The 127,349-nt window shown below is 36.3% G+C and overlaps 7 protein-coding genes across 9 annotated transcripts; 2 read left to right on the top strand and 5 right to left on the bottom strand.

Annotated features, from left to right (window-relative positions):
* Window positions 1-1,044: 1,044 nt before the first annotated feature.
* On the bottom strand, window positions 1,045-3,589 carry LOC126831112 (V-type proton ATPase subunit E). Its single transcript, XM_050561744.2, has one exon. It carries the CDS (start codon window positions 3,408-3,410, stop codon window positions 2,727-2,729), a length of 684 nt encoding a protein of 227 aa, XP_050417701.1. The 5' UTR covers window positions 3,411-3,589; the 3' UTR covers window positions 1,045-2,726.
* A 703-nt stretch (window positions 3,590-4,292) lies between these two features.
* Window positions 4,293-11,433, bottom strand: LOC126831111 (mitochondrial ornithine transporter 1). The gene is made up of 6 exons (XM_050561743.2): window positions 11,308-11,433; window positions 10,420-10,530; window positions 9,064-9,475; window positions 7,875-8,047; window positions 6,835-6,993; window positions 4,293-6,121 (listed from the first exon to the last, which is right to left on the bottom strand). The coding sequence occupies exons 2-6, from the start codon at window positions 10,520-10,522 to the stop codon at window positions 5,991-5,993; spliced, it is 978 nt and encodes a 325-aa protein (XP_050417700.1). The 5' UTR covers window positions 10,523-10,530; window positions 11,308-11,433; the 3' UTR covers window positions 4,293-5,990.
* Window positions 11,434-13,111: 1,678 nt separating this feature from the next.
* LOC126830275 (tripartite motif-containing protein 55) lies at window positions 13,112-17,964 on the bottom strand. 2 transcript variants are annotated; one of them, XM_050560634.2, is made up of 2 exons: window positions 17,845-17,964; window positions 13,112-15,482 (listed from the first exon to the last, which is right to left on the bottom strand). In XM_050560634.2, the coding sequence occupies exon 2, from the start codon at window positions 15,465-15,467 to the stop codon at window positions 13,848-13,850; it is 1,620 nt and encodes a 539-aa protein (XP_050416591.1). In that variant the 5' UTR covers window positions 15,468-15,482; window positions 17,845-17,964; the 3' UTR covers window positions 13,112-13,847. The 2 variants fall into 2 exon arrangements, with proteins under 2 accessions (XP_050416591.1, XP_050416590.1); XM_050560633.2 differs by lacking the exon at window positions 17,845-17,964 and adding an exon at window positions 17,476-17,597.
* Window positions 17,965-20,871: 2,907 nt separating this feature from the next.
* Window positions 20,872-29,797, bottom strand: LOC126829827 (protein SGT1 homolog). Its single transcript, XM_050559975.2, has 7 exons — window positions 29,643-29,797; window positions 27,802-27,901; window positions 26,076-26,172; window positions 24,403-24,510; window positions 23,717-23,810; window positions 23,244-23,413; window positions 20,872-22,740 (listed from the first exon to the last, which is right to left on the bottom strand). The coding sequence occupies exons 2-7, from the start codon at window positions 27,858-27,860 to the stop codon at window positions 22,639-22,641; spliced, it is 630 nt and encodes a 209-aa protein (XP_050415932.1). The 5' UTR covers window positions 27,861-27,901; window positions 29,643-29,797; the 3' UTR covers window positions 20,872-22,638.
* A 29-nt stretch (window positions 29,798-29,826) lies between these two features.
* LOC130014055 (uncharacterized) lies at window positions 29,827-47,623 on the top strand. The gene is made up of 14 exons (XM_056102891.1): window positions 29,827-30,054; window positions 38,646-38,810; window positions 39,170-39,282; window positions 39,848-39,974; window positions 40,269-40,325; window positions 40,834-40,946; window positions 41,391-41,479; window positions 41,895-42,747; window positions 43,754-43,824; window positions 44,189-44,309; window positions 44,976-45,043; window positions 46,033-46,115; window positions 47,059-47,133; window positions 47,618-47,623. Exons 2-14 carry the CDS (start codon window positions 38,793-38,795, stop codon window positions 47,621-47,623), a joined length of 1,794 nt encoding a protein of 597 aa, XP_055958866.1. The 5' UTR covers window positions 29,827-30,054; window positions 38,646-38,792.
* Window positions 47,624-47,641: 18 nt separating this feature from the next.
* LOC126829802 (telomerase reverse transcriptase) lies at window positions 47,642-59,046 on the top strand. Its single transcript, XM_050559932.2, has 15 exons — window positions 47,642-47,706; window positions 48,110-48,220; window positions 48,513-48,609; window positions 49,255-49,292; window positions 49,626-49,757; window positions 50,805-50,861; window positions 51,530-51,633; window positions 51,890-51,983; window positions 52,747-52,923; window positions 53,891-53,965; window positions 56,699-56,906; window positions 57,649-57,747; window positions 58,272-58,349; window positions 58,613-58,682; window positions 58,867-59,046. The coding sequence occupies exons 1-15, from the start codon at window positions 47,692-47,694 to the stop codon at window positions 58,919-58,921; spliced, it is 1,410 nt and encodes a 469-aa protein (XP_050415889.2). The 5' UTR covers window positions 47,642-47,691; the 3' UTR covers window positions 58,922-59,046.
* Window positions 59,047-65,559: 6,513 nt separating this feature from the next.
* Window positions 65,560-77,735, bottom strand: LOC126829825 (L-aminoadipate-semialdehyde dehydrogenase-phosphopantetheinyl transferase). Of its 2 annotated transcripts, none has more exons than XM_050559973.1 (6): window positions 77,616-77,735; window positions 75,840-75,993; window positions 72,804-73,029; window positions 71,368-71,489; window positions 70,533-70,766; window positions 65,560-69,476 (listed from the first exon to the last, which is right to left on the bottom strand). In XM_050559973.1, the coding sequence occupies exons 1-6, from the start codon at window positions 77,645-77,647 to the stop codon at window positions 69,336-69,338; spliced, it is 909 nt and encodes a 302-aa protein (XP_050415930.1). In that variant the 5' UTR covers window positions 77,648-77,735; the 3' UTR covers window positions 65,560-69,335. The 2 variants fall into 2 exon arrangements, with proteins under 2 accessions (XP_050415930.1, XP_050415929.1); XM_050559972.2 differs by lacking the exon at window positions 77,616-77,735 and adding an exon at window positions 77,209-77,441.
* Window positions 77,736-127,349: the final 49,614 nt, after the last annotated feature.

The following is a 127,349-nucleotide window of genomic DNA, read 5'->3' on the forward strand; positions in this document are numbered from 1 at the left end:
TAATAAGGCATTATCATTGTCAGCAAGAAAATGTAACTTAAATTATAAACAATACTATGCCACTTTTTTCATTATCATTTTTCAAGGGAGGGACATTGAAATGGGCTGTTCTTATGTCCAAGTTTTGTTTCCAGAACATACCTCTGCTTAGCCTTTGTGGAAAATGTGCATAATCAAACTCTGTCAAGGCATTCACATAATCAACATAGGTGTACAGTGTACACCAAGTTTGAACATTCTTCCTCAGTTAGGAGAGTTATTGTGTTCCAAAGTCTCGACCACTCAGATTGAAGATTATACTTTGCTTAAGCAGAAAATGCTCAGCATCAAACTTTGTTAAGGTATTGGTGTAATGAAACTATACACAAAGTTTAAACACTATGAATCAATTAGAATCAAAGTTGTCAAGCTCCAAAATCTTGACTAATCAAATCGCTTATCGCACTGCTTACAATACCCTTAGCCGAAAATGCTCATTATCGAACTTAGTCAGTGTATTGATGTGATGAAACTATACACCAAGTTTCATCACTATCACTTTATTATTAAAGTTATTGTGTTCCAAAGCATCAACCAATCAAATTGCCTATCTCTGCTTACCCTAAGCAGAAAATGCTCATCTTTGAACTCTGTCAAGACATTCACCCATTGAACGCCCAAACGAAATTTAGACATTCTACATCAATTAGAAAGAGGTTATTGTGTTCTGAAGTCTCAACCAATCAAATTGCTTATCGCGCTGCTTGGTCTTACCCGGAGCATAAAATGCTCATTATCGAACTTAGTCAAGGTATTGATGTACGAAGCCATACATAGACCAAGTTCTATCACTCTCACATAATTAGAACTAAAGTTATCGTGCCCCAAAGCATCAACCAATCAAATTGTTTATCTCTGCTTAACCTAAGCAGAAAATGCTCATTCATCCAAAAAAAAACCAACACCAAGTCTGAACATTCTAGCTCAATTAGAAGGTGAATGTAGTCCTCTGCATTTTTCGAAAGGCGGGGGATGTCATTAATATAAAAAGTTGAATAATGTTGGGTTTTTTTTTTAAATTTATTTTAAATTTTACTACCGGTACTAACAAATTTTTATATCTACACGTATGTTCGGATCATTTCCGTCTTACTTTTATAGATATCTAATTTCAAAAATCTACATGTACAGAATTTCTGTATATTTGTTAACAAGCTAGCATGGCTTCTTGGATCATACAAATAGCTAATCAAAACTTTATAGGCTATACAAGACACAATTCTATGAAATCCAATGACTTTCAACTAATTTTCTCTAATCTTTATCAAGCAATATCATCTATTACCTTTACTTCATTGCTTTCATGCTGTACAAATCCTGATGACTAGAATTCTAATATCGTAAGACATTAAAAAAAAAAAAAAATCAACAAAAATTTAAATAACATTTAGTTTATAATTCTGGAAGAGATAAATAACTTTAGTACCAACCAGCATGATTGTGTTTTTTGAAACAGTGCCAATTTAATTCAAATATTTACTTCACATTATCAAGGCATTCACATGTACTTTTACCTATATATGTATATTATACACATAACTTGGTTACTAGGAAAACAAAATATGTTCAACATAAATTGTATTATTATCACTAAATATATCCTGACCTAAAATTAAGTGTACCGTCAACTAAAAATATCCCTTGTGGAAATATTAATAATTGATAGATTTTACAAAACTGTTTAGCCACAAATGCATTTTTGTGGGTACTGCAGTTTATGACAAGACATTTAGAAGGTTGAAATCTTATCACAATTCTTAATACTATTAACATCTTCTATAACAATATCTTGAAATTAACAGGCTGCAGGCCACCATATGTTTTTTTGAGCAAAGTCTCTTTTTGATGTCTACAAATGACAAAATGTAACTAATGAATGCTTGCACCAATTGTCCTTAAGTGATTTGGGCTTTCTCAATCTTAACATTTTCAACCTCTTGCTCGACAGCTTTATACCTTGAATTTTCCGTTTCTACTTTCGTATACCCTACACTCCTAGGGACATTAATATTTCTGGGGTTGTTTAAAATGACTAATGATGGCCTCACACCAAATTTCAGCCAACCAGCTATGTCAATACCTATCTATTTTACAGACTTTTCAGTTTTTTCTTTGTGCAAAATTTAACATCAACTTTAAGAATACTCTTGACAAGAGCAAGATTCTTGATAGAAAAATAATATGATGGACCTGACCTAACAATAACAATGTACATTTATGATTGTACTCACTCCATCCATATCGCATGCTCTAAGCGCAATCTTGTATATTCACATGTAAATGCTTTAGCAAATTTATACAAATTTCTCAAATTACTATACATAAATGATTGATTTTGTTCTTAAGACATTTAATACAATAATATATATATATATATATACATACAATTAACATACATAGATACACTTTTATGCTAAGATTTATATTACGAAAGTTATAGACATTGGCTAAACCTACCAACACACAAGAATACATATTATATAAATTACCACTACCAGACCGGTACATAATATAATTACTAGCACTGTCAACAATTTTTAAAATTTACCATTCTATCTCAAATGCACTCTATTTGACTGGGACTTAATAATAATAAGTAAAACTAGAATAATGTTATATATTTAGATTTTGATACTGCATTTTCCATATCATGGAATGTACAATCACTAGCTATTGTGCGATAGATCTTAATCAGTAAATCGTCGATTTGGATTTCGACCAAAAAGTGTTTCTCTCATTTTAGGCAGCATTTGTTGGCTCATCAGTGATAGTCGACTGTCAAGTGTATTTTCTACAAGAAATTTTCCACCTTGTGCCACAACTTCGACTCCACCAGAACAATTAGAACTGAGGTAATTATCTGTATCGATTGTCACTTTGACTTCTTTTCCCTTCATGGCTTCCTTGTATTTCTGGGCTGCCCTGGGAGTACATTCACGTACTAATTCCAAGTCCTGTTCGCGGCAACGTACGATAACATTGGGTTCCATCAACTGATATAGGCCTTGTGCGATCAGACCTTCCAAGACACCTCTATATTTATTGGTATCTTTTGTGACTTGGCCTAATCTTCGTCTGGCTTCTTCAAGCACATCACGGATGTGATCTTCTCTCGCCTTCAACACTCGCAGTCTTGCCTGATTCAATAAATTACTGCTCTGAATTTTCTTTTGTAGCTCGACTTGTTTTTCTTTTCTCTCAAAAAGCTCCATAATTTTAACTCTCTGCTGCTGAACAAGTCGACCCTTTTCAATATTAAATTCTTCTTCGGCTTTGGCATCAATCTCTTCGGCTTTTTCATTGGCTTCTTGTTCAATGAAAGCCATCATGTGCTTGATTTGTTTTTGTACGTCGGCATCGCTGAGCGCCATTTTGTCGGTTTTAACACTTTTTGGGTTTCTAAGTGTTCTGAAGTAGTAAAAGACTGTTTCTGTTTCCACAATAAACTAACCTTTACAAGGTTAATCCGTTATCTTCTCTGCAGTGTCGGTGAAATGACAAGTCACAAGACCATTATAGTTACAGCGACATCTATCGTGTGTTTACACAAATCACGTGACAAACCCTTTATCGTTCAAGATTTGGACGTGGATCTGAGCAAGGTTTAGTCTCGGTAACCCAAAAATATTCTAATCTACACAAGACAATTATTAGTCTACTTTGATTAAAGGAACACTAGTAGTATCATACTAATCCGGCCAAAAATAATAAGGAAAATATAGATTTTAATTGTTAAAAATTCCTTCCTGTGTGCAAACTGTGTGATTTGATGATATATTTTGACAGAAAATATATTCAAACTACCGGGTACCGTACTGTATCTATCAAAAGTTTGTTTAAATCCAAAACTATAGGCCCTATAATACACAAGATTCTATTTAAAGAAGCCGGGTTTGTGAAGTGACTTGAGGAAAAATTCATATTCAGCTTGTATTTGAAATTAGTCAACTGTCCATTTATAATAAATATCAAAGCCTAATAATGTAAACGCTGTGATCATGGTTGTCAACTTCTTTTTACACCATTTAAAAGCATTGAGTACTAGAAGTTTAAGTTGTTCTCACAACTGTTAGCCAATTAGATCAACACTTAAGAAGCATCCTATCACGCTACTCAAGGAGATATTTGCTGCCATGCCATGGGTGTTTTTCAGTGCATCCTAGCTGTATTTTTCTAATAAGACTGAGCATACAAAAAATGCCAACATCAGTTGATGACTATTATTCTTGATAAATGAAACAATATGAAAAAGATATATTTTTATTCAACTATTATTCTCTATAAACAATAAGATTCATAATATATCTTAAAATTGTAAAACTCAACACATTGAGATGTCCCTTGGCTTAAAATAGAAGATGCTTATCATTAAAGGTTTTAAATTCTGAGATCAACCAGTATTGTGATTCTATAATGAACATTAGCTCTGCAGTTGTGAGATTCATCTCATTATCATTTCCTGTTCCAAAACCTTTTATCACAAAATGCTTATTTAAATGGTCTAAAGCAGTCTGAGGTCCATAGAAATATATTTTTTAGTCAACATTCCTGTATTTTGTGTACAACACAATACAGAGGGCCAATACAATAATTCATAAACAGTTGACAAATAAGTGATAAAAAGTATTATTTATATATTTATATACTGCAATTATACTAAAGATCATAACCAAAAATGTAGATGCCACAATCATTTTTCGTTGATGTGTAAATAGATATAAACTCAAAATATTTCAAATCCAGTATCCTCTTCTCAGACCACAGACATAATATAATATAAAACAATGCCTGTCTTCATTAGCCTGGTTTACATTAAACCTTATTTCATTCATACATTTATTTTATTGTATTTCAATAAATCACTTGTGCGAAGGGGTATTTGGTAGTCGGAGGACCCAGAAAAAAACTCAAAAGGTTGGACAGTTGACCCTACTCCTTGTCATGTTCAAGTGAGGAATCGAAACATGACTCAATATCCGACCTTGTGATTTCACACCCACACATTAAACCACTAAACCACCCAACCCCTCATTTTATTACATGTCCAATGGCCAATCAAGCCTTTCAAATCACTTTAGCTTTGTCTTTAGAAGATCGTTTATGTATAACTTTTTTCAAAGTGTATGTTTTCAGCTTTAGCACTTGGTACATGTAAACATTGTCTACCCCAGTCCCCTATAAAAATTAGAGAAACACAATCTTTGGATATTGAGATTCTTAGTTCATTTTTGAAACTGCTTGAAACCTCCCTGGACTGCCTGATACAACTGGAATGATTGAACTACTGTTAAATATGATCACAGCTATTCACATAACTCAGGCAGTTTGAGGTACTAGTGAGAGCAGTAGTCTCAAGCAGTCCAGATGCTAAAAGGTTAAGATGTTGTCATCGAATTGGATACAGTTTTAAAATTTTTTAAATACTATTATGAATCCTTTCAGTTGAATTTTGTTTTGTCTTGAGAAGATCAATATGAACATTGTTTGGATATGTTTTAAGTTTTGGTCCTTGAGGTGATATAATTTTGTCTGGAGAAGATCAATTTGAATTTTTTTTGGGGGGATAAGATTATGTTTTAAGCCGTAGTCTTCAGGTTGGTTATAGGTTTGTTATACGAAGATCAATACGAACATTGTTTTAATAGGATTATGTTTTAAATTGAATTCTTCCAGTTTGAATTAATACTGTCTTTTTTCCTGTCTCCCTTGTTGTCCTTTAACATTCTCTCACAAACGCCATGTAAAGGGTCATAAAATAATACTGTTTATAAAAACAATCAGCAGTAAACCACTCAAATTGCTATACTATTACCCGGTGTATATTGGGTAATCTGCCTTAGAACTAGGGAACTCTCCTAACTCCTTGTTCAATGAGTATTGTATTTACAAGACTATGTTATTTTTTTAAAGCTAGACTTTTATATTATATACAATCTAAACCTAATCACACATCATCCAAATATTCCATCATAAAAACCAGATAAATATTTCTTTGTTGTTTCGTAAGCCAAGAAAAGAGCCCCAGTAGCAGGGAAAGTTCGTACTAAAGTTGGTCCAAGTCCTTTATATAAAGCACCGATTCCTGAAATTAAAAAGATAACAAGTTTATAGTAAATTATTCACATACTAAAAACAAACTCGAGGGTCCATAAGATTTTTCTAATTGATCAAGGGTCATAACTATCAGTAATCATAATTATCAGAAATCATGAACAATTGTACTGGAAATAATCTCCTGGCTTGGATTCAGTCGAATTAAAAAGGAGCCATATTGTCTACAGAAGATGCAATATGTTGAGATATTTCTAATTCCTTATATCTTTTTAAATGCTAAGTGGAATAGAACCATTCTTGGACCAAATTCCTTTTAGAGATTCAACTTTTACAAGGCTGTAGTTTGCAAGGGATTCAAAATTAGTATTTTTATTACAGCATATTTATAGTGCGCCCTTTCACATCACATTCAGGGGGCACTTAATATTTACAAAGTGACAATATCATCATAATTTAAAACCAAAATTAAGGATATATTATTGAAAGTTGTATATACAGTTAAAAGCTTGTTTAAATAAATGTGTTTTAAACTAAAAGGTAGATTATTCCATTTAAGTAATTTGAATGAAATTTAAAATATATTCATTTGTCATTATCTATTATTGAATGACATGTATTATAGCAAAACAATCCAGTTATTTATCTAAATCTTATATAATTATGCATCTTTAATATAAGGTAAGGAAACTTTAATAATTATTCAAGTAAATATTGAGATTGTAAACTTTGAATGAAGCTTACCTTCAGTCCGGAATATTTTGAGTATTGTAGACGTGAAGGACGGTGCCACACTACTAGTAGATTGAACTTGAATCCTTGATTTAACCACATCAGCAGGAAAAATAGCCACCCATAATGCCATGCCACCAACACCTCCACAAACTATAGTTCTTATAACACCTAAATGTAATAATAACAAAAGTAAAGTTTTATATAGTTGATAGTAATAACAATATTTGTCAGATTCATACAGGTTGGAATCAAGGATCTAAATCCACGATTATATCAGACGTAGATGTTTCTTGAAAAACCCCGATTGAGAGAGAGAACACAAACCAGGTCATTTCGGGACTAACATATGGTTCTATTTTATTTCAATAGGGGGTCTTTAGCAGTGGGAGGAAACCAGAGTAACCCAGAGAAAACCCATGAGGTTGAATAGATGACCCTACTCCTTGTCACGTACACCGGGGAATCAAAACCACACCAGTTGACTAAATGATAGACCTTATGACACAACACATACACGCTAGCCAATCGGTCATCCAACCCCCCCCCCCCCACATAATGGCAGGCGATCCTACTCCTTGTCATGTACACTGGGGAATTGTAATTACGCCACTTGACTCAATGACAGACTATGGGTCACTAGCTCTTTTTGGGACTAACATGTGGTTAAAAAAATATTATTTCAATAAATCGCTCACACCAGCAGTGGGAGGAAACCTGAGGACCCAGAGAGAAAACACACGAGGTTGGACAGGTGACCCTATTCCTTGTCACGTACAACCAGGGAATCGACACCACCCAACCCATCCTAATCCTAATTGATAAACCAATGAACTAGCCACTATGATATTATAAATCAATCTAATGGTATTTTCAGCTTAATTACAAAGCTCTGATTATAAGAGGTTGACGAAGTCAATCTACTTGTTGGCTAATTCTTAAAATACCCTGTAAACATACATGCTCGCTAATACATGTAATTCCTGACACATCCGGTAAAGTTCTAATTCACTTTAATCTTAGGTTCTGTTTGATTCTCATCATCAACTTACCAATATCATCTTTGTTACCTCCCTTTGGGGTAAGAAGCTGTTTTGTAATTTCATATCCACCAAAAAAGAAAAAATAACCGGGCATTTCTCTAACGAAGGTACTGGTTAACCCTTTATACATTCCCTGTATACCTTCATTTACTAATATCTCTTTAGTTAACCCCCATGGTCCTCTGTAAAAAAAGGAAAATCTGATTACACATAAGATTAGAGTGCATAGTGGGATGCTAGATTGTTAGTCTGGGAAATTTCAGATTGACTGAATTAAGTCTACAACATTTCTGCCAATCCCGAAAATATGTGTGAGCATAATAGTGAAATAATCAGACATTTCTGCCATGGCCTCTTTTGAGGGATTGTGTGGTAAGAACACTGGCCTGGGTTCAGCTGGGATGAAATGAATCTTTTCAGTTAATCTGGCCCCAGTTTTTACAAAGCATTCACAGACATAATTTAAGAATTTACTCAACATTCAATCACAGTTGATGAGAAACATCTTTGATCCAGAGACACAAAACTTTGCACATGTCTCTTTTTGAAGTATTTGATACATTAAAACAACAAAAGTTTTATAAAGGGCTATATTTTAGTTAAAATAAGACAACCAATTTTGAATCAACTCAACTTATGTCAGAGAATGTTTTGTAAAATTGGGGCCTGGTTCTCACTTAAGTTATCATCGGCCTGCATGGATGACAAGGAATGTTAGTTGTTTGGATGGGATTAAAAACTATTGTCCTCTGTAAGAGAATAGAATGTCTCATCAACTCAATACTTTTGCAAACACATGGTATTTGTTTCATTTCTATCTGGTAAAGGCTGAAACTTTGTTCATGCGTACCATCTGTTAGTCCGTGGAGAGGCCAACATTTTGGAATACCCCAGACGGTAAAACGATTGTCTATTGCGTCTTCTAGTTTTCAGCTACAATAATATCTGGTAAAAGGCTGAAACTTTGTTCATGTGTACCATCTGTTAGTCCGTGGAGAGGCCAACATTTTGGAATACCCCAGACGGTAAAACGATTGTCTATTGCGTCTTCTAGTTTTCAGCTACAATAATTTTTTTTTGTAAATACATGTATCTTGATTTTAGATATGGCAATTGCAAAACGATAATCTGCTTCAACTTCTTCTTCTACATTTATCTACATACTTGTACATCCGTGGTATAAAAACAGATGACTTACATTTTTAATCTGTTTAATCCTCCTTCTAACTCCCCCTGTGTCGCCATTTCTCTCATCGCTTGTAATCTACATTTAATCAACTCTGTTGGACACAATGCAAAACTAGAAAAAAAGGCTGCTCCACCACCAGCCAATGCATTTTCTAATGGATTTAGTGTTTTTATGTCTGATTTATTTCGTATCGAACCTACGACCTTTTGACACATTCCGTAAAAACAAAATAAGACAGCATTTTCTGCGATGTTGGCAGCAAGTGATGGAACTGTTCCAGCATAAAGTCCTCGACGTATACCATCCTGTTTATAAGTTTCTTTGAAACAATAAAAAGCGTTTCTATATAATTCGGGAAATGTTTGCATCTTGACCTTAACGGTGTCTAATGGTTGACCAACGAATACAGTAGCGGCACCACCTGTTAATTAAAAGAAAGAAATATTTGACAAATTTGATTTAAATTCGTATACAAAGTAGACATAGGTATTTAAAAATGGAAATGGACGAAGGTTTATAAAGTTTTACTTTCTAAACTAATCCATGTTCCTGAAGCAATGACCACCAGTATTACAACATCTAGCCGTTGTCAGATTAATCAGAGATTCCCTTTACCACAGACACGTGAACAACAGTGTTGTCGAATCAGAGGCTGTGACACAAACACACTCAAATCAAACATGGTGACCTTCACCGAAACCCTGACATCGAACTAACCTTGAACTTTGTAACTTTATTATCAGAAGTAGACATTTTAGCTGAGAAGTGCAAGACTCGGTATTTACGATGATATTTTCTTTTAAGGAATCTGAGAGCTCCCCAGCTGGGTCAGTAGCCAATCGAAATTAGTGACGAAATATGCTAGGTATTACAGCAGGATCAAGCCTTCTATTGAAGATGAAACTAACATACCATTTGCATCTACTCTAAAACAAATACCAACTGTCAATTTGTAAAAGGTTTTTTTGGGGTTTTTTTAAATCTGGGATGAAAAGTGTTAATTGGGTAGTAATTTAGATTATTAAAACCAGGTTAGATTCAATCTTTTAAGAATTAGGAATGAAAAATGTTAACTAGGTAGTAATTTAGATAATTAAAACAAGGTTAGATAAAATCTTTTAAAGTTTGATGGTTAATTAGGATAGGAACTATATAGCCATAACTAATACTTAGAATAGCTGATCTTAATAATTAATGGTAAGACTACTTTTTACAATGTATGATCTAAAAGTCGATATTTGCTCTTTATTCTGGAATACAAATGTGCCTTCAAAACATGTTAAAAAAAAACCCCAAGTGCCTACATGACGATATAATGACTATTCTGTTAAGTATGTATACAATAATTTCAATATTAGCACTAACCTGCAGTTCCCCCTGTTAAATCTATTAGAGCATCAACAATAGTCGGTCTATTTGATTTAACAGCCACTGCCCTGGCTTCTACTAACTCTAGATTCTGTTCCATTTTTATATCTGTTTATAAAAAAAACACACATATATCAGTTACAATGAAATGAAATGGGGTTTATTGTCCTACTTTCCGGGAGAGTGTGCAGGAATTTGAACAAGATATAAGTCTGTGTAGTGTAGTCTACTGATTGGCTACGATATGATCACCTTAGGTGAAGTGGACGTGAAACTCTAGAAACGAACGAACGAAGTTTACTGATTGATTTGGGATACAGCCTGGGTCATCATACATGTATACTGTATATTCACGATATCTAACGCATTTACCATGGACCTTAGTTATAGGCCTATAAGGTCCATGATCTAACTTAGTAGCTATAATAAATATTGGGGAACTGGGGGGGGGGGGGCAACACTGAATATGTCCATTCATGAATCTAGGGCATTATTACATCAGCACCTATCCTTTACCGCAATATGATGATGTAATAATCATGAGTGATTATTAATGATGCCAAACATGTCTTGGCGCTATATATATAGGACTCGCCGAGATTCTGATGATAACTGTCTGAAAGTTTACCTCTCTGATTATGCGTTAGTCTTTGTATAATTCATAATAATTGGGCCAATAAGTACCGTTTTACCATGAGGTCAATGTCATGTTGACTTGAACAACATTTTCAAATACCGGGTGAATGTTTTATTAATCAACTAAAATATCAACACATCAAAATTAATATCTTCTTCATTTTACGTTTTTCTACAAATTACATGTCATTTTAAATAAATAAACTTCATATATCATAAAATATATTATATTAAATGTTCATGTCTTACCAAACTTATGAATGAATGTTTTCGCTGTTTTTACGTTGTTGCCTTCTTCGAACTTGTAAACCTGATCTGGGAAATCTCGTTCACCTTAACCTTATTTACAAAAGTAGAAACCCGGAAGTGCATACCTCCAGAATCCTGCAATATCATTGGCTGGTTAACTGGGGTTAAGGGTGGAAGGTCATGTAAATAAATCGAAAGTTGCCACGTGGCCGCCGCAGGCAATATTTATTGCATCCTAATATTGGAAAGAAATGTTATTTTTTTGTTTTATGTCAAATCCCATTTGCTTATGTGACTCTATTCTCATTTGTGTCATTCGTTAATGGAATAGTCTCCATTCTGTGAAAATCTCACGATCGAGCTAGCATGATTTATGTTTTAACCGGGTAAAACAGGTCTAAATAGCCTAATACCCTAGACTTTTTTATTGGTTCAAAATCAGTGCAAGTTAACAATTAAATAACGTTCGACACAAAACATACCAACTTTTATTATATAGAATGGTAACTGCTGGGATGACATTGGATCTGCAAAATTATATTGCCGATCGGATATAAATTCGAATTAAGGTCATGCGTGTGCAGGCCTGCGTATTGACGTGTCTAACTGTGTTCTGAGAGAGAAGGAGATTAAACATACATTATGCAAGTGCTAAATCTGTCTATTGCAGGTCTTTCTTTAGGCCTGAAATGTTATCTAAATTATTAATTAGACATTAATTAACTTATCCAGACCATAATCAACTCTCGTTGTCAATGCTAGCTTGCGGTATTTACTGGATTAAAATTAGGACCCCATTTAACCGCTTAACTTTCATTCCAGATTTAATCATGAAATGGATAATAGAAATTATGTTTTTTTTTTATATTGTATCGACTTTAGTAATGATGATTGAGGCTAGGCCGAAAATTCAATCGCTATTTTCTCAGTTTAGAGTGGATCAATTTGACTGAAATTTTCAGCAAATTCCCTTTACATTATCTAGTTTTTAACTATTATAGTGAGAACTGCCAACTCTTTATCTAATCCCCCATAATTTATCTTTAACATTAAAAAATGTCAAGTAACCAATGTGAGTACAATTTAACATAAGTCAACACAAACAAGGTTATTTCTGGACTTATGGTTTATCGTGATTTCAATACCTCGCTTGTGCATGGGGATCTTTTGTCAGGGGTGTGGGGTGGGAAAGGATAAAACTCGGAGAAAAACAGCGGGGTTATACTCCAAATCTGTAATGCTAGGTTCCCACGGTCGTGCGATACGTTACGAGTTGCTACGTGCGGATGCGTTTCGATACGATCAACACGATTGCTACGACTGACCAAAATATATGATAAGACCTGAATTTAAAGAATCGCCACACTCATCCCACGATTAAAACCAATATTTCAATCGTAGCCCGAATCGTGATAGTGGGAACCTAGCATTACACACAAGCCTGGTATCGAAACCACAACACCTGAAGTAATGACAGGTGTTATGGCCTAAAGCGCACGCGTTAGACCACCGGTCACCCCCTGAGAAAGAGAATAAAAATTCCAGACTCTTTTAATATTTGAAAAACCTCCCTTGTATGCTTAGGCGTCTCGTATTGGTACGCTACCCAGGCCTATCAAAACGAGAAGGCGACGAAGATGTTGTGTGCGGAGTTTTCGGTTTGAGGATATTGGCATCAGCTCTATAAAATGTGAAACAGGAACTATATTAGAATATTTAACAGTTTTAAAAACTTTATCTATGAATTACAATGTATTCATTATCACATTATCAGTTAATACAGACACGGTTATTTTTTATGATTTTGATTTAACAAGAAATAGAGATCAAAACACATGATTATTGGGCTTTAATATAAATATAAACTGATTTTATATATAAATATGTATAACTTGACACACATCATATAAACCATACAACTTTCATATCTAACTATTTACAGTTATTATTTACAGTTATTTATCACATTTCTTACATTCATATTAAAATAAATAAATTATAGTAGATTCAATTTCCTCATCACAGAACAATAACCTAAGTATAGATTTATGCCCTTTAACTTTAAAAGAATATCCAGTGATTTCGCGTCGAAGAGAAATATATGCCCATTGTTTTAGAAATTGCCTTTGAAGGGTTATAAAATTGTATTTAAATGCAATCGACTTCTTATCGTAACGTGACTGTCAATTAGATCGGATATATGTCATGTTCATATTATTGGAACCATTTGCTAGTAAAGTTATTTGGATACCAAATAATTTAAGATTTACAGTTTCCAAACTACGAAAACAAGAAATATGATGTCATGGAAAATAGAACAGTTTGGTATGGCTATTACATATTACATGCATCGCATGTTTCAACTCCATGTAAAGACTCGTGAATGCTGTTTTTTTCTTCATAAATTGGTAACAATATTGTCACTTTGATTAATGCCCATATATATAGCATGCAATTGGTAGGTTTTTATATAAGTTAATTATTATTTCAGTGATTTGATTTTTTAGCACAATTTATGAATTTACGCTATTATAGACTGTTTATGATCTTGATTCATCTTGTGTGACTCGAGCTTGTAGCAGCTGAAGCGTGGTTGTGAAGTCTGGGATTCTGGAAGAACTAGATCGGGAACCTGTACCATTACCGCTTCCAGTACTCGAACTTCTACTTCCACGTGATGCACCGGATCGGCTATCGTCTCTAGAAGGTGCATGTGGTGCCAGTAGGCCTTGAGGCAGAGCTGTTTCTCTTGCTGGACGTCTGCTCCGCCTGTTACGAGATCTTAGCTCGCTAGGGGCATCTCGGGACAAGAAATTGGCATACGATTCGCTTCGTCTTCCACGGCGTTCCTGCGAATCTGTCGGACTTTCTTCAGAAGAATCTCCTTCATTGAAATGGGGATACTCTGATTCTATTAAGCGTGTCAGTCGGGTAGCGTCTAAATAGGGGTGATAAGTAAATCCTTCCTCATCCTCCGGCTGATTTAGACTCTCGTCCTCCACACTTAGATCTGTTAAACCGGATGGGAGTCCGCTATATGTACAATCAAGCGGCATATCCCTAGCGGTTCTTCTTTCCTGTTCTTGCTGTTCTTCCATGTCGAAAAGTATCAACTGGTGGTGAGGAACAGGTTCAGACAGACCAGGGTCCTCATACGGAGTTACTTCCCCTAATCCACTCATCTCCGCTAAAAAGACTCCTTCACTCTCAACGTCGAATTTGTAGGAAACGAAAAGTGCATTATCTTTTGCATCTGCTTCTGATTTGAAAGATTCTTCCTTTTGTTTTACCTTTTCATTTATTGTGAAGAGTTGTCGAACGTCGTTTGTAGTTCGCGCTTGTTTAAAAGAGTCGTACAGTTTTTGGAGTTCCGTACCTTTATCATTCAAATCATCGAATGTTTTTGTCATTTTGTCTTTCTGTGCTTTGATCATTTCCTTTAGACAGTTTATCTGAGAATCTTGGCGACGTTCCAGAAGAAGTCTGTATTCTATGAACGTGTCTTTTATTTCATTTTTTATTTGTCTTTCAAGCATATCCAGTCTTTTTAAACCATTCCCTAAACCGTCCGCCCTTTGTTTCATCTTATCTAACAGTTGTCTGCTTTTATTTTCCACCGTATTGAATTCCTCGGAACTTTCGGTCAATGCGTCTGTAACGTCGACGATAACGTGACCTTGTTGTTCTTTGTGATCTAAAACAGTACAGTCCCGACAAACTGGCACTAAGCAAGTCTTACAGAAGAAATTTATCGGTTGTCGTTCGTGTTTGGAGCATGAATTCTGCGATTTTGAGACCGCCTGTGATAGGAAATCAATCATTTGTATAACGCGGTGATCACTAGGTAATTTTTTGATTTCACTTCTGCTGAGATAGATTTCTACGCGGCAAGTCGGACATTTAAGCGTTCCGTCACGATTTTCGTCTCCCCACGTCGATCTCTCCCGACGGGAAGATGGCTGACTGTGATCAAACACCTGTTTTAGACAGGGTTGACAAAATGTGTGATTACAGGGAAGTGATTTGGGTGTTCTTTCCTCGCGGTCGAATTTTTCCCGGCAAACTTGACACCGTAAGAACTGTTCCTCAAAAGATGCTTCGTCGACGATGAGATTTCTACTTGCTGAATCTGTTGCTATGTCATTGGAATCGGTTGCCATGGCTTTCTCAACAATCTGAAATAGAGTCAAAAAGTTTTTTAATCATTTTAAAATTAATCAAGCATAATTAGTAGATCAGTTCAACGACAATGTACAATGTGTGAAGTTCGAATGGGGGAGGATAATGGACGCAAGGCGTTGGCACTCGGTAAACCTCGGCAGACTCATGTAGGGTACTGAAATCTGCTGAGGTTTGGCCGATAAAGTTCCTCGGGGTCTTCCATGGTTTCCCCTTGTCAGCTGTGCAGGATGAAGGCCTGGCATGGACCAGGTTCTGGTCGTTTGAATGTGACGATAAGATGAGATCCCGTATCGATGGAGAATGTAAACATGCCTCCAAGCAAACTGTATGACATATGCCCATTTTCAGAAGCCCGGGCATTAACCCATACTTTATTTCGTTTTTCCCATATATGTCAACCGTTAGTTGAATTTTTTGTTTTTTTTAATAAATAACAGCAAACTAGTTTCATAAGTGTCCAAGGGCTTGGGAACTAGAACGCAATATCAGGAAAAGGAGAAAAATCTTTCTGTAACTGACGCCGTAGAAGAAATGATATCTATATAGGGTGTCTAGACATTATGGGGGAAAGTACACGAATTATTTTTTTTTTCTTATTGTGATATCTATTCGCGCAGACAACAGGATAAGAACCCAAAGAGACCACCAATGACTAACAATTGGCAAAATGCCATTAAGGAGAGATATAAACCCGTGACATAAGAGTGGGGTTTAACGTCCACACAACACGAACTATGTTATTTCAGGACCAATATATATGGTACACTTTTATTTCAAAAATTAGGGTAAACCGGAGAATGCAGAGGAAACTGACGAGAGTCTGGAGACTCTTTATCACTTTCCACACTATGTGTAGTGTAAAGAACGACACTGGGGAAAGAAAGACTGAAGAAAATAACCTCAGAAAAAGAAAGAACCACGCCGCGAGGTTTTTCTTTCGAGGGTTTTTCTTTTCTTCCCCAGCATAACCGAAGTAGAGGACTTTATCTTGCTTATGTTTACATGTACGTAAAATGAGAATATCCCAGAATTCCTGTAAGAAAAATATTGTATCATGTTTTCTTATGGAAAAAAAGCCCCTGCCCTGGAAGAATAACCCGTTACAGGTTTAAAGTAAAACTTTCAGAAGAATAACCCTAAATTCCCCTGTATATATCCAAAGCCGTGCCGACTTTCTGACCGCAAGTTATTCCGGGCATATACCCCAAAGATCAAAGAGATTTACCGTTATAGGTTTATACGATCTCTCAAAAATGCAACATAAGCGGGAAAACAAAGTTTAAAAAGTTATATATATGATTAAGAAATGTGGCTAAGATTGATGAATCTTATCGTAGATTCAGAGACTCTGTATAAAAGTATAAAAGCTATTCAATCATAAATTTCTTGAAATACTTCAGTTACAATTCTGTGTTATTATATCATTTTATTTCACCGAATATACCAATATTTGATTATACTCATCTAGTTAGAAATTCCAGAAACTAATTTACTTTAAAAAAAAAAAAAAGAAAAAAAGTAAAGAGCGACGAAAGTAAAAATCAGTTATTTAAAGAGTGATTTAAAGTATATATTATATTTTAACAATGATTTGTAAAAGATACAACAATATTGTACAATGTGTATTTTTTTTATGGATTGTATGGTTTATCCTAAAGCCTTATCAGAATTCAATTAAATGTACGTTATTTTCATCATTTCTGTGTTTGCCATGAATCATTACTGTATAATAAACTTATTTTACTAAATGTTATATTGATCAATTTGAAATTAATAAATATTTAGTGTATAAAATCCTTACTCAAAACATATAATCAAAATAACCTTTGATTTCCTTTTATGAGGGCTTTACCACGAAATAAAACAGATCAATCTATTCTGTTGGGCCCCTTTTTAAGCAGTATATTTATTTACCTATTTGACTATATTGCCCAGTATTGTATTTTATCAATTTGAAATGAATATTTAGTGAGGTTAAATGCTTACCCGAAACGTATAATCCAAATCCCTAAAGATTTAAGGGTTTCGTCTAATCAACGTGGAATTTAAATGACTGATAGTCCTACCCACGTGTTTATATTTATATTTACTTATGCATAGTGACGTCAGATATAAACAAACCCGATATTGACCAGTTGACATGGTATATATCACAGTTAATTGTTCTAATAATAGATCTTTCTTATATACCCCTTTATACAGTAATATAATAGATATACGACGACCTACCTTTACCTTTACGATGATATCATTTACGCTTACCCCACCTGGAGATTAGCCAATTGTCATAACAAATAAGAATTCAGTCATCAAAGCGCATCGGAGACAAATCGATTGATCGAATTCAGTACTTACCGTATTTTTGTTTTTATATTCAACGATTTCTGTAATCTTAATAATATGATATATTAGTCTATATTCCCTGTTTGGATGTAGTATATGTTTATAATGCCCAGTAGAGAATTCAATATGGAGTCGCGCACAGGGCAGGTTTAAGCATGTCTCTGTTACTAAGCGGGTTCTAACAAGTTCCATAACCTACCTGTAACGGTCATTATTATTTATTGATATATACCGTGAATATAGCTGTATTGACGCGACAGCTTTATACGTATCAATTTGCACGTATAATAACCACTGTACAGCATTGTCATAGTATTTAAGGGGAAGCCCTTTTAGTATAATTTTAAAAGGATTTATTCATCCCTAACTGTAAAAGAGATGTTCGGTGTTACAATACTATATATTTTTGCACGTGTGAAAGTGCGAAAACTTTTTATTTCTTTATTCGCTTTTTATTTCAGAGAAATGAGGGAGAAATAGTGTAAACATTATGTTAAAAAATTAGTGTTTAATGAAAAAAAGATGAACAGCGTAGCTGTATATACAACTATATGGAATGAAATGAAATTAATGGGGTTTAACGTCCTAATGTTCTGCATCGAATGCACTAATGAAGACGGGCATGCGTCATAGGGAAATTTTGCCAGATCAGCGGCACTACGGTCTACTCCTAAATTCCAACGGTCAAGGGTTATTTTACGTGCACGCCAATGTGCATACGGACCTCGGGTTTTCTTCCCATCCGAACGACTATACGTTGTCCCTTGGCTCGCCTCCATCCAGCACTACTGATATACCGATGAACTTTTCACGGCCAACACCGGGAGCGAACGGGACTTCAAGGTTACCGAACCCACGCCTTAGTCACTGAGCTAACGCGGCTCCCCTATACAACTAGGATCAAATACAGCTATGGTCTTAATCGTATTTATTCTCTAGTACGAACATAAAATAAAATGGATTTAACCACGTCTTACATGACTACTACATATCAGGGGATCTTTAACGTACTACCAATGTAGACGGGAATTCGATTGATCGTCCCACCCGAATGACTAGGCCCTCCGTCTTATACCACTGACAATTCTAAGGGCAGACTTATAAATCCCGAGAAATTTTCTAGGCAAACGGGAACTCCTGGTTAATGACCCATCGCCTCACCCACCCTAGGTCTTTAATACAGTCGCCATACCCACCCTAGGTCTTTAATACCGTCGCCATACTCACCCTGTCTTTAATACAGTCGCCATACCCACCCTAGATCTCTAATAGTCACCATACCCACCACAGATCTCTAATACAGTCGCCCTCCATACCCACTCCAGATCTCTAATACAGTCGCCCTCCATATCCATACCCATCCCAGATCTCTAATACAGTCGCCCTCCATACCCACCCTAGATCTCTAATAGTCGCCATACCCACCACAGATCCCTAATACAGTCGCCCTCCATACCCATCCTAGATCCACCTAGCATTTTAAATGAAACTAATTTTGATATTTAAATAATAAACTGATCAATTTTATCATAATCTGCAAACGTAGTTTATCTTGAAACATTCAACGACGTGTTGTAAAAACCACGGCTGGATTTAATATTAAGTATATTAAGCACGTGCTTAGGTATCAAATGAGGAGGGGCACCTCACAAATTTGCCATTGTCGGATTTACCATGAATCACCACCATACGCTGAAAAATTTAAAATGGCCTGGGTCACGAAAAGCCACCCTGTTAAAGTATATTAAAGAGTCCTAACAAAAGGATTGGATATGTTACCGGTACGTAAAATTAGTTTGGAGGATCTGATCAAAGATTTTGCAATTTAAAAAAAGTAGGAGAAACATTATTTTCAATCTTAATGTAAATTTGTTTAATTATAGTTTATTATTGAATTGCATATATTATGGGGCCATTAAAATCTTTTAAGTGCTTAGGCTCTCTATAGGTCTTTCCGGCCCTGGCAAACCCAAGGAAATAAAATAAAATTGGGGTGAACGGGCTAATGAAGACGGGCAAAAAGAAGGACCAGCGTACATGGATGTGGGGACAGGGGCATAAATATATGCAAATAAACGCAGAGATCTGAATTTAGTCGGCACTGAGGAATCCCACCGAGTTTTAGAAAACAAAATATGTCGGTAACTCATTCACAAGATTTTAATTAATTTGAGAGTAAACGGGGAATATGTCACTGTCGCTGAAAGACAGATCTAAACATTGAATAAAGTATTGCAAACATATTTCAGTGCACAAGCTTAAATAGGTGTTGCCATGACAAAAAATTTGAAAATTGAAATAGTTCTTTGGTTACGCATTTTATATGTTTATTCAGTTCTTATATATTATGTTGAGTAATGTTGACCCCCAGTTTATGACTAATTTCTAATGCATATAAAGAACATCTAATATGTGAACTATTTTAATATCGCGTTTCAAACATTAAGTAATAAGTAAGTCTATTTTCGGAAGTGAGTTTTGAGACATTCTCCATATTATCTCGTTACAGGCCCAGGGCTGTACAACGTAGTAGACACTAAAGTGCCCCCTCCTCCATTCACATAATTTGTTTCGGTAATACTTTACTTGAAAGATTCACGTCTACCAGACATGTGATGATAGCCAGGAAGATATCTTGTGATCTAGATTGAACAAATTGGTGCTAGCAAGTGGTATTATCCTGTAGCAAAAGGCCACTCGATTAATGTGGGCATTTTTTAACAACCATCAAAAATTCTACCTCTGTGAATACATTTTAATTAATGACATCTGATAAGGATGATATCTAAACCCCTTTCTATTTGCATGTAAGAACAATAATATATATATACATCTAAGATTGGTTCTGGGAGAGACAGGGAGTTCAGTTTCTGGATTCACTAATAGCAGTATGGTATATATATATGCCTGATAATAATCCTATTAAAGTGTTTCATGCTTTCCTGTGAATTAAAGTTCCAGTTCACTACCCAGATGTTACTGACAAAATAAGAACTCCACCATGTAACACTATTTCAGATAAACAAAATAATCAATTAATAATATGATAAATAATGATATTTATTTCTACATTTTTTCATTGAAAATACAAACAAACACTTAAAGGGAAATGAATGATATTGGGGTTGTCTGGGGCAATAACATTTTTATTTCAATAATAGAAATGGCTCAGTTGTCTACCAGTTGATATCAATTCCTTTAATAACAGAGATAAACAACTGAGACATTTTAAAACACAAATGAAAACGTTTTTACAATAGTCCATATCTATTTTTAATTAAAACAATAAATTTTTGAATGATTTGGTTGATTAATACACAAATACCAGCAATAAAGTTATATGTTATAGACAAGGGTTCACTATAACACTACCAGGGGAGGCTATTAACATTTGTCTGCGATATCACGTCTGTGGAAGCGGACCTTAAATAAAGCTATTTCACACACACACTTTTCACACTATCAGAGGAGGCTTCTTCTGACTCCCATCATATATTAAACATGTCCAACCTAGAGTCCACAGACCTATTAGCACACTTTTAAAAAATTTGCGGTTGATCCAAGGAGAAAGTGGGCCCGTGAAAAATTCAGTATTCAGTCACACATTTGTTACATGCCACCTAGCTGCTTCCACATTCAGTTCTGTTCTTCAGATAAAAATAAAGAGTAGGAACAGATGATTTTATTGTATGGTAATAATTTAAGGCATGCATGAAATCAGACAGAACAGAAAAAATGCAGATACATGTAAAGTCCTCAGAGATTTGCATAATGTTCTGAGGGGTCCATTTATTGAACAAATTTGACTATATCTAGAACAACCTCCAGTGTGCTTTGACAAGTTGTGGGCATGCAAAGTAGATTCTGGTGACAAATAAACTGGCCACAAAATGAGAAGAAGAATAGAAGAAGATGAGAAGCATATAGTGCTAGCACCTCAGGGTAAAAAGGTTTAAAACCCCTGTTATAGCAGTGACCAAGTGTATAACATATCTTTATCTGATTATGATGATGTCAAGCAGCAGTATTGGTATAATATTCATATGGCAATTAAATTCAACTATCTTAACTACAGAATCTGTTTAAATAGAATTATTCCCCTTTTTAACTGAAACATAGGTCTTAATTATCAGACACTCGGCAAACCTCAGCAGATTCCAGTACCCTACATCTAGCCTTGGCTGTATGACGAAGTCAGCCATTGGAACTACTTTAAAGTTCCTGGATTACCAACGGCGTTGCCCATGACAGCGCCTTTAAAGAATGTTTTATCATACAAATATTTCAAAGTCTGAAGTTTATCCGATTTTCTTCAAACAAGGACAACTTTGCACTGAAAATTCAAATTCTACACACGCTTCGAACGCCGCAATTTTGATAACTTCTTTCTAAAAGATTTTCCCTAATAAGTAAACCGGTGCCGCATCGCAATTGTATAGGCGTAGGTACATATCACTTACCGTCATACAGCCGAGGCTAGATGTAGAGTAACGGAATCTGCCGAGGTTTGCCGAGTGAATTATCAGATTCTTTACATATCCATGCAGAATCAAGATGGTGGAACTGTTTAAATAGAATTATTCCCCTTTTTATCTGAAACACAGGTCTTAGGGAAATAACTCTATTGCCACAGTTGATACAATTTGAATAATAAACAATCCAATTAATAAACTTTTACTCGGTCTGATCAATCTGGTGTAATAAACGTTAATAAATTCTGGATGCACCAACAATTCTCACAAACTCATTGCGTCTTTTGTCACATTTTTATGATTAAAACTTTTTTCTCAATTTCTATTTGTTTCTTCACCATTTTCTATATTCCATACCATCAGGCGGTTTGACTTCAGTTTTTTTATTGCCGATTTCTGACCAGTTTGTGCTGAGAACAGTTCCGCCAGATTCACTCTGGAATATTAAGAAATATATTAGAAAATAGGAATATCTGGGCTGAAATTATCTCAAAGAAGTTCAGGTGGACTGTAAATCGTTCACTGAGTGTCGTTCTCAATTCATGGGAGGAGGGCAGGTGTGTGTGTGCAGTCACCAAGTGGTAGGGCACTGGCCTTCGACAAGCATGCCCCTGGATTTTTTAAACCTGGTTCTCACTTGTCTGGCATTATTCCCATGGGACATCTAGAATGCCAGGACCCTCATCCTGCACCACTGACAAGAAGAAACCAGACTGGAAAATCATGAGGAACTTTCTACACCAAAATTAGCATCCAGCACAGGACCTTCACGAATATACCATGAACACCATTATGGGCAATAATTTCTGTCTGACATCAGTATATGTAATAAATAGGGCTGTTAAGTATTCACTGTGATAAGGGTTTGATCTTTGTTTAAAAACTAAACAAAATAAGTAACCCTTATGAATTAGCAACATAATAGATATTTGTACTTACAAAAGATTTCATCATGGCTTTTTTAACTTCATCAGTTCCATCAGCATAAATTTGTTGGAAAAGGGAATTTAATGCTGCATCTCCTTCTGGTTTTTCATTTTTCTCTTCTTCTGCTACCTCTTTAGATATCTTGTCCCAATCTTTTTTCTTACCAGATGTTGGATAAGTTGCTGTTATATACAAATGGAGTTTATTTAATATGTGCCTATCTTAATTACAATGAATAACTGTTTACTAGAGGTTGGGAATGAACTGAAATGAGATTTACTGGTATTACGAATAAGTCTGGTCTGCATGTGAAGTCCTTTGTCAGTGGTGCAAGTGCACCTAAAGTATACCATTTTGAGATTAACACATGGTTCTATTGTGCACAGATGGAAAATTAACATTTTCGGTCTCCTGCAGACATAATTTAACTAGAGGAGACTGGATTTTGAGAACTAAGGACATTAATGCTGAAAGAAATATCTTACGTGGCGTAAATTGTTTAATATTATCATCTTCCTTTCCATCACCCTCTAATTTAGTCCACTGTAAACCTTCTCCTTTCTTTAATTTAATTTCAATCTTTAAATAAATCATAAGTAATAATTAATACAGTTATAACTTCAACAATTGTTATTTTCAAATTGTCACTGTTATAACTTCAACAATTGTTATTTTCAAATTATCCCTGTTTGGACCAATGAAAACAACTACTCCTGTACCGCCTCAAACCATGAATAGCTGCGTGACCTAAGCGGCTTGGAGTGGTCTAGAGAGTGTTATTTTCGCTACTAAAGTCAATGTAAACAATACCTCTATTCTCATAGGCGTACAGGGAAATTTTTGACTGGGGGGGGGGGCGGTGGTGGTTGGTGCCCAAAAAATGTAGTTAGGTTCTTAGTATGTTACATGATAATAATAAATTCGCTGTTAAATTGGACACATTCAAGAACACAATATTTTTTTATACAACTGTGTGCCCAAATTTTCCCAGCATTTGGTGCCCAAAATGGGGGGGGCGGCAACCTAAAACAGAATTTTATGTTAAATTTTAAGTGAAAGAGTTGATTCCATCCTTTTTCTGGCGATTACAAGTTGTTAAAAGGTTCATATAACCCCAGAATTTTCTTATTTAAATAATAAAAAACATATTAAAATATAGACTTAAATGAACCTTTGTAGACATAATTTTATAGCTGCTTTGTTCTGGTGCGATGACATGGGCCAGATCCAAGTCTAAATTATAGTCACTCCCAGTTGGTAATTTTATCGTTACACTTAACTGTAATAAACAAATAGTAATTATCAGTACTGATATAAACAAATCATTTAAAGGAAAATATTGGTGTCAGTCATTATTACATATGTGATAGAACTGGTTAAATACATTCCAAATATAATTTTAACACAGAGATCATTGCTACGGGAGACGTGTATCAAGTACGTGAAGAAACGGGAAGTGACGCCAAACATGACAAACACGAGTTGTCCTTCTATATAACAGACTGAAGTAACGAGAGACAAACGATCGAATTTCATTTCACTGATAATTCCGTTGAAGTTAAAAAGTTATTATATGGGACGGTGAGAGGGAATCTCACAATTCAAAAATAGAATTGGCTGTCACTAGATAAGGGACACGAGAAAAAGTAGAAAAATCCTGTGCATTCCCCCGTTTTTATTCATTCTGTTCTTAATAAAAACATGGTAATGTACGGACTTTTTCTAATTTGTTCGTTATCTTTTATCTACTGACAGCCAATTCTTTTTTAGAATTGTCAGATATCCTCTCATCGTCTCATATAACAACTTTTCATCTTCAACGGAATTATCAGTGAAATGAAATTCGATCGTTTGTCTGTTACCGCTCGTTAATTTAGTCTGTTATATAGAAGGACAACTCATGTTTGTCATGTTTGACGTCACTTCCCGTTTCTTCACGTGCTTGTTACACAACTCCCGTAATCATGATCTCTGTGTTAAAATTATATTTGGGATGTATTTAACGAGCTCTTATCACATATTTTATAATGACTGACACCAATATTGTCCTTTAATTAAAAGTGTTGCAATGGCCATCATTGTCATTTATACTAACTTTGTGTCATGCAGAGAGATTTCTTCTCCTTTAGACATGGCTCAGTGAGTAAGATGCTGGCTTGCTCCTGGAGGTCCTAATCTCGATCCTAATTTGAGAGTTCATCGGGATATTCCGACATGGTTGCCCTGTGTCAGTGGTGCAGGAATGGGGAAAAAACAGAGGCCCTGGGTACGCATTGATGTGTACGTAAAAGAAACCTTGGCAGTTGGAATTAGATATAAGTATAAGAGTAGGCCGTAGTACCATTGTCCAAACAAAATTTCCCTCATAGCACACTGTATGGAATAAGCCCGTATTCATTAGCCCAGTTGGAGCAGAACAGTACGACGTTAAACCCAATTTCATTTGTATAGATATCTTTTTGGTACACTAATAAACAAGTCAAAATTTCAATTCACAGACATTTTTTAAATAACAATGATTATGGATATATGATTATTGAGCGGGGAATACTACCAGTTATGACAAAAAGTCTTTCTAAATCAGGCCGGTTTTACAAAGCATTCTCACACTCAAGTTAGAATAACTAAACTTTCAATTACTATATGAGAAATATTTTTGATCCAGAAATGCAAAAAATTGCACATACACTGTAGTTTCTTATTGATAAACTTGATACATTAAAACAACAAAAGTTTTATAAAGGGCTATATTTTAGTTAAAGATTCTTAATGTAAGCCTAAGAATGTTTTGTGAAACCAGGGCCAGGTAGAGGTTTTAGGCACCTTGTTATCACAAATACTTACATTTCTCTCAGAAATATTAATCTGTGCATCTTCTTGTTGAACATTCTTGATTAAAATAGTAACAACAACATGAGTATGGGTCTGATACCAGTCATATCTAAATAATATCAAATAATAGGACAATATATCAAACAAATAAAAATATTATCACAAAATAATATATTAATTACTAATGGAAAGATAGATCTATCAAAACAATATAATTGAAATAGACTAACTTGATGTAGGGCCTACCAACAAGATGCAAAGAAACCTCTTCCATTATTGTACACAATAAAACACTTTTTTATCTCACATTTTTGTTTAAAATAAGAAAATGTACTTAATAGGGAAGATATTAGTAACTGCCACCTGTCCAGTACTGCTACCAATCTGTTTCACAGAGATCTTTTAATATCTCTGTTACAGATGACTGTTTCGAAACGTGACGTCACATCACGCGGAGTCAATCATTGGCTCAACAGCGCGTGCATTGTTTACATAAGACGTTACTGATTTGGGCTAAATGGTGAATTTTACTTATATTTTAAAGTAGCTAAGTCTCTAACTCAATATCATCCAAAATCTTCAACATTGAAAACACGATTTATTTGTCAAATTAAATCAACATTGATGTTGTGATCTTACCGGAATAAGATGGGCTTTTGATATCCAATATTTAAGACAAAATAAACATTTTACCATTGGTACACGAATCGTGTACCATAATGCGCTTCAGCCCCAGTAGTAAAAAGAGACTCGGAGGATGAGGCTAGACACATTGCACCAAATCGAACGGCGTATGTAGACTGGAATAACCAGACGCTAGAAATTTGCACTCGATTGAGACTGCAGGCTTATTTCGCCGAACATAACTGATTTGAAATTGGAGTAAAAATGGAAACGATTGAATGTACATCAGTTTATATACATTCATATTACAGTATTATATGCGTTGCGACCCACTTTTGTCAATTTCTAGGTCCCAAATGTTAGCGATTTAGCTCCTTTAATACCCATTTACACTAAATAGGAAATGAGTTTTACCTACAAACAATTCAAACGTCTTTATTTATTTTTCTAATAAATGAAAAAAAGTTTTTAAAATTTAATTTGATGGAAGAAAAAAGTTAATATTTGGGTCGCATCGATATCATCCTTATCAGTGATTGTAGCGGCCTAGCGAAAATTCACTGCTGATCAGTGTGTACTGCTACATGTACTGGCCTCAAGTCTATGGAAATTCTATACATTTCATGATGTTTAAATAATTTTATTGGTTTATATAGGCTGAAGCAAGGGATTAGGAATCTTAATTTTTCATAATGATTGACGGTTGCATTACTTCATGACCTGGCAAGTAAAGAGATCAACTTCCTTAGCAATACAGCCCTGATCCCCTGATTAAAGACTGTATACTCTAGCAGGTACCCCAATACATCTTGCTGTACAGCTAGGTATTAACAGAATTAAAGTGAAGCCCTTGTTTGTGAAATGATGTAACAGTATGTCCTGTGTAGACTATGGAGTGAAGATCAATAAAGGTTAAACTCTGTTCAACTATTTTAAAGACTTTCTTAAATGTCAGCACCACACTGGTTATAAATAATACAGTTAAGATTGATGGACTTTTACAGACAAATTTATGAGTTTGTCAATTTAAATCATCAGTAAGCAATCAAAAAAATAGAGAGTATACTGCATCATGAACCAAATGAGAACCGGAAGATAAATATATTTTGCAAACCTTGTCTTTGGTCCTGCTGGCATTGGAACAGGATCAGGATTACTTTCAGCAGCTGCCATTTTTAAATTTCACCTATGTCAGACTTGTCTGCTTCTGTAAACTAATCAATTAAAAAAAATTGGTTACTTTGTAAACCAGCAGCTGCCAGGCAGGATACGCCCACATTTTTTGAGAGATGGACAGAGAACAAGCTAAAAAGAAAGTGATTTTTCCTACAATCAAGGACCATAATTCAGGAAATTACAATTTGATATGCGCAAATATCGAAAGAAACCAAGATCTTTGGGTTATAAACATGCATTTCAAGTTTCATCAAAATTGGATCAAAATTGTGACCTCTAGAGTGTCCACAAGCTAAAATCGTGATTTTTCGTACAAGTTATGGTCCGGTAAATGCCAATATCGAAAGGAACCGAGATCTTAGGGAGATAAAGCTATATTTCAAGTTTTGTTGAAATCGGATAAAAATTGTGACCTGTAGAGTATCCACAAACAAATTGTGGACGGACGGACAAACAGGGGCGACGACAATATACGTCCACATGAAACTAACTCATCATGTAATGTTTTGATGATTCATATGATATAACCTGTCCTGCCATTACTGATACGTGTACCATACTATAAATAGACGTTCAAGTTAACAGTGATGTTCAAGTTCCAGGAAATATCTCATTAAAGGAGAAAAACTGCTATATTTGGGACCTGTAGAAATTGACACAAATGGATCGCAACACATATGTAATATGAATGTATATAAACTGATTTACATTCAATTGTTTCCGTTTTTACTTTAATTTCAAATCAGTTATGTTTGGCGAAATACACCAGAAGTCTAGCATCTGGTTATTCCAGTCTACATACTGATAGTATAGAGCCAAGCTCTAAAGCATCGTGCAAAGCGCGGTGCTTGAGCAAAGCTCTTTTCCGGTAACACAGGAGCGTAACTGAAATTGTCACCCACAGACTGTTGAAAAAAAAAAATTCAGACCGGAACCGGATACACTGGGCAAAACAGGAAACGCGCATGTCAACTTAGCAAATCTCACCCAAGCGAGATTACGTGCCTCATAGAACTATTTAGATCTAAATTAAAATCAATTTGGAAAAACTAAATTATTTAACATTTTTTGTATCACTTGAGAAAATTAATTATGAAGGTTTTATATTTGACAATAATCAGCTTTGCTCTACTCAGGCAATGCCTGTTACATATTATCTATTTAATTGCGCATGCTCTTCAGATAAGAATATGACGTCACCGATTAAAATGACTTGTGGAATATGTCTAGCCTCGTCCTTCAAGTCCCTTGTTACAAATATTGTTGAAACACAATTATATTATGGTAAATGATTCGTGTACCAATGGTAAAATGTTTATTTTGTCTTAAACTTAAATATCGGATATCAGATGCCCATCTTTTCCCAGTAAGAACAAAACATCAACCGTGATTTGAATTGACAAATAATTCGTGTTTGCAATGTCAAAGACTTTGGATGATACTGATCGAGTTAGAGACTTTATATTGAAATATTTGAAGTATTCCGTCAGTTTTTGATGGTGTAGTTGGGATATTTGGAAGTACATGTAGGCCTATTGGGTGGATAGCACGATCTACCCAAATTTGCTCCCTTATTTCAACTCACAGACAAATATTAAGTAGTCAGGCTGTATTCAGCCCTGCCGAATTTATTCTCACTCTGACTCACTAGGCCTATACTATACTCACTAATCAGGTGCAGACTGCAGGTCCAGGCGAAGCAGTATATTATTAACAACAAGTTGAATCAAGACATTTTATAATTTGTGATTACAAAAACAAATACAATCTTTCACTTACCTATAACTTCAGATTAGATCTATCACTGTTTGGTGAATTGAACTGAAAGTCGAGCCAATGCACTACGTGTTGTCTGCAGTTTCAATTTTGTTTGTTTGTTTGTTGTGGTTTTCGAGTCTTCTGCGTTTTCAGATTTGTTTCATTTAGAGTTACTCCCCCTTGAATTTACACGAACGGTGTATTATCCATTTGACCCGCAAAAATAATTGGTCAGCTGTCTGCGGAAACTTGGTATACGTAGTTGACACTCACTGCCATCAATATTAGCGAAAGTCATTATAACTATAGCAATCAGTAAACCAACCCCGCATGGATAAAAGGGCAAGAAAATGTATATATTACGGTTTATGCCCTGTGTTATCTTTGACTAATGAAAATATACTGTTCGCGGTAAAAGTTTGTGTTTGAAACGGTGTTTACCATTTTCACCGTATTCATATATTTCAGGGTGTATTATATTCCAAACCCTTAGAAAGAGAGAGAGAGAGAGAGATGGGGTTTAACGTCCAATCGACACAAACCTGGTCATTTCGCGACTAACATATAATTCAGTTTTATTTCAATAATTCACTTGCACATAGGGGTCTTTAGCAGTGGGAGGAAACCACAGGACCTGGAGCAAACCCATGGTTAGGCAGGCAGCACTACTGATCCTTGTCACATACAACCAGGGAAATCAATACCATGCCAGCTGACTCAATGACAGACCTTATGATGCAATGCGCATGTATTGCAGACCTACCCTTTCCATCACCTGCAATGGTGTGGTAAAGTTGATAGATTGAACCTGCTTAGTTCGGGAAAATAGATTTCTTGATTGACAACACGATAAGGTTTAAATAAGTTTATATAATCCACAAACGACACATGATACAGTTTAAAACAATTAAATGAAACGCGTAAGCGCGTAGTCGATGTTGGTCGATCTAGATGTATTTCAATTCACCATAACCATTAAACACCATTTCTGTTGGTACTACACATAACTATAACACAAAATACATTTATGCTCGACAAGTTGGCCCTGAAAATACAATAGTTGCCATTATCCATATATTCGTAACCAACAGTTCTATTGGCTACACATCCTACAATTTTTACCTTACAGTATTTGAATTACATATATAATTATATATCAAACACTCATGAAACTCACAGTCCACTTGCAGTCATCTATTACAAGGAAGTTAAATTAAATAGCTTACCCATTTGTGGAAAAGAGCCGGTATTGACCTTCACTAAATCTGTAACATGTGGTACTGATGCATGCGTGTAATTTAGTTTTATCCCAGCTAAACTTCTGAATAACCAACCAAGACAAAGAATTACTAATCACCTGATAAACAATATTTCAGAAAGAGACCACCTTCAGAACTATAAAGAGTCCAACGAGTTATCCTTTCAACTATACCAAAAAATATTAAAAGTAAACCCATATAAGAACTAAGACATTTCAACCACTAAAATAAAACACCATAATCCGGACAATACAATTCCAGACCCATACAACTGAAAATCCATCCCCCAAAACATTTTAATGAATTTACATTATCTCACAACCAAAACTATAAACTCACTTATTAAAAACTTCCAACAATCAAGACACTGATCAGGACATTCTTCACCAACATTAATTGACAGAGTCCCAAAATATGACCCTGTTACATACTTCCCCCCACCGTAAAAATGACGTCCCGTCATTTACTTACCAGTAATTAACGACAACAATGCCGTACTAACCTCTGGAGCCATTTTGCTTAAAGAACCTGAAAGATGTAATGAATGAATATAGTTAGCTTTCTCATACCAATCTGACGGATTATTAATTTGAGCCATAACAAAATCACCACTCTGCATCCATTGAGGTTGGTTACATGTTCGGCGAGGTCTTGTTTCAATAGATACATCTGCCGGTAGAGGACTTGGATTATTATCTACGGCGTCACCTGAAACATTAACTTCAATTGATTTTACCTCAGTATTTTCATTACTTACAGATGCGTCATTAGATGCCCCATGAAATATCTCGGTATTGTGATCCCCCTCAACAATATCCTCGATAATTTCATGATCACCTTCCCCTCCTCCCGTAAGAATAACCTCCGGGTAATTCTCATTTACAGGATCATTGGCTTCCACATAACTAAATTCTTCATCAGAACTTGAATCTAATTCAACACATTTTTCCGCAGCTACTTTAGACTCAATTACTATTTTTCGCTTTCTCGGTTTTGGAGTCGGAAAATACACGGGTTCAACGCTATTGATTGATAACAAATTATTTCGATGTAAAGTACGCGATCGTCCACGCCCAGACTCTGGTCTGACCACAAAAACAGGAATTTCCAAATTAGGTTGATCCTCAACAATGTAAACGCCAGGTTCCCATCGATCAGCTAATTTGTGTTTTCCCTGAAACGCTAAAGTACGTACTAAAACACGATCACCAATATCAAGACGAATACCTTTAACTTTCCGATCATATTTTGTCTTCTGTTTTTCTTTACAATTCTCTGATGATTTAATCGCTAATTCATAAGAACGTTGTAACCGTTCCTTTAACGCTTTTACATACGAATGTAATGACACATTAGACACTTCTCGACTCACTCCAAACGCTAAATCTATTGGAAGACGAGGGTGGCGTCCAAACATTAAATAGAAAGGTGAAAATCCAGTGGTTTCATGTCGTGTGCAATTATATGCATGTACAAGAGGTGCTACTTGTATTTTCCAATCATTTTTCTTCTCCGGCGTAAGTGTACCCAGCATATTCAAAAGTGTCCGATTAAATCTTTCACACTGCCCATTACCCATCGGGTGATAAGCTGTGGTGCGGGATTTATCCATACCTACTAAACTACATAATTCTTTAATAATTTTACTCTCAAAATTAGCTCCTTGATCAGAATGTATCCGACTTGGTAAACCATAATGAACTATAAAATTATTGAAAAATACTTCAGCCGTTGTGCGAGCTGTCATATTCCGTGTAGGTATTGCTTGAGCATATTTTGTGAACAGATCTGTAATAACTAGAATATACTGATAATTACCTTTAGATGGTTCTAGTGTTAGAAAATCCATCGCAACAACTTCAAGGGGGTGAGTAGTTTCTATATTCACCAAAGGGGCTCGGATATTTGTAGGAGATTTTCGTCTCAAACAACGTTCACAATTCTTGATCCAAAGTTCAACATTACTTGCCATACCAGGCCAATAAAATCGTTCCCTCATTAATACCATAGTTCTATCTCTACCCATGTGACCAAGATCATCGTGAAGAGCCTGAAATGCTAATTTCCTATAATGACCTGGAAGTACGAGTTGTTCAATTATCTCCCCTTCATGTTCCACAGATCGATATAAAACTCCCTGTTTCAGCTTTAAGTGTTCTAAACGACGACATAATACTTGGACCTCTTTGTTGAACTCCTTGTCAAATGGCTTTATTCCCGACCTTAAATATTTAAGAATAGACAATATAGAGGCATCTTTTGCTTGTTCCTTTCTCCAATCACGTGGTGTCATACCATTTAGACCTAAATTTACCTCCGGCACTAATTCTGGTGATATACTTAAACATTCGGCATAATTACTCGGCTGAATAGAATTACAAATTACATGTACCTGTTCATGTGAAATATATTCCGATTCTTTATGTAATCTTGACAATAAATCGGCGTCCAAATTATTTTTCCCGGGTCTGTATTTTATTTCAAAATCATACGCAGAAAGAGCGGCGAGCCATCTATGACCTGTTGCATCTAATTTAGCGGAAGTCAAAATATAGGTTAATGGATTATTGTCGGTATACACCACAAACTTGTTCCCATACAAATAATCATGAAACTTTTCTGTAACGGCCCATTTTAACCCTAAAAATTCCAATTTATGAGCAGAATAATTTTGTTCCGATTTATTCACACTTCTGCTCGCGTAAGCCACAACTTTCAATAAATTATCTCGTTTCTGATAAAGAACTGCACCCAGACCAGTTTGACAAGCGTCAATATGTAAAACGAATGGTAACGTATAGTCACAGCTTGTAAGAATTGGAGAACTACACAAATGATCCTTTAATTCACAGAATGCATTTTCCTGCTCAATATCCCACTTCCACTTGACGGAAACATTACTTTTATTTTTCTTACCCGTTGTGGGCATCAAAATAGATAAAGGTTTTGATATTTTCGAAAAATCTTTCACAAAACGACGATAATAACCAGCAAATCCAAGAAATTTTCTTACCTCGACAGAATTCAATGGGCGTGGCCATTTTTGGATCACCTCAATTTTCTCTGGATCTGGTTCAATACCCGCTTCGGAGATAACATGTCCAACATAGTTTACACGTCTTTTAAAGAAACTACATTTATCAGGTGCTAATTTTAAATTACACTGACGTAAACGCTCTAAAACCTTATTTAAGCGCTGTAGATGCTCCTCGAATGAATCTGCAAAAATAATCAAATCATCAATATACACTACACATATCGTCAAATGAAGATCTCCTAAGCAATCTTCTAAAAGCCTCTGAAACGTCGCGGGAGAATTACAAAGACCAAAAGGAAGTCTGTTATACTCATAAAAACCAAGCGGACCAATTGTGAAAGCGGTACGCTCCTTATGTTCTTCGGCAACTTCGACCTGGTAATATCCGGACTTCATATCTAACTTTGAATAAAATTTGTTACCTGCTAAATGATCCAATAACTCATCAATTCTGGGAAGAGCGTACGAATCCTTGATCGTTCTATTATTCAATTGTCTGAAATCAGTGCACATGCGTAATTTACCGTTCTTTCTACGACAAAGTACCACGTTTGATGCCCATGGACTATGTGAATTTCTTATAACACCACATGCTAACAACTGCTTTAAATGATCTTTTACTTCAGTAAACATCGATGGAGGTATACGGCGGTGCCGTTGCTTAAACGGTTGTTCATCTATAAGTTCAATTCTGTGTTGTACTCTGGATGTATGTCCCAAGTCCAGATCATTATGTGCGAAAATATCGTCAAAACTTAACAACAGGTTCTTACCTTGAATTATCTCTTCCTCTGATAAATCGCTTTCGTCAATTTCTACTTTATTTAAGACCGAGGCATTGGATCCATCTGAAGTAACTTCGTTATCTTCAATATTTACCGGCTGTAGTTCACACACAATAGCTTTGGGTGAAATAACAATAGTATTTGTAGACACATTTGAAACGTTAACTGAAATATAATCTGTATTATTGTAATCATACATCATTATGGATGGAGAAACATCTAAATCAGATGAAATACTGGAACGTTGACATGGGTGTACCATCACCGACACCTTCGGGTATCGTAACTTTTTATCAACATAACATGGTAACGTTATACGAGAATTTGGACGAACTAGTATCCTATTGACTGAGGCACTTTTCACTATTCCTAAACTGAAATCTCGTTTGACTAATTCTTTTTCTGATAAATCCATACTACGAAAAGATAAATACCAAGAAGTGGTTAATTTCGCTTTTTGGAGAAAAGATTTCCCATGTTCATCTTTACATTGTTTCATCAGAAGAGTCAATACATTTGTTCCAAGTAAAACCGGAACCAATGAATTATATCTACTCACCGGAACTACTAATAAAATACAAGTTATTGTTTCATCTGTCAATTCTGAAAACTGTAAATCTGCTTCAATATATCCTTTATACGGCAATGGTTTACCATCAGCACATTCTATATCCAACATAGTTTTAAGCGGTTGTAAAGGTAAATGTTTTAATTTAGAATTATATAACTCTTCACTTACAGTAGACACAGTTGATCCAGTATCTAAAAGTGCAGTACAACAATTTCCCTCAACTTTAACATTGGCTTCATTAGGTTCACCAACTACAAAATTCGATTTCAACGTCGCTCTGGGAAGTCTCTGCGTGGAGTACCCCAGGGCGCTTCCCTTGGCCTGAGGTTGTGAACGTTTAAAGAACGATTCTGGTTAAATGCTGCTCTGCAACCCAACCTAATATGACCGTACTGACCACAAGCCCAACACTTGGGTCCCGGTCCTTGACTACTACGCCGATTATCCCGGTTATTACTACTAAAATTATTTGACATCTCACCTCTTGAATCATTTCCTTGTGACTGCCATCGTGGAACCTTAGGTCTGTCAACTTTATAAGCTAATTGCGAAACTTGATCCTTCAATCCACTAACTTGTGAAGAAATACTGTGAACTATCCCTTTAAGTTCCTGAAATTCAGAATTAGAAGACTTTGTATGTATCATGTTAAAAGGATTTGGCTTCGAAGTAGCGGTACTCGCTGATAAGTTTCGTTGGTTAACATCATGCTCTATACGGCGAAGTTGAACACGTAGTGTGTCGAAACTTGTTGATTTATCATATTTGTGAGCAGACAAATCACGTAAGTGTGGCAACAATCCACGCCAAAATACATTCCTTAATGTCTCATCGGATTCTTTAGGATCTGGACTACCCTCTCGAGTTACTCTTGCGAATATATCTTCTAACCGGCATGCCCAATCTGTAACCGTTTCAGATGGATATTGTTTAGCACTGTAAAAGAGTCCGATTAAAGATTCTGCTTCTTCACATGTACCGTAAACACTATGCAATTTGGCTAAGACAGTTTTAACATCAACATGCGGACCTAACCGCATTATAACCTTACCGGCCTCCCCTTTAAGTGATCGGCGAATAGCCAACAGTATTACATTGTTATCATATACACCTTCTGAAATTAAACAATCTACTTCGTATCTCCAAAGGTCGTAACTAACTTCACCTTTTCCTGGTTCACCATAAAACATTGACAACTTCGGCATCGGATTAACTGGTGGTCTTGATTTAGTAGACGACTCTGTTTCATCATCCGATTTAACCGGCCACTTACCTTTAGATTTCAAAACATCTTCCATCCACTCAGCAACGTCATCTTCAGTCTTACCTATACGCTTTGGAAAAAGACCCAACTTTCTTAGTGTGTTACCCAAGACCACAACTTCTTCCTCCGACATATTCAAACCAATCAACTGACCAAACTACTCTAAACTCTACATAAAAAAAACTCCACTGTTGATAAAATAAAGACAATACAAGTTATAGTGTTACTGGGATAACTGTTATATATTTTAGTATAATGCAATGTGTATTGAATGATGTTCTAAGATTATCAATAGTTACGGAATTTTATGCCCTAACTTATTTAAACTTGACCTATTTATTTATTAGTGCTGTCAACATCCATACTTACAACCATACATACCAGGTTTACCGACACTAAAAATAAATGAAAACAAACAAATTAACACTAAATTAATCAAATTAACACTAAATTAATCAATAGTTCATAATATTAATGTTCAATATTCACTGTTACACAGTTCCAATCTTCATCCAGAATCTGTTATAATTTCAGTTCCAGTGGTTAAACACTGTCACAAAGTCACGAGAATTCAAGCTTGATGATAATGTGCATATAAATTTGAATGTCAGTAATTAAACGCCATCGGATTCACTTTAAAGTCTAACGATAAGTTAATTGAAAACTAAACAGTTCAACTTGTTACTGGTACAACCAAGAAAATCTACTCCTCCCTGGGGGCTCCATTATTGCAGACCTACCCTTTCCATCACCTGCAATGGTGTGGTAAAGTTGATAGATTGAACCTGCTTAGTTCGGGAAAATAGATTTCTTGATTGACAACACGATAAGGTTTAAATAAGTTTATATAATCCACAAACGACACATGATACAGTTTAAAACAATTAAATGAAACGCGTAAGCGCGTAGTCGATGTTGGTCGATCTAGATGTATTTCAATTCACCATAACCATTAAACACCATTTCTGTTGGTACTACACATAACTATAACACAAAATACATTTATGCTCGACAAGTTGGCCCTGAAAATACAATAGTTGCCATTATCCATATATTCGTAACCAACAGTTCTATTGGCTACACATCCTACAATTTTTACCTTACAGTATTTGAATTACATATATAATTATATATCAAACACTCATGAAACTCACAGTCCACTTGCAGTCATCTATTACAAGGAAGTTAAATTAAATAGCTTACCCATTTGTGGAAAAGAGCCGGTATTGACCTTCACTAAATCTGTAACATGTGGTACTGATGCATGCGTGTAATTTAGTTTTATCCCAGCTAAACTTCTGAATAACCAACCAAGACAAAGAATTACTAATCACCTGATAAACAATATTTCAGAAAGAGACCACCTTCAGAACTATAAAGAGTCCAACGAGTTATCCTTTCAACTATACCAAAAAATATTAAAAGTAAACCCATATAAGAACTAAGACATTTCAACCACTAAAATAAAACACCATAATCCGGACAATACAATTCCAGACCCATACAACTGAAAATCCATCCCCCAAAACATTTTAATGAATTTACATTATCTCACAACCAAAACTATAAACTCACTTATTAAAAACTTCCAACAATCAAGACACTGATCAGGACATTCTTCACCAACATTAATTGACAGAGTCCCAAAATATGACCCTGTTACACATGCACTAACTATCGCCCCCCCCCTCCTTAAAAAAAGATATAATATTTGATTTTAAAAATTTGAGCAAAGTATAATTTGATGATATGGTTCAGTCCTAGAAATAACGGTTTTAGTGGTAATTGAACTTTTGTACCAATAAAAATACTAAAATAATTTGAAAGATGTGAAAGACAAAATGACATGCACAAGGCCGGTTATGTTGTGCTGTGCCTGACAAAGTCTGGTGAAGAGTTAATTTGTAATTCTTTGTACGTACCGTTACATGATATGGTGAACACTTTATTTGGTGGCAGGTATTCCCGATAACAAAAATGATATAAATTAAATAGCAAATTAAAATTTTAGATGAAGGATAAGTTTATTAAATTTGTGCAATTAAAATGTTAATAGAAGTCCAGAGAAAAGTAATTTTATTTTTTAAGTAGTGCTTTATATATTTCAGAATGTGACTTAGTAGGTCAAACAACTGTATGACAACAACTATATTTTATTTGTTTGAAAGATTTGAAAGATTTTGGTTATGACCACAGAAAAGCTATAGTCTACGAATTAACAACAACATCTTTGATTGTTCAGAAAAGTGTCAATCATGATTTCTTGTGAAAAGGTGAACAAATGAAATGCTGCTATTATTGAATTAAGATTTTGCTTCCAAATCTAATACATCTGATTGAAAAGTGACTGACAGTTGTTCTCATTTTGTGACCAGCTGTCATGTTAAGTTGTAAATAAATGTGTGGACTTTAAACCCCATTTCTCTGTCTCTTTCCTTTAAACCATTTTATTATATTATTTGTATAAGGAGTTTCAGATATTTTAGTACAAGAACAGTTTATTAAAAAGACAGAAATTTTATTGTTTATTTTATAAATTTTCTAAAATAAATTCCCAGTTATTGGGTTTGGCATAAATATCCCCTTAAAAAGGTTTAATGAATTATTGATGTAATGATGTTTCAAATTTCAGGTTGATAATATATTAAACTCTCTTTTTCATCAAGTCTATTTGTTGGAAGACTGGATCACTAGGGTTAGTGACGTTGTATTATCTGACCTAGTGAAACCTAAAGACCCTTCAAGGTATATGTATAGCTATTTTGTATAGTTATTTCATAACATGTTTTTTTTTTAATGAAGACATCCATGTTATACATTAGGGCTTTATTTCGATTTTGAGAACTAAAGTCTACTGCATGCTAACCAGTCGATTAACCATTAAACAAATTAAGCAAAGCGAAGATTGGGAGAGGACATATATTTACCATGGTGCAGATGATAATAAGTGATAAAACATATATGCACATACAATAATAAAATCTAGAACCAATACATATTTTGATTTCAGCATAATATAAAGTTTGTTTCATTAAGAAGGATCGTTATTATTTTGAACTAGATACCGGTTTTGGGACTTTAAAGGTCTTAAAAATTGGGCTGTTCTTATGCTTGTCCTATAGCTAAATATCATATGTTATATATATGCATGGGTATATTGAACTGTACTACATTATGTGACTTAAAAAGTATATTTTTACCTTCTGCAAGTTCTTTATGGAGGAAATACTCTCAAGGTTTTCTAAAAATAACATAACTTCAATGAGATTGTAAGAAATTTATAATTAATTCTGTTTTGTATAATTTACAGCTATATCCAACTGTTAAAGACAACTAAAGTATGTATTAAAAAGTCTAGTTCTCAACGTCAACTCGATAACTGCTTCTCTCCAACTCAGAACTCATTTCAAAGGGAGATAATTATGCGAGTAATTGAGGTAAATATCAGAAAAATGTATTATGAGGATATATGTGTGTACACTAAGGGTTATAAGTTGAAAGGAGGGAAGACATTGTCTGAAGTGATAATACTTGGAAACGGAAGTTTAAAATTTGACAAAACCCTCGGAACGTGTGTGTGTGTGTGAGAATTAAAAAGTCGTTGATACATGTATCTTAACATGGTGAATATGGTTTTGGAAGAATTACAAACCTCTCAATTAGAATCGTGGGAAGTTTTCAGAACTTTTACAATTAATTCTAACATAATGGTTTTTATTTTTATTTTGTAGAGAATATTGAGAAAAGATGAGAAGAGTAACAATGTACTGGTATTAGGATTCTCATTGGTAGGTTTATCTTATTATTGTGTGATACATGGAAGGAAAAGAATGTAATTTAACATCACATCAACATTTTGAGACTAACATATGGTTATTTTGTTGCACTGTGCCATTCTAGGTTGAGAATATTATCTGGGCAGCTGTACTTCTGCCTACTCTTCAATAGATTCCAACTTTCAAGAGTCCTTTTACATGCACATCGATGTGTACACAGGTGGACCTTTTTTTAGTGTCCCATCCAAATGACTAGGCAACACTTTAATGGGGATTCCCCTGACAAATGAAAATCTGACTTAGAAAAACTAGTTGAGAGCTCAGTGCTGTTACTGCCCGAGTATTGGGTTATGTTGTGTATGGGAAATAGCTTTATCTGCTGTTAAAGTTAATTGATGTTGCAGAAATGGCTGGGAAAATTCAAGTTCACTCTTTCAGTGAATGTATGTTTCAGGTTGTGTGGACCTTCTGCATTATTTTCATCAATAACACAGTTCTATATTTTTTTTTTTATTTCTAGCAATCTGAGAATCCTAATACATGTATCAGTAAAACCAGTAATATAGAGTTACGATATCCTAATTCAGCTTCTAATAGATTACAATATAGTTCCTGGGAACTTCTTCTTTCTAGGTTGGTATGTCTCTTCAGGGGCGTGTCCAGGGAGGGGGGGGGGGGGCTGTTCTTATGGCTTCCTTATATTATATAGTTATATATTATATTTTAGTTCAGTAGCTATCATATGTGCCTGAATACATTAAGAGAACAGTTTTTGAAACATGGGGAAGTGAAAGTGTTTTGGTAAATTGTGCATTATAAGACTTCTGTAGTTAAAGGATGGGAGCCATGGTGGTTCAGTGTGTAAGACGTTGGCTTGCTAAACTGATGTCCCATGTTCGATCCCTGTGTGACAGAAAAAGATCATCAGAATTTTCCAGAGTGGTTCTCCTTTTTCCTCATAGCCCCCTACATTTTGCATGTAGTTCACAAAAAATCATTTGTGTCTGAATATGATAAGAGAACATATTGGTAAAGTGTGTGACTCCTGTAGTTAATATTGTATATTATATTCTGTAGGATAGGAGATTGTTTAATGGAGTATTTATTAGAGATGACGTCCATATTTCTACAAGTTCCTGATAGTTCTTGTTATATACAAGTTACAGGTAAACCAGTCCATGCTGATTTCACAATTACAATTTTGCAAGTATTCTTCTTTATTTTGAACATTTTTGTATTTAGTAAAGAAAGTGATTGGGAATAGGCATCACATACATATGGGGAGGCCAACTTTTTATATTTCATGTTTCAAATATTATCCGTACAACTTTGGGTGAAATTAAAGAAAACATTTTAACAGAAACAGAAATATTAATTACCTTCATTAGACTTTTGATTCTGTTTTGATTTCAGCAAGATGTTGATATTTGGATTCAAATCAGTTATATGTTTATATTTTCATGAGGTGCAATATGCCATTTGAAATGATCCAGTATGCCAATTGTGCCATAGCTTGGTCACCCCTAGGCTACACGATGACTCGTAATATGATACTGAAGTATTTTTACATTTACTTTTTAGGAGAAGGTGCTAATGACATGACATGGAAATTAAAATCAAAGTCTTTACTAAAATCATCCACAATAGTTCACAGAAAAAGAAAATGGAAGGGTAAAGGAGCAGGTTTCAGACCACGATACCTTCAGAAGAAATTCACCAATGTTAGAGAGAAAGACAAACAACTGATAGAGATAGAAAAGTTTGCAATGCATGATAGACCAATTCAGTCATCCAGCTGTGTAACCCAGGATACATCACCTCCAGACTCATTTAGTCAAACAATTATTGGTAGTAATTCAGTGAATGAGGTGTCGTTACGTCCTACAAAAACTTGTGATAAAAACATAAAACAGTCTTTTATCTCACTGAAAACAAAACGGAAAGCTGAGGCGTCAGAATTCAGAAACAGCAAACGTAGAAAACTACATCAAAATGGCGAATCTGCAGATCAAAATGAAAAACAGATAGCCTTTGATAAGAGGAATGAGAACCCGAGAAGGAAGTCTAGATGTGAAATAACACCAGAGTCTAATTCTAGAATTGCTGATATAAATACCAACACTGTGGGTAGCAGAAAGAGAAAGATGTGTCATGATGATTTAATAAAAGGTGGACAGGCAACTTTCCCAAGTTCTGAACAGAATGATTTCAGACTTGATAAAAGAGTAAAAATAGATGAAAGTTCTTCCAGTCATACTGATCATGATGCTATTAATCCCGAGCCAGGTCTGGGTAAAATCCAAGCGATATGTGTTTCAACTGTTAATGATAAGGTCCAAGTATTGGATACAAAACAGGTTGGTTTAAAGTGTAATAATATGGTTGATGATCATGATGCGAATAATGTGGAGAGTAAAGATTGTAAACCATACAAGTAAGTATATGTTAAAATTTATATTGGAAATAATCGCTAGTTTGTAGACATAACATGACAAATGTTTTCTTATCATTCATGGGAGCCACGGTGGCTAGGTGGTTAAGACGCTGGCTCGCTAGCCTGGAGGTCAATGTTCGATCCCTGCATTGGCCGAGAAAGTTCGTCCAGATTTTCCGGCATGGTTTCCCCTTGTCAGTGATGCAGGACGGAGGGCCTGGCAAGGACAGCTGTCTAGTCATTCGGATGAGACGAAAAACCGAGGTCCCGTGTATACATTGGAATGCACGTAAAAGATCCCTTGGCAGTTGGAATTCGATATAAGAGTAGGCGATAGTGCCACTGCCCGTCTTCATTAGCCCAGGTTAGGAGCAGAACAGTAGGATGTTAAACTCCATTTCATTTTTTTCTCATCTTATCATTCATTTGTTGTGCCATTTGTGTATAAGCCTGTGATTTTTTTCCAAATAAATTGTGTTTGTTTTTTTATATTGTGCTCAAGAAGTATATGTTGAAATCGAATGAGAGACGGAGAATCAGGAGACCAGTGAGTAAGGTGCTGGCTCACTATCTATCATGAGGTCCTGGGTTCAATCCTGGTGTTGACCGGGAGAGTTTCTACTGATTTTGACGTCTGGTTTCCCTCTTGTTAGTATACATAGTACAGGACTGATGGCTTTGCAAGGAAAAGTCTCCAGTTGTTCAGATGGGAAGGCAAAATTAGTTTGAAATTGAAATAAGAGTAGGCTGTAGCACCACTGCCAGGGCAAAATTTCCCTAATAAGACATTGCATGGTGTATACTCGTCTTCATTATTCTGGTTAAGGGGAGAAAAATAAAATGTTAAATTCTGTATTTCATTTCATTTCTAAGATGATATGCAAACTAAAGTAATTTTTATTCCGATTATAAACATTTTTAATAATTTTAATCCCAGCATCCCTGTGATTTGAAGCTATATATTTAATGTAAATGTCTTAAGTGATAAATTTAGTTTGTCTTTCAGTTTTCATCAGCCATTGAGAAGAACCAGTTTATTTTATTGCAAAAATCTATGTGAAAAAATACCAAAGTTTGGTAGGTACAGCCCTCAAACTATCGTGTTGCTTCCTGTATAACTTTCCCCCACTATCTACCACCATCATTGTTTCAGAAGTTTAATGCCGTAAATCCATCACGATGAATAAAATGGCCACAATATTATAATGGTTGACCTTATATTTATATTTTTCGTGGTTTGTCAATAAAGAAAACCCAAAAGGAAAACAGATTTGTCTATCCACCCAGTTTAAAACTAAATCTTTTGTAGAAAGAATAAAAGCATTTCAAGGTATTAAGAACTTTTATTTGTCAGATCTCTAAGTATTCATATTGTTGCCTTTTAAGATTTTGACCAGAAATTATATTTAATATGGCGGTAAACTGTATTTTTTTGTTGTAGGAGATCTGGAGGAAGTTGTATCTCAAGTAACAAATATATCTGTTGGTGTTGAACGACATAAAGTAATCAACTTTCCACCAGAAGTTGGAGATATGTTTCAAGTTCTTCTGTCTAGATACAAGTAAGCTCCCATCCTATACCAGTAAACATTATGTGTGTTGTGCTTTATGCAGAGTATGCTTATATTTTCTGTAACACTTGATTCCATTTTTCATTTATTTGGGTAGCTTGATAAGGCAAATGTCACATTCAAGAATTGTCAGGCATAGAGAATAATTGGTTATTGTGAACACTGAGAAACACCTTGGGTTTTTGACATTAAAAATTTCAAACGGGAGCCACAGTGGCTAAGTGAGTAATACACTGGCTCGCTAGCCTGGAGGTTGCAGGTTCACTCCTGGTGTTGACTGAGAAAGATTGTCAGGATTTTCCCACATGGTTTCCCCTTGTCAGTGGTGCAGGACAAAGGGCCTGACAAGTTCAGCTGTAGTCATTCAGATGGTACGAAAAACCGAGGTCCTGTCTACACATTGGCGTGCACGTAAAAGATCCCTTGGCAGTTGGAATTTGATCTAAGTGTAGGCTGTAGCACCGCTCTCCATGCAAAATTTCCATCATACCACACTGCATGGCATATGCCCGTCTTCATTAGCACAGTCAGGGCAGAACAGTAGGACGTTAAACTTCATTTCATTTTACATTCAAAATGTGAAGAAAAAAGCATGATAGTAATCTGAAAACAGAATGAAATTGGTGATCATATTTATGCAATGTTCTTTTGTTTCAGAAAGTTTCCATGGTATTCAATGTTAAACTATCATTGTCCAATCAACATTCACTGTAAATTACTCAATGGTTAGTTTATATCACATTTGACCATTTCTTCATTAATCCTCTAGGACATACTGAAATACATTATTTAACGTTTAATTAAAGGGACACTGTGTAAGATTTAGATGAAGAGCTGGCCGTTCTCTCTATAATTTTTAAAAGATAGATAATGGAAAATGAAGATATTGAAAATTTCATTCAAATGAGGGTTTTTTGAGAGAAGTTATCAATGGTCTTGTTTTGACAAGATGTGTGCATTGATTGTAACCACTGTACTCGTCATTCGAGTCTTAGCCTCATTTCTCAATTTGTAAATTAAATCATTAAATGATCTAATGTATTTAAAACTGAAGCCATCCGATGCCATTGAGAGTCAATTATGTTCTTGTTATGTTATAATAAATGTCTAATTAATAGTTTATATAACATTTAAGGCCCAAAGAAAGACCTGCAATAGACAGATTTAGCTCTTGCATAGTGTATGTTTAAGAAAAAATAATCAATATATCGATAGTAGATAAACCCCCTCTTGGATTTTACGAAGATTACACGTCTGTAGAGGATGCTGAATGTTGACATATTTTCTATTCATCATATCATAAATATAGATAGAATTGAACCATTGTTGGACTGATATTCCCTTTAGAATCCTAGTTTACAAGGGATTTCTCTGTCCCCCAAATCAGGTTTGTCATTGAGTCAAGTGGCGTGGTTTTGATTCCCCGGTTGCACATGACAAGGAGTAGGGTGGCCTATCCAATCTCGTGGGTTTTCTCCGGGTCTTCTGGTTGCCTCCCACTGCTAAAACCCTCTTCATGCAAGTGAATTATTGTAATAAATAAATTGAACCATGTGTTGGTCCTGAAATGACTGGGTTTGTGTCGAGTGGACATTAAACCCTCTCTCTCTCCCTCTCTCTCTCTCTCTCCCCCCCTCTCTCTCTCTCTCTCTCTCTCTCTCTCTAAAGAGACATTAATATAACATATATAATGTAATTTATGTAAATATTACAGGAAGAGAAAGATATAAAAGAAGAAAGAAAATGAGAAATGTAACAACAGCTAAATTATTAGAGAGTTATACTACATATCAACAGGTAGATTTTTAAACAGATTAAATATAAAACATGGGGGGCACTGTGGCTCAGTCAGAAAGTTCCTCAACATTTTCCAGCCATGTTTCCCCATGTCAGTGGTGTGGGATGGATGACCTGACAAGTAACAGAGTCTAGTCATTCAGATGGGATGGAAAACTAACAGTTGGAAATTATAATATGTTCTCTTGTAGCACACTGTGTGGTGTAAACCCATCTTCATTTGCCCGGTACAGCAAATGAGGACACTAAAACGCAATTTAATTTCATTTCATTTGATAACTAATTGATTTAAGAAATTGAGTTTTCAACACTGTATTTGAGAAATGTGGAAATAAGTAGAAGAATACCATAAGGGAGGGAGCTAATTGATATAAGAAATTGGGGGGGGGGGATGGCCAAATGGTTAGCACGTGCACGCTGTATCGTAAGGTCTGTCATTGAGTCAACTGGCGTGGTTTCGAATCCCCGGTTGGGTTGGGGATGGCCAAATGGTTAGCACGTGCACGCTGTATCGTAAGGTCTGTCATTGAGTCAACTGGCGTGGTTTCGAATCCCCGGTTGGGTTGGGGATGGCCAAATGGTTAGCACGTGCACGCTGTATCGAAAGGTCTGTCATTGAGTCAACTGGCGTGGTTTAGAATCCCCAGTTGTACGTGACAAGGAGTAGGGTCACCTGTCCAACATCGTGGGTTTTCTCCGGGTCCTCCGGTTTCCTCCCACTGTTAAAGACCCCTACGTGCAAGCGAAATATTAAAATAAAATTGAACCATATATTAGTCCCGAAATGACCTAGTTTGTGTTGAATGGACATTAAACCCCATTTCTCTCTCTGTATATATATTTACTTCAGGCAATGATTGGACATCGTTTTAGAGACTGATGACAACATGGCTACTTTAACTGACATGTATGTAGAATTGATTACTATCTCCCATTTTTCCAGGTATATTTATTTTTGAAAGTTATTATAAAAAGGATTATTCCACTAGAGATGTTTGGTTGTCAAGAAAATAGAAATGTATTTTTAAAAAGTATCCTTTTTTTTGAAGAATTATTTTGTTTTCAAAAATGTATTTCTGAGTGATATTTTCGAATTATTACACGTCAAGATATCTGTTGACTTATTTCTTGTCAGTACCAACTATACTTATCATGAATGTTCCATATAGCTGTCAAGGTTATTGCTGTCAAGTGGCATGGTTCCAATTTCCTGCTTGTACGTGACAAGGCGTAGGGTCGCCTGTCCAACCTCATAGTTTTTCTCTGAATCCTCCTCCTCCGGTTTCCTCCAACTGCTAAAGACCCCTAGGAAGTAGCGAATTATTGAAATAAAATTAAACAATGTGTTAGTCCGGAAATGACCCAGTTTCTCTATCTCTCTGATTTAAGCATGAGTTGTTTATACAATGCTAAGTATAGTGACTTCAACACATTATCTATGCTAACACAGCCATGTGTTGAAATGCTGTGATGGTTGCCTTATTTGCTGACTTGTTTATTAGCCTTAAAGAATATATTAGATATTTTAAAGTTTATTATTTTAGGTAAATTTGATCGACTTTGTCTTGGTGAGATCATGAATGGTATCAAGGTAACCCAACTTTTCTGTGCATTAGTACAATAAAAATTGATTTATCTTGAACTCTCTCTGATTGCTAGGAGGCCCTGGGTTCTATTCTGATGTTGGCTGAGAAAGTTCCAGTCTGACTTTCCCTTGTCAGTGGTGCAGGATATAGGGTCTGGTAGGGAAGAAGTGTCTACTCAAATGAAACAAAACACTGAGGTGATGTTTAAGCATTGGCATGCATGTAAAACAACAAGAGTATGCGGAAACGCCTGGCTTATGTGCATGTTTATTAACTCGGTTGGTGAAGAAAAGTAGGAGATTAACCCCATTTCATTTCGGTTATAAAGTAATTTTTCACTAAATAGCTTAATCAACCTAAATATGAATGTATTATTTTAATATTACATTATATTTTGTATATATGTAGATAAAGAAGTGTAAATGGTTAAAGAAGATATCAAATCCTACTCAACAATCACATTTATTATCTAAACTACAACTCTGGTTATTCAACTATTTTATTATTCCTATAAAACAGGTATAGTACCTCATCATTGAAGATCAAACTTAGTTTTACATCCCATCCGAAACACAAGACTATTGTTCCTTGCCATGTCCTTTATCCTTGACATAGTCAGTATATCACAAGGAACATCCTTGTCCAACACTGGGATCAAACCCAGGACTCTGTGGTTAATGATAAGCCATCGCCATACTCACTGAGGCTTAAGAAATTGAGAAAAAGATTATTTAAATCTACAAATGTATTTTAAACTGATGGACTCATTTAGTGATTTCCAGTTTTGAATATTATATTTTGTGTTTTCTAGGCATTCTTCTATGTAACAGACAGCAGTAACTATAGAAACAGAGTATTTTATTATCGTAAATCATTGTGGCAGAAAATATTTTACAAAGCTTTCAAAGGTAATTAGAAATACTTTCTAATTAATTAAGTTCCTCTGAATGAGCTATATAGTCTAATTGGTACTAATTCCATTTCTTTTGTTTATGCATTTATACTTTTAAATCTTAAAGTAGCAATGCATCATTGGCATTTGTTGATAAAATATCAAATTTCATAATATCCCAGCTTGTATTCAATCGGATTTAAAACAGGCCTATCAATAAATTTTCATGGACAACAAAATGGCGATTGGTTTATTGCATAGTGAGTAGCATAGATCGATGAAATTCAAGTTCAACTTATCTTTCTCAATTCTGAATGGAATTAAACCATTATTGGACTGATATTTCAATTAGAGATTCATCTTTCACAATATTTTAGTTTGTAATGGTGCATAGGGAGTTTTATTGTTGCATGTACACTAGAGAGGTGAATCTATATATGATAGACCGCTGTTTGTCTGTTTATTCGTCTGTTTGGGGTTTGTAGTTACACTATGTCTGCCCTGGGGCAGAAATTTGTAGTATAAAGACAACTCGAACTGGAGAGTGATATCAATCGAGTGGCATTGCACTACTGCTTCTGCTCTTGGAGGGCTCCACCCATACAACACCGGGTAAATAGCTAATAGGTTATAAACTGGGTTTTTTTCTTTCTTTTTTCAGCTTTTAAAGAAAAAAGTTCATTGAAGCTTATTCCTGAAGTAAGTACATAAAATATTTTTTTTATTTTCCAAATATGCCAATAATTGCACCATACCCCCTTTTGGCTGTTAGGGTCACACATTATATTGGGATTTTCGTATAATGCTGTTAAGGGGTCACACATTATATTGGGACTTTAGTATAATGCTGTTTGGGGGTGGGGGAGGGGGTGCATATTATACTGATATAATACTGATCCAGGTTATGATTATTGCAATCCTAAACTGAACAGATTACAGACACAATGTCATGAATAGAACAGACTTATTATTTTAATGAACACCTATTATTTGGTCTTATTGATAATTCTTGCATTTTAAATTGTTTTTCAGTCTGAAGTAAAATTACTTTTAAAATATGAGAAAAGTCTAGGAATAGCTCATCTACGATTTCTACCTAAAACAAGTTCCTGTAGACCTATAGTTAACATGGGTAAAAATCTCCTCTTTCCTGGTATAACAAAGGTAATTAAAACTAAGTTATCTCTCTATCTTTCCTGGTATAATCAAGGTGATTAAAACAGTGTTGTCTTTTATCTTTCCTGGAATAACAAAGGTAATAAAAACAAAGTTATCTCTCTATCTTTCCTGGTATAACCTAGGTAATTAAAACTGGTTATAATCAATACTGCTTGAGGTTTTAAATAGAGAGATAACCGTTTTAATTACCTTGGTTATATCATTGATATTGATTTTTATATTCTTAATTAAATGTTAAATAACCAATATAAGAGAGAAAGAGAGAAATGCACTTGACACAAACTAGATCATTTTGAGACTAACACATGGTTCAATTTTATTTCAATAATTCGCTTGGGCGTATGGGTCTTTAACAGTTGGAGGAAACTGGAGGACCTGGAGAAAACCGTAGAGGTTGGACAGGCTACCCTGGCTACCCTACTCCTTGTCACGTACAACTGGGGAATCGAAACCACGGCAGTTGACTCAATGACACACCGTATGATACAGCACGCACGTGCTAACCATTCGTCCATCCACCCCCCACCCCCCAAATAACCAATTTGAGTACATTTTATTAGTAATGGCTCAGTGAGTAAGACATTGGCTCACTTGGATGTCACAATCCCTGTGTTGGCCAAGAAAGTACATCAGGATGTTCGGGCGTGGTTCCCCCTGTCAGTGGTGCAGGACAGAGGGCCTGGCAAGGGACAGTGTTTAGTCGTTTGGATGATACGAAAAACCTGGAGTCCTATGTACACATTAGTGTGTACGTAAAAGATCCCTTGGCTGTTGAAATTTGATATAAGAGAAGGTCATAGTGCCGCTGTCTGGGCAAAATTTCCCGCATAGCATTTTGTATGGCGTATGCCCATCTTCATTAGCCCAGTAGAAGAAGAACAGTAGGACGTTAAACCTCATTTCATTTTGTATGTCATCAGGATTTTACTGCTACTTCATCTATGTTCGTTTATTATCATAATATACACTAACCTTTATACAAGGATCTCTAATGTAATAAAGGACTTCTAAGATTGTTATTTTGTTTTTCAGAAAATACCTATCAATAAACAGTTATTAAATCTACTGAATGTTTTATCACCTGATAAGGTAAATATATGTTTACCATGGTTATATTCAATTTGGAAACATTTTGTTGACATCGGATTAGCATGATATTTTTTAAAGAATTTGCACTTTTAAACAATATCCCATTTTTTATAATATATTTTCAAGTCAATTTATTCATAACTATTATAAATTTAGTTTTATTTATTGTCATTGTGCTCCCATATACTAAAATAGACATTTTGGGGATACTCTATTGAACGTTCCAGAATTAAATTCTCTCAATTCCAAAAAATAGTGTCAATCGAGTGAACAGGAGAGTTTTGGAATACAATGCATGTGCCGACTGCATAAAAAATATCTCAACCAATCATGACAGCTGAAACATATTTGTTTCTTAAAATATGTCACGATTCTACTCGCACCACCTCAACTGTTGGGACTGGCAGAACTGTGACATGGTTGAATTCTGTATTACTTGATTGCAATTCTGTCAATTTGAGACGTTCCGGATTGACAATCGAGCGACGCCCTACTGTTCTAGTGAAGACTAAAGGGAGATAATTCACAGTTGTGTAACAGAGTATGGCTATTGTACATATGTTTAAATTTATTAAATGAACGAATATTCATACAAGTTCTTTTGAGTCTGATGATTGAACATAAAACTATCGTTCAATGACTTGCCTTTTATGTTTGTATTGTTTTAGTTGAAGAATAGTGATAATTTAGGATCTACTGTATTTGGTACTGATGATGTATATTTGAAATTAAAACATTTTATTCAACAGAGAAAAGATAATCAAGATAACAGGTTAGATTAAACTAATCTGATTAAACTAATCTCCTGGGAAATAGAATATACGTTCATAATATTATTCTTTTCTACAAATTTCAACCATGAATATTGATTCAAACCTTTATCTTCATGATATGTCTTTAAAAGAAAATGTTTTAACAATATTTTTTTTTATTCATGATATCTAAATAGGATTGAGGAACAGACTGAGTCTATGTAAAACCCCTCTCCCTATATGCTTTTAAATGAATATACCATGTTTTTTTTTTAGAGAATTGTATTTTGTGAAGACTGATATCAGTAATTGTTATGATACAATTAAACCTGAAAAACTCCATGACATCATCAAAGATATACTGCAACAGGTAGGATCTGGATAATCCAGACAACTTTTCTATCTCTTTTGCGTTTTATGTATAAAGTTGGTGTGTATGACATCTATATAGATAACTTAATAACAAAAATGACTGGTTACACTACACGAAGATCTGGCTGGTTGTAGTGAGAGGTTACGTCTGGGGTCATACAAGCTGCTTTTGTTCATATGATGTTAGCCATTCGATTAACCAATCAGCATCAGTTTTTCGAGTGGCTGTTTGGAAATACAACATTTTTTTGTTTTATTTTCTGTCGCTGCAAATGTCTACCCACAGTTCTGCATAACAGCCCATAAGAACTTGCCACAACAGACACTTTGATTGGCTAATCCCTCAAATCAACCAAAACGTTGTTGTTTTTTTTAATCAGATTGCAATTTATTTATCATGCACGTGAAGAATAAAAATGCAGTTGATGGTGAGATGCAAAAAACTTTTTAATGTCCCAATTCTGGCCTCTGTTAATTGTGACTAAATAAATCTGACCGACAAAACTTTGGAACAGCAAATTTTAAATTGTTTCAATGGCATTTAGTAATTGAACTGGAATAAACAGCTCACAATTCTATAGAATACAATTGCTGCTTATTACTGAGCAACATTTCGACTAATAATGACTAGAGAAGCCAAGTCGAAACGTCGCTCAGTAATAAGCAGTAATTGTATTGCATAGAATTGTGACCTATTTGGAACAGCAACACTGACACAAAGACCATCTATATTAATGAAGACTATTGTTTGAACATTTCAGAATCCTGATGAATATATAACTAGGAGATATTTTACTGTCATGTCTGTTGGAGGTAAATTACGCGGAACTATAAATCGTGATTCAAGATCGTTGATGGATTATAATCCAGATTTCTTCTCCTTTATAAAAGATAAAATACAAGATGGCGACCTTAGAGATCTTCTTCTTGTTGATAAGGTAATTGTTTATCTGCATGTTTTGTTACACTTTATTTAATTGGTTAGTATTCTTATGACTTAAAGGTGTGGATCATCATTTGTGGGATTCTAATTCATTTGCAAACTATTATATTGGAAAATCGGTCCAAAAATGGTTCAATCCCATCCAGATATGATGAACTAAAAATTTTCATCATTCAATATCTTCTGCAGATAATATAAAAAAGCCAGGTCCGCCCATAAGTGCTGGGATTGAATCAAAGCTAGGATATTTTGCATTGGTTCACTAAACTGTCCTCAAATTGATTATTTATACATTATGTAAGAGCTAAATCTGCATATTGCAGTTCTTTCTTTAGGCCTGAAATGTTATCTAAATTAGACATTAATTAACTTATCCAGACCATAATCAACTCTCAATGTCATTGCTAGCCTACGATATTTACTGGATTAGAATCTGATCTGCTGCTCAACGCTCATTTATGATTAAATCAAAAAATGGATAATCGAGACTATGTTTTTTTTATCGTACTGACTTTAGTAATGATGATCGAGAATAGGCCTAAAATTCAATCGCTAAATTATCAGTTTAGAGTGGATCAATTTGACTGAAATTATCTGTACATTATCTAGTTTTTAACTATTATAGTGGGAACTGCCAGCTCTTTATCTAATCTCCCATAATGTATCTTTAACATCAAAATAATGTCAAGTAACCAATGTGAGTACAATTTAACATAGATTAAGCCATGATTTATTAGTAATTGTCTGAAAAATGCAAATCAGCAACTTTTAACATGTCTGTATTTCGTCTTTTCTGTATTTGTTTTTTTTTTTTTTGGTTGTGTGGTGCGGTCCTCCTTCACTTTTTAGAAATAGAAACATGGTTGTTGTATTAGGACACACAGAATTATGTGCAACTTTAAATCTCAACAATGTCTAGTTATTCGTATTGAATGAAAAATGTATTTTCTATTTAATTTCAGGTAATCAGTGAACATGATTCAACAGATAACTTATTAGAGCTTCTTCGTGCATTGCTTTATAATAACATTATTAAGGTAAGATTGAAACAAAAATGTCTGTTTATTATTAATGGTTTTCTGAAATATTCGAAATGAAAATAAAATTTGGTATAGCGGCCTACTTTTCTGCACCAACCAGACAGGCATAAGCCTTGCTTAGCTGCAATTTTTAGCTGAGATAATTCTTATCTAAGGCTGCAATTGATACACTATTCGACTCTTTACCTTAGTAAAATTAGGTTCAGTTGCAAATTTTTCAACACATACCATCATAGTTTACATGGAAATAAGTGATTATGTTCCAAAAAAAGAAGAGTGGAACACAGAAATCTTAATTTTATCATACCAAACAGTTTTTCTGTATTTTCGAGTGATATAATATCACACGATTCTGGTACGGCGGCCATTTTAACTGAACAAAAATTTCGCATACCAGTTGGGTTAAATCAAATCATATAATTATGCGGTAAGGTTTCACCTTTATTTCAATGAGAATTGTTTTATTATATACTATTCAAAAAAAGTAGGGGATATTTGATTTTTAAGTGTTATTAAAGTCACCTAATGAAACTGACGAAGAAACAAATGACAAAATGAAATGAAGTTCACATTCATCGATTTATTCCAAATGATCGTTAGACTAAGTAAGGCACAGACTGACCATTATAAGGGTAAAATGATACCCGGGGTCAAACAGCAAAGTTACCACAGCATCACAACCAAGTCAGTAACGGGTAAATCCTCCTCTGTTTGCCAAACAAGCATTGATCCGACGTGGCATACTCCTAATGAGACGTCTAAGGTCATTTTGGTCCAGATTGTCCCATTCCTGTTGTCCCATTCCTGTTGCAACGCAGCAGCAAGTTCTTGGACATTGGCAGGACGTTGTTGACGTTGACGTAACCTCTGTCCAAGCATGTCCCAGACATGCTCAATGGGGGAGAGGTCGGGACTCAGTGCTGGCCAAGGTAATGTGGTGATGTTCTGTTGTTGGAGGTAACCTGTAACGATCCTGGCCCTGTGACATCTTGCGTTGTCATCCTGGAAGATGAAACGGCGGCCATGACGTCGTGCGAACGGCACAACATGGACTGCCAAGATGTTGTCCCGGTAGTACTGGCCTGTAACACGCCCGGCAACAACATGTAAAGCCGTTTTCCAGCAACAGTGATGCCTCCCCACACCATAACAGAACCACCCCCAAATCGATCATGTCTGATGACGTTAACGTCTTGGAAGCGCTCGTTTCGACGACGCCACACCCTCCTACGTCTGTCCAAAAAATCAACAGTGAACCTTGACTCATCTGAAAACATCACATTGCTCCAGCGTCGATTATCCCAGTGTTGACGATCCCTACACCAACGACGTCTTGCCTGAATGTGATGATCTCTCAAACAAGGGATCACGCGAGGACGTCGGGCGCGAAGGTGACCCTATGCAGTCGATTCCGAATCGTCTGGCCACTCACTCTCACACCAGTGTCTGTTTGAAGACGAGCGCTGATCTGATTTGCTGTGATGACACGATTTCTCAAGGCCAAGGTACGGATAAATCGATCCTGGGCTTGAGTTGTCGCCCTTGGTCGACCTGAGCGTGGTCTGTCCTGTACAGATTGTGTATCACGGTATCTGGACCATAGCCTGCTTATGACAGACTGAGAAACATTCATCGTCCGCGCCACAACCGCCTGTGTTGTGCCGATCTGTAGCATGCCAAGGGCACGTAACCTTTCATTTTGGGTAAGCCGACGCATATCAAAATTTGTTTTCTGGTCACTAAAACAATTAAACTGATGTTTCCACCCTGGAATTCAATGCCACAATGACTGTAACATTCAAAGTCAGAGTCGTGCAAATCTTGGGTTGGACCCCCATGATGATCCCAAGCATCACCTGCATTCCATGCGGTAGCTATTGGTGCGTTTGGGCGTCACATGTAACTGGAAATGTTTCTTCTGTTAGGTTCTATAGTGACTTTTTTTGTAGTCATTTGCATATTTTAGTATTATGCCCCCAAAATCAAATATCCCCTACTTTTTTTGAATAGTATATGTTAAGCTATGTACAGTACAGTTTCTGGTCAGTGTAATTGGAAATTAAGGGAGTTATAGGCCAGTAACTTTTTTGTAGTCAAATGACTTGCGCAAAGGACGGTTCACTGCTGTGGCTGGATTAAGACGTAAGACATCAGTAGTGGAACCATTTCTAAAGCCTTGCTGTGTTGCGGAAGAGAAGTGGTGTTTTCACCGTCTCTTCATTCAAGGGTTCTTTTGAGTGCACGCCAACATGTACAAAGGGCCTTAATTTTTTGATCCATTGCAACAGCTTTACGCTGTTCCCTACCAGACTCTCACTGATAAATCTTTAGAAACTTTTTCAGCCAACACCGGGATCGAACACCAGACCTCCTGATTTGTGAGCCAACACCTTACTCACTGAGCCGGCGTGACTCCCTGGTAATATCTGGAAAACCATGAAGACTGTTGGGTGGTCGAATGGTTAATGCGAGGGCACTGGATCTTAAGGTCTGTCGTTGAGTCAAGTAGCGTGGTTTCGATTCCCACGAGTAGGGTCGTCTGTCCAACCAGGTGGGTTTTCTCCAGGTCCTCCAGTTTCCTCCCACTGCTAAACACCCTATACGTGCAAGCAAATTATTGATTTAAACTTGAACCATATGTTAGTCCCGAAATTACATAGTTTGTGTCAAGTGGACGTTAAAACCCATTTCTCTATCTCTGTATAAAGATATTTTATTATAATTATTCAGGTTGGTCGATTATATTATAAACAAGAATTAGGTATAAGTCAAGGTTCGGTTCTATCTACGTTACTATGTAATTATTATTATGGTCGTATGGAAGGAGAGTCAATGACCGTGTTACAAGATGAGTTGATGATGAGGATGGTAGATGATTTTATATTTATATCACCATATAAACACAGAGCTGTAGAATTCCTTACAAACATGTGGTCAGGTTTGTACTCATTTATTATTGAGTTAAAGGTTTTTCATACAACATGTTGAACCCCTTGATATTTTTATACGCCCAAATCCAGGATTATGGCCCCTGATTGTACAAAATGTGGGTGTATATTGCATGGTAACCGCTTGTAATAGCTACATGTATATCACCACCACAGATTGTCTGCGATATTACCCTTGGTGGAAGTGGATGTTAAACCTCATGAACAAACTAACTTACCACAGACGTATTGAATGTCTGTTTCAACCACTGTGGTTCTTATATTAACCCAAATTGGAAATCTTTATTGCTGTGGGTAGCCGTCTCAAATTTCTCTCATAAAGCTACTACTTTCATTTTTAAACTTTAGTATATGAATCAAAATGGATTCACACTTTGAGAACTTTCTCCACCTTCTATATGTATACCCAGAGTAAGTTGCACCAGTTAGCACTATCTTCTGTGGTCTTTAAGTCAAACATTAGTCTACTTACTTGCAAGCCAACAGGCCGTAAAAGTACCCATGCTATATTGTCGTGCATGCAACACAGTCAAAGCTGAGTGTTATATTGAATTTCCATATTTCTGATAAAAAATTATGAAAATAGGCAGAGAAGAGTAGAAACGTGCATATATTTTTTTTTGAGAAATGAATATTATATTTTGAACTTTTATTTGAAATAATTTACACATATACTGCTATTTGTTTACTACAATACACGTAGAAGAAATGTTTTATTATATATTTAAACAGGAAATGTGGAGTATAATTGTAGTGTTAATGCTGAGAAGATTGTTACTAATTTTACCTGTCAACTTGAAAACAGAGATATACAACATCACATAAATCAAGGTATATATTTTATGGTAAAATCCAATGTTCTTTAGGTTTAATTCAGGTAGTTATATAAATCTTGCACCTTTTCGTGCAGAATTCTTTTTAACATCTTTGTCTATCTGTATATTTCAGTGTTTTATTATAACATGAATATTGATGTATATTTCAGGTTTTGATTATAACATGACTATTGATGTATATTTCAGAGTTTTATTATAACATGACTATTGATGTATATTTCAGGTTTTGATTATAACATGACTGTTGATGTATATTTCAGGTTTTGATTATAACATGACTGTTGATGTATATTTCAGAGTTTGATTATAACATGACTGTTGATGTACATTTCAGAGTTTGATTATAACTTGACTGTTGATGTATATTTCAGAGTTTGTTTATAACATTACTGTTGATGTATATTTCAGAGTTTGATTATAACATGACTGTTGATGTATATTTCAGAGTTTGTTTATAACATGACCGTTGATGTATATTTCAGAGTTTGTTTATAACATGACTGTTGATGTATATTTCAGAGTTTGCATGGTGTGGTTATATAATAAATACCTCAACATTAAATATATCTGTTGATTATGATCGCTATATTGGTTTAGGTAAGATGTTTAACAATAAATTTATAATTTATCATCTCATATCGATTAAAAATTAAATTATTTAAATCCACTGGTTTACCCAATAAATTGTTCCATATACGCAATTATATGACAGTTTTTTTTATTATTATTCAAATTCATTTAACTGTTATTATTATTCAAATTCATTTAACTGTTATCTCAAAGAAAATAAGAAAAAAAAAAAAGGAATGAGATTATAAACAGATAGAACTTATACGTGTACAATTTTTTCTTTTTTTCAGCCATTTCTGATACTATGACTTTTGAAACTGGACAGAATCCTGGACAAGCCATGAAAAATAAACTTATGCTGTATGTAAATATTATTACATATTTTCTGATTTTGTTCAGATTTAATTGGTATTGAATCATATAATAATCAACAACTTCATTTGTTAGTCAAAAACTTAACAATGAATAGCCTAGGTAACACAGTGCTTTCACTCAGGTGTATCTCTTCAAAGGTAATTTGAAATGAAATTGTTTACATTTACAGATCAATCAGACCCAAGTGTAACTGTTTATTTCTAGATCCAAAGGTAAGTGATTAGTTATTGATTATTGGTTGTTATGATCAATAACCTGAGCTACAATGTATATTACCTTGAAAGGTGAGGTGATGCGTTATTAAGAATAGATGATGATCATCGATAACATCAGTTAAAATATATATTACCTTTAAAGAGACATAAGTTCCCTCAGATGTTCATCAGTTGGTAAAAAATTTATTATCCCTCACTATATGAAGTTAAGAGACAGATTTTGACATGAGCTCTGTCTTTCCTTCCAGGTTTTGTTTCCGGAGCATATCTCATAAACCACTCCAAGATATCTTCATGAAACTTTTTAAACACATCAACCTATTATAGTGATTGTCCTTTCTACTAAGTAGAAATTTCTGGCATTTAATAGTTTTTGTGTTTCCATGGAAATAAATTCGACTTAGTTTATGGTATAAAGGATGTTAACAATGGAGTCTTCTTGTTTTTATTTTAACATGATTTGACTAGACACTATAATAACATTGGGAATATTCAAATTGAAAAATGTGGTGCAACTTTGTCAAGCCCTTGCTGATATATAGATGTTTCACCTTTAAATTTAAGAGCTGTAAAAATATTTAAGTGATTTTCATCTTGCTCATGTCAGAAGGCGATTTTGCACGCTATGCTTTATATAGATAAGTAAACATATATTTTCAGATAAACAGTGAATCAACTATACAAATCAACATTTACCAACTATTTCAAATGATAGCCTTTAAATTTCAATGTTACAACAGTAGATTACCTCATAAACAACGAGCTTCTAATAATGCTATATATTTCCTAGGTAAGACTAGAAAGAATCCTTTGTTTGATAAAGTCTAGAGCATCCTGTTTGATAAAGACTGGATAATCCGATGTTTGATAAAGACTAGATAATCCTATGTTTGATAAAAACTAGATAATCCTAGGTTTGATAAAGACTAGAGCATCCTATGTTTGATAAAGTCTAGAGAATGTTTGATAAAGGCTAGAGAAGTCTAGTAGTGGAAATGTCGTTCAGCAGTAAACAGTAATTGTTTTCAATAGAAATGTGTTCTGTGTATTATTTTATATTATTTAACTCGGTTGATTTTTCTGTTGTAGAAATGATTTTAGGTTTAGCTAGTTACACATACCATCAAGCCAGATCTAAATTAACACGACTTAATTCACACAAGGTAATTAAAGTTTAGACCTCATTTCAGAGCAAACTTTATTCATTATCAGGACATTGTATTACAGTATCTGGTTATAAATAAAATGGATGTGGGGATTTACCCTGTGAAAGTACAGATTTTTAAATTTAGCTACAAATAAATTGAGTACTGAATATAGATTAACAATCTTATGCATGCATAATCACATTACTCCATTTGAACTTTCTCGTCTTCAGTCAGACAAAGAAGAAGAATTTATTCTGACTTTGGTTGAAACAAAATGGTGAGTTTAAAAGTCACATATCTATTATGGCTGGATTTTAATAATCAATGATGCAGGGCCTGGCAAGTAAAAGCGTTTTGTTGTTCGGATGTGGCAAAAAAACGAAGACCCATGTGTACTTTTGACATGAACTGAAAAGAACCCTTGACATTTGTAATTTGATGAAGACTTGACAGAAATAGTGCAGTCTGGGTGAACCTCATGATTACCTCCCTTGAATAGAACTTGATAGATTGCCATAGAAACAAAACTAATTGATTTATTAGTATAGTGTTGACAAGACGTTAAACTGACTGAAGTATACTGTTGACGAGACGTCAAACTTACCGAAGTATAGTGTTAAGAAGACGTCAAACTGACCGAAGTATACTGTTAACAAGACGTCAAACTGCATAAGCATAGTGTTGACGAGATGTTAAACTGACTGAAGTATAGTGTTGATGAGACGTTAAACTGACTCAAGTATAGTGTTGACAAGACGTCAAACTGACAGAAGTAAAGTGTGACGAGATGTTAAACTCCATTTCATTTTTTTACACGCCCACATTTTCATGTGGACGTATATTGTCGTCTTCCCTGTCCGCCCATTTACATTTTATTTGTAGACTCTCTACAGGTCACAATTTTTATCCGATTTTAACGAAACTTAAAATATAGGTGTATCTCCCAAAGATCTTGGTTCCTGTCGAAATTTGCATGTATCGGACCGTCACTTCATGGGTTATGATGAAACTTGAAATGTATGTTTATAACTCAAAGATCTCGGTTCCTTGTACGAAAAATCGTGTTTTTAGCTTGTGGTCCCTCTAGCTCTAGGTCACAATTTGAAAAAAACTGTTTAAATATATCACCGTTACACACTAATGATAGGCAAGTTCAAATCTTGTGAAAAAAACTGTTTAAATATATCACCGTTACACACTAACTATGGTCGAGCTCAAATTGCGTGAAGATTGGACCGAAACTGCTTGACAGAATTGCTGCTACTTGTACGCAAATAGTGTAAAAGTATGTAATACTAAGGTTGTGGACCCTCTAGAAGTCACAGTTTTTATCCGATCTTGATGAAACTTAAATTATATGTTTATATAATATCCAAAAGATCTTGGTTTCTTTCCATATTCGTAACTTGATTATGGCCCGGGGTCACAGTGGGTAAGATGCTGGCTCGCTAGCCTGTAGGTCGAGTGTTTGATCCTTGCATTGGCCGAGAAAGTTCATCCAGATTTTCTAGCATGGTTCCCCCTTGTCAGTGATGCAGGACGAAGGGCCTGACAAAGACAATTAACTGTCTAGTTGTTCGGATTGGATGAAAAACCAAAGTCCCATGTTCACCTCGGCGTACATGTAAAAGATCCCTTGACAGCTGTCTGGGCAAAATTTCCCTTCAAGCACATTGTGTGGCGTATGCCCGTCTTCATTAGCCCAGTTCGGAGCAGAATAGTTTATTCCACTAAAATTCACTTCTCACACGAGCATATTGGATTTCCAAATTTTATCAATCAGTTTGGCTAAACTAGTATTTTAATATTATGATCATCCGATGGAAACTATAATTTCAGGATTTGTCTGTTTGGTTTTATGAAGATATTATCCAAGTTCCATGCACAATTCCATCAACTACTGATTAGTATAAAATCACAGATGAAAAATATAGGAAAACAACTGGTTAGTTTATTTCTTCTGACAAGAATGAAAGAGACCAAATAACAGGGCAAGTTTTCCTATTGGTAGTAGTTTGGATGGTACAAAAAACTGAAGTCCATTAGTGTATACATTGGCATGCACGTAAAGAAATCCTTGAAAGTTGGAAATTGAAGAATAGACTGAAACACTACTGCCTGGACAAATGTTCCCACTTTTCATTAAAAATTGCCATACGGTTGTCTCAAAATGACCAAAGTACTGTGATGACAAGACATTAAACTAAACACCATTTGAATACATGCTTTTCCTTGTCAGTAGTTCATGACGTAGGGCCGAGCAAGGAACGTCGAGTCATTTGGAATAGGCTGTGTTCACATTGCCATACTTGTTGTAAAAGACTGTTGGAATTTGAAATAAGAGTAGGCCATAGTTGGTGCCGAAAATGGCTAAGAATATTGACATTTTGATGACAGTCTATATATGTCTATATATTTCAGGGTAAGAAGAAGGTTGAAGACATCAAGTGTAATATAGATAAACACAACTTATTGGTTTTACAAAATAGTTTCTAGAACAGTCTTGATTCAATGTGCATTCTTTTCATTGTGATTATACTTAGAAAGGAATGGCCGCACAAGTTTCTTCTATATGAGCTTTCATTAGGCTCTCAACTATCTGTTTGCTTCTTGCAGATCACATGATAATACATGTTTATCCAGTGATCTGTACAATCAGTGTTTTTATCAATGTGTAGTCTTGATTAGTGTGGACTGACTGACATCAATCATTTTTTGTTTTTTATACTATATTTTTGTATTTTTATACTGTACATATGACAGGTTTTATTTTTGAGTCATGTCCTTGTTGTGTACTGTAAACAGCCAATGAAAATGTTATCATCCTCTGATCTTTGTATAAACTCACTCAAGTCAGTTCATAATGTAGACAGTCAACAGTCCGAACATAAATACACGCAATGTAGAAAATCATGAATTAACGACAAAATGAAATAAATTTATTAATATGAATTTGATTTACAGAACGCAATTTTTATGGGAAACAATCACTGGTTTTATTCTAAAAGCATGACGTTTCAACAAGTATCCTCTTAATCAGGCACATTGACATTCATCTGATGTAGTCAACTGAGATTGAGCTATGTGGTGTTTGTATTTCTAATTATTAGTGTTATCTATACTATTCAAAAAAAGTAGGGGATATTTGATTTTGGGGGCATAATACTAAAATATGCAAATGACTACGAAAAAAGTCACTATAGAACCTAACAGAAGAAACATTTCCAGTTACATGTGACGCCCAAACGCACCAATAGCTACCGCATGGAATGCAGGTGATGTTTGGGATCATCATGGGGGTCCAACCCAAGATTTGCACGACTCTGACTTTGAATGTTACAGTCATTGTGGCATTGAATTCCAGGGTGGAAACATCAGTTTAATTGTTTTAGTGACCAGAAAACAAATTTTGATATGCGTCGGCTTACCCAAAATGAAAGGTTACGTGCCCTTGGCATGCTACAGATCGGCACAACACAGGCGGTTGTGGCGCGGACGATGAATGTTTCTCAGTCTGTCATAAGCAGGCTATGATCCAGATACCGTGATACACAATCTGTACAGGACAGACCACGCTCAGGTCGACCAAGGGCGACAACTCAAGCCCAGGATCGATTTATCCGTACCTTGGCCTTGAGAAATCGTGTCATCACAGCAAATCAGATCAGCGCTCGTCTTCAAACAGACACTGGTGTGAGAGTGAGTGGCCAGACGATTCGGAATCGACTGCATAGGGGTCACATTCGCGCCCGACGTCCTCGCGTGATCCCTTGTTTGAGAGATCATCACATTCAGGCAAGACGTCGTTGGTGTAGGGATCGTCAACACTGGGATAATCGACGCTGGAGCAATGTGATGTTTTCAGATGAGTCAAGGTTCACTGTTGATTTTTTGGACAGACGTAGGAGGATGTGGCGTCGTCGAAACGAGCGCTTCCAAGACGTTAACGTCATCAGACATGATCGATTTGGGGGTGGTTCTGTTATGGTGTGGGGAGGCATCACTGTTGCTGGAAGAACGGCTTTACATGTTGTTGCAGGGCGTGTTACGGGCCAGTACTACCGGGACAACATCTTGGCAGTCCATGTTGTGCCGTTCGCATGACGTCATGGCCGCCGTTTCATCTTCCAGGATGACAACGCAAGATGTCACAGGGCCAGGATCGTTACAGGTTACCTCCAACAACAGAACATCACCACATTACCTTGGCCAGCACTGAGTCCCGACCTCTCCCCCATCGAGCATGTCTGGGACATGCTTGGACAGAGGTTACGTCAACGTCAACAACGTCCTGCCAATGTCCAAGAACTTGCTGCTGCGTTGCAACAGGAATGGGACAATCTGGACCAAAATGACCTTAGACGTCTCATTAGGAGTATGCCACGTCGGATCAATGCTTGTTTGGCAAACAGAGGAGGATTTAACCGTTACTGACTTGGTTGTGATGCTGTGGTAACTTTGCTGTTTGACCCCGGGTATCATTTTACCCTTATAATGGTCAGTCTGTGCCTTACTTAGTCTAACGATCATTTGGAATAAATCGATGAATGTGAACTTCATTTGATTTTGTCATTTGTTTCTTCGTCAGTTTCATTAGGTGACTTTAATAACACTTAAAAATCAAATATCCCCTACTTTTTTTGAATAGTATATATTTTGGTATATTATCCATTGTCTGGACTGTAAGCCTATTATCTTGTTTTTTGTTAAATCTTTTACTTCTTATTGTAATTGTTATTAAAAATCGTTGTTAATGGCTTTGTCATGAACTCTTATATATTAAACTCAAGTTTACTAAATGTCATTGTCTGCGATATCACCTCGCACACACTAAATGTCATTTTTCTTGATAACGATAAGAGGATACTTGTCGAAATGTTGTGCTTTTAGAACAAAACCAGTGATTGTTTCCCATAAAAATTGCGTTCTGTTAATGTGTCTTTCAATGGCTAAATGACACTTAAAGGTTATGAATTTGATTGGACTGATGACCTATAGTTAGATTGGGTCATACAGGAGAAGTGGACTGTTAGAAAATTTCCCTTTATTCATGCCGTTACATGTGTGAGGTCCACGGTAAACTCTTAACTAGAATCTGCCTGGTTATCACAGTAAATTAGAGACTCATGATTAAAGTCATGAGCAGTTGGCGCTAAAAGAATTGAAATGGGGTTTAACGTCCTACTCTGAGCTAATGAAGACGGGCTTACACCATTCAGTGTGCTTGAAGGGAAATTATGCCTGGGCATCAGCACTACATCCTACTATTATATCAAATTCTAACTGCCGAGGTTCTTTTACGCACATGCCAATATGTACACGGGACCTCGTTTTTTCAGCCCATCGGAATGACTCTACGTCATTGTCCCTTGCCAGGCCTCTGTCCTTCACTACTGACAACGGGGGAAATACATCGGATACACCTGATCAATTTTCTGGGTCAACACCAGGATCAAAAATAGAACCTCCAGGTTGGCTGGTCTACATCTTGCTCACTGAGCCACTGTGGCTTCCTGGCCCTAAAAGCGAGCAGCCATTAAGACTCTGCGCTAGCACCACATGGTAAAAACAAATAAAAAAGGTAGCCTACATTCGTTATCTTTCAGAGAATTTTATTCCCACATTATGCTTTCCTCTTCTATGCATTGACAATTTAATTGTGTTATTCAATGTATAATATATTTATATATGAAAATAAACACATCTAAATTATAAAATTTTATATATACAATCATTGGAACTAATTTTACTAAAACTTATATCTGTCCTCTATTATCTTATATTAGCAATCTTCTATAGGAACTGTTATACATTTCTTTAATAACTTTACGGTAATAAGTTATATCTGTCCTCTATTATCTTATATTAGCAACCTTTTATAGGAACTGTTGTACATTTCTTTAATAACTTTATGGTAATAAGTTTAAGTCTCTAACCTCATTTGAGGGATTTTGAAAGTTGGATATCCAAAAATGATATCAGTCCAAAAATGGTTCAATATTTACAATAATATGATGAATTGAACATTTGTCAACATTCGGCAAATATAAAATACAATCAATACAAGCCAACATTTGTCTACTTCTGATATATTTGTTGGGTTTTTGTTCTTTAATTAAAGATACTTTTCCAGAAAAGTATTTATTGGGTGGTTATTTCCAATAAAAGTATGGCAATTTTGGTATATATGGAAAGTCGAAACATCCAATCTTACTAGAAAAATACTGGATTCCCTGAAAAACACACATGGAGCACATTCAGGACAAAAATGTAAGGGTTTCTCTAACCGGCAACCGGACGATTAGTAACATCATAGGTTGCATGCAAGATTGTATAATCCCCCAGCGTTAGTGAGCGCTTGATGTATATGTTGATAAACTTGATGATACAACAGTTTCTGAGATAAAAAACACGGGAAAAAACTTGGGCAGTAGATAATATGAGAATTTATGGCGCTTCGATATTTATAATAAATAGTCAGCGATTAAAGACAACATCGTCTTGTATATGCAATGAACTCTCCGGCTTCGCATCCGTTACTAGATACCAAGACCGCTTAGTCATGTGACACAAACATGATCTCTTTTGGTCGATTTTTTATAGCAGGGATATTCCCTGACAATTACAATGTTTTGAGAAAGATTTGAAGCAAAATTATGATAAATTAATTAGTTTGAATATGGTTTTAGTTTAAAAATATCATCAAATCACCCAGTTTGCATGTGGGAATGTATCTTTAAATATTAAATAAACAATTTGAGTACATTTTAGCATGGATTAAACCGTGAAAAATTTGAGATTATCTGAAAAAAACAAATGACAGACAGAGACTTTAAGCTGCATGTGTGATGTTGAAAAGACAGCATTTTTTTGTCTGTTGCCTTCTGTAACCTTTCCCATAAGTATCATATAAATTACATTAATTGTTGATGACTGTCATCTGTTTGTTCTCCATATAATAAACTTTCTCAATGATGACTATGTTGCTTTTTGTTCCACTAAAACTCATCGCCTATTTACTGTTTGTATAGCAATTACAAATATACTGTGAAAATATAACATAATTTATATGGAATACAATCACACATGTATAGCATACCTCTTCAAGAAGTGTTATATTATCATTTTCAAGCACACTTGTGGAAACATTGAGCTTTACGTGTATATTTAGCAATCACCATAACAAATATACTGTGAAAACATAACACAATTTATATGGAATACAATCACACATATATATAGCACATCTCTTCAAGAAGTGTTCTATTATCATTTTCAAGCACACTTGTTAAAATGTTGTGCTATATGTATAACAAACCAGTGATTGTATTCCATACTAGGTGATACACCCTGCTTCGTCAAGGGCCTAAATTGAAACGATTCATGGCCTAAAACAGTCACAAGTTCATGCTGGTACATGTGGCGGTGGATCGTGGCGAGGAAGTGTGATTGCCGAACATAAAAACGCTAAATAAAATTCAACTATGGAACAGTTAATCTTGATAATCAATCAAGATAAAATTTATAGATCAATGTTATAAAGGGTATAGCTAAAAATTTAATCTGCTTTCATTAGCCCTGCCGATGCAAAACAGTAGGACGTTAAACCCCATTTCATTTCTAAAAATATAGAGTTTAACAATAGTAACCCATTTCTGAAAATCTTCACCTATTATATCACAGAAGATTCAATGCCATTTTTTTCTACAATTTTCGAAGGACAATTTACATACCATTTATTCACATGGTTAAATATTTGGGCGGTGTATTGATGTGATACAAGCTAGCATATATATTAAGCTGCATATTACAATATATTTTTAGGGAAATATAATGCATTTTAGAATTTTGTTAATCGTATTTTAGAATTCGACTGTCTGATACACCAAATAAATGCTTTAAGACTTAAAAAGTCTCCAATATTTTACACTGATCAATGTTATGTTATTCGTTAATGGTAGAAGATGTGATTTCATATAAATGTACAAAAAAATGAAAATATTGATATGACCATTTGTGTATGTCAATTTTATTTGACAGCGCCTATACCTTGGCAAATATAACAGCTCTAGTAAATAAGACAGGTACAAGGGCTGGCTAAAAAGTTATAATTATAAAAGTCTTGTACAAAGTCGATGGTTTCATTTTTTTCTACATAGTCCCCTTTGAGGTGTACACATTTTTGCCAATGATGTTGCAAGGCCTGGATATCGGTCAGGAAAACATTTTCTTCAGCTGTCCTAAAAACAATCGTTCACAGCTGACATGACTTAATCATAACTAGAAAAATGATCTGCTTCAAGTTTCTGATCTGCAGTCAAGGGCTTTGACATCTTCCTAACTCGTTGGCGATAATGTACTCAACCCTCTCATGAGAGATGCCTACAACACTGGCAATATGTTCAAAGTGTACTATATCAAACACGGTGGAAGTGTAAGAAAAGCTCAGGGAACGAACAAACGAAGTGGTCAATCGTCGTTCAGCCATGTTATGCACCCGGGTAATGTTTCTTGAATGGCTGCTGTCGATGGCCTTCCAGGACGCGGGTCATTCTCAAGGCTTTCTCTGCCACCCTTAAATTCCACAGCCCACTTCTTTATTGTGGAAAAGGTACTTGATGACTGTCCTTTTGCCTGTTCTGGCCATTTCTGGAGATTAAAATGGGTAGGTTCACAAGATGATCTGATACAAAGACAATAATAAAACTACAGTTGCACTTCGTATGATTCATTCAATGATTGATGGCAAATGTTTGTTTCAACCCAATTGATCTATCCTTTTCATAATCAGAACTTTTCAGCCAGCCCTCATATTATATAAATATCATTAAAAACACTGCAAATAGACAAATCGGTGCCAGACAAAATGACAGACATTAAAGGGATTGTGTCTGACAAAATCTGAATCTAAGTTTGAAAATCTCTGTGATAGGTGCCTTATTTGCAGGCTTGTAAATAAATATTGGTATCATAGGATCCCACTACAAGCGGTTTTCACAACAGGCGGCATCAGCATGCTTATAAATGTAATATATTAGGTATATATATTGTAGTTTGTTAAATGTCTCAAAGGTTCAAAGATCACTTTGTATGTCATTTTTAAAAAAATAAAATCTGTAGAAGGATTAGTAAATGTGTAAGTTTAGTAAAGTAAGTTCTCTAATCTAGTATATCTGAGTGAAACAAGTTTTCAATAAGCTACAAAAGATGCTGCTGCTATGCCTGACATCAAATGGTACCGTAGTTCTTTATTCTCAAACATTTGTTGACCTAACTCACGACATCCGAACTGGTTTTTCTAATTTAGCTGAAAATGTTTTCCAATATTCCAGATCTGGAGAGCTACCAGCCAGAGGAACACAACATGTGAGTAGCTCAGGAACAGAACATAAGTGGAATGAGTTACGACTGTTAGTCTGAAAGTAAACATTGATATATAATTATAATATCTGTACATAGAACTAAAAAATAGTGTGACGGCAATAAGAAACTTACACACAATAAGGTTTAACAATTAACACTTGTCCAGTCTGGTTTCCCATTGTCAGTAGTGGTGAAGACAAGGTATCTAGTCATTTGGATGGGTTGAAAAATTGAGTGAGGTCTACCTGTGTACATAATTTTCTTTAAAGCAATTAATTATATAAAATCCCTTGACAGTTGAAATTCCATGAAGAGTACGGAGTTGGCAGAATCGCTGCTATTTGGGACACCTTTCTCTCACAACACACTGCTGCATTGTATGTGCCCTCTTCATCACCTGTGTTGGTGCAACAAAATAAGTCGTTTTAACATTCAGAGATGCCGATTTAAAATTTTTCTCATCGGACATTTTCAATCAGGGTTAATAAGATGCCAGAATTAGGTCACCAGAAGTCGTCAGCTTTTATCCCCTTTAAAAGACTTCAGCTACAATTATGTTTTATGTAATGATGTCTTGGTGACGTAGACTATGAATACCGAATAAAAATTTAAACATTTATATTTACGTACTAATGATTTAATTACTCAACACTCATGTTGTATTACTTCCTGTAAGGGGTCACGGTGGCTAAGTGGATAAGACGCTGGCTCGCTAGCCTGGAGGTCGGGTGTTTGATCCCTGGATTGGCCGAGAAAGTTCGTCCAGATTTTCGGGCATGGTTTCCCCTTGTCAGTGATGCAGGACGGAGGGCCTGACAAGGACAGCTATCTAGTTGTTCGGATGGGATGAAAAACTGAAGTCCCGTGTACACATTGGCGTGCACGTAAAAGATCCCTTGACAGTTGGAATTTGATATAAGAGTAGGCCATAGTGCCGCTGTTTGGGCAAAATTTCCCTCATAGCACACTGTATGGCATATGCCCTACTTCATTAGCCCAGTTTGGAGCAGAACAGTAGGATGTTAAACCCCATTTCATTTAATTACTTCCTGTAAGGACAATAATTCGATGTATCTAAAAATCTTTAAGCATAAAATAGACAAACAAACCTCCTTTGATTGGTTGTTATTTTGTTGGTTTCTAATGGCAACAACCGCACAATGATCTTCTAACATAGTTTCTTCAAATGACCAATCAGTGTCCAGTTTACCTTCTATATGAACGGTAGTGTCTTGAACGATGTGATTGGGTTGTAAATCAGTAGTCTGTATGCGAAAATCTAATTTTCCAAATTCATATCCAATTCCTATACCCAATGTCTTCACAACACTTTCTTTTAAACACTAAATGGAAAGAAAATAAAGAAATAAGAATGTGTGAAACTAAATGAGTTTTACAGTTCCTGCTGTTAGGAAGTATTTTCATGAACAGCGATGTTGTGGCATACTCTCAACAAATGCCAACTATAAATTGCTCTTTGCGTGTACATAAATGAGTACATGGTGTAACTCTGTTTTGAGTCCCAATGCTTTTCCTTGCAAAGAGGTGGAAAAAAATTATTACAGAGGAGCTATGTATTTTTTGACCTTAGAGAGAGAGAGAAATGGGATTTAACCTTCACTCGACACAAACTAGGTCATTTCGGGACTAACACATGGTTCAATTTTATTTCAATAATTCGGTTGCATGTAGGTGTCTTTATCTGTGTGAGACACCAGAGGACCTAGAAAAAACCCACGAGGTTGGACAAGCGACCCTGCTCCTTGTCACGTACAAGTGGGGAATCGAAACCTTGTCAGTTGTCTCAATGACAGACCTTATGATACAGCGCACGCTAACCATTCCCCCCCCCCCCTCCCCCAACTTAGTGATATTCTAGACTCTTTATGTCCTAGTCATACAACCACTATAATAAGTTATTGCACTTGAATATTAGCGATATACCCAATGTCTGTAAAACATTTTCATCTGTTCTCGTTCTGATGGCTGTGATGTCACTGTTGTCCATTCACGATCTGTTAAATGGCGTTTCATTAAACTAAAAAACTTTGGCATAGAATCTCCTCCTGAAATTAAATATAAATATGAAATTTTGATTTCTGTAAATATAAAACTAAATTGGTTCAGGTGTGACTGACTGCAGAGCCTCGAGCAGGGTAAGAGGGGTTCTTCCCCGGAAAATTTTGGGGCCATTTCTGAAAGATTATACGGCTATCTGTACTTTTATTATACGGGTATATATAAGCAATCTCTTTTTTTTTAAAACTTTTATATCATTTATATTTCACTGTATTCTGATTCTCAAAATAACTAAATAATTGTTTGATTCATTCCTTGATATATCACATGGTTTTCATCTTGTAATTATAGATAACAATAAGGGGTTATATTTTCTAAGATTTTTTTTTTTTTCTGTTCTATTACAATTTCCTTGTGTGCCCAAATCTAAAAAATTCTTGAGTACCTAAATCTAAAAAAATGAATACCGTTATGTGAAACTGCTGTAAAGTCATAAAATTATAAGATGCTGTACAAAATTCACTACACAAATAATAAATCAGTTTAAAAGATTTCCATATGAGCATGATACATGTGTTAAAAATAGATGTGATATAACCATTTATCAAGACATATTGACTTGTGAAAACCTTACAATGTGACTGATGCAAAATCAGCCATTTCTCGGCAATGGATAGAGTTAGAAAAACTATTTTGTGATATCTGCCTAATCATATCTATCTACACACTAGTACAGTAGTCAAAGGAAGTTAGTAAACAATATTCTTAAATGGTAACGAATAACATTCTTTAGAAAAATTGTTTGATTTAAAAGGTTAAAATATTGTTTATTTCAAAATCACCATAAATAAATTGAGCAAAAAGTTAGCTGGAGTTCTAAACTATCTTTTGATATCTATATGTTTGACTGATTTAGGCTATTTAATGAACAGAATAAAATATTTAAGATTCAAGTAAGTAAAGAAATAGATCAATTTGAAATAAAAGTTTGTTTAATAAAGGTTCAAAATTTCAGTTTTGTCAAAATGACGTCATATTTGGAGACCAATAGGTCACATATAATGAAAAGTCGTAGTTGGCTTAAAATAGTGCAAATTTTATTCTGTTAGGGGCATAAAAACGTAAAAAGTGACCCAACAAAATTGCTTATTTCTCGGGAAGGGCAAATTCTAAATGATGTATGGATTTTCATTTGATCTTATACATCAGCGCTACATACTTATGAAGTTTAGAGCACAAATTACAAAAAATGTAAAAGTTAAATGCCATTGAAAATGGTTATGGAAGAGATAGTAGTTTATTGTTATGGATATTTAAGGGGCTTTTGTCTGTACAACAAAAATCAGACCTGATGAACTTACTTTGTGATATAGAATTCATAACATCGACTCCAACATCTCTCTCTTTCTCAGCTGCTAAAACGACAAAGTCTTCTTGGTGTGATATATTAAAACTATAATGTTGATAATCTGCAGGTAATGTATTGAGTATCTGAGGTTTGCCTCGTTCTGTACGAGTGAGTTTGATATCTGGGTAGGCTATATTTAACATGTGGGCAGATGCTGCTCGTATCAATAATCTACCAATCTGAAAAAAATAAGATCGCATCAGGTAAAAACACAAGAAATCATTTTGTTTTTTAGAAATGTAGTATCCAAAGGGATATTAACTCAATAACTGAGACAAATGAAATAAAAGGGGGGTTTATTGTCCTACTTTTCTGCATCAACTGGGCTAATTCAGACAGGTATATGACCATCCTCCTTATCCCTAATGGTCTCATTCCGTTCCACTCCACTAACCTCTAGGTTCATCCATGCTGGAGAGATATATTCAAATTATCTGCCCTTGATGACTGTGCTATTTTTATTGACCAATCAAAAAAATTGTTAAATACAAAGGTGTTTGGTGAAGGGAAGTAACTCTCATCTTAAACCAAGGGTATAGTGGAGTAGAAGGGAATGAGACCACAGATGATACCAAGGATGGTATATTGCATACAGTGGGCTATGAGGAAAATTTTGTCCTGAAAGTGTTGCTATGGCCTACTCTTATTTCAATTTCCAACTGTCAGGGGATTTTTAAGGTGCTGCCAATGGTATGCACAGGACCTTGTTTTTGGTATATCATCTGAATGGCGAGATACTTTTCCTTGCCTTGTCATCCATCCTGAAACCTTACAGGGGAAACCATATTCTTTGAATGGCATTTAATAATTGGAACATAATCTAATAAAACACTATCTATGGATAACAATTAGGCCTACTATGGCTGCAATGTTTCAACAAGACTTTGCAAGTTGTTATCAAGCATATATCAACATAAATAAATACCAGCGGCTGCCAGGCAGGTTACGCCCACATTTTCGAGAGATGGATAGAGAACAAGCTACAAAGAAAGTGATTTTTCCTACAATCAAGGGCCATAATTCATGAAGTTACAATTCGATATGCACAAATATCGAAAGGAACCAAGATCTTTGGGTTATAAACATGCATTTCAAGTTTCATCAAAATCGGATTAAAATTGTGACCTCTACATGGTCCACAACCTTGATATACCATATTTTTACACCCTTCGTGTACAAGCGGCGGCCATTTTGTCCGGCAGTTTTGGTTTGATTTATAGGAAATTTGATCTCAACCTTTATTATGGTGTAACAGTGATATATTCTAACGATTTTTAAAATCAGATAATGACTGTGACCTTCAGAGGGACCACAAGCTAAAAAAGGCAATTTTTCATATAATCAGGGGCCATAATTCAGGAAGTTAAGATCCGATATGCGACAATATCGAAAGGAGCCAAGATCTTTAAGTTAAAAACATGCATTTCAAGTTTCATCAAAATTGAACCAGCGGCTGCCAGGCAGGATACGCCCACATTTTCGAGAGATGGATAGAGAACAAGCTAACAAGAAAGTGATTTTTCCTACAATCAAGGGCCATAATTCAGGAAGTTAAGGTCCGGTATGCGCAAATATCGAAAGGAACCGAAATCTTTGGGTTATAAACTTACATTTCAAGTTTCAACAAAATCGGATAAAAATTGTGACCTCTATAGTGTCCACAACCTTGATATACCTTATTTTTACGCTATTTGAGAACGAACGGCGGACATTTTGTCTGTCAATTTTGGGTCGATTTTCACGAAATTCGAACTCAGCCGTCCTTAGGGTGTAACGGTGATATAATAATACGGTTTTTTTAAATCGGATAAAAATTATGACCTCTATAGGGTCCACAAGCTAAAAAAACGCGATTTTTCGTACAATCAGGGGCCATAATTCAGGAAGTTACGGTCCGATATGCGTGAATATCGAAAGGAACCAAGATCTTTGGGTTATAAACTTACATTTCAAGTTTAAAAAAAATCGGATAAAAATTGTGACCTCTATAGGGTCCACAACCTTGATATACCATACTTTTACGCTATTTGAGAACGAACGGCGGCCATTTTGTCTGTCAATTTTGGGCCGATTTTCACGAAATTCGAACTCAGCCATCCTTAGGGTGTAACGGTGATATAATAATACGTTTTTTTAAATCGGACAAAAATTATGACCTCTATAGGGTCCACAAGCTAAAAACGCGATTTTTGGTACAATCAGGGGCCGTAATTCAGGAAGTTACGGTCCGATATGCGCGAATATCGAAAGGAACCAAGATCTTTGGGTTATAAACTTACATTTCAAGTTTCAAAAAAATCGGCTAAAAATTGTGACCTCTATAGGGTCCACAACCTTGATATACCATACTTTTACGCTATTTGAGAACGAACGGCGGCCATTTTGTCTGTCAATTTTGGGCCGATTTTCACGAAATTCGAACTCAGCCATCCTTAGGGTGCAACGGTGATATAATAATACTTTTTTTCAAATCGGATAAAAATTATGACCTCTATAGGGTCCACAAGCTAAAAACGCGATTTTTGGTACAATCAGGGCCATAATTCAGGAAGTTACGGTCCGATATGCGCGAATATCGAAAGGAACCGACATCTTTGGATTATCAACTTAGATTTCAAGTTTCAACAAAATCAGATAAAAATTGTGACCTCTATAGGGTCAACAAGCTAAAAACGTGATTTTTCGTACAAACAGGGGCCATAATCCATGAAGTTTCGATCCGATACATGCCAATATCGAAAGCAGCCGAGATTTTTTGGGGATAAACCTATATTTCAAGTTTCGTCAAAATCGGACAAGAATTGTGACCTGTAGAGAGTCCAGAAACAAATTGTGGACGGACGGACAGGGGCGACGACAATATACTTGATTTAAAACACGACATGTACAGTAATTAAAATAATCAAATTTCCATGTCAACATGGCAGTAATTTCTGAGTTAAATTACGTACAGGAAATTATGATAGTTTTAAAGTGTGAAAAATCCTACCATAGCTGATTTAGAATCTTTTTGAAAAACAAATTTCCCTATTCGAGTTTTTTCTTCTGTCTGGACACATTGAGCAGCTAACATCCATTCTGATTGTGTAGGTTCCCAGGCTTGTGATTTTACTGCTAAACGTAAACTTTTACGTGAAAGTGATCTGAAACATTACATAATAATTAAAATGAGAATGAATGAACAAATTTAAGGCAGTAATTTCACTTCTATTCCATGCATTGTTGAAAAGTTGGTGAATGTGCAGAAATATTTTATAAATTCCATGTGAATGCTATCAGCAATGAGCAACATCTTGAACCTGATGTTTATGGATAGAGAGAGAGAGAGATTTGGGGTTTAATGTCCACTCAACACAAACTAGTTTATTTAGGGACTAACTCACAGTTCAATTTTATTTCAATAATTCGCTTGCACGTAGGGGTCTTTAGCAGTTGGAGGAAACCAGAGAATCCAGAGAAAACCCACAAGATTGGACAGGCGACCGGCGCGACCCTACTCCTTGTCACGTACAACCAGGGAATCTAAACCATGCCAGTTGACTCAGTGACAGATCTCATGATATAAAGCGCACATGCTAACCATTCGGCCATCCAATCCACCTTTATGGGTAGAAATATGTTATGGTTATAAGGATGGTGAGAACTATACGATAGGCCTAGCCCAGGTATACCAGTGTTTCTATGTCTTACTAACATGTTCATATTTTAAAGCATTGTCATATTTTCCTGCCCCATGTAGGCTGTGTTGCGTAATACAGGCAATGTTTATCAGTAGACATGATCCTGGTATTATAGCAATTATATATAGTTGTATATAATAAATATGGTGAGTCTGACATCTTACTGACCTTGTCATTATATCAAACACATAAATTCTAGTGTTTTAGCCTAACTAATAACTTGAGTCTTCTGACCCTTTCACCCATGATTTATATCAACAACAAACAACATGAAATTTATAGAATAAGCTATAGATTGGATGATGGCCAGGAGATTAGAAGTCTATATTAACCACAAGTAGGCCTAGGCTATATAATATTACATGTATATGTGTGGACCTTTTTGTTTATAATAGGCCTATACTATATTTGAAATCATTTATTCAATCTTGAGCTTTTTCGTGTGACTTGCGCAACATAGAACAAAGTTCGACAGCTAGCATAAATTCATATTCCGTCAAATTTTTCTTCAGTTTCTTAAGTATAATTAGATTGAATAGGCAGCTGTCTCGAGATCAAAACCTGCAATAATTAGCCCCTTCATTATCAGGACAGACTGCAACTAGAATATATGACAAAAAATGGCTTGTCTAAATCCATAAACATAGTACATGTTCAATGTTAAGAAGACTATTTTACCTTTTACACTGGGAAACTTTTGAGCACAACTCTGATTCCATATTTACAGTAGACCTGTATTTAAACTTAAAAGTTAGGTTGTGAAGAATGTGTAATTTAGCTGCTGCCTTTGCCAAATCCTATTGAATTCTACCAAAAACAATGCAAACTAAGCTATATATAAACATGTATATATATCCATAAACTAGGATTTATTTGCATATGGCAGAGGATTACAAATCCCAGCACTGTCATAAAGTCAATATTGACACAGCAAAAAAATAACCTGAAAAGGCTAAAAATAGCCGAGTGCCCTGGACTGCTGGGGGTCCACATTATTTAAGTAAATAACAACATTATTTCTTCAAAACGCAGTACCATAATGTAAAGATTTTTATCAATTTTTATAGGAAAGCCTCGTGCAGTACCTGAACATATTACTGTCGTCTGTATTAGCCATTTTGCATTATAAATTCAACACATAACACATTTTTACTCAAATTTCTAACCAGCTGATGTCTGATCTACTTTTACTTTAGACCACATTCTACTTCCGTTACTATATATCCGGATTATAAACCAATCAATGCCCTAGCCTGTTACTGGCAGCTTTCTGTCACCCGGACTATCACTGTGGCCAACCAGATCATGGTCCCATTAATCGCCGATATTAATATAACACATCATTCCTTGTCGGTGACCCTTTGCCATACTCTGGGCGTTATTGACCCCCCCCCCCCCCGACACACACACTGTGCTAATGAAGACGGGCATACGCCATACAATGTGCTATGAGGGAAATTTTGCCCGGACAGCGGCACTATACGGATACTCTTATATCGAATTCCAACTGTCAAGGGATCTTTTACGTGCACGCCAATGTGTACACGGGACCTCGGTTTTTCGTCCCATCCGAACGACTAGACAGCTGTTCTTGTCAGGCCCTCCGTCCTGCATCACTGACAAGTGAGAACCACGCCGGAAAATCTGGATGAACTTTCTCGGCCAATGCAGGGATCGAACACCCGACCTCCAGGCTAGTGAGCCATAGCGTCTTACCCACTTGGCCACGTGATCCCCCAAAGCAAAACAAACTCCCATGTCGGCGATTATTAGGTCCGTTAATTTTTGTCACAATTTCAATCATAATATCCATAATACATAATTTTTTCAATTTTTTTATGAAATCATTTAATATTTGAAAAGGCCCATGCTGTGTACACTATATATATGCTTGTCTATACCTATCTTTCTATGTCGATGACTTTTTGGAATAATACCCCCCTCCACACCCACCCACCCCCACCCCCACCAAAAAAGAAAACGATAAGATCGTGTATATTATCCCTGGTTTTTTTTTTTCTATTTTATTTTACGGATGTAAATTTGTAACCAATACCGTGGACTTGTTGTAATTTAAAAACTAAACGACTCAAAATTGGCGTTATCCAAATCAAAACTCAAAAATTAACTACAATTCAAATTATTTAAAGTGTCCGTGTAAGCACATTATAAGACGGGCATAATTATTCCGAATTTTCAATTGTTTTTTTAAACTATATTCAGTAAATAAAATAATGGCAACCCTTCGTTTTCGGGTATTATACTCGGAAACGAAAAGAACCATGATAGAAGCGAAGCCCCGTTTAAAAATACAGTAACTGCTTTCCATAGAAGTGCTGTGATTAATAAATACATTGTATATATTTATTCATTCATTGTGTTTGCTATAAGTTGCGTAACTTTCAACAATAAAAAAAAAAATACTTACTTACTTACTATTACCATATTACAGTCACGTAAAGTGTCATAGTCTAGGTAACCGCACCATAGATGGTTTGAGACACAAATTAATTTGAAACCAGTTACATTTGACTGGTTCGTTACATAATTTAAATATATTAAATATATTTCATTGTTATCGCAGAGATGTCATTTAATTAGGACTGAGCCGCCTGTAACTTAATCTCAAACGTCTGGACATGTGTGAAATAAGTTGATTTAATGTCTGTCTCCATTTTAGTGATGTCACAAACAGTCATATTAAGGATGCCTTAAATGCATTGTGGAAATTGTTGCCATTTAACTGAGACAGATTAATGAATGTCTTCTTTTATTTCAGTTATTTAGTCGTACGACACGGGGTGGGAGGGCAGAGGGTATATACTATCGCCACATGTAATCTCAACAATATCTAGCAATTCACAAGTAACAACAATATTTGAAGCTCCTTCAAATATTAAGCCCAGTAGACAGTAGCTATAGGCTTATCTGGTACCCCACAAAAATATGCTTCATGCACGACACCATAGATATAAGTTCAAGGAAATGATAATATATAAAACATCACGGCTACAGATTTAAGGGAGACAATTCATACATGACTACCCAGACAGCCACTCAGCTTTGGCCCTACTATGGCCCACATGTGGCAACATCAGGCTGGATGTGGCCCACATCCTGCCAGATGTTGCCACATGTGGGCCATAGTCAGGGTAACACTTGGCAACTATTGGCTCACTACTGATGAATAAAACTTATTTTTGTAACTGTTGTTATCTAAGAATATCTTGTCAGTTTGTTAAAGGGTTTTAAATTTTTTGTTTTAATAAGTTTTATATTCCAAACATTTGAAAAAATAATATTATGCGAGAAGCTTGCCATGTTTGGGCCAGAGATATGGCCCACATCGAACTCAAAATATCAATCCAATAAATTTTGGCTTAGAATATGACTTCTAGTTTCCAGCAGAATTTTCCTGGGTGCTGAGGTCCTGCAGTGTTCTATATTAGTTTTATTAATATTTTTTTTAATGTACTGTATATAATATGAATGGAATCACCTCACCCCGACCTTCAAAATAAAGGCCAGTAAATGTGAATCTTAAAAGCAAAAATAAATTATTTTTAAAAGAATTCAATGAAATAAAGACAAAGTTTATTTGAACACAGTCGGAGTGTTAGGTATCATCCTACAAAGTAGCTAGATTTTAATTACTATAGCAGATTCTGTCAAGTTATACAATTTGTTGAAGCCAGTTATAGGTCAACCGTGCAAACCTTTCAACAAAGCATAATTAACAGCCAATTTACTATCTTGAAATCTGTTTGGTCATTGGCTGAATTTTAAATTCTAAAATTCAGTGTAATATATACAACTTAATAGAAGTTAGCATTAACAAGAAACTGAAGACATTGCAGTGGTATACAACTGTGCATTATTTTCACAGAACCTAGTTAAAGACAAAAAGATAAGTATATTTTATTACTTTCTCTGCAATAATATTAAATTAGATAAGACTTATGTGATTGTATTATTTAGATAACTCCATTTAATTATTCTTTTGCCTTGGCATCATCAACAGAATTCAAATTAATCAACAGAGAGAAAAAATAAGCTTATCAAATTAGAAGAAATCATGTGCCAACTATATTTTTTCCAAAAATAAGAATTATCTGACTTAACGCTTTGGCAGTTGCATTGACAGACCCCTAGAATATAATTTAGAAGTAAAAATGTGTTTTTTTATGTACATTTTTTGCATTTATTGCAGGTGTGATCAAACTCCACCATAAGGATGCGTTGGTGGAAACTAATTTCAAAAATGTTGTAAAAAACTGGTTGAATGGGGGAAAAAAGACAAGGGGAAAAGAGGAGGAGACAGCTGCAGGAGAGGGAACAGGGGAAGGATGATATTGACTTAGATGAATAAATTTTATAATTTGAAGATTTTACTTTTGTGGTTAATGTATGTTGTTTGTGCTGCATGCAAGATACCATTAATTTCTACCATCTAGAGTACCAAATGGAACTTGGAAGAAAGTCTTGGCTGTTTCTGCTGGAAAGACTCTAAGAAGGGGAGAGGAATGGGTTTTAACGTCCATTTGACACAAACTAGGTCATTTCGGGATTAACACGGTTCAACCCTAGTGGGAGGAAAGGAAACCGAGAAAACCGAAGAGGTTGGACAGGCGACCATACTCCTTGCCACATACAACCTGGCATTCGAAACCACGCCACTTAGAACTTCATGCGCACATGTTAAACCACTAGATCATCCAACTTCCCTCTTTAAGAAGGGATAACCGTATGGTTTCAGTTTGCCATCGTTGGCCCACATCTGGCATGGCATGATTTTCATGTGTGGGACATATTTGGGCCAGGGATGGGCCAGTTGTGCCATCTCTGGCCCACATGTGGCATGCCATTTTTTTGCCAGCTGTTAGCCAGATCTGGGCCATACAAGGCGGGCGTGTGCATTAGCGAATGTGGGCCAGATCTGGCTCTGACTGGGCCACACCCGGCCCAGATATGCCAGATCTGGCCCAATTGTGGTATGCCATATCCGGCCCAATCATTTTGCCAGATGTGGCCAGATATGGGCCATGTGTGTGCCAAATATGGTGTGCTGTCTGGGTATATTCTTGACGGTCTAAATGTTAATTTATGATAAACTGTTAGTAGATCACCAATTGTGGCTGTTTTCCTCAGGTTTACATTTTGTTATTTGTTGTTTATTTCTTGAAATGTTTAAGTGGTTTCTCTTACCCGCCTAATTGTCTGAGTATTTTACCCGGTCTGCGATGCCATTACCTTCTCTTAATGTGATTCCCACTGTCCGTGACACTGAACGTGCTACCAACAATTCACGGGACCAAGTTTTTGTGCTCCACCCGATTGATTAGACGCGTTTCAATGCTAGACCACTCGCCCTGCACCATTGGCGGGGTTTCGATTTCCCGGTTGTACGTGACAAGGAGTAGGGTCGCCTGTCCAACCTCGTGGGTTTTCTCCGGGTCCTCCGGTTTCCCCCCACTGCTAAAGACCCCTACGCGCAAGCGAATTATTGAAATAAAATTGAGCCATGTGTTAGTCCCGGAATGACCTACTTTGTGTCGAGTGGACATTCAACCCTATCTTTCTCTCTCTAAAAGCACGTGATAGGAAAGTTACCATTTTCTATTTGGCAAGAGTGGCCAATCACATCATTAATTATATCATAATTAGCCAATAGAATAATTAATGGGTGTGAATCTGAGAATATATAATTTATAGAATGTGCGCTCTAGGGTGGACAGCATTAAACAAACGCGACCGGAGACAATACTAGACGATCATGGGCTGTTCCAGAATATGTAGTAAGAAACGATGCATGGGTCATACGTAGGGTGTGGCGACCGGGTTTAGCGTCGACCGCTCTCCACGTCTGACAAACGACCCATGGAGCCAGAGGATTTGCAATGGGGTAAGATCTAAGGGATTAAATTCTTCAAACGGTTAGGCGGAAATTACCGCTGCAAGTTTTCGGTCCATACAAATAATTGTCCCTGTAGACATGTACGAAAGAAACGCGCCAACTCTTGAAGAGTAAAATGAAAATTTCCCAAATACTTCCAGTCGCTAGACTATAATGTGGCTCAGTTATGACAAACATAGGCGTACGGGCTCGACGATAGTTAGTGGGGGGGGGGGGGGCAGAACCCGAAATGCCCGAAAAAATTTCGGGTTTACAGACAGCGGCGTCGGTCTTCCTCGAGAGGCGAAGAAGCAGAGCTTACCTTGCATGGACCCATAAGCGTACTAGCTGGGGGGGGGGGGGGATATGGGCACACAATTGTACTTTGTAAAAGTTGTATGAAAAAATATTGTGTTCTTGAATGTGTACAATTTAACAGCAAATTTATTATTATTATGTAACATACTAAGAACCTAACTACATTTTTTGGGCACCAACCACCACCGCCCCCCCCCCCCCCCCCCCCAGTTAAAAATTTCCCCGTACGCCTATGCATGGACCCCCCCCCCCCCCATAAAGAAAATTTTTGAATATTTGACGGCTGCAAACACGTTTTCCCGCTATTTCAGTCCTTGAACAAAGTGGTCTATTAAGATGGCTGACTCGAATTCAAATCAAAAGATCAATCGTTTACAGTCCACGATGACGGGGCCGTTAGCAGAAAATTTTGAAAATTTAACTGCCGCAAACGTGTTTTCCTGCTATTCCAGCCTGTGAATACAGCAACTTCAATTTGGTCCAATATAGCCCACCTGGCTGACCCGAATTCCAAGCAACCAATCAATCGTCGTGGAGTTTGGAGGCCTCACCCTCCCGGTGAAAATTTTGAAAATTTAACCACCGCATATGCGTTTTCTGCTATTCTAGCCCGTGTAAGCAACTCCAACAGTATCCAATGGTTTTGTAACCTAAATCCCATTTTGAATTCCAACCATTTAATCAGATTGTTGCAGCTGCATTCACAAATAAAAATCGATGCCCGAAAAATGTCGCACAAAGTAGAGTGGCTCCAGACAAAATGTTTTAATCCATAGTCAACTCAGTATAAATTCGTGCTATTCAATTAAAAGATACGTAAAATTAGTGTTTTATTAGGGCTCGGTGACAGTTAGAGAAGCAAAACTAGAAATGCCCGAAAAAATTTCGGGTTTACAGACAGCGGCGCCGGTTTTCTTCGAGAGGCGAAGAAGCGGAGCTGACCTTGTAAGGACCCCCCAAGAAAATTTTTTGGAATATTTGACGGCCGCAAACGTGTTTTACTGCTATTCCAGCCCGTAAAATTAGTGTTTCATTAGATTTCGGGCAATTTATTTTGCCAAGTAGATGAAATAAATTTTTTTTTCCTCTTTACCCGTCTGCCCGAAAAGTCAGCTTGCCCGAAAGTTAGGGGGGCAGCTACCCCCCCCCCCCCCTGCCCCGTACGCCTATGCAGTTTGACAAATAACACATAAGTATTTATCAATTTATAAATCATGTCCTCTGGTGCACTTATATTCGCCTAATGTAATTTCGCATAAATTACCAAATAGTATTACATCGGATCAACCAAATTCAATACTTTATTTTGGTCTAACTTAAACAGGTTTACCTCTTTTAACATCCAGGCAATATTCTTTCAAGCTCCCCTTCAGATGGTTTAATTAAAAACTGCTACGGGAGCTAGACATGCGATATTATTAAACTATGGCACAAAGGAGTTGCCCTTTCTTTGATTTTAACGTCATGCAACTCAACATAAACTAAGACGAAACCTGGGGACACAGATAAACCTCACGACGTTAGACAAGCGACCATATCACGCACAGACCACTCGACTCAATGACAGGCCTTATGCTTTATATATTTGAAAGGGAGACTTCTTGGAAGAACACCAAAATGGTCGACATCGTAACGATAATGGTGTCCATGATGACGGCCTTTACAAATTAAACCTTTGATGTTCTATACTTTTGGCCGACTTCGATCCGCTTGGCGCTATTAATAACACAATCCTTCAAAAGTCTTAGTGTTAATATTGGCACTTCGTACTATTTTAATCAAAAATCATAATGAAACTAATATTTAACACAATCAACAAAATATTGCGGGGTGACATGGTCGACTATAGACTATAGTATTGTATGATAAAATGAAATGGTGTTTAACCTCTATATCATTTTGTCTGCGATATAACCCTGGGTTGAAGCGGATGTTATACCCCAAGAACTGACTCACGTCTGCCCCAACCGGGATAATGAAGACGAGGAAAATTTTGCCCTGCTAGCGGCACCAAGGCCTACTCTTTATTCCTTTTCCAACTGTCATGGCATCATTAACGTTCTGTTAATAACAAACAAATGTAAACGACAGAAGCATTTGTTTAAAAGGCTCTTACATGACCAAGCTATTGCCTTACTCACAGAGTCACAGTGACTCACCCTTTTTACAACAGAGTGCATCTTCCTTCGCGGGTTCAACCCTTGCGTTGGCTCCGAAAATCCCGCGCCCACCTTATCAGTGATGCAGGACGGTTGGCCTACCTAGCCAGGACAAATCCTAGTCGTACGGAAGGAAATGAAAACCGAGGTACACATTGGCGTGAACGTAAAAGAACCTTTGATTGCTGGAGTTCAATTGCTGCCTAGAGTCAATTTCACCTGAAACACACAGTATGCCAGTTTTCAGGAGCCCGGGTGATACAGGAAAGTTGGACCTTAAACCCCATTTCATTAATTCGTTTTTACTTAACGGTGGGATTTCATAGGTTCAGGTCGTTGGTCACATGTCCAATTATTGGCGAATTGCATTTTCCCATCTTTAAACGGTAATTTTTCATAATTATAGCATAGGCAAATGTTTTAATTTTTAACGTATTACACCATCACATTACTAACATCGAATTGACCTGCCAAATGTGACCGTCATTTTGAAAATAGTGGTCATATTGGAATACCTTTGGTCGGAACATAGTTTATTATTATATCTGAATTAGGGAACCCCAAACATCTATATTTCAATATATTATACACCTATATAAGAGATTTTTTAGTTTTCCTGCCAAAATGAGCCCCTATTTTGAATGTTGCCCCCTTAGCGGAATCAACCGTAAGCTCTTCGATTCAGCGGGTCGAATTGCGAGATAATTACATGTGTAGTCACAAATTTTACCGAATTAAACAACTAGAAAATGACTCATGGCGGCCATCTTAAATATTTAAATTACCCCAAAAGTGCCAGGGTGGCATCATTCGGATATTTAGATATTATAGTACGCCAAGGCTTAAACTGGTATTGGCTGCAGGACTACTACGTATGTTGAAGACTAGGAGGTTCATAGTCTCAAAGACTAAGGTAGTGCAGCTCCCCTCCCCTCCCCCGACTCAGAAAATCCACAACGGCGGTGTGTAGCGTAGCGTTGTCGTCCATAAAGATTAGTCTTGTAAGAAGAGGGTAATCGTCAAAGTGGGACAGAACAACCCTGTCCAGGATCTCTCTTTGGTACCGTTTTCTATGACAGTTGCGGCTTAATGGATAAGTATGTGTAGTGTAGTTTCTTTCTTTTCTTTTTGCACAAATGTTAAAAACGTTTTTTGTTTTTTTTTGTTTTTTTTATTTCTTGTTGTTTATGTTTGTATATTACATTGTGAGATTTTCCCCTTGCAACTTTTGATTTCGATTTTTATTCGTAGTGGCGAATATACTCATAATGAAATTAAAAAGAAGACACTAAATCCTCCAGTGAGATTCTTTGGGCATGTTACTTTTATTAACCAAATACTTGAAAATTTCTCTATAATGGGATTTTTTTTAACTATTTATATCGTTCTTTTGTTTTGTTCTTAACAATATCACTATTATAACTGTCCATTACAATGTGGAGAGGGCATCGGTAAGTTTTCGTAACGTAATTTTTGTCCCAATCCGTTAGTACTGTATTTATGTTCTAGTACAATAAACTACATGTATGTTTAAACCAAACCAACAGAGAGACAAACAAACGACCGTTACAAATATTAGTACAGATTTAATGTTATTTATTGGTATTACATTTGGATATACATCTAAATAGAAAATATACAGGTAGACCAATATATTGTTTACGATATCAATATTGTGGAAGCAAACTGTAAACGGATAATCATTAACGCGCTACAGAAATATGTAACTAGGTTCATAATTATGGAGCACGGATCTAATTTATTTTGGAAAAATGCTGGAAGCCTGATTGTTATTGTATCACAATTTAGCCAATTTGTCGCATAATTCAAACGATTTTTCTATTTTATCTGCCAAGTCATTTAATTTTACTGCAAGTTCATGCTCTTGGCCTTTGTGTATTTGCACCGAGTTGGACGCGACTGTATAGATATCTACAGGAAGGGTAATGGCAGTAAAAACGACACCGGCAATAGCTAACCCTTTACTGGCCCCCTTTACAAGCCCCCCTAATGCCGTTTTTCCAATGGCAGCCGCATCGTCGACAAATGACATAGCTGTCTTTCCCGCTGTACCGATGATTGACATTATACCCAATGTCAGTTTTCCTTTCTCGAGGGCAGTAATGTTCGATTGTAGATCTTTTAAAAGATTGTCATCCTTTTTCAGTAATTCTTTAACTTCGCCGAGCTTCTTCTTGGCTATAACGAGTCTAGCTATTGATGCCCCGGTTCCAGTTACAGCTCCCGCTCCACCGATTCCAGCACCAACAGCAGAAACTATCAAAGATGCACCGAATGTAAAGAAACTAGCAACGAATCCACCAATTACCATGCCACCTCCAACAATACCTGCTACACTACCGCTCACTTTACTTATTCGTACATCATTTTCCATCTTATTCAGTTCCTTTGCAATTTCTTTAAGACGTGCAACCAGCTGTTTGCGGTTGGTCTTTAGTTTCTTAGAAATGTTTTTGATTTTCTTTATAGTGTCTGCCATTCTGAAAATGGCAAAGGTACAAATATATTTATCTCAACTATATTTCTTATGCTCTCACCACATTACGTGACCCAAATAAATTGAGAATAAAACATTATTTCTGTTATTGTTGGACTACTTTATTACGAAGTATTTGACAGGGCCGGGTTAAGGGGAATGTCGGCGGGCTGCAGCTAGGAACTCCGATGTTAAAGGGCCTTAAATTTACGATAACTATATGCCATTTAGTATATTTATGTCAAATAAATCTATCTATCTACCATACTGACATACACGGACCCTATATATCTACCATACTGACATACAGGGGCCTTATATCTATCCACCATACTGACATACAGGGGCCTTATCTATCTACTATACTGACATACAGGGGCCTTATATATCTACCATACTGACATACAGGGGCCCTATATATCTACCATACTGACATACAGGGGCACTATCTATCTACCATACTGACATGCAGATGTCCATTGTAAGCTTTATCCGACCCCGATCACTGGTCGTGTACTGTCACACGATAAATGTTGATGTTGTTTGAAGCTTAAACTATGGTGACCGTGGACCTCATTATAAAACAGATGGAAACCGCCCCATTTAGCTCTCGGTGTGATCACGTTACTCAACGAGCAGGTATGTGTCTATTTTAGGCAACCGTAAACATTTTGCTTTTGGCTCATCTTTCAAGCAAATCGTAGACGGGTCGACGGTGCAGCTATGGTATAGCATGGTCTGTTCGATGATGGCGGATTAACCAGGAGGTCACCGGGTGATCTACAGTGTAACCGTTGCAGTAAAACATCCACAATGATTGTGATATGTTGACTTCCTTGTTTTTTATAACGATTAAGATCATCGGAATGATAAAAAATGTCATGGATTTGAGAGAATTACTGGTCTGACGTCGGTTAACGAAACATCGATTGACGCGTGATTTTTCAAACTCTTTATGTGGTAACTAGGGCCACTCCTGATTTGCAAAGCCCTGAAATTACTTATTGTAAACGTAATATTAGAAATCAATTTTACCAAGTAGAGAAACATCTGGAATAGGCATCATATTAAGATCATCAAATGTGACAACGTGCCTTTAAAATCAGTATGGTAATTAGTAGATTATAATATGTTTCATCTATTCGTGGGCGACACTTTTAATATTTTGAGTAAATGACTTTTGAAACTAAAATCACTTTAAAAACTTCCGTGTAAGGGTTGGATTCTCGTTTGATAAATAATGCTGGCCTACTGTTTGCACAATTTTTAGGATGTGGTTATCTCATGATATGATAAACTCAATGAACAAAGCCAGGGTAAAATAATTCATAAAACAACGCACCAGTTGACACAGACTGCAAGTTGTCCCAATATAAGTCAGCAGAGATTCTCTGTTATTTACCTCCACAGGTGAGCAGTAAGACCTCAAGTTGAACGGTTACCAGGATTTGCACAAATATATATATATATTTTTTGATTGGCTGAAATTCATAAATGAAATTTGTGACGTGTGCTCGAATATTTAATATCCAAATACCCTTTTTTTTATTTAAAGGTAAATGCACCGTTTGGGCATTTGACTAGAAATCGGCAATGTTCAAATTATATTGAACAATTCCAGATCCACCCCAGCTTTGACGCAAGGTCTGGGTGATTACTCGCGAATTTTAACAAAGCAGAAACCTGTAGAGAGTCTTTCTACACGTTAGTTTTTTCGACGTTATTTCAGTGCATGTAGGTAAAGAAAATGCGGATTCCATCCATCTCCCACTTCGGACACGTTTAGTTGTCGTTTGGGCGTAGATCGAGCACTTTAGATAAATTGAGTACAACCCACTGCAGGAAAAGTAGAAATGAAATGAAATGAAATGTGGTTTAACGTCCTACTGTTCTGCTCTTAGTTGAGTTGAATAGCTGCTAGGTTTTATACACTCAATGGGTATTGACCTGCCTTGTCTAATTTCCTGTTGACTAAACAGTAAATGTGAGCAGTATGGCGATTTCTGGAGAATTAAGGTAGTTGTATTCTCCGGGAACAAGATATGAAATTATCTGTAAAAATACATATATTTATCTAGTTGGCTACAGTAATATCATGCACAATAAAATTATATTTTATGAGATATATACGTTATACGGCTTAATGTAAAAGTCAACAAAAAATTCACAAAAATTAGCTAGAGCAATGTGTGGTTTTCGTAAAGCGGGCATCACACTGTCCCAAAATTGACACCAGATGGACACATGATAGCGTAAATGTTCAAATTCGGCCCTGACCGTAAAACACCGGGCCATTCGGGCAGGCATCTTAAAGCAATCGTATGACCCCAACACCTCTCGTGGAGTTTCTACGGTCCGGCAGCAACTTATTGACCGCTGGAAAAAACTTGCGAAGGGTCATTTTCGTTTTGAATTCGCGTGTCCATTATGTCCTTCATAAGACCATCGTGAGGGCATCTTGTCAAATCGTGGCATCTTCGTCTCTACGTCGAGTAATTATTGGTGCCATTGGGCATTCTTATACGATCACATTTTCCAATTTTTATAAGATTTTGACGAAACTTGACCACCAAGGATCTCAGTTCCTTTCGATACTGGCATTATCATGGATGATGACCCCCGATTGCACGAAAATCTCGTTTTTATCGCGCGATCCCTCTAGAGATCTCAATTTTTATCCGATTTAAAAAAAACAAAACAAACGTTTAAATATACCATTTAATGGCCGTTCTCCGTACGTAAATAGTGTACAAGTTTTAATAACAAGGTTGTAGACCATCTAGAGATCAGACTGTTTATTCGATTTTGATGAAACTTAAAATTTATATTTATAACCCAACCATCTCGGTGCCTTGCGATATTCGCGCACATCGGGTCACATCTTCCTGGATTGTGGTCCTTGATTGTACGTAAAATCACTTTTTTTTAGGTTGCCTCTGTTCATCTATTGGAAAATGTGCCCGTATCTTGCATGGAAACAGCTTGTTTTCCATTAGAACAAAGAGGACTTAAACAAGAAGGCAACATGATTGAAGCCCTCGCAATGTCCCCACGTTGGCCTTCTGAAGGGCAAAATGGACACACGAATTCAACACGAAAAGGAATCCTGGCAAGGTCTTTCGGCACTTTTTTTTTTGGCATGCCAAAGATTTTGCCAGCGCTCACGAAGTTACTACTGGAGCCTGAAATACTTAACAAGTGGTCATACGATGGCTTAAATTGCCCTCAAGAATGGCCCGATGTTTTCCGATCGGAGCCAAATTTAATTTGTCGTGTGACTATCTGGTGTCAATTTCGAGAGATTGTGACGCTCGATTAAACATCTTCCTAAGTCAGTCCTGAGCAATTCTACAGAGCCTTCGTGTGTCCTGTGGGTATAAACTACTATACAAAATTCACATCTTCGTATTACCTTAATGTGTGGTTCGGGTGTCATCGTGTGACATTGTGTAGGCACCGCACTTGCTTCGCCTGTTGATTGGTTTTTGAACCAAGTATGGGTCATCTTCGCGCGAAATTCTATATTCTTATGGCCATCTGGCGTAAATTTCGGGACAGTGTTACGCCAGCATGATCAGCCAGTGCTTAGATTTCAGATAACTATAACTCTTCAACGAGACATATAAAGCCTAGCGCACGACCTGCCGTACGTATATGTGCAGGACCAAAAGTCTCTACGGCCAGTCTGCGATCTTCTACGGTGCTAGTCAAATGCAAGTGACGCGTAAACCTTACGCGTTTGTATATGATGTATATCGAGTACACACATCTAAATAACTCCTTCTAATCGTGGACCTGTATTAACGGACTTTTTAAACTAAACAATGTTCAGAAGCCCGGAAAAACACGTATCTGACGACGTGATGAAATGTTTGCAAGTTCTCATGAATTTCGCCGGAACATAAACACAGATGGTACCGACGCATTTAATTTACATAATAGCTCACAGGATATAAATGTCGTATTGGTAAATGTTACCCGGGAAAAGTTTGACAGGCTTTGTGACGCGGTCTGCAGGCTGGAGTTCAGTAATGAAACTATTCAATTGTTCTTTTCACCGAGGGCGATCATCATGTAGACTTAAAAAGAAGAGCGTACCTCTGCCGTGAAATTTTTAACCGACGCACTAAGAAAATGCGAAAAACCACGTGATCCCAATTGAGTATTCACTGGTGTCTACTGATAAGCTGTGTTTTTCTTTATTTAGTTTTAGTCATTCTATGTGTCTGTGTCTACGGTTGTATGTCGTCTGAGTTACCATGTTTTTATTTTGCAAATAGGTGTGCCAATATTTTTTCATGTGTTCCAAGGTGTGCCGTTGGCAAAAAAGGTTGAGAACCACTGCTTTTAACCATGATCTATCTGCAGTTAGGATAAACCACAGTCTTATAAATAGGGGGTCTATCGTCAAATGAATATGAATTTTACGACATATTAATCCAGAAATGACATAGTTTCACTTAAAATGAAAATATTGTTAACGCGCTTTAAATATCTGGATGCATCAGACTTGGTGTAGAAAATTCGAGACAGTAGAATAGATATTTTAATGACAATAAATCATATAGTTTATTCAGCTCGATGTTAGACTTAAAATGGATAGATACGGTTGGTTTAACTTGAATGTGGATATTAATCATCTATGTTGCATATATAGAACTTGCTCTATTGTTCAGATGATTATAAACGCATAATAACGCTTTTATCTGGTATATTTTATATTTTGTTTTCTTATGAATTAGGCTATACATGTATAACAATAAAGTGCGCTTTTTGGTGTTCAATTATGTTCAGCTAAACTTTTCGTTTAAAAAATGTATGTTTAATCTCCTATAGACTCTTTTTCGTGGAAATCTATGACATATCTATCCACATCACTGTCGGGGAGGCCAACTTCGACACAACAATATAATAGGGCATTTATAGTTGGTAGGTACAGTTACTTGGGCCCCAAGATGGCATATTTTGTACACTTGATGTCATATTTTCATGACGTCACCGCAACTTTATCTATATACGGCTTTGGTCTATAGGACTTTGGCAAATGATATACGTCTAAGAAGGTCGTATAGGTAAAAAATGTCGCCATTTTGACTCGCGAGTATCGATTTACATGTCGGTAATACATTTATTTCCACTAAAGCCAACAGTTTCTGAGATTTCGTGGATATTCCGGTCCACTGGATAGGTGTAGGAGAAAAACTCGATTACGAGGGCCACGTGTTCGGGAAAATCAGTAGATATACGGTGGAGGGGAATTTTCGGGGCATAACACTCCCTTCTCGAGCAATTGAGAGACGAGAACTGCCATTTTACAAAAAATATCTCCGGATGGATGAAAGTCGAGTCCTTGGAGTCCAAAAAAGACACATGACCAAAAATTGTTTAATCCAGGCATAAAACAACATACACAAGTTAAAAAATAATACGCATGCTCGAAATTCTTCAATTTGGTCGCACTTGTTTGAAGAAGTTCGCATTCTCGTGTACACCATAAAGCATGACCTCCTAAACATCATCAACTATGACTAACCGAAATGGCTTAACCCGGTTGCTGTATTTTAAGCAAGGAGGTTTTTCAGTATAATACATTTTCAGGATCTGCTCTGCACAATTCCAGTCTGCTAACCGAGACTAAAGATGAGTAACTCTTTGCAACAAAGATGATTTCGCTTCGGGAGTTTCAAATTAACTAATGTCCGTGCAAACAGTGCTGGACTGGTGGGCCGAAGGTCCACCTGTCAGGTCATTAACCAAGGGCCACACAAGTACGCGACGAAGGAGCGTCACGAGCGCGCGCCTGAGGGGGGTCTGGGCGGGGGGTTCTCCCCCCAGGAAAATTTTGAAAATTGACAACCGCAAACCCATTTTCCAAGCATTTCAGACCAAAGCAGAAGAAGGCAATTTTTTGATTTCCTGATACAATTAGATAACAGAATGACCTAAGAGCACTATCATTAGATGAATTTTAGAATTCTAGTATACTTCTTTTTTTTGTGTTGTTTTTCAGTCATTTTTTTCCCTATCTTTTCTTTCTCCTGTCCTGTGTCCTGTCCTCTTCTTTCTTTTCTTTCCCCCCCGCTCTCCTTTCTTTCTCTTTTCTTTTTTCTTTATAGGCTAAGGCCCACTTTTTTTTAATGACCTTAGGCAGGTCACGGACAGGTGGACTCAGTCCGGCACTGCGTGCAAAAACATTATAAGACTGGAATTACTATTCCGAATTTTAGCTGTACTTTTAAGCTTAAAAGTCAAATTTGTCACTGTTTAAACGGTATACTTAGTAATTAAAATATTATATTTCCACCTATCATGCTTAAAAGCGAAAAGAATCATGGTAGAATCGAAGAACCGATTAAAAATACAGAACTGCTTTCCATAGAAGTGATGTGATTAATAAATACATTCACGTAAGTGTCATAGTCTAGGTAACCACACCATGGATGGTTTTAGACACAAATTAATTTGAAACCAGTTACATTTGACTAGTTCGTTACGTAATTTAAATATATTAAATATATTTCATTGTTATCGAAGAGATGTCATTCAAATCAGGATTGAGACACCCGTAACTAAATCCACAGGAGTCTGACCTTCTATCCGTATATGCATACACCATGTCCAACCAGACAATATATAATTCTTTTTTATTATATATTGTCTGGTTGGACATGGTGTATGCATATATATACGAATAGAAGGTCAGACTCCTGTGCTTAATCTCAAACGTCTGCACACGTGTGAAATAAGTTGATTTAATGTCTGCCTCCATTTTAGTGATGTCACGAACAGTCATAAGGATGCCTTAAATGCATTGTGGAAATTGTTGCCCTTTAACAGAGACGGATTAATAATGTCTTCTTTTATTTCAGTTATTTAGTCGTACGACACGAGGCGGGAGGGTAGAGGGTATACTATCTACTATTCAAAAAAAGTAGGGGATATTTGATTTTGGGGGCATAATACTAAAATATGCAAATGACTACGAAAAAAGTCACTATAGAACCTAACAGAAGAAACATTTCCAGTTACATGTGACGCCCAAACGCACCAATAGCTACCGCATGGAATGCAGGTGATGCTTGGGATCATCATGGGGGTCCAACCCAAGATTTGCACGACTCTGACTTTGAATGTTACAGTCATTGTGGCATTGAATTCCAGGGTGGAAACATCAGTTTAATTGTTTTAGTGACCAGAAAACAAATTTTGATATGCGTCGGCTTACCCAAAATGAAAGGTTACGTGCCCTTGGCATGCTACAGATCGGCACAACACAGGCGGTTGTGGCGCGGACGATGAATGTTTCTCAGTCTGTCATAAGCAGGCTATGGTCCAGATACCGTGATACACAATCTGTACAGGACAGACCACGCTCAGGTCGACCAAGGGCGACAACTCAAGCCCAGGATCGATTTATCCGTACCTTGGCCTTGAGAAATCGTGTCATCACAGCAAATCAGATCAGCGCTCGTCTTCAAACAGACACTGGTGTGAGAGTGAGTGGCCAGACGATTCGGAATCGACTGCATAGGGGTCACCTTCGCGCCCGACGTCCTCGCGTGATCCCTTGTTTGAGAGATCATCACATTCAGGCAAGACGTCGTTGGTGTAGGGATCGTCAACACTGGGATAATCGACGCTGGAGCAATGCGATGTTTTCAGATGAGTCAAGGTTCACTGTTGATTTTTTGGACAGACGTAGGAGGGTGTGGCGTCGTCGAAACGAGCGCTTCCAAGACGTTAACGTCATCAGACATGATCGATTTGGGGGTGGTTCTGTTATGGTGTGGGGAGGCATCACTGTTGCTGGAAGACGGCTTTACATGTTGTTGCAGGGCGTGTTACAGGCCAGTACTACCGGGACAACATCTTGGCAGTCAATGTTGTGCCGTTCGCACGACGTCATGGCCGCCGTTTCATCTTCCAGGATGACAACGCAAGATGTCACAGGGCCAGGATCGTTACAGGTTACCTCCAACCACAGAACATCACCACATTACCTTGGCCAGCACTGAGTCCCGACCTCTCCCCCATCGAGCATGTCTGAGACATGCTTGGACAGAGGTTACGTCAACGTCAACAACGTCCTGCCAATGTCCAAGAACTTGCTGCTGCGTTGCAACAGGAATGGGACAATCTGGACCAAAATGACCTTAGACGTCTCATTAGGAGTATGCCACGTCGGATCAATGCTTGTTTGGCAAACAGAGGAGGATTTACCCGTTACTGACTTGGTTGTGATGCTGTGGTAACTTTGCTGTTTGACCCCGGGTATCATTTTACCCTTATAATGGTCAGTCTGTGCCTTACTTAGTCTAACGATCGTTTGGAATAAATCGATGAATGTGAACTTCATTTCATTTTGTCATTTGTTTCTTCGTCAGTTTCATTAGGTGACTTTAATAACACTTAAAAATCAAATATCCCCTACTTTTTTTGAATAGTATATTATAAAACATCATTGATACAGATTTAAGGGAGACAATTCATACATGACTATATTTATGACAAACTGTTAGTAGATCACCAATTGTGGCTGTTTTCCGCAGGTTTACATTTGTTATTTGTTGTTTATTTCTTGCAATGTTTAAGTGGTTTCAGGGGGGTTGGATGGCTGAATGGTTAGCGTGCGCGCGCTGTATCATAAAGTCTGTCATTGAGTCGACTGGCGTGGTTTCGAATCCCCGGTTGTACGTGGCAAGGAGTAGGGTCGCCTGTCCAACCTCGTGGGTTTTCTCCGGGTCCTCCGGTTTGCCCCCACTGCTAAAGACCCCTACGCGCAAGCGAATTATTGAAATAAAATTAAACCATATGTTAGTCCCGAAATGACCTAGTTTGTGTCGAGTGGACGTTAAACCCCATTTCTCTATCTCTCTTTAAGTGGTTTCTCTTGCAGGCCGGATTGTCTGAGCTCCATTTTACCCGGTCTGCGATGCCATTGCCTTCTCCTTATTTGATTCCCACTGTCCGTGACACTGAACGTGCTACCAATAATTCACGGGACCAAGTTTTTGCGCTCCATCCGATTGACTAGACGTGTTTCAATGCTAGACCACTCGCCCTGCACCACACTCAAGGGGGAAGCACGCTAGAAAATTCCGAGGAATTTCAAGGTTAAAATCAGGATCGACTCCAGTACCTCTGATTAGTGATGAGCCAGCGTCATAGCCAACGAGTTAATAGCTTTGAACCAACGTAGAACAAGAGCTAAAAGGTTTTCTTTCAAATTATTTATGTTATTGAGCGGTTATAGATATGAAACCTTAAATATTTGATTTAATGAGAACCTATTGAGAATGTTATTACTGTTAGATAAGGTTTTATTGTTGTAATGAAACTTTTTATATGTCACATTTTGATCTCAGACGTTTTTGTTTTGTGAGGTTTAGTGCTTTAGACATTGTGGAATGAAACGTATTGTGGAGAATTAATGAAGCAAGAAATTAATATTTGAAGTACCAGTTTCTAATATCATATCTTTACAAGGATGTCTTCGTATTTACTGTACAAAATCACAGAGTTTCATTTTCTTTATAGTCAAATTTACCGAAGATATAAATGGGGGTATGCCATAGAGTTATAAATAGTTTATAGTATAAATCTACGGGGTATCCTCAACACAAACCAGCGCCACCTAGAATTTTCGCTAAAATCGTGTTTTAATCCGACATGCTTTGGCGTAAAATCCGTCAAAGGGATCCACCAGCGCCGAATCTTGACAATAATATACACGTCATCCCAGGTTTTGTCACCAATGTGAACGGTAAAAGAAGGATTTTGTTTACTAGGCACTTTCTTGGCCAAAACCAGAAGTAGATTTTAGCATGGATTTAGTCTCGAAAAATTTAAATATGACGATCATCGGCTTTAATGTACATGTAAAGAAAAGTCATAACTAAGCCATATAGTCTAGCGAATGGAAGTATTTGGGAAATTTTCATTTTACTCATAAAGAGTTGCCGCGTTTCTTTCGTACATGTCTACAGGGACAATTATTTGTATGGAGCGAAAACCTGTGGAACTATCATTGCAGCGTTAATTTCCGCCTTACCGTTTTAAGAATTTAATTCCATAGATCTTACCCCATTGCAAATCGCAATTACAGATCGGATCAACCCAATTCAATACTTTATTTTGATCTAACTTACAGGTTTACCGCTTTTAACATCCAGGCAATATTCTTTCAAAGAGCCCCTTGAGATGGTTTAATTTAAAATTGCCACGGGCGCTAGACATGCGATATTATTAAACTATGGCACAAAGGAGTTGCCCTTTCTTTGATTTTAAAGGAGCTAAATCGCTAATATTTGGGATCTAGAAATTGGGTCGTAACGCATAAAATAATGTAATATGAATGTATGTATACTGATTTACATTCAATCGTTTCGGTTTTTACTCTGATTTCAAATCAGTTATCTTCGGCGGAAAACTCCAGAAGTCTCAATCGATTGGCAATCTCTAGCATCTGGTTATTCCAGTCTTCTCCGATAGTATTTATTGGGCATGCTCTCCAGATAAGAATACGTCGTCAACCTCTGACACAACTTGTTGAATATGTCTAGCCTCGTTCTTCGAGTCAATTGTTACAAATGGCACTGAGAAGCATTATGCTACACAATTCGTGTCCCAATGGTAAAATGTTTATTTTGTCTTAAATATTGGATATCAGAAGCCCATCCTTTCCCGGTAAGATCACAACATCAATGTTGATTTAAATTGACAAATAATTCGTGTTTTCAATGTCGAAGACTTTGGGTGATATTGCGTTAGAGACTTTAACGTCAACTCAACACAAACTATGTCCAAACCGGAGGACACGGAGAAACCTCACAAGGTTAGGCAAGCGACCATTTTCTCTGTCAAGTACTAACCACTCGACTCAATGACAGGCCTTATGCTTTAAATCGGACACTCGTGACATTTTTTGAAATTTTAAAGGGATACGTCTTGGAAAAACACCGTAATAGTCGACATCTTGACGGCAATGGTGTCCATTCGTTCGTACGGCTTTGCGTCCGCTACCACCTTGGGTGATATCGCGGACAATAATGGTGTCCATGATGACGGCCTTTAAATAGCTCAGATGTTCTATACGTTTGACTGACTTTAATCCGCTTAGCGAATGACAATTAACGCCATTTCCTTGTCTCTTTGTTCAATAGTCTTAATAATATCTTAATCAAAAGTCATAATTAAACTAATATTGAACACAAGCAACAAAATATTGCGGGGTGACATGGTCGACTATAGAATCGTATGATAAAATGAAATGGTGTTGAACCTCTATATCATTTTTGTCTGCGATGTTTAAGCTCAAGAATTAACTCACGCCTGCCCCAACCAGGTTAATGAAGATGAGTGCGCTATGAGGAAATTTTGCCTTGACAGCGGCACTACAGGCTACTCTTTATTCCATTTCCAATATAATTATAGCATTATGCCATTTTGTCATGTTTAACGTATATCACCATCACATTACTAACATTGAATTGTCCTGCCAAATTTGGCCGTCATTTTGAAAATAGCGGCCATATTGGAAAACCTTTGGTCGAAACATGTTTTATGTTAATATCTAAAATAGGGGACCCCGAACATCTATATTGCAGTATGTTACACATCTATACCAGAGACTTCATGATTTCCCTGCCAAAATGAGCCCCTATTTTGAATGTGGCTTTCTTGCGGAATTAGCCGTCATTTTTAGGAGGGATACCAAAGCTCGTTGGGTTCAGCAGGTCGAATTGCGAAATAAATAACTAGAAAATGCCTCATGACGGCCCTCTTAAATTTCCCCAAAAGTCACATCGTTCGGAATCTCAATGTACACAAATTTAGAAAAAATACCCCCCCCCCCCAAACCCCCCCCCCCCCCCAACAAAACAACAACCCTGAAGTGGGCCATATTTCCATGTCAAAGTGGGACAGTAGAACCCTGTCCAGAATCTTTCTTTAGTACCCTTTCCCATATCATGATAGACCACCGCCGAATGTAACCTGCTCTAAGATATTCCTCTGTGCCATATGCCATGTTCGTCCGTCGCCATACCCGTTCTCCATAAGCAAGAGAAAGCAACTCTTATACGACCTGTGAATTTTTCTCTATGTTCCAATAAACGATGTACTCGGTTGGATATAGGGCGGTGAGATAACAATTCCCTTTTCAACATAATGCTTTGTGTACGAGTCCCAAAAGAGCTGCATCGTCTCTTGCAGACGCACTGCGCGGTCTAGCAGAACGATGACGGTCCTTATTACGTGAGTTGTCTAGGTGTCATTGAGATATGCAAACAGTGAACACAGCGATTTTGAAACTTTCTTCAATGCGATGGCCGATTTCTCAAACACGCTGTTCGGCGCTGGACGGCTTTCACTGGCATGTATCGAAAACAGAACAGGTCAGGTCAAAAGTTTCATATCACTGCCGCATATATTTATTCATGTACTAAAAAACTGTTTATAGCCTGATAAATTTGTTTATAACATATACTTGAAATTGACAGCATACTCAAAAACCATCTACATTGACATGATGATAATGTTTACACATGAACATAAATATGTCCTTGAGTAATGACGTGTAGTAGTTTATCACTATTTAGGTTTTTAGTGAATATAAATGGTAGGCATTCAGTACATAAGGGGCAGCAAGGATGTCTTTATTAATAATTGAAATCATAATCACGAAATTGATTGAACGTAGATGCCAATTATGACTGATTTGAGTGAACGCATAATTAGGAGCCAATCACGTCGACTGATTTGATCGAACCATTTGCCTTAGACCTATTTGGTAATCAATATTACTTTATTTGAATTTTTTAAAACTGTACCTTATTACAATATGGTGTAAGGCATTGTGGTCATAACAGGACGAACCCTACCAAGATTATGTCTCCATTTCCGAAAAGCTTGTGAAGGCGATAGTGCCTACAGGTTTTAACGGATTCAAATTTTGTGTGAAACATTGTGGTCATGGGAGTTTTAACTCTATCGATAATCAGCGTTCCTCGACTTTCCATTTCGATTTTATATCCCCTTTTCCCCAAACCTCGTTACCACGTTAACGACTATAGTTTGTAATGAATCTCTTTCATACTTGGCTTGAAACATTGGAGTCGATATTCATAATCCACAGCCATCCGTTCATGAGTTACCCCACTTTGCCGAAAACCATGCGAATGCGACGAAAGCTATTGGTTTTAATGGTATTTGTTTTCAAGTTTCGATGGAAGCAGTGGGGTCATAAGAGGATGGACCCGAGATTATAACCAAATTTGCTGAACATCCAAGTTTTCCTTTCGGATAAGTTGCATTTGAGACAAATCTTTTGTGTTGCCGTATTCCACCTTTTTTTGGCTATATTTTGTATTGTTGTTTGTCATTACCTGCACATTTATATTGGTGTTGGCCATATTGATGCAGAAGTTCTAGAAATCAAATGTTTTTAAATTTGTGATAAAAGACGCAGAAAGATCCAATTGTTCTTAACTCCCCATTATTTATATTTGACTAGTATTTAAGCGAAAGAAATAAAATAGAACTATTAACGTCTTACTTTGCTGCACCATGCTTTACGCCATGCATGTGTACTATGGGAGATATTTTCCCTTTTGGAGTATAATCAATCTGAGATACAGATGAACTTAATGCCCAATCTGTGATACAGCTGAACTCATTGCACTGAATATCTTCTCAATCTTTTTGAAGAAAAATTGTTCAAAGAACTTTGGACGTGCGTCTGAGAGATATATGATCGATGTGATACAGTACATTGTCAATAAAGTAGCCGAATGGAATTTACATTACAAAGGCATCACACCAACAGTGATCTGGATTACTTTGTCAAGAGATCAGCCGAATGAAATTTACATTACAAAGGCATCACACCAATAGTGATCTAGATTCCTTTGATTTAGGTTGAACATGAAACCGACTATATTTCAACACAGTGTTTATATACGCCGTCAAGTTCTTTTCACAAAGGACACTCCCTTTTCGGAAACCAAATCAGCACGTAAATTCTGTTAAAATGACGTTTATATTTTGATCCGAATCAATGGTATCTTGTCCTTTAAACTGGATTAATTGGTCTACATGTAAACGCGTCATATGAATGCGTATGATCCAACTGTGTCAAGGCATTCACCTAAGAAACACCTACACCAAGTTTCAACATTATAGCTCAATAAGGAGAGTTATTGTGTCCCAAAAAGTGTGACGAACATACATACTTCTCGCAGTGTTTCGTTTGATTAGAGCTAATCCCACTTAACACTGCTGTAAAGGAAGAAATTTCTGTTCCAAATTATGACTGGTCAATAGTCCGATTAACAACCAATAGCTAACTGCGTAGCAATATCTACGCTTTAAACAAACAACCAATAGCTAACTGCGTAGCAATATCTACGCTTTAAACAGAGCTCCAAATTGGACCAAATATGTTTACATAACGTTACGTCATGACTCACGATTTAATTATGCTCTATTAACCGGTGCATAGCAGAATATTGTAGAAAAACTAACTAACACAGATACAATGTAAACAATACTGTTTGGAGTCGAACAATACTATCACCGTTTTTAATACCTTAAATCACTGTCCAAAGTTTTAGGGAAGATCCCAGATTAAACGAAGGGCTGTCATGTTGCTGTTCTTGAGATAAATTTGATTGAACGGGAAGAATAAACACACTCCCTCAAAAGCTCAAGTATCAGAAACCAATCCAACAATGGCCAGAGAGGGATTTCTCGGCCCATTGCTTGGGAATATGACAGACGGACAAGCCCATTTAAAAGTCCCATGCTTTGTTCGCAAGGCGGGGGACAACTATAGAAATCCCAAAATAGTCACAAACTACTTGTAGTTACACTCTTATCCTGTTCCTGTTACGTGTGAAGAGAAGCTAGTTAAAGTTCAACAGCTTCTCCATTGGTGAAATAATATAAAAACTACAAAGGTTGCTAAAATAAACACTTTATACGTAAGAGCTAGATCACTTGCTTGGTTTTCAAATAAACAATTATAAGGCAATGAGTGATAGTACAATTTAAGGAAAACTATTAGACGATATCTATCAATGAAATACACAAAATCACTATTAAAATTACATAATAATTAACGATATTTGTATTCTACTCGGATATAGTAGGATAATCAATGTAAACTTATAATATTCATTAATCATATTGTACGCTATCTGGATATAGTATAGGATAATAAATACACAATTATATTATTTTCATTAATTATATTTGTAGTCAATTTGGATATAAATAGATAACTAATAAATAATTATATTATATATTAATGATGTGGATTTAAATAGAGTTCATTCGCGTTTTGGCAATGATTGGTGCATCGAAAGTAGTTTTAAAAAGTAAAATATGGGGCGCCCATATTGATATGGGCACGTTGGTCGTTTGCTTCGTATTGCTTCCAATGGAAGGGCCGTCGATTTTTCCCAGGGGAGGTAGCTCGTCCCCCGTTAGCTACGGTCCTGGTGTGACGGACAATGGCCAAATATACCCCTTCCTTTTAGTTTAACCCGGCCATGCCTCCGATAATCAGTTTTATTATAAGGATTGCTAGGCAAATTGATATTACAAAATAGCGAAAAGCATCACTGTTATGACAAACACGAGTCGCAGTTACAGATTTGCTAATATGCCACAGCATTCAATTGATCCTTCAATTTCATCTGCTAATTTATTAAATTTTATTGCATATTTATGCTGTTTTTTTTTATCTATATCGATCGAGTTAGTTGCAATCGTATGAATCTCCAACGGAAGAGTAATGAGTGCAACTACGACACCAGCAATAGCCAACCCTTTGCTGCCCCCCTTTATAATTCCCTTCAACGCTGCTTTGCCAAAGCCTGCCGCCTCGTCAACAAATGGCACGACTGCCTTAAGTACGGAAGCTCCATCCATTTGTTTTATTGCATTTTCCACTAGCATATAGATGGTCGATGGTGCGTCAGCAATGTTTGACTTCAGATCTTTCATAAGATCACCATCCCTTGCCAACAATTCTTCAACTTCTTCTCGCTTCTTCTTAGTTATAACGTGTCTAGCTATTGATGCCCCCACTCCGGTTACTGCTCCCGCCCCTCCGAGCCCTGCACCAGCAGCAGACACCAGCAGCGATGCACCAAAGGTAAAGAAACTAGCAACGAATCCACCAATTACCATGCCACCTCCAACGATACCTGCTACACTACCAGTCACTTTACTTATTCGTACATCATTTTCCATCTCATCCAGTTCATTTGCAATTTCTCTAAGACGTGCGACCAGATATTGTCGATTGGTTTTTAGATCTCCAGAAACAGTTTTTATTTTCTTTAAATGTTCTGCCATTCTAGCTGTAATCTGAAAAGAGTATATTAATTTACAACACATGCCATGTTTTTAACAACATATTTCACATTAATTCTGGCTGTCGTGTAGCACGAACTCATAATATACGTTCCAAAAAATCGTGTTTATAAATTTCAAGAATAGAATTAAAACTTCGAATAATGTAAATTTAGTAATGCATCAATGTCCCTTATCTGTTCTGACAGTTTTTAAAGATTTGTAATTTGTTTGTACAAGCAGGGACAAACCATGGTGATTGTTTTATGCTGTTGAATTGGATAGCATACGTGTATGTTATTGAAACCCGGATCTCGTTATGTCAAGTGTTTGTTTTTAATGATTTACGATAAGTCAAGATCACATTTATAATATTTGCGCTGTGTGTTTTGCCAATATTCGCTCAATACTGATATCAATCTGTGTCAAATCAAGTATACTAGTATAGTTTATCCTCGGTAGATTGGGGTTCCTGGCTGTAATATATACCGAAGAAAATCCTAAAAGAAACCTAGACAAATACCGAAAAATTACAAAAGAAATGGCGAAAAAGCACCGAAGACACTTTTTTGATACTAATTATCGAAAAAATCCGAAAAATCCTAAATACCGAAACCGAAAAAAAAACCTTAGGGTACACATAGGAATTGTTAGTTGGGACTTAATCCATCTTAATTTTATGGCTTACATCTGAAACTTTCACTCTAGGAGTACGCGAGTTGAAGTTTCAAATGAAACTATTAGTAGTCTACTAACCTAAGTAATGATACATCACAGATGATAGTAAAGTAATCACTAAAGGCCCTTTCCCAAAACGAAAATAAGCCTTCAATATGTGCACATGTGGAAATAAACCAACGTTTGCATGTATAACAGAGCATGCATTTCTAATCCTTTGTACAGTTTTTCTGAATATTGTAAGGTCCAGGAGCAGACTGAAATTTATTTGATGAACATTTAGGCTGCTCTTATTTTCCTCTCCTTTTCTTTGTTACTTTCAAACGTGGCATAATGACACCAAAAACGTAAAGGGGCATTATGGAAGATTAGATTATGACAGTTCTCGCTATATTGGTTTAAAATAGATAACGTAAATAGAATATGCTGAAAATTTCAGTTAAATTGTTCCACTATGAACCGAGATATTAGGCTAGCTTCGATCATCATAACTGAAGCCGGTACAACAAAAAACAAAGTCTCGATTATCCAATTTTACGTTGAATTATTTTTCAAAAAATGCATTTCATTCCGTTAAAATATCGCAGGCTAGCGATGGCATCAAGAGTTGGTTATGGTCTGGATAAGTTAATTAATGCCCAATTAACAACTGAGATAACATTTCAGGCTTAAAGAAAGACCTGCAATAGGCAGATTCAGCTCTTGCATAACGTATGTTTAAAAATCAAAAGCCGCCGAAGAATATTTACAACCTGCATTGTATCAATGACAGACCTTATGATCTACAATGCATGCGTTAGACAACTTGACCACCCATGTTCCTGAAGCAACGTCTGCGAGTTTTACAATCGACCACCCAGCCCTTCCTATAAAGACTATTTGATTATTGGTTAACTGAATTTCACATTTACAACCGTAAATAATAGATTCTATTAGATTTTTTAAATTATATTTTCATCACTTTGTTCATCAAACTTTGACATTAGAATTGCATCCGAAAATGATGTTTATTTAATGATACTTTACGTTAAAATGGTCGGTTAGATTTCTATCATTTTGCTCATCAATTTAACGTCAAGAAATGACGTTAATCTAACGTAACGTTCATGCCATTTTTACGTTACATTTACGTAATTTACGTAAGAAAATGTAAGTAAGCCAGCTCGCTCCTGAATGAGTGAACGCGACTCCCTTGCACTGGTGGAACTTACATGTACATGTACAACGCAAAATCCCCCCCCCCCCTCCGTCTATGGCGTATGCCAATCTTCCTTAATAATTCGGGTCGGCGCAGAACAGTAGAAGTGAAACATTAAACTCCATTTGATTTCTTTTCTCTTAATTACAATATTGTTACTCCCATTACAGTATTATTTAGTTTTGACCATATCAATTTTTAGTCAGAAAACTAAATATCTATAGGTGCTTTGTTTCAGATTAAATATTTGTTAGAACTGAGCCTCAAATCCTATCTGAAAAAAAAGGTTTACAGATATTATAGTACATATAGTTTTTGGGAAGAACTTACATAAGCTCTTGTCTGTTGTTAAATCCTATTTAGTCTATCGAATAAATTGTTTAAACTAAATACTCTTATCAATAATTATTGATAAATCCATGAGGGAAATGAATTTCCAAAATTATGTATGTTCCCCTGCCCATTATGTTTTGTGCATGTTGGTTTAAATCAAAATTTAACCAATACCATGTTCTTTGACGAGGATGTAGGCATTTGGTGTTTTCGCAAAGATTTCATGTCAACTTCACACTTGTTGGTATATAGCATTTACTCGAAAATTATGACGATTTTCACCAGGCTCTAAATCGAGTTAGTGCAAACATTTTGCGTGGAACTCGGGATTTGTGTTCCCTTTGTTATAATAGTAAGTGCAGGAGGACCACACTACACGTAAAACAAAAATCTACAAGATAAACCTGCGGACAAGACAGAAAATAGACATTGCACAAAATAAAAAAAAATATCAAATCAAGTGAATGGATCCGGGGTCCAGCCGAAAGCTTCCACTGCTAAGAGAGAGACAATGAGAGAGGGGGAGAGCGAGAGATGGGGAAACGTCCACTGACACAAACTAGGTTATTTCTGGACTAACATATGGTTCAATTCTATTTCAATAATAATCTACGAGGTTGGACAGGCAACCCTACTCCTTGTCACGTACAAACGGGGAATCGAAATCACGCCAGTTGACTCAATAGCAGGCCTTATGATACAACGCGCACGCGCTAACCATTCGGCCAGATCTCTCCCCCCGTTGTTATAAGCTTTCCACAAACGTATAGCAACGAGGACCTTGTAGCGGAACTTCACGCTAGATTAGACATTTAAATGTTTTATAAGTAATTTATAATGAAAATGCTGTGCTGAATGGTGTAAACGGGAAAAATTGCTGCCTGAAAGAACCCATGACCCACCTACAGTGCACCACAAGTGTTATGCGCGATCTGTTGTGATTCATAACCAACCTCGCTATAGAGTGTCCCATTATATACTCTTAAAAAAAGTAGGGGATATTGAAAAGCAAATACCCATGCAGGTTGTGATATGATAAATAGTCATGGACACTTGAAATGCTTTGATAGTATGTTCACAGATGAAGAACTTATCGCCCTAACAGAACCACTGAGCTCGCAATAGCGCCATACTGTTACACTATTGGTTCTTTAATCAAGTTCTGGATGACAAGACTAGTTTAACATCTTATAATACCTTTATTCTTCTTCTAACATATTATGTACAAAACTTAAGACTCAGTAATTAGCTTGTATTGAGGGAGCCATGTCCTAGCTTGGCACAAAAATGTGCCAACTCCAATACGCTCTCCCTCATTCCGTCTCGACCCGTGCCTAGGCGCCCATGGCCTGCGCTCTCGTGTCCTGGCCGGACCTCTCCGTCGGTTTGTTTGTTATCTGGGTTTATAAACCCTTCCAAACAAAGAATCTTATGAGGCATCTGGCTAATGTATCATATATCATATCAGGTTTAACATTCGATACATGCTAATCAGACAAAGAAAGTTTAAATAAAACATGCCAAAATCACATAAGAATTATTTTCATAACACACGCGAATATATAATATATATCATTATAATGGCCACACACGCAATGTAGAAATTATATCCATTTTCTTCTTCCGTACACCGTCTTTGTGGTCAACTGTAGGGAGATACAAATTCATTTTTTTTCTTCTTCCTTTATTCCGTCGTCTTCTTCGTGTATAAGTTTTCCGTAATAGCAAGGGGTCAGTGTTTCCATACCGCCTGGCCGGAACGGTGCGTTATGACATGTGCTATGAAGAGTATTATAACTGTAACCGTGCCCAAGTTTTATCACCTGTTTATCATATCATGGAGTGCACTTAATTAATAGTTAATCAAATTAGCAGGTGGAACAGACCTAAATTAGCTATCTAACGATATTTACATTATTATTTACATGGATAGAATTGAAGTTAGGATGTCATATTGTTTTATCTAGAGATAAAGAATAATGAATGATCCGAACACATTTGACCTATCTTAAATAAGATATTTTGAAAGAACTAACGGTTTTATCTCTATAATTTTCGAACAAGACACAAAACAAAACATCACATTCGCTCCTTATCTGAGCGTAGGGTATATAACCCCTCATTCCTCTGGAGGAATACAAATAAAATCTCTCCCGAACTTTCGGGGCATCCCATTAATATCTGGGGTACGTCAAAACATAAATAAAATCTCTCCCGTAAATATCGGGCCATCCCATTAACATTTGGGGTACTACGTTAAACACGAATAAAATCTCTCCCGTAAATATCGGGCCATCCCATTAACATTTAGGGTAATATACACGTATAGACAAAACAAATAAAAATCTTGAGATAAACGCGTTAATACTGTGTGAATGTTATTGGGTTAAATTTCAAATTACGATACTGTTAACCCAATTCTAGTTAAACAATCACAAAACATTTTACATCTCGATATTAACCTGTTAATACCAATTTTAAATGCCAAAATATGTGTTCAAAAACAAACAATTATAATTTATAATCTTTTAAAAACAACATGACCCATTGTAAAACAAACAATATATATACAATTTTGTTTTAGTCATTTTCCTACAAATAGTTAAGGACTGTTCCACTTCTAGCTTGAAAGGCAATGTATTAACTTTAGTAACTACACCATGGTATTTAAAGTGCACATAAGATGGGCCTGGAAACTTTGAGATACGTGTAGCCAATCGTTCGTTCTTGGTGTTTAACGTCTGCTTCCACATAAGTGATATCGCAGACAAGACATAGGAGAGCCGAAGCTGATTCCTGTTTTTTAGAATATGATTTTGCAATCTTTCCATTTGGCCTTAGGCCATGGATTTGGTTTAGTGAGAAGTTCTTCCCTTTATTTAATATAAAACATATCGTTTGGTAGATGATCTCGTCTGCTTCTGGATTGGTAGATGTCATCGTTTTAGTGTTTAGGTGCCAGGCCCGTCTTATCGTGGCCTCCCCTTACTCCACTATCCCGTGTAGCCAATGGTTACTATATCCAATTTACGGCAAGTTCACACCAATCTGATTGAAATTAATTCAGTTATCTTCACTCAAAGTCGTAAAAATAGACCTCCCTTAAAAACGACTTTGCCAATTATCGAAAACACTCTTAATCCCCCCAGGCGCCAGTGACGTCACAGTGACCGAATGCATATTAGGAATGTTTATTCCTTAATTACCTATATACAGCCGGCGTGTGTACTCATTAACGCCTGACTGGTTCCTTAATCCCCCTTAATTCCTTAATTAAATAAGAAAAAATATTTCATTACTCTGAAATAGACCGTGTGATGAAATAAGAAAAAATATCTCAATACACAGTACAAATAAATTTTGTTGGTAACCATCTTAATGGAATAACAGACAGATTAAGAAGTGTCATCTAACTATCTTTGTGTATTGATAATAATATGACAAGTAGTGTTGTTAATATCTGTCATTAATTAATCAATCCAACTAAAGTTATACAGACTTGGGGGTCATTAATTAATTTACATCTCGGTGTGAGCAGTGATTGTTAGTGGGATTAAGAATGCTGATTAGGTAATTATCTTTTTTTACGCCGGCCAGATCAAAGACATCACTCTAGGCGGAACGTGTGCGTAGTACCCACAAATGAACTAATGGTAGAATCGTACACACACATATTTATTGTATAAAATAATTAAGTTTTACTCATCAGTTGTTTATAATTTTTGTGTTTTTCTTATCAAGTAGCATCGTATTATTTGTTGGCTGGCGTTTAAACAACATTTAATTGACTTGATATGAAATATTCTTTATAATAAAAATATTTTACAATTGCATTGACAGTTTAATCACTCAGGTGTATTTGATATGCATGTCCATGAATCCCATGGAATTTTCGCGCCAAAGTTTAACCCCAGTTACTACGCCCGTAGTGCATGGAACGTACATGGCAATAAGATTCCCAACGTTGATTGGCTGAGAAATGAGGGCGATTCGCTGTGAATTTCAAATGGAGTTACGATAAAAGTTGTTTTTTGTGAATAGAAATGGTTATTATTATTATTATATATAGCTAATAATGAATATATCGACAATTGACTGGCATCATTTGTATTTCCTTGTCCTATAGAGAACTGTTTGGGATATCAAGTATTACGGGGTTATCCAAATTACCGGTAAATGCGCTAATTGCTTCGGTCTTCTTCAGTTGTCACGGGGCCTTTTTAAACAATGACCTTAAGTGGATCAACGGCATGATACGGCATTTTAAATTCACCTTAAAATATTCCAATCACAAATGTCTAATCTACAACAACGCAAGACGATAATTCGGTAGATTATGATTATGCCAGTAACATGTTAATTGGACCGACACACTTGTCAACTGATGGTGTGTATTGCATAGATAATGTATATAGTATGTGTAGTGCCTGTGACGTCACCAGCGAATCAACCGGATTAAGGTTGTAATTGAAAATTTGAAAACCGTTTTTGGCTTTCGGATACTTAAACCTCAATAGCTGAATTAATTTTAATCAGATTGGTTTGAACTTGCCGTAAAATGGATATAGTAACCATTGGCTTTAAGTACATTCAATTAAGATTTTTAATCTTATGTTGTCTTTAATAAAGCGTGATGATAAACTGCTTATTTCCCAGTTAAATTATAATACATAGCATTAATGTCATTGTTACCCGTAGCCATGGTAGGATTAGAAAAAAGCTTACCCGTGAAGACTAATAGCTGTGGCCTGTGGTATAGGGCTTCAAACGTTGCTCTGGGCAGCGGCGCCAATTAATATGTTACGCTATTGGTTCTTTAATCAAGTTCTGGATAACAAGACTAATTTAACATCTTTTAATATTTTTATTCTTCTTCTAACATATTATGTACAAAACTTAAGACTCCGTAATTAGCTTGTAGTGAGGGAGCCATGTCCTAGCTTGGCACAAATGTGCCAACTCCAATACGCTCTCCCTCATTCCGTCTCGACCCGTGCCTAGGCGCCCATGGCCTGCGCTCTCGTGTCCTGGCCGGACTTCTTGCATGCCCATATGAACTGTTTATGTCCATGTGAAGAGTAGATTTATGCGCGGTCTAACCATTAATTTACCCACCTAGAGTGTCTACCATTCTCATGCTTGACCTAGATTCACCTAGGGTTTTTCAGTACTTAACGATTGTTTAGATTTTATCGGCAATTGGTGCCAAAACAATCATTTCTGTGTTTTATAGGTATTTTTCTGAGGTTTTTCGTTTTTGCAGTATTCAGTACAACCCGATGTTCCTTAAAAGGAAGTATTTTGTCTCACAACAGTTTTTACTGTACCGATTAATACGACCAGGTACAAATGGCTTTCTTTATGTTAAAACGACTTTCATATTGTTATGCGTCCATATTAAATAATTATATCACCGTTACACCATAATGCTTGTTGAGTTAGAATTTCGTTAAAATCGGCACGAAACTGCCCGAAAAAATGGTCGCTTCTTGTACGGAAATAGTGTGAAACTGTGTAATACCAAGATTGTGGACCTTCTAGGAGTCACAATTCTTTTCCGATTTTGATGAAATTTAAAATATTGGTATATCCCTAAGATCTCGGTTCCTTTCGATATTCACGCATATTGGGCCGTAAGATTCTGGATAATGGCCCCAGGTTGTACGAAAAATCGCTTCTTTTTTTTTAGCTTGTTCGCTGTCCATCTCTTGGAAAATGTGGGCGTATCTTGCATGGCAACCGCTTGTTTCTGATTCTTAACAAGGTTGAAAAATATCACCGTTACACCATAATAACGGTTGAGTTCGAATTCGTGAAAATCGGACCGAAACTGCCCGATATATCGGCCTTTCCCTGTACGCATAGTGTAAAATTGTTTAATGCCAAGGCGGTGGACGCTCTAGAGAACTTAAAAGATATGTTTCTTTCGATATTAACCTACTTCCTACAGCTACTTCCTGAAATATGACCCCGTATTGTACGAAAATCGCTTCTTCTCTAGCTTTTTCTCTATCCATCTCTTGCAAAATGTGGATATCTTGCATGACAACCGCTTGTTAGTATTTAAAATCAGACAGTTATTATTTATAATTGCAGATATAAAAAAAAACTTCATCGCTTTAAAAAATTAGTATTTTGTATAAAAAATCGCTCTTCCCAGAAATCTGGACTATTAAGGAGTTCAGCAAGATCAGGAAGGCAGGATGTTGTGTTTTCAGAAGTTAGCCACTCTGGCGAGGGCGAGGAATCATAACGCAATGTTTTATTTGTGAGTTCATCAAACTTATGCTTGTGTTCATTTATATTTTATAACTTATGCATTTGAGATGTAACATGTTGTATTATTGTTAAGTTATAACAAAGGTCAGCATTTATTTACAACGGGAACAGAATATCACACATCTACATAATTTCAACAGCAATACAGGTACTTAATTGTGATGAAACTGACAACGTATGTTCATATCCCAAAGATCTCGAATGAATTCGATTTTGGCGCGTATCGGGGTCGTAACGTCCTGGTTTATAGTCCCACATTGTACGATCCTCACAATATTTATTTAACTTTAAAAAACGTTCAAAATATATATCTGCCTTACACCATAATGACGGAATAGTTAGAAGTTCGTGAAAATAGAACAGAGACTTCTCGTCTTATTGGCTGCCCCGTTCACCATAATAGTGGGAAAGCATGTAATTAAATACCATTCTTGTGCACCCTCTATCTCGACCAGTGATTCTTAACCATATTGCCACGACACAAAGGCAACCTTGTGATAGAACACATAACTCTTATTTATTAAAAAGATATTTTAATACTGGATAACATATTTACAGGTACATATGAACATCATTTGGTTGGGTATGTAATGTCTATCTATAGCTGCTTCCCTTAGGACTCACGGGAACCCTCTTCTCCGGGGTCGTGGGCAGGCCCTCTCCCGAGGTCCGGAAGACCTCTAAGTCTCTACGGGTCTCTCTCCAGGTCTGCTTCGGTCTCTCTCCAGGTCTCTTTTGGTCTGCCTCTCAACTAGGCTTTTTATATCGTGGAGCAATATCTGTTTCGTCAGCTAGGCACGCCATAGTTAATAGCATTAGTAATCAGAACAATGAAAAGTAATTATTAAGATTCACACATCTTAGCTCAAAACAAAAGATGTCAATACGTGTTAAGCCTAAATCTTATATCGTATAGACACTCCTAGTATACATGTTTGTACAATCCATTAAATCTTACATAATACTATTTCAACACCCCACACCTGATATAGATTAAATCTTACAAATAATCTGTCACTTAATTTATGTCCAAAATGAGTTACAAATAAAATATGAATTCAGAATACAATATTGAAATTTAGATCCCAAATGATATTGTATTACATTCCTCCCTTAACCACAATTTTAAAATATTGGAATATATAAAATGATATATGAAACGATTTTAAAACAATAAAAGATTAAAGCATAATACAATAATTGAAGCATCCAAAAGCAGATATTGTCAATAGTAAAAAAAAATGTTCAGTAGTCCACGGAGTAACGCCGGGGTAGATATCGTGTCGCAAAAGTTATATACAAGAAGCACAACATCGAAACTAAAAATATTCACAAAAGTATAAGAGTCACTGGTCACTTTACGCGTTTCTTCCTGGGCCAGTAGATTCTATTAATAAAGGCACACGTACTACGTGGGAACACAGTACGCGGGAAAAAAAATCGTCACACAAATGAATGTCATATAAATGATAAATGAACTCACACACATAATCATAATCACACGCGATCCAAATTTGAAAATATTCTCCATTAATTATCGATAGATGGATATTTTATCCATCAATTATGCATATAGTATCCACCAATTATGAATATAGTATCCACCAGTTGTGCATATAATATCCACCAATTATGCATATATTTTCCCCCATGTATGCATCACCATGTATGCATATATTCTCCATCATGTCAGCATATATTTTCCACCATGTATGCATCACCATGTATGCATATATTTCGTATGCTATGCTTTTTCGAGGTATGGCGAATGGGTAATGTCTCCATTCTCAAGCTTACTGCCGCTTGTGGCTTTTAGCCGTCACCATCTTCTTCAATACTCGGTATCGTTACCTTCTTTGTTTATTTATTGGCCGCTTAGTCTTTTTCCTTTCCTGGCCAAACGTAGCTTAATGACATGTCGTGTCATGAAAAATATTATAACTGCCATCCATGCCCACGTTTTATCATCTGCTTATTATATCATGGAGTGAACTCAATTAACTTTTAATCAAATTAGTAAGTGGAACAGACTTTATAGATAACGATCTATTTTAAAATATTTACACGAGAATTGACATAAACCAAATTAAAAGTAAGCCATATTGCTTTAAATTATAATGAATGATCTGAACACATTTCATTAATCTTAAATAAGATATTTTAGAAAGGACCTATCAAAATTAACAGTGGTTTTATCTCTATAATTTTTAAACAAAACACAAAACAATACATCACATTCGCTCTTAATTCCGAACAAGACCCGCCTGGGGTGAAACCAATTCCGCCTTATAGGAATTTCACATAAAACCCCTCCCGTAACATCTCGGGCATCCCAATCGTATTTATTATTGGGGTTAACACAAATAAAATTTCTCCCGTAACATATCGGGGCATCCCGTAAATCCCGGGTTTAAAATGTATATAGACAAAACAAAAAATATAAGAGATAAAACCGTTAATACCGTGTGAATGTTTATGAGTTATATCTCTCAATTAGGATACTCTTAACTCGATTCCAGTTAATTAAACAATCATCAAACATTTCACTTTGAATTATAGGCATTAAATAGTTACTACTAATTTTAAGCCAAAATATGTGTTCAAAACAAACAATTTTAATTTACATATTATTTAAAAAAATCAACATAACTCATTATAAAACAAACAAAATAGATGTTTGTTTTAGTAATTTTCAAACAAATAGTTGAGTACTGTTCCACTACTAGCAATATATTTAATTTTGAATAAGATACAACAGATGAAAGATCATATTTCTTAACACTAGAAAATGGTTAAGCTAATTGAGTTACTACATAATGTTTAAGCGTTGAAGACAAACCGCTTTTTTCGGCAGTTAAACATAACATATCAGCATTAACCGAGGCCATAATTAGGATCAGAAAAAGACTTACCTTACCTCTTAATAAAATGCTTCCGTCTTCTAGTGGTCAGGACTTTGAAAACGTTGGTCTGGTATACGCAACCCATTAAGAATATGTAATATATCATAACCTCAGGTTCGTCGATCACGGCATCACTTATGAGTATGTGATAGAATACATAACTCTTATTTATTAAAAAGATATTTTAATACTGGATAACATATTTACAGGTACATATGAACATCATTTGGTTGGGTATAGTAACGTCTATCTATAGCTGCTTCCCTTAGGAATCACAGGACCCCTCTTCTCCGGGGTCGTGGGCAGGCCCTCTCCCGAGGTCCGGAAGACCTCTAAGTCTCTACGGGTCTCTCTCCAGGTCTGCTTCGGTCTCTCTCCAGGTCTGCTTCGGTCTCTCTCCAGGTCTCTTTTGGTCTGCCGTTCGTTCGTTTCTGGAGTTTTACGTCCACTTCCACCTAAGGTGATATCGTCACACAAATGAATGTCATATAAATGATAAATGAACTCACACACCGTAAATCAGGATGAAAATTTCTGATTTAAGGAGCGTACAGTCTCGATCGAAAATACTTCAGTTGAGGGGTGAGGACTGTTACCATTAGAATGTCCCGATAAGAACCTGTGGTAGTTGACTATACAATGTGTCTCGTCGTTTGGATGGGACGATACAGTCCTCATCTATAGCCCCTGCAAGTGGAATTCGACGAAAAGTGGAAGAAAATGCCACAGTCTGTTTAAAATTCCCCTGGTTCGCATTGGACAGGTAATCATATTTAAATACAAAATGTTAGTCTCAAGATGATCCATATAAAGGGTTTATAAGACATTACACCCCATTCTATTTCTGTTGTGTGATGGAGACATAATGTTAGTCTCAAGATCACCTATAAAAAGGATTTATAAGACATTAAACCCCATTCTATTCCTGTTGTGTGAAGGAGACATAATTTTAGTCTCACGATCACCCATATAAAGGGTTTATAATACATAACACCCTATTCTATTCCTGTTGTGTGATGGAGTCAAACAAAATGAGGTATAGTAAAGTTAGAACTTGATAGTTGGTAAAATTAAACACCAACTACTTGGATTTCATCAAACACTTTATAGATGTCTCAAAATAATTTAGCCTGAAGGTCGGATGTTCAATCCCTGCATTGGCCGAGAAAATTCATTGGGATTTTCCGACGTGGTTTAATTCCCCTTGTCAGTGGTGCAGAACGGAGGGCCTGACAAGGACAGCTGTCTAGTCCTTCGGATGATACGAAAAACCGAGGTCCTGTGTATACATTGGAATGGACGTAAAAGATCTCTTGGCAGTTGGAATTCGATATAAGAGTACGCGATAGTGCCGCTGCCCGGGCAAAATATCCGTCATAGCACACTGTATGGTGCATGCCCATCTTCATTAGCCCAGTATAGGAGTAGAACAGTAGGACGTTAAACCCAATTTCATTTCATTTCATTTCTCAAAATAACTTGACTGAAATACATCCATATGGTGTAGTATCAAATTCAGATTTCGTACAAAATAAAAATTTATATGGTAATAAGAAATAATACAGTTCCTTTTTATATTGGCACTCGTTTTCAGCGGGGTGATTAAACGATTTCAATCGTGGCTAGATATTAGAAATAACCCAAACATTATTCAAAACTAGCTTGATATCCAACTTTGCCCGGGACCCAATGTGAGGCCTTTACCTTCATAATTCATGACCTAAAACATTAACGAGGTCATGCTGGTTGGTTAATTTGATAACATGAGTGTGGATCGTGGTGACGACGCGTAATGGGCAAACAAACATACACACCGACATCTTTGATTTTATTTATATAGATTGTATAATAATTAATGTTATTTGTATTACATGTGGATTATATAGATAATTAAGGTATAATCAGACATTGTCTGCGATACTACTATTGTGGAAGCATGCGTTAAATGGGCAGCGTTAAATGGGTGTTTAATAACGCTCTTTAGAATTACACAACGTATTGGGAGCACAGGTCTAATTTATGTTAGAAACATGCGGGAAGCCTGATTCTTATTGTATCACAATTCAGCCAGTGTGTCGCATAATTCAAACGATTTTTCTATTTCATCTGCTAAGTCATTTAATTTTACTGCAAATTCATGCTCTTGACCTTTGTGTATTTGCACCGAGTTGGACACGACCGTATAGATATCTACCGGAAGGGTGATGACAGTAAAAACGACACCGGCAATAGCTAACCCTTTACTAGCCCCCTTTATAATCCCTCCTACCGCCGCTTTTCCAATGTCAGCCGCATCGTCGACAAATGACACAGCATTTTGCACCATTTTATAGATAGCCGACGATGCACCCCATGTCAGTTTTCCCGACTCGAAAGCTATCTTAATGTTTGATTTTAGATCTTCCAAAAGATCGCCATCCTTTTCCAGTAATTCTTCAACTTCTTTTCGCCTATTCTTGGTTACAGCGTATCTAGCTATTGATGCTCCGGCTCCAGTTACAGCTCCTGCTCCACCGATTCCAGCACCAACAGCAGAAACTATCAAAGATGCACCAAATGTAAAAAAGCTAGCAGCGAAGCCACCAATTATCAGGCCACTGCCAACAGCACCAGCTACACTACCGCTCACTTTACTTATTCGTACATCATTTTCCATCTTATTTAGTTGATTTGCAATTTCTCTAAGACGTGCAACCAGCTGTTTGCGGTTGGTCTTTAGTTTCTTAGAAATATTTTTGATTTTCTTTATAGTGTCTGCCATTCTGAAAATATGACAAAGGTACAAATATATTTATCTAAAAAAGGCCTTTTATTTCTTATGCCCTCACCACATTACGTGACCCAAATAAATTATAGAGAATAAAACATTATTTCTGTTAATACTGGACTACTTTATTACGAAATATTTGAGAGGGCCGGGTTAAGGGAAAGGCCGTTGGGCTGTATCCAGGAGCTCCGATGTTAAAGGAACTTCAATTTAATTTCAATTTACGATAAATATATATGCTATTTAGTATGTTTATATGTTTGTACCAAATAAATCTATATATATACCATACTGGCATACATGGGGCCTTATATATCTACCTATACTGACGGACAGGGGCCTTATATATCTACCATACTGAGATACTGTCACATGATAACTGTTGATGTTGTTTGAAGTTTAAATCATGGTGTCCGTGGAACTCATTATAAACACCGTCTCATTTAGCTCTCGATGTGATCACGTTACTCAATGAGCAGGTACGTCTGTATTTTAAGCAACCGTAAACATTTAGCTTTTGGCACAACTTTCAAGCAAATCGTAGACGGGTCGACGGTGCAGCTATGGTATACATTAGTACAAGTCGTGGATGCATGGTCCGTATGATGCTGGCGGATTAACCAGGAGGTCACAGGGTGGAGATCCTGGGATTGACCAAGTTCAGCACGGAACTTCAGGAACTGCTCTATTGAATTCTTGTTGAAAAAGTTTCGAACCCCAGTCAATTTTACAGGGCAACTTTTTACTGCTAAACTGTCGCGTGTCAATCCCTGCGAACGCCTGTACAATGTAAAGGAACAGTTTAGTGCGAAAATAAGATGTTCCTTTACATTGTAAAAGTGTTCGCAGGGATTGACACGCGTCAATCAGATCTGAACTAGGGTTGACCCAGAAATTTCTTCAGGATTTTTCAGTCTGGTTTTCCATTGTCAATCGCGGATAACGCGAACATCATAGATCCGCCGTGTACCTGTGCACTACACGTAACACATCGCATTTGAACAGTGGGATGAAATGAAATGTGGGGCACATTGCACGGTATATGCCCATGTTCATAAGGCTATATACCCAGTTGCTGTAGATAAGTAGGTCGTTAAACCAGTTTCATTTAATATCTTAAGGCAAAAGAGTAAGATTTTCATCAGTGTATAATGAGTTATTCCATGAAAGGAATCTTAATTTCAAAGAATAGGAAAATAACCCCAAAAACAAAAGCCATAGCAGGCTGCAGAGAATCAGATATTCCGGACGAAGTATACATTATTTAAAAATCTAGTTTACTCACTTGGTAGGACTCTCAGGAGTTATACAGGCCTCCCTGAAAAACAGATTTACACAACTGTTGACTACCTGGGAAATAAAGACATGAATAGCTTCTTGTCATTATATAATGTTCGACGTGAATTTAAATTAGTTTATCAGAAATTTAAAAAGGGTATTATCAATATGTTAGGCTATCAATATCACAATGATAGTGCAGGCCCAGCAATTCTATATATTTAATCTTCATATCTGATGCTGTACGGATGTGGTGCTTCTATTTGCATAGCAATTCTTGAATCGAAGATGAGTGTTTAAAGTGATATTTACTGCAAAGTTTGGGAAAATAATCATGGTGTGTTGGCAGAAGGACCGGGATACGAATTGGCGTTCTCGCCTACTAATTTGGGTCACTGCCTATATATTCCTTTGACCAGACCTAGTAAAAAATCGAAATGGTCAATATTTTAAGTTAGAAGATAATTGTGACATGTTGAGTTTCTCGTTTTTACAACGATTAAGATCAGCGGAATGTTAAAATAACTGTTAAACATTTGAGAGAATTACTGGTCTGACTCCAGTTAGCACAATACTCTTCAAAAAAGAAACGCACAGCCCATTTTCATCATTTATTTTATTTAAATGGGGTCGTTGTTTTCATAAATCTTGCTTGTTTTTAATGTCATTATGTAAGGCTAAAAGAAATTCATTATAGGTTTTAAATATAGGGTCACTATTTATGTCTGGTCATACTTTTTGCCGAAATTTGTTTTCGCTTAATTGCACTAAGAAATATGGGTTTAACAACTACGCGAGCTTTTCGCATGGAAATCTCAGACCAGACAGTCCGTAAACGCCTACGTGAAACCGGATTACGAGTCCCGTTAGAGCTGTTGTTTTGAAATACGCAGACACCGGGAAATCCGACTTCATGGGTTTAGACAGTGAGGGTATGGCCACAGCAACACTAGAGAACAGTTTGGTTCAGCGACGTGTAGGGGTACCTGTTGTAAAGAGGCGATGGTAGGGCGAGGGTATACCGACGACGAAAAGTCACATTGCGTTTCTTTTTGGGAGAGTATATTTAAATTCTGTGGCCGCAAACATAGGTAAACGAAACATCGATTTTTCAAAGCACACTGCCCAGTCCAGATAACCCACTCTTTATGTGGTAACTGAGGCCATACCTAATTTGCAAAGCCTTGAAATTACTTATTGTTAAGGTAATATTAAAAGCAAATTTACCAAGTAGAAAACATCTGGAATAGGCAACATATCAAGTTCATATAATGGGACAGCATGCCTTTAAATCAGTATCAGGATTAGAATATGAGTATGTAGATTATGTATAGTTTATGCATTTATGGGCGACACTTCTAATATTTAGAGTAAACGACTTGTGAAACCAAAATCACTTTAAAAATTTCCGTATATATGATAAGGGCTGAATTCTCGTCTGATAAATAATGCAGGCCTGCTGTTTGCGCAATATTTTGTATGGTGTTATCTGGTTTCTTATTTACTTGGGGTTGTCTGTAGATCATATAAGGACCGTTATCGATCAAGTCATAGGTAAGATCTGGGATTATAACAGATTCATTTCCATTGACTAAACTGTTTTTCTTAGCTAACCAGAGTGCAGTGCAACACGCCATTGGAAAAACTGGTTTTCGCTAACCACAGTAAGAAAGTCAACTTTCCATTGGCAACAAAGGTTTTCGACAAGCACAGAGGCGTTTCCTTCTTTTCTTTTTCGAATTCTGTCGGGTTCTTAAACGTGAACGTTTTTCGTTTTATCATTGTTAGCACGCCCGTCTTTCACCATTGACAATGAGAAACACACTGAAAACCAGCCATGTAGATCTACGTTTAGTGAGAGGACAGGGTTCTTGATGGAATTTGTTACAACGTGCTGGAAATGTTTTCTTTGGAACGTTTAACGTATCCTATTGAATTCGGATGATAAATTTCTAACGCATGTCTCATTGTTATCATACCGTACAAAGAATATGATCGCCTGTTTAACTCTCTCTGTAATATTTTCAGTATCAGTAAAATTGCACCGACAACTTCGAAAATTGCACATTTATAATCAGGTGACGCAACAGGTGGGAATGTTCATTATCCGTGGGTTAGAGTTATTGTGATGGTTCAACACTATCCTGACCTTCACCTTGACAAAACGTCTAAATTCTTTAATAGGTCTTGCTGGCTCTTTTCATACTCATATAATAGTATTTTATATAGTGAACCCGAGGTTTGGTGACCCCCTTACCTTCGATGTTAAAGATGCATAACCTACTTATTGCAGGTTTTTATTTTGGTTTCATATATTATACAAACTATTATGTAGACATTTATTTTACCTGACAAGCCTATAATAAACTCTCTAGAACATCGGATGGCTGAGATTTATACGGATTAATACACGGTCGCCCTTTAATGTTAAAATTTCAAGGCTAACTCTCGAATAACAAGTACAAATACCAAAACGATCTCTGCCACAAAACTTCAAACAGTGATAACTTCGCTGAGAATAAAGTAATTTGCATTATCTATTCTTGAACTATTATAGCAAGAACTGCCAGCTCTTTATCTAAATCTGACATAATGCATCTTTAAGTATTATTTTAAAATTATTTAAAAAAATACATATAAAAACTTTTGCCAAGGTAACTATATTATTGTTAAAGATCAAGGCGGTTTGTTCACAGCGATCACCGTGTTCATCAATAATATAGATGCAACACATTCGTTTAGTTAAACTATTGATTACGGTACAAATACACACGAAGAGTGTTGACAATATCAAATAACACGTGAACTCATCTCTTTCCCAATGACATGGTAAATTATATCTACAAATCGATGACCCGCCAGCGCAAAGTATATTACTACTGATCAAAGTGAATGGGCTAGAAAAATGAATGTTATTCTATAACATGTGCGCCAACTAGTGGCCGGAAGTATATATTGCTTATATTAAACTTTGAAGTAGAAGAATATCAATGTCAAGATCTCATTAATGAAACTATAAACTTATGAAGTAGGAACTGATTCAAACCCTTGGTTATTGGAGTACGATGGACAGGAAACGAGGGTGACATGCTTGTCGATTGGTGGATAACCGGTCTGGTGCATTGGCTCGTACTTTTTCTACGCGTCCGTACCTCCGTTCATTTATCTGTGTGGACACTCTACAGGTCACATTTTTTATCCGATTTTGACGGAAGTTAGAATATAAGTTTATATATATCCAAAAGATCACCGTTTCGTGTGACAGCAATTTGAATTAGATGGACATTAAAGATGAAAATTTGATTGAATGTAAATCACTTTGGCTAATCAGTGGTCGATAAAAACGCCTATAATTGAGTAGGGTTTAGTAAACAGTCACGTAAATCTGATAGCTATAACTATGTTTTATAGAGAGAGAGAGAGAGAGAGAGACCTTATTCAAACTAAGCTTTTATATACATTAGGGAGCAAATTTTCCATAATTGCATCAATGACAGATCTTTTGATTAAAAGCGCATGCGCTAAACCTCTCTTCCACCTAACGCCATTGATTAATGTTGTTGTGAACGACTGATACAGTTTCTGAGATGTTGACATTCTTTTTTTAAAAGATAGAACAGATAATTCGATCTGCAATTTAACCAGATTGAACTCTTTTAATTAAATAAACGAACACAAAATTACCATTTTTATGAGCATTTGCCCAATAAAAAACACGCACAATCTCCTTAGAGCCAATACCGGGTCAATCATGGTGCCCTCGTGCTAATGAAAACTGTCCATTCTGTCAAGGATCAAGTACTTTTGTTAGATGTATTCTGATTGGCTCTTGTGTCATCTGTACAAAATGCTCGTCAATATAAAGATCAATACTCTAGGGTTTAAATATAGTTAAGTAGAATATTAACGTAGGTCACTGATTCATGACTTACCCGCAACCCTTACATTCATATTTTCTTTCACATGTCAACCACCAACTCTGTACTGTCAAGCGAGTCGCGCTCACCATTTTCAGATCATCTGTGACTCCATCTTATCGACTCCAGAAATATAAAAACTTCAAAATGCCATAACCCCTGTCTGGTAAATAAACATAAATAACTAAACATCCTACTTTTCTACAGAAAGCTTGATAATGAGAACGCTTCTGCCTTTTGCCCGGGTGTAGTACCATGGGTTTTTTGTCAGACGTGAAAAGTGGGCCATCAAATCCGATCGCCACATCCTACGTAAGTTCCGTGCACTCTCTTCTTGCTCCATTCTTAATAGCTCTGCGATCGTCTAGTAGTTTTAATTGTCTTCTTTGGCTTTCTTTTCACTTTGTGTATTTTCTTCTTACTATCTCAGTAGTTTGTCTTAAGAGGAATAACAATTCAACAGTTCGTTTTTACATTTTATATATCAAGCACTGGTTACATACGATACAAGCATATATTACAATAAAGTCATGCTCTCAATCCCATTTCAACCAGACTTGCTGGGAGTCTGCTGACAGAAATTGCTGCATCTTCTCCCTCTGGAATCTAGCGTCTGTCTGTCGAATGCCTAAAGATAGGACAGTTTTCTAGCTTGAATGTTTGACTGTCGATTATCTAATTGGTCAAATATGACGTAATTAATTATAATGATTGGTTACTTAAGCCAAATGATGCAATCGTAATTTTCCGATCACGCGTGATCTGGTGATATTTTGTTGACACATAGAACCAGCTATGTTTTGGTTTTATAACTCTTTTTATGTGTAAATCCGTCACTCATTATTTGTGTGCATGAGATCTGACGTTTATAGAATGTGTGAATACAATAATTAGTTAAAGATACAATATAATGCTATTTTTAATTTAAAGAGTAAAATTTCTACCAATAGTTTCACCTTGGCAACAGCGTGTCTTTCTGCCTACTTTCCGTCGAATTTCAACTGTCAAATTCCTTTACGTGCGCCCAGCATATACACGGGTACCCGATGTATCCTTCCATATAATGAACTAGACACTGTAACTTGCCAGACCCACTATCGTGAACTCCTTACAAGGACCATCCCGAGGTACTTTTGCGGTCAACACCGGGATCGAATCCAGGACCTTGTGGTTAGTCATACTCTCTGAACCACTATTAGTACAGCTATGTTCAGCAATGGAAGTTGGCATGCAAAAAAAAAAGCTGATCTGCTAATACCCGATATCGAAAGATGGCATTTGTGCTGTGTAGGGATATTTTGAACCCATTATTATTTACAATGGGCTATAGAGCTTGAAAACCATAGTGAAATAGCTCTTAAGTTACCAAAATCGTTCTTACAATATGTAACTACTGTGTTGTATGTTTTATGCACGGCCACTTGAAGGGATTAAAATAAAACTTCTTACTACAGAAGAAGTTTTATTTTAATCCCTTCACGAGCTGTAATATATTGTCAAGCAGTAGTAAGAAGTTTTATTTTAATCCCTTCAAGTGCCTGTGGATTTATGCACATCACAGTAGGTCTAAACACGGGTAATCCTGGAATTAAGGAAATCTGGAAACTCTACTACCTCATTTAATCGCGGCGTTGACCGAGACAGTTTCACGGGATTTCCTGGGTGGTTTCCACTTGTCGGCGGTGCTGTCAAGGAGCAGTGTGTACACGTCGGTGTGTACGTAAAATAACGCTTCACAGTAAGAATAAGAGAAGGCCATAGAGAAACTGTTCGGACAACGTCAGTTCATTGCAAACGATTGGTGCTTAACCTCGATCATTTCATTTTCTAAACACGGGTAATCTTGGAATTAAGGAAATCTGGAAATGGTATCATCATGTACTTTATCTTATCCAAAACGGTGTTTAGCATATACTACGATCCAAAACAGTGTTTATAGAAATCTGCGTCCTGAACAGAAAAATATCGTGTTACAGGATAATTTAATACTTATCCGTTTGCCGATAAATTGTTACATGTAATCGTGTTACGATTTTAAACAGCAATATTGATTTTGTGGTCTGATTTTTTTGTTGTTTTTAAAATTGTATTTCGTTTAAAGATGCCTTCTCACGTACAAACTGTGTGATTGGGTGATTTATTTGGACTAAAAACATTTTCAAACTAATTTACCTTTTAAACGTTTGCTTCACATCACTTTTAAAACATTTTAATTGGAAAGAATTACCTCATGTCATAGAATTGTATTTTAAGCAGACTTGTTTGTCATGTAAATTAATTGAGGGAGTGCCCATTTACAGATTACATCTGTCGTTAATTGTTGTGCATTTAAGCCTAAGTCTAAGTAAATTCTTGGATTATCTTCTGCCAACCTCTGATTCTGCCGTTTAATCGCAGTCTCTTTCCACTACGGCTTACCATTTGATCAAGAAATAACAAGCGCTAACTCGTACGTAACTAACGTACGAAAATTAAATGGTAGCTGGCTTTTTTTTTCGCACGTATACAGTGCATGGCCATTTTGCTCAGTAATCCCAGCCAGAATTTGGCTATTTTTTTAAAATTGCGTTAAAGTTTTAAATTTTTGTTTAGAACTGAAATAAATTAACTTTTAGTCAATCCCCATGCTAAAAAACATTAACATAATTGATTGTGTATATCTGAAATAGACACGACCGAAGCACAAAATAGTGCCAATGTGCCGACGTCAAAACTAGAGTTGTAGATGATGTTATTTTTGTGAAAAATCATTGGAAGAAGCGATAAGACGTTCTGTACGGATTATACAGTCCTAAAGGCTGCAAGACGGCTATTGTTTACAATGTAACATTGTGTCTTGTAATGTTGATAATGATCATAATGATGGTGTTTACATTTGTTTGTTGATGTGACCTCATGACCTGTGACGTTTAGATAACGTCATATGGATATCATGGCTATTCACTGTGTCAGTCACTTCTCTGCAGGTAGGGTGAGTCTGTCGTTCAGATTGTCGCTAACTAAGTCAAACTTGTAGACAATAAACCGTCGGGTAGCGAATTTGTGATACCCTGGCATTTTTGCCCAGTGCCCCCCCCCCCCCCCATGTATGTTTTGCAGGGACTCCAGTATTTTTCTAGTAAGATTGGGCATCTCTACTTTCAATATATACCAAATTTGCCATACATTTATTGGAAATAACTACCCTATAAATATTTTCGTGGGAATGCATCTTTATGTTATCAAGAGACTATCTTTCTACTGGGTCTTCTATTGTCAGTTCTGAAATAAAACTATCCTAAATTACCGGGTAATTCAATTATTTCATGAAATTTCTCTAGAATACTTTCGGGAAATTTTCCTGAAATGTTACACCAAAATTACTTCGAATCACTTTGAAAGTAGTTGTTCTGCATTAAGAAAGGGATATTATCTTGGATACGATTTCCAATGTACCGTTAAAGTTAAAGATCAAATTACATTTTAAATCTCTTATATTTCTGCTCCAATCGTTCTAATGAAGAAAGGCATGCCTCGTGAAATGTGCTGCTCAGAGATATTTTGCCCAGACAGCGATGATGTTTTGGCCTATGCACTTATTTCTGGGTTCAACTATGAGGTAGGATGACCCGTTCACTCTACAGAAAGTTGGTCTCGACACGGCTAAATGTGCACGCTTCAGTTGCGTGTCTCGAACTGATTTCTGACTACCCCGCACTCTCTTTGAGTCGATAAATAGCCATGCACGTGCAATTCTCTACAAATATATCAACTATTACAGCCGTAAAAAATCTATTGTTGACGATTTTGAATAGCAGTAAAATTTAGCTTCTTGGTTATTACAGCAGCTTTAGAAATTACGTTTGTTTTATTTTTTAAATTGCTTTATCATTAACTGTACCGTTAAGAGCGGCATCTTTTGGTTTAGTACAAATAATATCTCTGAAACACTCGGGTTAGACAGGAACGTGATACTAGCAGTAGTTTCATTTTACTTTTACAAGTTTCTTAAAACAATTGTTGAGTTGTCTAAAGTGCTTATTTCTAAATTCAATTTCTTGTTCTAGCTTTCTGTTATGTTTCGTAAAAAAGTAGTCTTGATTATCCCGAGTTGTCAATCAGACGTAGAATGATCGATAGACTGGTTAAGCGAGACTATTTTCAAAACAAGGGCACGTAACCTATATTTTACTCAAAAGTGACTGGATGTTATGGACGACACTTGGAACCAGTTTTCAGTCTATTATTTCTACATGATTAA

Source organism: Patella vulgata, chromosome 8 (assembly GCF_932274485.2).
Source record: "Patella vulgata chromosome 8, xgPatVulg1.2, whole genome shotgun sequence".
Taxonomy (NCBI): domain Eukaryota; kingdom Metazoa; phylum Mollusca; class Gastropoda; family Patellidae; genus Patella; species Patella vulgata.

Excerpts from the sequence above, each read along its gene's own strand:
- LOC126831112 (XM_050561744.2), bottom strand. The coding sequence starts at position 3,410 with ATGGCGCTCAGCGATGCCGACGTACAAAAACAAATCAAGCACATGATG.
- LOC126831111 (XM_050561743.2), bottom strand. The coding sequence starts at position 10,522 with ATGGAACAGAATCTAGAGTTAGTAGAAGCCAGGGCAGTGGCTGTTAAA. Across the intron at positions 6,994-7,874 it reads AGGTAACAAAGATGATATTG|GTGTTATAAGAACTATAGTT; the intron begins GTAAGTTGATGA and ends TATTACATTTAG. Across the intron at positions 6,122-6,834 it reads CAAAATATTCCGGACTGAAG|GAATCGGTGCTTTATATAAA; the intron begins GTAAGCTTCATT and ends TTTTAATTTCAG.
- LOC126830275 (XM_050560634.2), bottom strand. The coding sequence starts at position 15,467 with ATGGCAACCGATTCCAATGACATAGCAACAGATTCAGCAAGTAGAAAT.
- LOC126829827 (XM_050559975.2), bottom strand. The coding sequence starts at position 27,860 with ATGGCAGCTGCTGAAAGTAATCCTGATCCTGTTCCAATGCCAGCAGGA. Across the intron at positions 26,173-27,801 it reads CCAGCAGGACCAAAGACAAG|ATATGACTGGTATCAGACCC; the intron begins GTTTGCAAAATA and ends GATATTATTTAG. Across the intron at positions 22,741-23,243 it reads AAGCCATGATGAAATCTTTT|AGTGAATCTGGCGGAACTGT; the intron begins GTAAGTACAAAT and ends TTAATATTCCAG.
- LOC130014055 (XM_056102891.1), top strand. Across the intron at positions 42,748-43,753 it reads AAAGATTGTAAACCATACAA|TTTTCATCAGCCATTGAGAA; the intron begins GTAAGTATATGT and ends TTTGTCTTTCAG. Across the intron at positions 43,825-44,188 it reads TGAAAAAATACCAAAGTTTG|GAGATCTGGAGGAAGTTGTA; the intron begins GTAGGTACAGCC and ends TTTTTGTTGTAG.
- LOC126829802 (XM_050559932.2), top strand. Across the intron at positions 50,862-51,529 it reads ATGTTTTATCACCTGATAAG|TTGAAGAATAGTGATAATTT; the intron begins GTAAATATATGT and ends GTATTGTTTTAG. Across the intron at positions 53,966-56,698 it reads TTTATAATAACATTATTAAG|GTTGGTCGATTATATTATAA; the intron begins GTAAGATTGAAA and ends ATAATTATTCAG.
- LOC126829825 (XM_050559972.2), bottom strand. The coding sequence starts at position 77,249 with ATGGAATCAGAGTTGTGCTCAAAAGTTTCCCAGTGTAAAAG. Across the intron at positions 73,030-75,839 it reads AAGATTCTAAATCAGCTATG|ATTGGTAGATTATTGATACG; the intron begins GTAGGATTTTTC and ends TATTTTTTTCAG. Across the intron at positions 71,490-72,803 it reads TATGAATTCTATATCACAAA|GAGGAGATTCTATGCCAAAG; the intron begins GTAAGTTCATCA and ends ATTTAATTTCAG.